Source organism: Dicentrarchus labrax, unplaced genomic scaffold (genome assembly GCF_905237075.1).
Source record: "Dicentrarchus labrax unplaced genomic scaffold, dlabrax2021, whole genome shotgun sequence".
In the NCBI taxonomy this organism is placed as follows: Eukaryota; Metazoa; Chordata; class Actinopteri; family Moronidae; genus Dicentrarchus; species Dicentrarchus labrax.
The window spans coordinates 14,569,788-14,713,966 of NW_026136723.1; the positions used below are offsets into that span (position 1 = coordinate 14,569,788).

The 144,179-nt window shown below is 40.8% G+C and overlaps 5 protein-coding genes across 6 annotated transcripts in view; 3 read left to right on the top strand and 2 right to left on the bottom strand.

Annotated features, from left to right (window-relative positions):
- Positions 1-8,716: 8,716 nt before the first annotated feature.
- sla1a (Src like adaptor 1a) lies at positions 8,717-14,081 on the top strand. The gene is made up of 8 exons (XM_051390443.1): positions 8,717-8,890; positions 9,365-9,445; positions 9,839-9,938; positions 10,158-10,244; positions 10,513-10,616; positions 11,553-11,684; positions 12,162-12,291; positions 12,735-14,081. The coding sequence occupies exons 2-8, from the start codon at positions 9,373-9,375 to the stop codon at positions 12,934-12,936; spliced, it is 828 nt and encodes a 275-aa protein (XP_051246403.1). The 5' UTR covers positions 8,717-8,890; positions 9,365-9,372; the 3' UTR covers positions 12,937-14,081.
- An 11,418-nt stretch (positions 14,082-25,499) lies between these two features.
- abitram (actin binding transcription modulator) lies at positions 25,500-27,982 on the top strand. Its single transcript, XM_051390215.1, has 6 exons — positions 25,500-25,691; positions 25,862-25,913; positions 26,705-26,834; positions 26,983-27,059; positions 27,139-27,208; positions 27,502-27,982. Exons 1-6 carry the CDS (start codon positions 25,610-25,612, stop codon positions 27,637-27,639), a joined length of 549 nt encoding a protein of 182 aa, XP_051246175.1. The 5' UTR covers positions 25,500-25,609; the 3' UTR covers positions 27,640-27,982.
- ctnnal1 (catenin (cadherin-associated protein), alpha-like 1) lies at positions 27,971-81,942 on the bottom strand. 2 transcript variants are annotated; one of them, XM_051390214.1, is made up of 19 exons: positions 81,330-81,942; positions 47,683-47,872; positions 43,168-43,355; positions 42,145-42,264; positions 40,646-40,735; positions 40,197-40,367; positions 39,108-39,308; positions 37,965-38,051; positions 37,505-37,663; positions 36,817-36,909; positions 34,998-35,139; positions 33,894-33,931; positions 33,752-33,805; positions 33,258-33,412; positions 32,858-32,906; positions 32,228-32,284; positions 30,908-31,027; positions 30,085-30,168; positions 27,971-29,658 (listed from the first exon to the last, which is right to left on the bottom strand). In XM_051390214.1, exons 1-19 carry the CDS (start codon positions 81,423-81,425, stop codon positions 29,488-29,490), a joined length of 2,265 nt encoding a protein of 754 aa, XP_051246174.1. In that variant the 5' UTR covers positions 81,426-81,942; the 3' UTR covers positions 27,971-29,487. The 2 variants fall into 2 exon arrangements, with proteins under 2 accessions (XP_051246174.1, XP_051246173.1); XM_051390213.1 differs by having other exon boundaries at positions 34,989-35,139; positions 81,330-81,938.
- Positions 81,943-88,516: 6,574 nt separating this feature from the next.
- On the top strand, positions 88,517-114,569 carry elp2 (elongator acetyltransferase complex subunit 2). Its single transcript, XM_051390400.1, has 22 exons — positions 88,517-88,893; positions 89,039-89,117; positions 89,654-89,724; positions 89,803-89,947; positions 91,331-91,408; positions 91,710-91,774; positions 91,880-91,946; positions 94,285-94,431; positions 94,787-94,882; positions 96,144-96,244; positions 101,900-102,031; positions 102,617-102,766; positions 104,178-104,369; positions 104,621-104,690; positions 104,899-104,991; positions 106,493-106,550; positions 107,597-107,669; positions 108,035-108,227; positions 111,672-111,793; positions 111,988-112,130; positions 113,175-113,288; positions 113,856-114,569. Exons 1-22 carry the CDS (start codon positions 88,762-88,764, stop codon positions 114,049-114,051), a joined length of 2,517 nt encoding a protein of 838 aa, XP_051246360.1. The 5' UTR covers positions 88,517-88,761; the 3' UTR covers positions 114,052-114,569.
- A 5,945-nt stretch (positions 114,570-120,514) lies between these two features.
- Positions 120,515-144,179, bottom strand: part of gabbr2 (gamma-aminobutyric acid (GABA) B receptor, 2) — a 174,241-nt gene continuing 150,576 nt past the window's right edge. The window contains exons 14-19 of the mRNA XM_051390179.1: positions 137,961-138,071; positions 135,172-135,396; positions 134,789-134,971; positions 131,995-132,124; positions 126,520-126,637; positions 120,515-124,391 (exon numbers count right to left, since the gene is read on the bottom strand). Of these exons, the coding sequence (XP_051246139.1) occupies positions 124,226-124,391; positions 126,520-126,637; positions 131,995-132,124; positions 134,789-134,971; positions 135,172-135,396; positions 137,961-138,071 (933 nt within the window). The 3' untranslated portion in view covers positions 120,515-124,225. The remainder of the gene's footprint in view (positions 124,392-126,519; positions 126,638-131,994; positions 132,125-134,788; positions 134,972-135,171; positions 135,397-137,960; positions 138,072-144,179) is intronic.

The window sequence follows — 144,179 nt, forward strand, 5'->3', positions numbered from 1 at the left end:
ATTTCTGAAAGAACCCAAAGTTTGGATGTCTTTAGATGAAAAGCTACTGTGCATTTCAGTGTCTCTGTGCACATGTCTAATTTTTGATAGGCTTGAAAAGAAAGAACAATCAGATGCACCATCAGTAGTGCAAGGAAAAGTAGAAGAGGAAAAAAATCTGCCTTATCTGCTCCATCTGTTGAGAAATTCAAAAGGTTAGGGGGGATCTTGGAGCCATCGTGGCTGAATGGATTTTCTGAAAGTGAAGTGAAGCCATAAACGGGATTTAAAGCTGAGCATTTCCCTGGAGAATCCGCCACAGCAGAAAACCACACTTTAAATGTCTGTCTGGTTTACGCAATCACAACTCCAAACCTGCAGGGACCAGCTGAAAGTGAGACGGTATGACAGCGCTTCCTTTTACGCCACAGACTTGTTTATATATATATGAGGACTGCAAAGCTGTCAGCAATCATCCCAGATAGTTCCAGTCTTTTTCCTTTGACCTTTCCTGCTCTGTGAAGTTGGTAATGGGAGAGAATGAGGGCCAATTTCACTTTGGGATGAAACACAACCTGCACATGGTGGATGTCTCTGCAGTAGTGTCTGCACTCGAGCATGAAATATGTTCCTACATAGCAGTTTAATAGTTAGACACTAAGTCAGTATATAGTTGTGACCCGGGATCACATTCTCCTCGGTGCATGTTGACAGGTGAAGCATGGCCTCAAGTGTTTCATGTTTTATCTGAACAAATTGTTCTAGTCATGGGCAAAGTCTTTGCCCTTTAAAGCACCTCACAGTTTGCATCGGTTTGACCTTAAAAACCCAAGTTCTAACAAAATAAATATTGAATTAGTTTTTAATGCATTATTTTGGAGATAAAATAAACTACTTGAGTGAAAAGGATGATGGTAAAGTTAAAGAACATCTCAACAAATATAATACAACCACTTTTTGATTGCAGAAATAGGTATGTAATCACCTTATTCTGCACTCTGATGAAGGAACATGAGTGAGCACTGGTCAGTTCTTGAACACAGATGACAAGGTGAATTCCAAAGTTAGAAACATCAGGCAGGAATGTTAGGAACGAGAGAAATGACAGGAATCACGTTACATGTATTCAGCGATGGTTACATTAGTGGGAGGAACACCAGGAAGCATTTGATCCCTCACACAAAATACAGAAATGGAATATGGATTGGCTGTAAAACCTATCAAGCTTTAGTGTTTTCGGTTGGAATGGATTAAATGCACAACTGTGCAGTTTTTTAAAACTGTTAGTGTCAGTAGAAACAGTGAAAGGTCATCCAGAGAATACTATCAGTGCACATCCATGGAGGAAGGAACTTGAACTTGTTTCCTTCTGCACATTAAAGCTGCATTATGAGGCTCCACACGAAAGATTTCACATTTGAGGTCAACTCAAAAGGTAATAGTTCAAGCAATCAGTCAACAACAGGATAACAAGTGCTAAATCATAGTGTATCAAGAGTCATAAAGTCCCTGAACCAATAAAAACAGTATCTATCAAAAGTTCCCTAACCTCAGCTGACTTTTGCCACCATACCAGACCAAGTAGAGCAGCAAAACTGAACAAGGCTGTGTTTTATTGCTTATGAATTGAACTTTTCATTTGTAAAAGGAGGATTGTGTTGTTCATTTTTTACATGGTCTCACTTTAAAGACAAAAGAAAATATGCTCTGAGGTTTTGCCTCCAAACACTAAAAAAATAAATTTATTTCACACATAAAGGAGCTTTGAGTCTTACCAGCTGTGTATGACTATGTCTGCATTTCAGCATGTTCTATCTCACATCAAACACACCGGTGTGAGCCTGTGTGTTGAGGGTTTCTCCACAGACATCCTACATCCTCCACAGGATCTATATATTCTGGTAAACCAGCAAGCTTAGACAGCCATGGTTACACAGTAAATGGACTGTAAATTTAAGAATGGTTGGCATTTAATTTTCACAGTTCCGTTGTGGATTATTTCTCAGAAAAGTAATAAAGCAAACGATCTGCCTGGAGAGCCAGCAGGAGCTGAATGATTTGGAAAACCAGCCAGTGGAAAAATAAGTTCCTTCATTATGTAACAGTTGCTTGGATTTACTTTTCTTGAAAATGTACCATCATTACCTAGTCGGGGCCCAGCTAAAATCAGTGCAGTGGGTTTGTGTCACATCTGAGCTGAGCTGAATGGGGAAAATATTATTGGAAGTAAATTTTTTTAAAACAAGTTTAAGAAGTTAACAATCTGAACATGTGGCAAATGTAAAATGAAAATATAACCTTTTGTTAAGTGAAGTCAGCTAACATGGCATCTAGATGACATTATCTGCTAAGGACTGTGAATTATTACATTCCACACAGTTACATATCACTCATTACAGGTTTCCAGTGAGCAAACACATGCTTACACCAAAGCTGACAACAGCATTAAAGTCTTTATCAGATCTGGCTCTAGGGCTTTTTTGGGAATTTAGATGTCTTAAAAACAGCAGTGTTCCTGTATGTTTGTAGGGGGGGTGGGTGTACTTTCACAGGTGCACAGTGAAAATATGCATCATGAAAATAGCTCGCTGGCCTGTAATGAGTGGGTAATAGATGATGACGCAGCGGTAAACGGTAAACTCCCATCTGGAGCGTTGAAGAGAGCGACTGTGTCCACTGATGCAAACTCTCATTATGGGCTTGGCAGAGCTGGCTGGCAAGGTAACCGATAGTTACCCAGCCCTGGATGTGAAGGCTGGCATTATCCTTGTTGTGTGCATGTGTAGCGTGCACGTGGAGGTGGGGGTCGAGGGCAGGGTTGCCAGAATACACAGGTGGGCCTCATTGAATCACTGATAACAGAGCTTGAATGACACCCTGACATTAGGAACACTTTCCCTCTTCACAGAGCACACCTTTGGGGAGTACTCTGCAGGGAAACTTGTTAGTTTAATGACTCAATTAGTGCAAGACTGCACCTCATCCACTAATGGCTGCATTATGTCAAATCTGTCCTGAAAAAACCTCAGGCAACCTTACTGACTTTGAGAATTTTAAGGGGCTCTCCAAAGATTTTATATACCAACAGTTGTATAATGTGTCCTGTGGCCTGGGGGGGCTTTTTTTAAGTCGGAGAAAATAACCGTGTGACAAAGTCATCAGGGATTGGGTTTGGAGAAGTGAAAGACTGGATGTGTGGAATTTGAAACACTCGAGCAATCTCTTTGTTGTTAGAATTACAATAGAAGAGCAACTGGTATAACTGTTTACAGCAAAACCAAACAGACTCATAGGTGTTATTAGCTTTAGTGCCTACTGCAGGGACACAAACAAAGCGTTACCTGCTTCACAGTATAAGCCGCACATTATTGTATGCTTTTAATGTGAATCTGCAGGAGTAGGAAATGTTGGGCTTGCATTAGCAGTGAATTAATACAACTCAGATATCGCTGTGTGAGAGTGAACAGTAACCAGTGAGACTAATATCAATAATATAAAATTAAAAACAATAATGTTGGATTACATTCACCATTTCTTGTGAATTCCCTGTGCATGTGAAGGCAATTTAAGGCCAGCGCCAGAATGGCGGACTCCGCCACAAACAATGCAAACTACAATATAGTGAGATAATTACAGACTTCAAATACATTACATGGCTAGTGCTGAAAACAGGCAGACCATAAATGATATCAAAAATGAGTAAGATTGAGATGAGATGAATGAGATGGAAGAGTGGTATCACAGGGCCGCTTCTGCGTTATTCATTACTGCAGCTTTTCTTCATGAGAGTTATTTTGCCAAGAGGGTCCAGCCACAGTTCTCTTAAGTAACACCACTTAACTAAGTGCCATCACATGGCCCGGTACTAGATTTTTTTAATGGTGGTCGCGGTTCACATTAATGTCAGTGATGTAATTCTAACGAGTAATATTTTCCTATACACAGCTGAAAAAAAAGCTATTAATTCAAGTCTCATTATTGGAACAGACTGGAATGAATGTTTCAGGTCTGGAAAAGGTTTCCAGGTCTAAAAGCTGTTGTTGTTGATCCACCGACTTTGCTTTTGCTTCCCTGCCAGAAAAGACTAAACAGGGGACAGCTTTTCAGCCTTGTGCGCGCCCTTCTCACAAACTCTGCTATAATGATGCAGTGGTTTGCAAGTACAGGCTCAGATTTCTTAATGCAATTCCATCCAATTATGTTACCATTAAAATCACCAAAATTATTCTGCTGAAGTGTGTTCAGGGGTAATATGCTATGTTATTATAGTTATTTTAAATCACAAAATAAGCAAATAGAAATAACACCGCTGCCGAAATTCATCAGAAGATTATTCGCAAGGAATATTTCATAGGAATGCAATAATGGATGGTTTAGTGGATAAGATGCTCCAGATACATGAATGACCCAAATTCAGTGACCACATTACATTAATGATTATAGACTAACTGATGGAAGGATTTGGAGTCCTTTATGTAAGTATTTTTGGCTTTAAGTGTTCCAACCCTACAAAGTCTGTGGATAAAACTGTGGCTAAAAATGCTGCAGATACATACACATGCAAATACAGCCCACACACGCCCCGTTCCTGTCAATCCTGTGGTTTCGAGTCCAGTGGGGTCAGTCTTACTTCTGTATTTAGATACTGCTCATTACAGTGAGAGAACACAGCAACCACATAAGGACTAACTAGCAGCATGAGCACATGGAATGTGTATTGTTTTTAGGAAAAGAGGAACTGTGGAAAGCTTCATTATAACAACACTCACCTTTTGCTTCCACTCCCTGCCATAGAGCCTCAAAGCCATATATGCACGGCTTGATTTAGACTTCTAGAAAAAATAAATTATGATGGGAATTCCTAACAGTCAGTAATTTTGTAATTTTAGACAGAGGGCGTCGAAGTCACTTCTCCTTGAAATGTTCAAACACATCCAGTCTCCTACGCAGCAGCCACCGGCAACTGTGGCCAACGTAAGCCACAGACAGAGAGCATCTGTCTTTACGAGAGGCAGCGAAAGAGTGCCCAGAAAATGTGCTTACAAATCATTGACCATCTTCAAAGTTCGAGCTTAACTTCCCCAACATGTGTTATAAACGGAACACTGGGACATCAATCATGCAGACCTCTTTAACAATTATCCATGTAAAAAAAGTCTCTGACAGCTAAATATCAGCTTTACAGCCAGCGTAACACCTGCAAACACCCGCTACACTGCCTTTATGAGTATTTTGCAAATAAAGACATTTGTGAGTGTGTTGACATGGATCTATGAAAATTACAATGTTTGAATTCATGGTTTTACCTGTTACCTAATGGTAATGGTGTGCTGCAGCTTAATGCCCCTTATGATTTAATTTCTTCCTTTTTCTTAACTGTACTAGCCTATAAGATGTTATCTGTGTAATTTGCCAAATAAACACGAGCCTAATCCAATTTCAGACAAACGTTAATAATAGAGGCAATTTAGATGAAAATTAGTCTTGATGAATTACCTAACTACTTGGGGGATATGTTACTCATCCCGATGTAACAAAGAGTCCATTGAGCTGGTTGAGCTTCACCTGTGTTATGTCTGCTAGTGACTCATTCAAAGACACACATGGCCCTGGCAATGTCACTGACAGGAGCCTGGACCTAGAGAGAAAAACAGAAAACAAAAAAGCTTTGTAATCAAGCAGGAAAATGTTCCAGAGTGAAGAAATTCTGTAGTCCTAAATACTGTATATTTTAGAGTTAAATAGTTTTTAGATTTCCACCAACAAATACGACCAAAATCTACTTTAAAACTTGAAAATGAATAAAACCGGCCACAGGAAACGTTGCATATTCTATTCTCAAAGTTGAAACTGAGCTCCCTACGCTGTCACCACACAAGCTACACGTTAACCTTGTATTTATTTTCATCTAAAGCTGATGAAGACTTCCTTCCTTCTTTGCAGCCACAACAGTTAGAGTCCTGGCATGTGTCAGCAGCCACCACCCTCTAAGCCACAGCAGCTGCTTTTTTTCTACAACTGTTTGGCTCAGCTTACAGTAAAATGCAGTAAAGTTGCAAATCAGATGCAAAGTGACGTACAACTCCTGTGCATTTCCTCTAAGGAATATTTATCTCGCAGAAGGGACTCTCTTCCTCACACATATACAGCAAAGTTACAAAAGGATCTGCCAGCTCAGTGCTTTTTTGTTCCAAATAATATTTCAACAGTGACGCAGATAGGAAAAGGGCTTATATGGCACTATTTATCTACTTTCAAAATCTCCAGAGGTTTTTAAGATGATTTTACTTTAACAATGAGGCTGATCTCTTGCTCTGTGTCTGTTTTTTGTTTTTACTGTGTCAATGTTACGCATTCAGAAAGGAAAGGTGGCAGAGGAAAAAGGCCTATTGATCTGGAGCAGTCTTATCCAGATTTTAAAACGGAAAATACAGCTAAGTTATCTTGAGAATAATAATGAGTGGCACCGAGGAATATTCTTATGTAACCAGTGATCTGAGGCTTCACATTTACTCCTGAAGGTTTGAACTTGATAAATGGTAAATATGCTGTTATATTTGATATTTTGACTGAGGGTGTATGTTTTGTCGAAATAAAAGTAAAAAATTTTTAGCTTAGGTTTGGACTTAGCAAAAATAAAATACTGTGATTCATATAAAAAACATTTGTGGAGCTGAGATAAGAAATACATGGGGATTTTATAAATATCTCTATCTCCGAGATAACTACAAGAACCGAAATGAGTGGGAGATAATGAATTGAAGGTCAAGTAGGAGTGAAACAGGGAGTGAAAGAACTCATCATCTGTGAGTGAAAGGGGAAAGAAAAGTCAGGACAAAACTTCAGACAGGTTTTTTCATGACGCGTGTAACTACAAAGAAATTCTCCACAGAACATGTGTGTGTGAAATCAGCAACAGTTTGTCAGACTGGTATGCACATAGCATACATTTTTATTCCTGAAACAGAGAACTTTGAACATCTAAAGATATACATGTCATACAGACTGTGATGAACTGTCTCAGAAAGACATGTTCCCTAATTTGAAACGGCAGCAGTGTCCGCTGTGTCAAACAACCTAGCTGTCTGACTAAAAATAACTTCACAGAATATGTAGAACAGTTCCAATAAATCTGAAGTAATTTTAGAAATATTTCTATATTTAACTTTTTCTTTGCGTCTGATGGTCATTAAGAAAGAGGAATTATATCATGAACACAGCCACTAATTACGATTTATAATAAGAGTTCACACATGACCACTTAAGTGTCTCAATATAATTTCTTTTTTCACGTCTCAACTTGTTCCACAATGAAAATATGGTAACAATGTATATTTTTATTTATATTCATTAATAAACAGGGCTGAAAAGTATGATCATTTCAGATTAATCAGATGATTATTTATTTGATTAATCAATTACAGGAGCAGTTTGACATTTCTGTGAGAACACTTATCACCTTTGTGCCAAGAGTTAGATGAAAAGACGGTCATAACTCTGTCTGAAAGGCAAAGATGAAGCTTCAGCAAGCAGTTACCATCTTCCAGGAATCATAACTTGGTCCTGGAGTCTCTGCTAGTTGCCTAAAAATTGGTCAGAGCCAAGAAATAGTGTGGCACATAACCACCTGTACAACAAATAAATATAGTTTTAACACTTTGGTTTCTTTTAGGATCAAAGAAACAACATAATGTGTTGATTAGTACATTTTAGAAGTGAATGCTAAGCTAACAATCTGCTAGCTGTAGCTTAAAGGTCCAGTGTGTAACATTTAGGAGGATATATTGGTGGAAATGTAAATGTGTCCATTGCCTGTAAATAAAATAAAATTACCTGAAAATAAGAATCATTCTGTTTTTGTTACCTTAGAATAAACCATTTATACCTACAGACGGGGCACCTTCCATGGAGTCCGCCATGTTTCTATGGTAGGCCAGAACCAAACACTGGCTCTAGATAGGGGTGCTTATGTTCTTTGCCTGTTTTGCAGCATAATATCTCCTTTGTGTTTGGAAGGGGAGGGTGAAGCGAGGGAGTTATAATCTGAAACTACACTGTTAGATGCCACTAAATCCTACACAGTGGACCTTTAATATTTAGTGTACAGGCATCAGAGTGCAATTAATATTCCCATCTAACTCTTAGAAAAGAAAGTGAATAAATGCAAGATACTGAACGTTTTATTCTTTAATTGTTTAGTCCATAAAATGTCAGAAAATAGTAAAAAAAAAAACAGCTGATGTCCCAAGATGATGTCTTCGGATATCTTGTTCTGTCTGACCGAGACCAACAGTCCAAAACCAAAAGATATTTAGATTACTAAGTCAGAAAAACATCAGATCTTTATAATGGAAAATGAGGTAATGCTTGGTATTTTTGCTTGATAAACGACTCAAATGATTTATTGATTATCAAAACTGTTATTGTTAATCTTTATCTCACACACTTTCCACTTTTCATAACAACACAAATTGGCAGCAGATAAAAGGTTATTGAACAGTTGATGCTCTCTACTAGAACATTACCGAGATAAAACATTTAGACATATAATTCACAGAATAAAAACATCTATGAATTACGTATATTAACAAAAAAAACACATTAGCCTTCAATAGTGCTTTCAGTTACTCTACATAACTACATCTGTTGTGTACCCACTTCCTTCATGATCTGCTTTGTGAGTCTCAACAACACTTTTGCTGGCCCTCTTCCTCATTTCATTACAGGAAGTGAGTTTGGTGCATGATGCAGTGTCTTCGCCACAGCCTGTGACAGGTCATTGCTGTAAACTCTTGTGAACATGGTACTTCTCTAGTGCCGGACTCTGCTGCTGCCACGATGTCTTGTTTGGACCCTCATCTCTCTCAGCACAGTTGATGCCATCACAGCAGGCGAGCTACAGCTCCTACAGGTAGGTGTCCAGTCTCATAGTTTTTCTGTTGAAGGAACTGTTATTGCTTCATACCGGTCAACTGAACACTGTGATGTAACTCAAAAAATATGCGACACGCAGGCAGGATGTGATGAAATGAACATATTTTAGATTCATTGTAATGTAATTATATAAAATGACTTTACATTTGGGAAAATGATTTTACTACACATGAATTTAATATTGTTAATCAATGTTAGTGAGTACACAGGACTTGATACTGCAATGGAAAATTGAGTCCGATAGCATCTAGCCTCAGCTTCCCCATTCTGCAATGAGTCTGCCAGTTGATATTGTTCAATGGTCAGCTTATAGGAAGTTACAAACTTCATGGTGCAGCAGCAGAGAGAAGTGTAGTGGTATAAAAACTTACAGATAAGTAGACAAGTGGAAAATTAGGTCTGAGTTGAGGAGTACATTCACAGTGTATCTGTCTCCCTGCCCCGACTACAGGCTGGAGGATGGGGAATATGATGCGAGGTGTGAGCGCCACCGACAACGTCAAAAAGAACAATTATGACAGCTCTGTAAAGGGTAAGATTTTTTCAAATTACATAATTTGTTTCGTAACCAATTTTTGGAGAGTGCATAGTCAAAGCTTTCTCCAATGCTGTCAGAAACAGCAGTTAGATACTTTGTTCATTAAAAAGTGTGATATTTCCACTGAGAATATTTTTGCACTATTCCTTCACACAGCACTGAAGCACACTGACGCCTTGGTTGCCAGAAATGTTTGTATGTTACAATATGCACAGCGATGTTAACAGTCTGCTGGTAGCAGATATGTCATGATAAGCTGCACTCAAAAATAACTAAATTAATTTCCGAGGTTTGGTCTTAGACATCTTTGGACTTTTCCAAATCAGGATGTCTGTGTATCAGCATATGGCTGTGTTTGTAAATGCTGTAAATATTTGTTCTTGGCAGGTTTGGAGGACGACATGGTGGTGGTGCTCCAGGACTACCCGTCTGCTGAAATCAGCGAGCCCATCTACAGGATGGGGGAGAAGCTCAGACTCATTGCTCAGTACGATCATGTTTTTGCACTCTTGATTAAAAACAGTCCACTTTTCCAATCTGTACACACATTTGGTAGACAGAAGATCTTAAATAACTTTGAGGAAATAAAATCTAACAAAAAAAGAAAGGGCAGCGTGTAACTTGACACTTGAAGCTGGCAGCATAGAGAAGTGCTCACACAAAAAGGTCAGTGGTTGATTCCTCTTTGCTTGTTTGTGTTGGTCAGGGAGGCTTACTGGTGGAGAGTTCGCTGTGTCCAAACAGGAAAGGAGAACTACATACCAAACAGCCATGTGGCAAAAGTGTACCATGGGTAAGCAAAATTATACTGACGCTATCCTCTAGTATTGGCCTACTTTGAACTTAAATTGACAACAGCAAAAAAAAATCACATGCATCTTTTCCCACTACTTTATCTAAGTTGTCTCTTTGTTGTAAGGGAGTTAACGGGAGGTGTTGGTAACACAAGACGCTAATTATGTGTTAGATGTTACAGCTGTATATGTTAATTGCAAGGTCTTATATCTTTAATATGAATGAGACTTCACTGCTAAGTGTTTATATATGTTTTGTTGTGTCAGTTGGCTGTTTGAAGGGGTGGAGAGGCAGAAGGCTGAGGAGCTGCTCTGTCTACCTGGAAACAGAGTGGGCTCCTTCCTGGTGCGGGAGAGCACCAGAGAGAGGGGTGAGTACTTTTGCTTACAGGATAATAGATAGAAAATCAGATCTGATAGTTTGGTTCAACTGTGGATTCCTGTAAAGATTACAGTTTAGGAAATGAAATTCTTGTCAACAAGTAAGCACGTACTGAGATTAGATCACTGTGATGTTAAGATGAGAGCAGGGTACAAGACAGGCTGTACAACTGGATAAGATTTAGTCAGATCCAAAGCATGAAGAGGGATCTGTCTGAAAAGACAAAATGCGTAAAAGTAGTCTTAAAGACCCAACAACAACAAAACAAGCCAAAAGATTATTTTGAAAAATAAATATATTGCTGATTTCCTGGAGTCACCGCTCCAAGCCAGAGAATAATCTGGCACATGCTCCTCGGAAAACCTTGTTAAACTTCAGGGGAGCCGCTGTTGTTGTTGTTTTCCCCTTTGTACTGAGCCAGGCTAGCTGTTTCTCCCTGTTTCCAGTCTTTATGCTAAACTAAGCTAAGCTCAGAAGCTCTCCTGACAGTAGCTTTACATTTAACGGACAGATACGATCTGCTCATCTAACTGTCAGTAAGAAAGCGAATAAGCATATTGTCCAAAAGTATTTCTTTAAAGAAATGTATGGGGAAATTACTTGTGAGTGGATTCTCCCCTAACAGATTATGTGTGGCCATATTTCAATCTGGAACTGCTCTTTACTCATGATACAAAAATGCACAGTGACTAAACATGTGAGGAGGAGGTGGAAGTTACAGTACAGAACTCACATTCCCTTTACTTCTGCTTTCACATTGTCACAACAAATTCAGTATGAGCGGATCAATAGTTATAGGTTTTTGCTCTTGTGTTCTGAAAAAGTACAATGACCTCATACCATTATGAGCTTGTTTTCTAGAGCATATTGGTGTTGTGATTGAAAACTTATTGTTAAGTGCGTGTGGTGTGTGTCGTACCCTTAGGTCTGTATTCGCTGTCGGTGAAGCACAGGATCGTAAAGCACTATCGCATCTTCAGACTGGAAAACAGCTGGTACTACATCTCCCCTCGCCTCACTTTCCAGTGCCTCGAGGATATGATCAACCACTACTCTGGTGAGTAGATGCACAAACAGATACATAACTAAACAGAAACACATAGATCTAAAAACAAACTGAACGGAAACTAACATCACGACATGTGGGGCCATACAGACGCACACAAATAGGCAATCACACACAGTTAAGCACTGAAAATAATTTATCATGTTCTTATTATAGAACCATTTCTTATCAGTGGTTGACTCTCTATATATTTCCTGCTTTGACAGAACATTTCTGAAACAAAACAGGAAACGAGATACAATATACATTCTTGATAATGACCACTGGTGCGTACACGGTGAGAAAAGAGTTAGTGTTATTTGTTATAATAGTTAAGTTACTTTGCCACCTTCAGAAGTCTGGCATGTGTGTTTGCCTGAGCAATAGAGTGGGAAAGTGGCTAATGTAAATTATGCAACATTGCCTTGTTCTGTGTTTATTTGTAACCTTGTGAGCAGTATTTTACTTCCCCTATTCTTGCCTTTTCAGACTTTGCAGATGGCCTATGCTGTGCTTTAACCTCCCCCTGTCTGTCGGGCACAACCCCGCCACCAGATGCAACCCCAGAAGCTCCTCCTGTAGTCATGAGACGCAACTTTGACTGGAAGAAACTAGACAGGTACAACAGAGGCTTGATTATCATTCACCAGCTTTGTCAGCATGAGAGTGCATAATGATTCTGGCACACGGTAACTGATCCCTTGTCTTGTACTGTACTGTATGTCCAAGTAGCAAAGATCAATTGTAAGAATATAGTTTTTTCATCAATTAATCTGTTGATTGGATTTTCAATTATTTAATTAATTGTTTTGTGTATAAAATGCTGGAATATAGTAAAAATTGTCCATTATAATTTCCCGGAGCCCATCATGAATTATTCAAATTTCGCTTTTTATCTTACCTTCAGTACAAATGATAATGAAATCTTCCAACTAGAACAAAAAACATTTTGCTCTTGAAAAGACAATTGAGCACTAATCAGATAATAATCTAATAAAAAATTGCAATTGCAATACTAAAATGCTCTGTTCTCCTTTATTTTTTTATCTCCTCCCTGAACAGGAGACAGCTGGTCAGCACAGAGAGCTGCAATGACAACATGGTGAGCTACGGCGTGAGGAACAGCATCTCAGCCTACCTGTCCTTTTCTGGGAATCAAAACTCCGCACAGATGAGAGCGGAGAGCAGGAAGAAAAAGAGTAAATCTGTTTATACAGTCCCTGAAAACCACCTCGCAAACATTGACTATGCTGATGACTTCTAGAGAGAGCAGTGGGGTCCAAAAGACTGGAATACCTTCAAGTGGAGGGCAGTAGAGGGCATCCTTCTCTAAAATCCGCCACATCTCTAATGTCGGCAGTGGGCTGCACTGAGCCGACATTTGTGTTAAGCATCCCAAACATCGAAGTGTGTTATAGTTTCTAATGTGAGCACTTTGAAGTACTTTAACAATTATGCAAATTGCATGAACACTTACAAGTTGGATCAGCTGATGAGGACTATATTGAGTTCAACTGGATGATGTGCAATTGAACTGTGATGTGTGTTCTGCACGGAAAAACAAACAACCTGGCATTAAGATGGTAAAGAAGAGACTTGAATGCTGTGGGTACTGTTGGGTAATATTAATGTATATAAAGGCACTCATGCCTTTCAAACTATTTCCCTGTGATCAAAATAAATGTTATAAAATATATTTTGACACCAACTTTGAATTTAACTTTTTTATGGCCACTTTTATTTTACCTTATTAAGTTGATAAATGTTAGCAGAGAATGGGTTATATACAAATCCACCACATACAGAGCAACATTAGCCATAATTTGAAGTTGCGCTCTGTTTGTGGTCTCCACCAACTCGTTACGGAAATATCTGGCTCTTCAGCTGTTAAATGCTAGTGCTTGAAGGTAGTGTACAGGGGGATTTTAGAGCATTTTTAAAAATAAAAGACAGCTTCCCACAGTGGCTGGACATTGTGGGAGTGAACAAAAATAGTTGGGGACGAGAAAACCAGAACAATGAATTAAAAGAAGCTAAAATGGGAACAGGACCTTATGTTAGGTCTCCGTGGGTTTCTCACTATGAATGACCCCTTTCACATTACAGGTAGTCATTTGATCCATTCCTTATACAGAAAAATTGATCAGAGCAGCTTAAAAGTCTTCAGTATTTGGTCCAGAGGAAGTGAATATCATCAATCATGAGAAAACTTCACTGATGGGTTCACAAAGAGGAACAACCGCTTGTAGAAACATACCACTTTTACAATTCCGTGCACCGTGTTTAATGCAGTTATACATATCTACTACATCTACATAAAGTACTGAAGAATCCATTAGCATTTGTGCGTGATGGTTGTAATTTCCATTGACACGCTTTGGCAAATAAAGCACAGATCTCTAAATCTGATGCAATGATGTATGACTGTTCTCTCTGTCTGTGTAATTTGTCATCTTGCACTGTGGTATGTCTGTTATGTTAGGCATTTGGAAACCTTTTTGTGTTTTTAGGGCTGAGTCCAGAGTTAAAAGCTACAGTGACTAAAATGGGCACAAGTTCTGAGAGTTCCTTAATTCAAATTTCCTTGCAAACATCCGGCCAAACTGTTGATATTTGTTGAACTTCCTCTGCTGAGCTGTGGCTATTCTTGCCAGTGTGACGGTCGCCCTAATTTCACATGTTTATTATATGACAGACTGATGGAAAAATTGCTATTCAATAAGATGATGAATAACAGGGTATCTTTAATAAAGTTATGCAGTAAACATTTATCACCACTACAGAATTATTTGTGCCAGAAAAACCTAAAACCAACCCCGCCCCAACTAACATTTCTTATATTTGTGCTTGAGCAACTTCCTCTTAGACTTTGACCTACACATTTTTAACCACTAACCCCAAAGAGCAGACTGTATGTGAAAACATAAACTTGGGTCTATATAAAGAGAGCAGCATGTGTCGTTATCTATAGCTTTCTGCTCGTTGTTGGTGAATCTGAGTCAGAAACTAAAGTACGATATAAATGTCCAAGAACCTGAGCAGAAGCAGAATGGAGTCAATTAGTCAGTGAGGAGGAATGTCCAAGTTAACTACATATTAGGCCGTATTGTTGAAATGGAGGAGGTCTCTTTAAAACAGCGGTTTCCAACATGGGCGTCGGGACCCACACAAGCGGTTGCAAGATGAACCTAAGGGCAAAAAAACAATATTAATTTTTAAAACGTTTCTATAATCTTGGCTTTTTTGTGGAAATACTGGACAGCTTCAACTCTTCGGGCCTCGTAAATTATTCAAATGAAACAGTCTAAGAATGGAAAATCACTCTGCTTACGCCTCAGAGACAAACACCCTGTAGCAACGGCTGTAAAGTAAAAGCTTGCTTTGTATTAACTGGTTTAAACAACGTGACATTTTCATCACCACCAGTTACCATCAGTGGATGTGAAACCTAATGGTTGCTGTGTTGTACAGAAAATGTGCAGAACACATATGATGTCCAAGAGCAGTTTTAGGAAGTTGATGTACATCCCCAAAGGCAGCAACTCTGCCAATCTAATTTATTAGTTTTCATTAAATTCATGAGCCAACTGTGTGTGACCAGTTAAGACGAGGTCAGCGCTTTCTTCTCAGTTAAAAAGCAGGATCAAATACTTGTGTTTCCTGGTTTTAAAGTCTTGTAAAATACCTTCAAGTAACCAGTTGGGAAAGAAGTCAAGCAATGTGTGTGTGTGTGTGTGTGTGTGTGTGTGTGTGTTGGAACAATCAGTGATGCAGACACACACACATCTGGTAGCCTAGTGCTGCACCATGCAGAGACTGCTGTCCAGTCAGCATTACTCACTAACAGTCTGCCTCCCTAGACCATGTGGAACCAGTCTAGAAAAGACTGGGGACAAAACCAGTGGAAGATTGTGCTTTAAGAGAATTTGCTTTTGATTAATGACAATTGTCTGTAATTCTTCAGTTTTAGTCAGATGTGCATTACAACTGGGGCTTGCTTCACCCCAGCTCTGAGACAGAATGTAATGCAAATTTATGGAAACCATGTTTCATCAAATACAGAAGCGTATTGCATTGGTTTTTCAGAGTTATTTTTTTCAGATTTTCTGAATAATTAATTCATAAATAATAACTTTTTCTGAGTTTAGAGAGCATTTGAAACAATAGACGCATTCATTCCTTTATTGAGAGCTCGATTTAACGGAAACAAACATAGCCGGCTTGTTTAGTTCAATCAAGTTTTACTTTGATCTGGGTTTAAGACACTAGGAGCTGTTGTTCAGAAGGAAAGCCTATTCAGATCTGCTAGACATAGCAAAATATACATAGCAAAATTGACCTGGTACAGTAGATAGTTGAAGAGGGGCATGTATGTGAGGGCAGCAGTCACCATAGGTCCATGGGAGTCACTTGCAGGTTGGAGGTTCTCGCGGGTGTTTGAAGTATCTCGATAATTCAGAAAAAAAATTACTCAAAAACTAACCAAAAAATAAATTACTCAGAAAAAACAGAGTATTATTTTTTTTTCAAGTGAATGCAATACGCTCTGACCAATCGGTTCATCCATTCACATCAGTGAACATTCAACAAAAAAACACTCTTCCCCGAAGTCATGCAAGCATTTACTGTAATACCAATGCAGATAAGAAAGACAATACTCCGCCACCCTGCCAATCATCACACATCTCTGTGTGTACATGGTGAAAAAAAACGGCCCTCAACGGGATGAAGAGCGGAAGAATTATAGCTCAAACTTAAAAAAAAAACACACCAGCATAGCTCATGAAAACCCCCGGGTTTAATATGACTTTATGATGAGGGGATTCTAAGTTGAGTCCCTTGTTCTCCATCTGAATTTCTGTTTGATGTTACAGTGGATGTAAGCACCAAGGAAAACACTCGAACAATGCACTCTGGCCTTAGATCCCCCCGAACGAAAACAAAAAAGGAAGGAGAGTTGAGGCCTGTCCTTGTCTCTGTCTCTAGGAATGGCATCAAGTCATGGAGAAAGAAAAAGGGGGATAAGTGAAGGAAATTAAGAGATGGAGAGAGATTCCTCTTTCTCCAGCCTGTTTTCTGTTAATCAGGTTCTTCTAATCTCGCCACATCCTCCCTTCTACCCCGGGGCCCAGCTGTCCAAACCTCTGACTTCACCATTTCTGCACTGTATGTTCACTGGTGAGCCACAAAAAATCCAGATAAATGTTTGCTTTGCTCAATCAAAAACGCACTCCCTTGTTAATTAAAACTGCTGTTTTCTCTCTCCATACCGCTGCCTTCATCCTATGAAACTGACGGATTCTTGAAGTGGAGAAAGTCTTGAAGATTATACTGAAGTGCAGCTTTTTTGTAGGGGTTTTAAAATATGAGTTTACATTTGTTTTTCTCTTTGTGGAATATTATATATAGGTTGGGTGTTCATTTCCTGACAAAAAACCCTTACACCACGGGCTGTTATTTTCAGCTTAATTTGGTGCAAAATGTGATGTTTCACTCTTTTAACTCTGACCACTTCCTCCAGGTGTCAAATAGAACTTAGTCTAGATTTGTATCTCGCTCTACCACCAAGATGGACGCAGGCTGCAGATTGAAAGATAATAATGACATTTTACTGAGAAACAGACAGACTCTGCAGTGCAAAAAGTACAGCAATGGCAAAATGACCTTGTCAAAATCAATAAATTAAGTAAAGCAAAGTGAGACTGCTTTTGACAATTTTCACCAAACCTGTGAAATAACATCCTCCAAAGAGCACTGACAACAGCACCGTGTTCGCTACAGAAACAGCACATGAGAACATGTCCTTTAGTGTTGAACCAAGGGCCTTGGCCAACACACACAACTTTATCCAAGGCTGTCCAGAGAGCTACGGGAAAATAAACAAAAACCGAACTCTGCAAAAAAAAAAAAAGCTCTAAAAGTCCACATCTTTGCCAGGGAATGGAGTGTTCTTATGTGACCTGCCAGGAATCTGTGCTCTCATTCCTTAAGCCATTTCTCATATATAATACTGCAGGATGAGGCAATGACGTTCACAGTTCAAAGGAAAAACAGGAACAGAAAGCATAGTGACAGTCCCTACGAAACATCGTACAGGCAGCATGAGTAGCGCTGTTCTTCGTGTGCTTTTCGATGACATGTTACTCTGGAGTGGACAGCTTTGTACAATGACCATTGTAGTTTCTGCATAAGGAAACTTTTACATTGCTCGTAACAGCTGCTTTATAAGCTGGAGTGATCTTGTTAATAGTTAGGCGTGCCCGGCACAATAAAGTCGAACAATACGGGAACATTTCAACACCTTAATGAAATGCTGAAAATCCTGCTTGAATGAGCAAAACCTGGCAGGATATTTTCAAAGAAAGCAGCCAGTTGGGTCTGGAGAGAGACAGTCAAGGAGTGGCATAAATGAGTTTTTCTGGGAAGCAGTTGAAGGATAGACCTGGCTCCACTGTCATTCAACCGCCAGCTGAGTTAGAGCTCAGAGCATCCTGCCTGCTGCTGCGCTACAAGCAAACAGGAGAGGTGGAGAGTTCTTCCTGGAGAAAGGTTCCCTTTCCATGAGGAGGTTTTGAAGCAGTTTGCCACGTGGCTTCCTACAAATAATTAAGACAAGCAGTGGTGCAGGCTCTTTCTAATTAGAAATGCAATTGTTGGTAAACCTAAATAAGCCCAGTTGGTGACTTAATATATATGCATATATCCCTTTCAGTGTCTCATAAAAAAAGGCTTGTTAAATTTTTTACTGCTGTTGCTAGAGCAAAAGCATGTGGCAAGAATCGAAAGCTGAAACCTCTTAATACCTGTAAATTATTCCTTGTGTGTGCGTGGATTCGGCGTCTTACCTGGCAGTGTGCATGTTCTTTCCATTGCCCTCAGCCCCCTATTCAACCCCATTTGTCTCTGGAGAATGACAAGTAGGATGACAGCTGTGAACAAATTAGCATCAGGAATGAGTCTGAAGCACTATGTAGTCAGTGAAATGAAAGAAAAAAGGAGGACGATGAAGATGGATGGACACCAGGTCAAACTGTGAGCAAAAGATTAATGTGTCACAGATGAAACAGAAAGTACCATGTGATTGATGTAACCAGGTCTGCTAGACAGTTATTGGAACGTTCATTTTTAAACCAACTGAATATTAAAATGACTGAAGAACACTTGCACAAACACTGTCCTATAAAAAAAACAGATTGCCTTTCACCAAGTAATATGTGTCCCAAATTGACAGTCAGCAGTCGAAACAAACCTGTTCAGACCACTTCCTCTTGTTTTCACACTTCAGAGGTCGAAAGTGAACTGACATCATAGTTGGGTGAAAACTTTGCATCTGTCAAATAATAACCTTTACGGGAACCAACAGGGACTTATTTGGCCAGCATGCATTTTTGTTGTAATAATGTCTCACACAACAGTGATATATGAGCATTTGGGCTCTGGGGGGAGCTAACCAGGGACACCTAACCCCCTTTCTCTGACACAGACACACATACTTCAAATACTGACAAGCTTTTTATCCTTTTTTCAGAAGCAGATGTCTGCATCACTGGCTCAGGTCACGCTCTTTGCCAATCACTGTATTGTTCATGCAAACCACATTTAAAGAACAATTTGACATTTTGGCTGTAGGCTTTTATCTATTTGACAGGTATGAAAGTGGCATCAGTCTTCTCTCCTAAACAGAGAGAGAGAGCACAGTCCCCAAAATGACTATGTCACAGTGGCATCCGCACTTGTTTTGGCATTAAGCCCAAATCATGGATTTATTACTGTAAACCCACGAGCAGAACAAAAGGAGCAAAAAGTTTTAAGAGAAAAAAACATAAAAGACATCAACAACTGTCTTGTTTCCATAGCAACAATAAATCCACTAGTAATATAAGCAAGGCAGAGTAAAATGTAAAATGTGATCACATTTCAGTCTGATCTTTTTAGTTGTAATTTAATTAGTTTCATCCTGCTGGATTTATTGCTACCAGTGTGAAGGGACGGTGCACCACTTGATGCAGACAGCTCTGTGATGAAATATGTTTCAACTGAAGGCACCCATCATAAAGTCAACTTTTATGCACACACATTTTTCATTGCCTCGGGCCTCGCTGCTTTTGGAGAGAGGCCAGAAATAACAGAGAAGCTCAGACATGATTGATTGTGCCTTTGGTTGCTGATTACCACAGAGAAAGCTAATAATAACTGGATGTGGGACCAGCTTATCAGAGTGATACCACACGTCCACAGACATGACATTTTATAGATAGATAGATAGACAGAAAGACACAGACAGACAGACAGACAGACAGAAATTCAAGCATCCAGTAGCATACATTAAAATAGAAAACCATACAAAAAGTAAAAGTAGAAACAAAATAGCTTTTATAAATAAAATAGCTTTTATTAAACTATGTGCAATTTAAAATTAGGCTGTTGACCAATGAATGAAAGTCACAGCATTTAGCATAAAGCAGATTTAAAGCAACGGTCAGGAACTACAGGCTGACAGCTTTGTGCATTCCCATTTCAACTTTTCAAGGAAGATCAGCTTTGTGAACAGTGAGTCGAGTGAGGACCTTCTCCATCCATGGCATTCCATGGTCCCTGTATTTCTCCTGGAATATGCAAGGGAACGCCTTTCGATTTCCATGCAGGCCTGCATGGTAATTGCTGCCACTTTGGAAAGAGGATAAGGTTGTTAGTCTCCTAGGTGGACCTGGACAAAGTCCTTTCCATTTCACCACACCTTGTTGCCCCTGATGTCTCTGAACTTTATAGCTGGGAAAAAATAAATCTTGTCCGCCACAAATCCTTGAAGCAGACAAGACTCCACATCTTTTCCTGCTCTCCCCACCAGGATGCAAGCCCTTGTGTATGTGTTTGGCACAGGAAAGCTCTCCTTGGTAGCCAGATCTTTACAGAACTCCTCCAGGGACAATGCACCAATGTGTCTACCTGGTGGTGAATCACCACAGAGATTGGAGAACGGTAGCTCTGTGTTTCTTTTGTAAAGATCGCCTAGCAGCACTCTGATGAGAGCTGAACCGGTCACAAATGGTGCTGCATGAAGGACCCAGAGGGAAAAGACGCTCTATGAAGTATTCTGAAGCGCATCTCGTGTCCAATGATGGAGTGGTGGAGTAGATTCTTCAGAAGTTGCATTTGAGTGAGCTGTTAGGCCCAGGAACCCCCTCTGATTGGTCAAACGTTTGTCACTCACTGTGTTTGTGCCCAGGCTCACACTGAGGTGAAAGTCCAGTGGTGAGAGAGAACGGCCATAGAAGAGCTCTTCCAGTGCCAACTCAAACTGGAATGCCTTCCAACTGGCGTCAAATGTTGCCGGTCCTTCACTGTTGTTGAACTGTTCTATCAGAGTGTCAGTCAGGTACCCTATCACCTTGCGTAGAACTGGAAGCACACCCTCACCAGAAACTGTGTCCTTGAATGGCACAAGGAGAGAATGCTCTGCAATAAGAAACTGCAGTGACTTGAGGTTGAAGTGCGCTGAAGGGTCAATTGACATTGGGATTTCATTTTCAAACCTCACAACCTGCTCAATGCGGCATCCCCGTCGACAGACAAGTCTGTCCTTAAGGTTTTTCATGTGAGTCAAGGAGCTGATGGCCCTTGAAATCAGGGATGTTTGAAATTTTGGGTGTGACAAACCACATGTAACAATTGCACCACTCACTGGATGCTTGAATGGCATCTGAACGTATGCATGTGGGGAGTCCACATACAGCTGGACAAATGTTACCTTGCCTTCTTTTCCAAGGACACCCATCAACTCATCACTGACATCCAGCCCAGTTTGGTCAAGATTTGTCTGGAAGTTTGTGGCCTCATGCGTCCCCATTGTTGAAAACAATGTGCCTCTGAGACCCACAATGCCTTGCTAACCAAATTGTGATAAAAGGACATGGGTGTCAGTGTCCCTGGCCACAACCTTGCAGGCCACGTGGACAGACATTGACCTTACAGATGATGGGTCAGCCAGGTCGGAAATTTCCTGGATTTCTGGATCTTTTTGGCCAAACTGATTCAGAAAAACCTTCACTTGCTCATGAAGTAGCAACTGTTGGCCTTCTCAATTGCCTGGTCAAGTAGGTTCAGGATGAACATTGAATCCTGCAACAACACGTGGAAATTCTTTGTGTCATGGGAGTTCTGCTTTTGGATAGTTGGTCTGCTCATATCCTTTGGGGACAGGTTCACGAGTAAGTTTCTGAAGTTTTCAGTCACCTCATTAAGCAACTCTGTAGCCACAATGCTGTAGATGTCTTTTCTGAACAGCCTTGTATCCGGTGCTGTTCTGTTGGCAGGGACAACAGTCAACAGTAGTAGCGTGTATCCCAGAGCATTTTTAAGGGCACGGATGCCGTTTTCACTGTACTTGGTCAAGTCTTCATGTTTCTTCAGCATGTGGTAATGTGGCTTCAGTAAAGGTGATTTGAAACATGGGAGAAAGATGTGGTGTAGCCCAATTAGTAGCCCTTGCAGTTTTTCAAACTTCAAAGTCCATCCACATCAAACATGTATTGGAGAAAATGATGGGGATAGGATACTGTTGTAGAGTGTAGTCCCACATACATATCAGCATGCATGAAGTCTTCCACACTGCTGAACATTGCTACTGCATCCAGAAGATTTGTTGTGTTCTCAATGCCAACATCATGCAGTTCATCTTGAACTTCCATTGTCATCAATTTGTTGAGATTTAGAAAAAAAATGATCAGGCAGAACAGTTATTGAATCAAGTTTTCTGGTGTACTGAGGCAGGATTGTGATTTGGAGTTTTTAAATTTTTTAAAAGAACAAACAACTAAGGGAGCTTTCAATGAAAGGATAATTTCCATAAAATGAAAAAAAAGGAAAAAAAATGTACTTAATGTACTAAAAATATTTATTTTTTAATAGTATAGTGTACAATAAACAAAAGAAGGTGTGCCAATAATCAATAAACTAAAGTGACTTTTCGACCACAATGGGTGTTCCTCAGGCTAGCACAGGAAAAAACTCAGCAGTTGTTGGCAAGTCCACCAGGGCATTCGTTACACTAATCTAATTCTTGACACGAAAGCCCATTTGACATTCCTTCAAAAAATACAAGCATTACCCTGAAATGACTCTTTTATTGAAATAAACTATACACACAAGTGAATCAAGAAGGCTTCAAATGTGCATTCTGGCAGCATATGACTCAATCTGTTAAATGGCAAAAGCAGGTGTGCGTGCCTCAATGCTGTCCAGGAAAAAGACGGGCAGTATTTCTAACTGCAGCATTCCTCCCTCTATTTTGCTAGACATTTATTAAACAATGAGATACTGAGGGTGAGCCTGGATTGCATGCAATTCACCTCCTAAACAATGAAGGGCTGAAAGTGTCGCTGATAGCTTGATACCACGTAGGGAAAAGAAATCCCTGTTTTGGCAATAATTCTCTTCATCTGCGTCACAACTAACACAAATATCTCATCTGTCACTCTTACTAAAAACACAAGTGTGAACCACGAACGAGGAAACGCTCAATTCTCTGGTCTGCAGCTGTACTTAGATGAGCACAGTCCTACTAAGAAGAAGAAGCCACTGGTTTCCTATAAGCCACGCAGGCATCAACACCCTTGGTTTGAGCTTCTCTCTCCCCTTATCAGGCTCTCCTCTGGCACGGAGGACCAGCTAGAGAAAGACGCTGGCCAACTTCCATTTGGAGGGAGAGACGACTGGAGCCACACAGACAAAAAGCAGGCCAGAGAAGAAGGGCTGCTCGCTGTAGCAGTAGCTGACGTGGAGCTGCGTGTGCATCATGCTCTCTGCAGCTGGAGACACTCGAGATGCCTGTCTGACAGCCAGCTAGTGAACCTCAACTCCGGCTCCTGAAGAGTGGGGGACGAAGCAATGTTTTATTCAAACAATAAGTAGTAAAGGGTTGGGAATGTATACAGATTGACAGATACATATAGGCAGTGAACAGACTGATAAACACAGATGCACGCACACTCTTGCAAACACCAACATCCAGGGAGGTCACCTGCGAGTTAGCAGGACATTTGGGCCCTTCTCAATCTGAACTAAGAAACTGTCAAAAGCCGTGGTGAACTTTTACAGAATGCCATCTGTTCTGACTGAGGATCTCCTGCATGTGACCTGATCCACGTGACATGACAAACCCTGACTTTTGGTATCCAGCATCTCCTTGTTGCTCTAATAGCAGCAGCTGTAATGTTTGCTTTGGGAAATCTTTGGAAATAGATCACAGGTAAACTATTAAGGATGGTCTTGTTTATTGGAAATGCCTACTGCAAGATTGCATATCTATGGGATACTCCCTTTGTGTCCACTGTTTCCACAATGGTTTTGTGTTTCATCTCTGAATTAATTGCAGACCACAGCCTACCACAGACGGAGGAGTAATGGAAAACTCATTACGATGGGTCTTGACAGCAAAACTTTCCAAGACTTGGTAGTGGTGACTCTTAGATACATGGAAAACTCATTGTGCCCCCAAACCTTCAGCTGAGTCTCTCTCACTCTTGCGCTCTCTTTCTCTCAATTATGTGACCAAGATGAAGTCATCATTACTCAATCTGCCTCGTGCCGATACCAATCCCCAAAAATGTTTCCCTCAGCTTTGTGCAAGTAGCACATCCAGCCAGATATGTTCGGTATGTGATTGGTCTGGGTCAGAGAGGGGCTACTTGCCAGGTCCATGGGAGCGGGATCAGTCCTCCGGCATCCATTCTCTGTCAGATCTATTCATTACAAAATCCACTGAGATGTAGACTCATCCTACTTATATATCTATCTGCCATCTGTGAAAATCACTACAACTAAGTGGGGGGGAGACACATAGTTCAAAGTACAGAAATTGAACAGATGATCACATACACTGTGAGATGACATATGATAACTGCAGTATAACTGATTTACACATAACCAATTAAACTAATTAGCTGGAGATATGTTCTTTTTTGTAAAAGTATAGAGATGAATCCGTATCATGCATTTGAACAAACTTTAATGTCATTTGAGGAGCAGATCACATTGACTATACGGCTTACTGCAGTTGTTTACAGTAGTCTGACATCTAGTGGACAATGGTAAAAACTGCTCTCACAATGTGTGGCATGTGGCAACACTACAGATTACAACAGCATGATGCATGACTGCTAGAGGGCATAAAAGATACAAAAAAAATAAAAAATGCTTTGTGCCCTCATTGACCCCTGGTTGTCACTGACTCAAACACATTTACACCTCAAGACATGTATTAGACAAGTACTGTGGGAGAAGCTTTATTGTGTGAGTTGAAATTGAGTGTTTACTGTTTACTGTTGAAAAATCTGAAATTCACCAAATCCAGTGACACACAATAAATGTGGCCTTTAGGGCCCTGGGGGTCTGGAGTCTTGGAGCAGCTGCAGCACTATTGCAGAACATTGATCTCTGGGAAACATCATCTGCTAAGACTCAACTGACCATATCACAAGGAAAGTTCACTATTTTTTTTAAAATAGAAAGAAATGTTTTGGAAATGATTACAATGCTGACATTCTCAGTCAGTCAGTCAGACTTTGAGAATAATTGTGCTTACCTGTCCGGACTAAAGAGAAGTTCTCGGTTATTATTTTAGCAGATGAACAGCCTTCAGGTCCTCACAGTACATCAGCTCTGTTCTGATCGACAGATGTCCATGCTTCGAAAATGATCATTTAGTCATTTTTTCAACGTGACTAAGGTTCATGGATGTATATTGTAACGTTACTTCTTTAAAGTGTTGAATTCACCTTTTCAGGAACCATTTTCTCTTAAAACTTCCGGATTCGTTTGAAGGACGGACCGCTCGGTGTCACATCATTTGCTGTCCGTCAAGCAAAAACACCCACAGTGAACAAGCGTTGCTGTTGATTTAGTCTTTTTCTTGCAGCCCGGCATTGTGGGTACTTTTGATGGACTGTGTGGAGCAGACAGACACAGAAGCAAAGGCGCCTTCCGTTGTCGACCGATATTACACACGGTGGTACAGAGCCGGTAAATACACTGTTAGCTGCCCGGTGGCTAATTCAGCTAACCTCCGTTACCTTGAGACCTCAGTGGAAAGAGCACCAAATGTTCTGATAATAACCCAGCGTGATGCAGTGAAATGAGTTGATGAGTTGAAATGTCACGAATACGTTAACCGTGTTGTTGTTTTTATTTAGATATGAAGGGGAAACCGTGCGAGGACCACTGCGTCCTGCAGCATTCAAACAGGTAACAGTGGTGTGATGGATGGACAGTGAACACCGGGTTGACACTGAGTGACCTGGGCAGACAGACTACTCACTTAAAATGTTATATATATATATATTATTGAGACTACTTTATATGCCTTTTGTGATATTAGTGTATTATATTGAGAGGGCTATCTAAAATAATGTCTGTGGTTGAGCTAATATAATACAAACAACAACATAAAGAGTAGGACGATCTGGTAAAAACCATTATATTGCGATATTGTTCATGATTAGTGTAGAAATGATCATTTTTGCATCACAAATTAATTTTCACATCCAAAAAAAAACCCCCCTATTGGAATCATCATGATATCAAATGTTTGGTGGTCTGTATCAAACAAACGTGTTTTCTTAAATCTGGAGAATTTGTAGAGCAGAGCAGCTCTGCAGCTCTACAGTGCTTCATTATGATGCTGTTGTGCCACACATTTGACCTTTATCAGAACATTACAGCTCTTGTGATTTGCACTTTGCACTTGGCCATAGTGCGATTTCGATAATATTTTGATTAATTGTGCAGCACAAAGGTGGTATCATTACAGGACAGTGGATTGCATATTACAGTGAGCAGGGCTTTCTATTTTTCTGGTCACCCAGTGTGTTTTGAAAATGTTTGACGCTCCCTGTTACAGTGTCTTTAGATTTTGTGTCACACTGTTTATTAACTTGATTTAATCCACAGTCAATATAAGTGACTTACATACACTGAAATTGTTAATTGTTGGTATTTTAAAGGCACACTTCTCAATTTGTGTTTGTCCTCTGCAGAATATGTGTTGTCACTTTAGCGGACACTCACCCGATCCTTCAGAATGGGCGGACAATCAAAAGCATCAATTACCAGATCAGTAATGGCTGCAGTCGGCTGAACAATAAAGTGTCTGGGAAGTCCAAGCGGGTAAAATCCTAATATTTAGTAAAGCTACAGATGATTTTTGTCTGTGTGCATAAATTTGTACGTGTGTATCTTCACGTCACACATTTTTAAGTGGTCTGTTTGACCTTAAATGCCTTATTAATATTTTTTCTCTCCCGTTATCTTGTAGGGTGGTCAGTTCCTCACTGATTTTGCACCTTTGTGTAGGATAACATGCACGGATGAAACTGAATACACAATCTACAGGTGAGACAGTAGGTTTCTAGGCTTTCATTCCACATGCTTGTATATCATGAGCAGTCACACAAATCTATCATCTTTTTAGCTGCATCCGGGGCCGTCTTCTTGAGGTCAATGAGAATATTTTAGAAACACCCTCTCTCTTGCTGGAAAAGGTAAATATACATCTTACACTGTAATGTTATAATGTGTGCACATCTAGATACTGGCTGTATATGTGTGTATTCCTAATAATTCACGTTTGTGTATCTACTCATGGAAAGAGTCAGTGCTGCACATTTACATATTTTGTATAAGTATAAAATGCAAAAAAGAATACTTCCAATAAATTGTTTTTAGTCATGATAAAACTGTCAGTTTCTTTAACACAATCATTTAAGTAGTCTATACTCATCAAAACAGATGTTAGAAATGTTTTAATAGTGTGTTGTCTGTAAAATCTGAACAGCCATCCACTGAAGGATACATCGCAGTCATCCTGCCAAAGTTTGAAGAAAGCAAGAGCATAACAGAGAATCTCCTGAGCAGAGAGGAGTTCGAGAGTGTCGTCTCCAAACGTACTGTTGCCCAGTCGCAACCCTCTTGACGGAGCTCCATGTTCTTGCCTTAAGTCAAAACTGTTCTGGGAGAGTTTCTCTTCCTTCCACTCCCCCCAGGTTGGGTGATGACTGAGGAGGACGTTATCCTGGAAAGTGACATTCACCTGTGGTCACATCAAAGGGATTATTGCATATAATGCTAGCACTGAACTGTGCCTCTAGACTATTATACATTGTTTTCCACTATTTGAGTGTCAGGAAGCATTCAAGTTTTTTATTTATTTTCTAATTTGAAAAATGAAGAAATAGAGGAAAGTCTTTCTGTTAAATATTCAGAGTGAATTATTTTTCTAGAATGTCAATAAACACAAACAGTGATTTAAGAAAAAATATTGTTTATTTTTTGTGTCACTTTTATTAACCTTTCAATTGTCAAAATAATAGATGGTCCAAAACTATATCTATGATTTCTTCACATCTGTAGCGCCACTACAATACCCAGCATCCTTAGCTGCTCTCACACTGTACAAAGCATCTCTAAAGCTTAATGTTTGTTATTCATTTCAGTCATTATCACGCCCTCACATAGTACCATAGTCATTACCTTGGGATACTTTGTGTACATATATATCTATGCTTCAAGTACCATATTATACATACCATATACCATTTAATACATACTGGCCTACTAGGCAGCTTCACAATGATAGTCTTCATAACAAGTACACTTCAAGGCTCCATTTAACACAGGTGCCAGCTCAGAATTATCTTTCATTTCTTTTGTGAGAAAAAAACAAAAGTATAACAATATATGCAGAATATGATCTAATAATGCTCAAGACAGTATAAAGTAAGGTCCTGACATCTCAAAAGCATCTTGGCTTTATCTTTATCATCTGACCTTTTGGAGAAACCAGGACCAAATAAAAATCTCCAGTGATGCTCACTGGAATACTAAGAGCTTTATTTGTCATAATAGTAGCAAGCTGAAGATCTTTTGTCTTCATGAGGACAATCATATTTGGCATTAAATTGATTTTTGCATTTTTTTAATTTTTTTTTTACTGACATGGCACATGGGGGACATCCCATAGCAAACTGTATGGAAATTAGACATTAATCATATGGCGTGGTTGACTTTTAAAGTATGTGTTTATCAAAGTGAGATTCTGACTGCGATGCCAGTGATCAAGGACAGAATGTACCACTGTGGCTAATATTACAGAACAAGTGTTAACGTTACAAACCTATGACACATTGACCATAAACAAACACAAAGGTTTGGTTGACGATGGCATCATGCATGATGGGTTTTTCAGCCATTTTGTCCCCCCCCCATTTGGCTAACATGTGCAACACGTTTACAGTACACCACAAAGCAAATAGGCTTGTTACACAGAGGCACATAGTGAAGACAGATGTATGGCTGAACATCAAGAGGAGTTCTGTCCTGATTTCTGATCAGTTTATCAATATCCAGAGAAATGATAAAAGTGACACAGAAATCAGGTTTGTGTCGGGCCCCTCTCGATCTTTAAAGAGGCTCACTACTAATGGCAAAGTCATAGTGTTGGCTGATTGTCTCCATCTCGTGGATTCGGGTGGAACTGGTGCATCAGGTAGTGAGCTACCCTGGGGTAAAACTGCCCCTGAGCACAGAGAGCTTCAATCTACTTCTTCCTCTGTAAACAATTCATCATCCAGACAGCAAATACAAACTCTGACTGACCCAGGCAACCATCTTCACCAACTGGCTCTCTGCCACTCTCTGGTGGGTGCATGAGAATGAGGGGAATGAAATATTTCCTGGACTGCATGTCCTCCAGGAAAGGTGAGCTTGGCTATGTGCTGCTCCAAGGGAAAACAGTGGTCAAAGGAGTTGACTATTTCCTGGATTATTTGCTCTCCAGGAGGTTGAGACCGGCCATGTGTTGCTCTAAAGATTTGACACCGAAGCCGTTGCTGCTCTTGCTGTTAAGAGCTCCCTCTTCCTTGACAGGTGTGGATGCATCCTGTCGCTCTCTCCAGTCCTGCGGGGAACCCAGGCTACTCCTCTCTGACTTGTACTGGAAATGGACACAGCAGGGAGAGAAATTAATGGAAATAAACCAAATATGAAACTCAAGAGCTCGTTATCTTTTGAACATTTTGGCCTCACCTGTCACATTTGTTTTATTTCTGTTATCTGGTTTTATGCTGCTATTTTTTTATTTATTCTTTTGCTACTCAAATAAAGAAACTTGAATTACATGAAAAGGGTCACTTGTAGTGATGAACCCTGTTTGTTGTGTTGTGTGTTGTGTTCACAGCTTGTTTCCACTGCCCCTAAATGACCCAAAAATATGTAATTTTTGTAATAAAAGTTTAATCATACTTGGGCTACATAAACTTTCTGAGCTCTTTTTCTTTTAGTTTGGTGTATTTCCATGTAGCTTGCCAGGCTAATGCTGGTGCCAGTAATTCAGTCATGAGTCCTGTTCAGTGGCTGTCACCTTTCTGTTGAGCTTGTTACAGAACGGCAGGAGGGAGAGGACCACGGTCAAAATCCCTCTTGTTGTCTGAATGGATGAATCCACCTAGAGACAAAGAAATAAAATGATTTTAAAAAATAGTTATAGAAGGTAACATGGACACACATTGAATACAAATGCACGAGGACATACAAATACATGGACCCAGCAGCCATACAACCACACATACACATCACCATCTAAACTGCGTTTAGCATATAATTTAACATTTCCTGATCAGTGCTCTACTGTGCTGACACCCAATCTCCAATTAGTAATGTATAATAAAGCGAACATCAGGATGGAGAGACGGCAAGATGGAAGCGAATACATATCAAAGACATGCTCATTAATCAGCATAGGACTGGCTATTCTTCATCCCGGCCCTTTGATTCCAACCTTCGCCTTTATTACAAGGTGACCTAAGGTAGCTCATCCCTGCCCAAGATGCTCATTAATTCCTCACGGACATTCATTACTCTAGCGGCCTGTGTTTGATAATGGCGTTACTCGCAGATCACTCAAACATAATGCTGCAGCCAGTAATAAACTAACATGGTTAGTCACACTCTATTGTGTGCTCAGCTCCACTGATGCCCGTCTGTTGTTGGGTATGTAGTTTTGATGCTGTCAAAGCTAATTATCCCATTACCAAAATAAAAAAACTATAGAAAGTCTGTTCGGTGTGATGTTACTAATTTAAAAATAAGCTCAAGGCAAAACAAGTCATCAATTCATTGTTTAGAAAAAGTTTACACAAACAAAAAAGATACACAAAGACACACAAGTAGTGCAGTATGGGTACCTTCTGGAAGGTGGCAGTCTTGCCCTGTACCGGAGTCTTGGCCCCCATCTGCAGCTGTTGGCATAATGCCACCAGTTTCTCTATCTCTGTCACCACCAAAGACTTCTCCTCATCAACCAGCTGTAACAGAGAGAAAGACAGTTTGAGGGAGAGATGTCTAGCAGGACAGCAGAGATGGTTTATAATGGTATTATCCAGGGAGACAACAGACACTGATAGATTTACTGGACTAGATTCACAGTGTTTTCGGTCAAATATGAATCAAGCATCACAAAAAGGAAGAAGGAGGGTGACATAAATCCAAATTTAGTGTTATTTGATGTAATCCATCAGCAACGGACAGGTCATGATCTACTGCTTAAGTCTGTTATTCAGCTCAGTTAATCCCTAGATCTCAGTCACGGGGGCCATCAATCTACTTCAGTTACAAGCCACCAATGACCTAAAAGCACAAGCTCTTTTATTCAGGGTAGCACTACGCATGACTGGCAAACGTACATTAAACCTCTTAAACCTCAATTAAAAATGCTCAAACTAATTTGCATAAATAGCCTCGTAACTTCAGTGAGGACAACACAGGTGTGCTACAATTGTGTTTGGTGCCAAAGAACTATGGGGGTGGAGGGTGAGACAGAGGGACTCCATTAGCACCAGTTTGTTTGATGTAATTAATCAGAAAGCGTGAGGCAAGCTGAAGAGCCGGTCCTCCTGATTATTAATTAGTCCTGGGCGGTCGTAGTCATCCTCTCCACACATGCACATGTGCACAAACATACACACCTACAGACATAGTAGTGACAAATGGCAGTCGTTAATGGCTGTCAAAAAGAGCCATTTAATTAAACTTGAAGGACCTGGGGAAGAAGTTGGTGGAGGACAAGAGGAAGGAAGGCGCTCAGGCCACGTTTGTTTGTTGGATTTCAACTCGGAGTGTAAAGGAGGACGGGGGAAAGTGTGTGACAGCCTTAATTTCCTGCTCTCGCTGTGTGATTTATAAGGTGGACCTGGCACCATGACATGCCAGAATGGGTGATATGGGTGTGTATGTGTGTGAGAAGCGTAACGTGGAAGGGAGCACAGGTGTCAGAGTGTGTGTGTGTGTGTGTGTGTGTCTGCATGCAGATGGGTTAGCAGCTCACCCTGTGCAAAAGAAAAGACAGTTTTCTTTTATCTTTGGCTTCATTTTGTGTGTGTGTGTGTGTGTGTGTGTGTGTGTGTGTGTGTGTGAGCGTTTTGTTTTTTTTAGAAACCAGACTTAATTGCAGATATTATTAATAAGTCACATGTGTTTCAGAGACAGATTCGTTTATTAGTATATACCTGAGTGGAAAAAGTGCGGAGAGATGAGCACAGCTGGAGTCCCTCTTCAGAGAGAACCTTAAGAGTGAGTCAGAAAAAAAGACAAAAATAAAAAAACTTCCACAAGTACAAGCAAAACTTCCACCAGGGAGGCAAAAAAAAGAAAGAAAAAAAGCACAGTCAGTAAATATTATCAGTTTTATGATTTTACTTTTTCTTGGCTCTTATCAGCATGCCTTCCCGTCTCTTTCCCATATCGTTCCTTTTCCTCTCTTATCTCCTTTGCTCAACCCAAATGGAATAAATCCTGGCTGACATTTTGGGCCCTGATTCTACAAATTACTGCACATTATTGGCAATCCCAGTTCAATAGGACACACTCCTCCATGCATCCTTGTCTGTTATCACCTGGTGTGCCCGATGTGGCGCTATATTTCTATCATGATGATAAATCCTAGTCATGCCCTATCAGATCTGCGAGAGGGAAGTGAAATGAAGGGATGTCGATGCATTTACTACTGTAACCTATTGATCTGCTGGGCCCAGTGTGTCTTCGGTTTAATAAAACAACACATGCGTTAATTTGCGACTTCTGTAAAACAGGACGAAAACAGAAGAGAAGGAGAGATTAGCGGATATGGATGTACATACCTCTGCTTGATGAAAAAGATCTAGTGTTGTTTTCAGCAGCCCCTCCCCTCTGGAGAATCAATATGGGAAAACACAGAAAATGAGGAAGGGAAACGTGGATGAGAAAGATGGATGAGGACAAAATACATCCACAGCAATCAACAAACACTGTATTTTAGATGAATTGCAACGATTTTATTGTCAGAATGAGTCATAGTTATGTCAACCGTTCCAGTGCCTCAAACTATGCCTGGATGATATCGATAGCCGGGGGCCCCTCATTAACACTAAGCCTCTAAAGAGATTCATGTGGAAGTTTAAGAGGCTTTACAGTGTTCAGAAATGAATGTGGCAGATCAGCAGGCTGCAGATATAAAATCGGAGCACGTGCGCATCTGTTTGTTGCGTGTGGTTCGGTTACCTGGTGAACAGGTGCATGTTGTAGGCCATACTGGCCAGGCTCTGGCTCTGTCGGACGATGTCGTGTTCCTGCTCCTCCCATTTCTCCACCTCTGTGTCCATGTCTGATGACAGCAGACGAAGCTCCAGACCCAGCTTGGCCATGCTTGTCTGCTCCTGCATGCACAGGAAGACACAAACGTACAAAGTCCATAGGGGAAAGACTGAAATATAATGGATGCGATTATAGGGATTTATATTAGCAAACAGGATTATTTTCATTTGTTAACACATTCAGGGTTCTATAATCAGCATAATCCTGCTTCCTGTGGTGGTGCGGCATGTGAAAAACTGCCGGCCAGCAAAATTGCAGCCTATTACCGCACAAACACCATCAATTCTTCAAGCAAGTGACACAAAGTTTCCTGGAGATGAATATACTGCTGTCAGAACAGGGTACAAGACATGACATGATGTATTGTGCCGAAAGCGTGAGGAGTTTATGGTGTATGCTACCTCTGCATCCAACTTGACAGCCTTGGCAGTCTTCAAGTTAGTGAGTGAGTGTTTCTGTAGGAAAAGAGAGTGGCATTAATCAGAGGATTACAAACCATTGGATCACTGGAATATTCATGAGGAAGGATGGTGTGATACTCACCCCGGGTCTGGGAAGCGACAAATAAGGTCTTTTGTCTCCTAGGAGTAGAGAGTTATTGTGATTATCTAAATGCAAGGTCACAAGTGCACATAAAATAATCATGTGTTATTCCTCTCTGAATGACTGTGTGCAGATATCCCTCTTTTTCAGACAATTAGGGCGGCAATTATGGTTATTCAGTAATTATGGTAATAAAATTGTTTTGCTTTTATCACCGTCCACCCTTGACACATTTTTATTTTTCATCATAAATACGGACAGCATGGTTCGTTTCAATCGACTACAGGGACGATAAAGTCTACTGTAATGTTCGTAGGGGAAGATTAGGAGTAAATTAATGACAAGCAAATCTCTCCAGTGTCCATATTTTACGTTTTAAGGCAGCATTTTATGGAAATACAAATGTGTGATGGATGTGATCCTTTCACCCACTGAGCTGCACTTCAAAATATTTACTCCGTTTTTTGTGAATGTCACATTTCTGAGGGCAGCCACATCTTGGAAATATGCCCGAAACATCTTTACCCTGTCTTTGAGATTTCTCAGACTTACAATGTGTGAAAGCACGAGGTGGATAACACCCCCTGATATAAACATGTATCTGTGTGTACGCAGACGAATGTACAGTAGATGCAAATATACACACTAAGTATCTACATGTACTTTGAGTCGGCGAGGGTATAAGCAGCTGATTTGTAAGAGTGGCTGTCCATGATTTGGATGCTTCAGGTTACTGCAACAATAATGAATAGAGAGAGAGTGAGTAAAGAGGAGGTATGAATGCATAGGTGTTTAATGACATTGACAAAATGCTTCTCACGGTCCATGATGATTAATTTTTAAAAGATGTGCTCATGCTGCTTCCTTTGCCGCAACTTTAATTTTCATCAAGGTGTTCATGGGGAAAATGATTCACCAAGGTTTTATCAGAGAATTTGATTCTAAAATGCCGTTGACAGCACAATTCGCCCTTATTCGCCTGTGCTTCTCACTTGTTCTGAAAGACTTCCTGTTACCTGTGTACGTGCCGACTGTCCTACCACCTCAACCCACCCAAATGCACACAAGTATCTGTTAACTTTAGTAAAAACGCACCTCGCCTGCCTTCAAAGACGTCATTGATCTCTCTCAGCAGCAGGGCCATGTCACAAAGCTGCGACTCCCAGGCCTCGCAGAACACCTCCAGGTTCTCCTTAGCGATCTTACTGGACGGGTGGAGGGCCAGCGTCTGGGCTGCCGAGATGATCTGAGCAAGAGTGTGAAGAATTATGACATGGAAAATTAATATGAAAATAAAATTGGAGTTTAACTGAGCAGAAAAATATGCAAGTGCGGTAAAAGACAGAGGAACAAAATGGGGTGTAATTCTTCTCACTGTGGTGATTTTCAATTTAATCAGATCACACTATTGTTCTAATAATAAACCAAGCTATTGAAATTGGAAATTGGAAGCTGATTTCTTTTCAAACTGTACCTAAATATAGGAATCAACACTAGACAATAACTAAACCTAAGTCAATGATATGTCTAATATTACTGTTTAAACATTGTTGTGCTTTGCAAGCCTGTTTCCTGTGAGCTGTGGGTAATAACTGGGCTACTGGTCTCTCGTCTTTCATCAGCACCAACATGGCAAGACAGTAAATCATCACTCTCTCAGGATTCATATCAGAGCCTCTGTTCTACTGGTGCGCTCATTACACCTATTGCTGTTACACTCACAACTCAGTGGTCCGTAAATAACTGTAGAGTACGATCTAAACCTGCTCTATACAAAAAGTGCCCTGAGATAACTTTTGTTTTTATTTAGTGCTATACAAATAAAACTGGCAAGTAGGAAATAAACTTACACTGCAGCAGGGGACATGACTAAGCAACTTACAGTAAATGTTAAAAACATAAAGAATGATATTAATAGTGCTATATATTATAACGAAATATCAGAGTAACAATATTAAAATGCAACTGTCCAAAAATAATTCAGACTGAAACATCTGACTAAGTTAAGTTTTTAAACACAGCATTAAAATAGGTATTTTCAATTATGATAACTTAATTGTGACTCAAATCTTTATGGTCAGAAGAATTAATAAGTGGGCATTGGAGGCGTCATGCCCAAACTTGTGTTTTACATAATAAAGGGATTAAGGTTGATAAGTTCAGCACATCTCTGATGCAAGACCGAATGTACAACTGAGCTCAAGCTTGAAACACATGTAACAATTTAGAATATCTGCAATCAAGTCTGGTTTCTAAAAAAAAAAAAAAAAACGCCCACACACACACACACAAAATGCGTACAAATGCGCACACACAAACACACACACACACACACACACACACGCCCATCCCCTACAGTGGAGTATTTAATAGCCAATTACCCTCTGGGCCACCCCTCTATTACTTTGGGCACACACAGAGACATATCACCACCGCCACCCCATACTGCAACGTTATTGATTGGTTGACCTTTGAACTCAGGAGAGGAGTCATTACTGCAGAGTCATGCGGGGCCTGACATTAGTGCCGCAGGACGGGAACATTCTACATTGCTGGATAATTACTGGCATGGACGGTTTCCAAGAGCAAACATAATTAGATCTGGGATAGGGGGACTAGGTGGACAGCATGTTCTCAGCCATCTTGAATGGATGGCAGGTGTAGGAGGTAGACAGAAGGGACGTGAGGTAATTTGTCTATTGTCCCTCCTCACCGCGTCAGACCACTGTGAGACCGGTTTGACTTTATTGACATCCAATAAATGTGTTGAATGGAATGAAACGGGTCTCAGGTTTAATTAAAGTTTGTCTTTCTAGACTCATCCTGTCTCCCCTGCCATTTACACATCAACTCAATGGGGCCAAAATGTCAAACTAACAAAAACAAAAATCCATACAGAGAATGTTTGGAGGGTTAACCTTACCTGTGGACCAATGACATGGAAGGTCTCCTCAGCGTGTATACAGGTAATCTCCAGAGGCTCTGACCCCGACACATGGCACAGCAGCCGACACGTCTGAGGTCAAAAAACACAGGAGGAAAAAAAAGACTGAATGGAGGTGCTTCAGAGGTTTCAAAGTTATACTGAAGGAAATATATTGTGCACATTCCATCTTGCTACCAATTAAATGCTTACTGGCAAAAACACAATCATTGAAATGTAAATCTAAATGTATCACAGTGGGAAAATCATATATTTTAGACATTTATACAGTAACCTTTTTAGCATTGATGTTGACTGCAGAAATATATGTTTTTCATTTGTGTTTCAGCAGGAAGGAAAAGGAACTTTTGTGCATAATCTATGCTAATGCATAATGAGTGAATGTTAAGGCTGGATCTTTCAGAACGCGTCAAAACAATTTTTTGCATACTTTTTGTAATCTTAAGATTTGTTTCTTAGGGCCACTAGCGAAAACATGACAAAGCCTGCCTGTATTTTCCTGCTCAGTGTTTGCATAACAAAAAGGATTATAAGTGCACTCTACATATTTATTAAATTTCAAGCTATATGTCTTTGCTTACGCCAGCTATTTTGCCTAATAAGGCAGATTGATAAGTACGGACAAATATATGGAAAAACCTCTTCTAGCCTCATTGCCCCCGCCTACCTCCACCAGCTGCTCCTTCTGCTCGCTGAGCGTGCGCGAATACTCCGCCACTGCCTCCAGGTTCCCCTCGCCACCTGCAGCTTTGAGAGCCCGTAGAGGCAACTGCTCCCCGTGAACTTTGAGCAAGTCTGACGCACGACCGACTGCCACCTTATGGAGCTGGAGGAGGAATCAAAGATTAGATTTTACAATAGGAAGAGGAGAGAGTTATGGAGGCTGGAGAGAAACACAACAGAAAGAGGGGTGAGTGAGAGGAATGAACAAGGGTGGATTTTGAGGAGGAAGAGCAGAGGTGACAAAATGACAAGGTTGCGTTGACAGGTAAGTTGAAGAGTGACGTAAAAAAAAAAGTGTGAAACCAGCTACAGACTCAGAACACCCTGGGAGAGACATTCCAGTCATGTCTGTAACCTAGTACGCAGAGGGTAGACGGACAGAGCGGAGACAGACTACTGCTCACCTCACGTCTGAGGTCGTTGACGCTCTGGCATGTCTTCAGGATGGCTACCTCCATGTCCTCTGTGGCCTCTTTGGCATGGGCAGACTGCTACTCCAATGAGACAGGAGAGGAAAAAAACATGAGTCCCAACATGGTTCAACTGTTATCTGAGAGTATGACAATAAAAAAGACTGGATTGGAAAATGAACTAGGGGCCTTGACAGCATGGTTTGACTTACTTGGCTTTGAATTACATTTATGTTCTGATGTTCTGGAAATTATTTAATTTTTTTCATTGTCCAACAATTTTCTAAATTTCATACTTTCTGACCTAGTGGTGTCAGAAATATATATATTTCTGTTATTCTCTTATTCTTATTATCTTGCCACAGTAAGAATCAAGACCACAAATTGGACTGGGCAGAACACCCAAGAATATTTGCACATTCAGAATCTTTCCCTGCAATTTCGAAACATTGCAGTGTTCTGCTCTTTTCAATTCTCTAGATGACCTTCAATTGCAAAGGCTAGATGAGGCACTACTGTACAATTATGTGGCAGCAGTCTCTGTGCGTACTCTGAGCACACTGAAAAACTTTAAGAAGAAAAAGAACTGCAACATAATGACTTGTGTCCATCAACTTTGAAGGCCAAGGAGACTGCTGAATGGCAACAAGATGTGGAACACTACATGAGGTTTCTCTCTCAGCTGAACGAGCCTTGGTTAGAAAAATAAAATCAAAAGGTTATTCAGGTGGGTTATTATGCTCTGTTGTTCCAGGAAGTATGTGTGAAAAAAAATTAATAGAATGACTGGGTGAGCCAGGCAGGGAGTCTTCATTTGCGTGGATTTCTGTCTGTGTAGCATGTTGTGTGTGTGTTTGTTGAACAGACACTGCATGCCACAAAGAAGAGTGTTGCATTCTAAAAAAATATGAAAATGTGTTTATAACCTTGCTAATTCCCCATCATTTCTTACACGAACAACCTCTTCCTCTTTGTTTGGATAACTCTGTTTTGCAGCTTATTATCATACTTTTCTTTTACAAGTGTCTTACAGATGAAGTAGTAATTATTATTCTTCATATGGTAGCATATGTTTTAATGAATATTCCTGTAGGTGTATGTGCATCTGTGCAAGCGTGTCTGCTTGTGCCAACATACCGCCTCAACCCAGGCGTGCACCAGCTGCTGAGTGTCCTGGCGCGCCAGCTGGCACAGGCCTAGGATGGCTTGCCGCTGCTCGTGGCTGGTGTAGGCCGAATCGGTGAAGTCCTCCGTCCGCTCCACCAGCACCTCCAGCTGGCTGCCCACGCTCTGGGGTGACGAGGAGTACAGGTTCTCCCGCAGGCACTCCACGCTGGACTGCAGGAGAGGGGAGAGAAGGGGAGGAGGGTTGGGAATTGGGGAGGCGAGTTGAAGGAGAATATGAAGGATTGTTGAGCAGAGAAAGGGAAAGAATGAGGTGGCAACACACACAAGACAGTGAAAAAAACATAATTTACTATCTCATTATCATTATGCACTTAACCTCATCATTAAATAACAAGGATTGTGGGATGTGGGTTAAGCCATAAGAGTCACCTTGGGCCATCAAAGGTGCACAATAAATTCTGCAAACAGCATCTCAAGTACACAAACATAAAAGCTAATGCATTTTCCTGTTTTATCCTTTATCTTATTTTCTAGTAGTAGTTTCTAGTAGTAATGGTCTCTGCTTTTGTGTCCTAAGATGACAGATTTACATAGGCTTTTAGTTAAACTCTGCCATTAAGAGGTATGAAGCCATTCATTAAAAGCAATAAGCATCCCGAGGTCCCTTCACTATAATACTTTCTTCTTCTCTCAATGAAGACCCCTACAGAGTGGTTTTTTTTGTTGTTGTTGTTTTTATTTCTTTCATTTGCTAGTGCACAAGGAGGAGGGAGAAGATTAGTCATAGTGATGTAGGTTTAATGGTGATTCACACAACTGTATGAACCACATTATAAATCAGATAGTGTCCATGTTGATTCTCCGAGTCACATTTGAAGCAATAATGAATGGAATAATGTTAATGCTGTAGCCACAACAAGATTGTGATTTGTGTGTTACGGTGATTTTTCAACAGCTAAAACTCAGTGTGATGCTTCACCCACAAGAGGATTGTTACTTAACTTCACGGGCCAACACCTGTCAGAGAAACATCACTGACCTTAAGCCTTTACTGCAATTCATGACATCTCCTTCACTGAGTCTAATTTCTGATCCTACCTTGAAGTCCCTGATTCCGTCGTAGATGCTGGCGGGAAGGCTCTTGTTCTCCCCACAGCTCCGCGCCTCGGTGACTATCTCGATGACCTGCTCCAGGGCACAGCGCATTCGGTGGAACACAGCGTCTTTGTTGATCCGCGCCGACTCGCAATCTGGGTGCCTCAGGCAAGTCTTTGGAAGGAATTCGATGTGAAATGTCAAAGCTCATGTACCCCTCTACTCTTTTCAACTTCTATCCTTTTTCATGTTTTTCAACCACAATTATTTACTCTCTTTAGGTTTTCTTTTATTTTTATGATTATGTAACTGTGAGTTTTGAGCATTACCCTTGATCGCAGCATTTGAGAAACCTCAAAATTAAATAACCTTGAGAAGGCCTTAAATCTTTAAGCTTGACATAATCCATAACCCCTGCCCAGAGGTGCAGTGTTGGTACGCCAGCTGTTTACCTTGGAGGCTGTGAGGAGCATCATGGTGCATTTCTCCAGCACTGCTCTGGCTGCTGCCATCCGCGCTTTCTTCTTCTCATCCTTCAAGTCCTACAGCCCAAATACACACACAAACACACGGACCAGATGGTAATGGGTGGCTTTACTCCAGTTGCAACTTCTAAGAACTCTTGGGGTGTCCGAGGGACGTGGAGCATCAAATGTATGCAACAAATCTCTTTCCTGCTGGTATGAAGGGACACACAAATGTGACACAGATTCCTCTCCAAGTTAACACTTGCATCAAACGTCTTAGGTTAACTGTCATCTAATAAAAAGAGACGCTACCAGAATAGGAAAGAAGTTGCACTGTGTATGACCTTATGCTTTAAAACAGAAAAAGACAGCTCGAATTAGTAGACGCGGGATTAGAAAAAGGCAGCTGAATCAACTTCACTTCACTTTACTATAGATTACAAAGAAAATGTTATTATCTGTCATTATTTTTGCCTCTGTGCTCGCCTGGCTTCAATAGATAAACATGGTAGATTTTCTAAAGCGCTGTGTGCTTGTGCATGTGTGTGCACAGGAGCGCATGAGTGTGAGTGAATACGACAACAAAAAAAGATCAAGAAAACAGGGTGGCAAATGAGGAGAGCATTAGCTTGGAGAGACACATGATGAGTGTGTCAAAACACGAGCCCCTGAGGAAACTGAGAAAGAGGGATGGTCCATCCTCTCTTCCTGTCAAGCTATCGCAGCACTTGCACTCTACATCAGCTTCTGCAGGCAAAGCGCTTTAGTTGCAGAGGCTGAATGTATGCATCAAAGAAGGATTAGCAGTTTTTCACAGAACAAAGTAAGAAAAAAAAATAAAAGTTTTTCCGAAGTTTTGAGCAAAAGTTTTGTTTCGCAAACTTGCTACAGTACAGCTGATGTTTTGCAGGGAGAATGCGTCTGAAAGCATAGGTCATTTCCTATCAACGCTGAGTCGTGATGTAAACAGCATTTGAGGGGTATGAGTCATAACTGACCTGCACATTTCCTTTATGGATTACAAGAAAATGAATAGATACAGAAAGAAATAAGACAATGTTGCCTGAAGAATCCTTGTTACTGTATTGTTTGATATTGTTTTTGAGGAAGTGTAAATATTTGATGCTTGAATTATTGATTTGTTCTGAGTTTGCCTGCATATTCGTAGTGTAAATACTGCAGGTTTCACAGTCTAATTCCACCACCTGCTTGCACATTCAGAATGCCATGTTTAGAAAAGCTCTGCTTGTTAAAAGATTACATCTACATGAATAAACAAAATGTGCTCAGTGTTGCAGAAATGAAGAGACAAATTACTGGATGTTCATAAACATCACTATATCTATATGCAGCTTCTTTTTTTTTGCCCACTTAGACCACATTTCCATTTCATTTTTTTGAGAGAAATCGACAGTGTGCTGATGATTCTGATACATTTAAAACGAAAAAAAAAGGAGAGTTGGCTTCTTTCACATGCTACTCACGTTCTGTCTGTCTCCAGTGAGGTGGGCAAACTCCACCATCTCATTGCCAAACTGGCTGAAAATCTGTACAAATTCCTGGAAGGTGCTGACTCGTTCCAGATGATCGAGGGTAACCAGGACCTGTGAAGAGTCAAAAGATCAGAGTAGTACGATGAACGGCCACATATGATTTGCGCTCTCCTAGTCCATCCGCACTGTAACAACCTGTTTCTGATCTTGCAGGACATCATACACCATGTTTATATCCCAAGAGTGAATCTTGACTTTACCACAGAACCAAGAGTAAAAGTTATTGGACTAGTCATGTGTAATATATTTCAATATCTTTGATTTTTTACATTCTATTTTTGTGTTACTCCAGCGTTCCCTTTTGTAGTATCAATGACTCGGTGTGATTCAATTATATTAGCAATCTCCTAAAATAAAACTGATTACAGATTAAGTAGTTCCAAACCTGCACTTTAGTTAATAGTAGTCTATGAAGTTGCTAATTTTGCTGCTGAGGGTAGGCTAGCTGGCAGCGCTAACGCAGCAGCTTTTATCCACACCAGACAAAGAGGAGGAAAAGATGTAATTGTGTTTGCCAGTAATGGAGAACAGGGGGCTGTCGACTGTCTGTCCAAACGAGGCTAACCAGTCATGATTAGGCCCCCTGTTTCCATTCTTGGCTCAGGCTACAGCTACATCCATATCACACTGTCTGGCTCAGAGCATAGCCAGGTACGATTGGAGAGAGAGACAGTCTCTTGCTCTGTGTTTTTATGTGGCCGCTAAATGTGCTGCTTCCCTTCAATTACCTCTAGAGTACTCCTTCAGAGAGCCAGTGCTTATCTAATAGGAAATAAAGGACTCAGGATGGAGTTTGCTAAGGGTTGTGTGTGTGTGTGTGTGTGTGTGTGTGTGTGTGTGTGTGTGTGTGTGTGACCCTTGTGTGTCGGTGTGTGAGTGTGTGCAACAGAGACTAAGCAAGAGAGTTTATGCACATCCTTAAAGGTTGTGTCATATTACATCTGCATGTCTCACCTTGTTGCGTGATGTGATTATCTGTTTGATGACGATGCGGTCAGCTAAGACCAGGACTTTAGTGACTGAGGAGAGGAGCAAGCGGGCAGCCTTCACCATCCCTGTCCTATCGCTGAACACTGTGACACGAGGATCAGACTGGGACAGCAATGCTGATCCCACATCTGTCAGCTGGGCTATGGCATCACCTGCAAGAGAGGAGAGATGGGTACTGTTTGATTCAGCAACAGAGATAGATTCTTCAGGTCAATATTTTGTCAGATGTTAGCTCACTGTGGACATATTTGGCTAGAGCATAGTGATTCAACAGTTCGACTTTTTCTCTCCTGCGACTGATTCATATACTTAAACTCTGAGTGAGTACTGCAGATACACCGACCAGAGCTCCCTTTTTTTCCAAGTTTAAAATATGTATAAGGCTTCTTCACTGCATGGATACTCACTGGAATCACTTATCAAAGATGACAACTAAAAAATAATTAGGTGGAGACATTTATACACAGTTGAGACTGAGATTGTGTCGCTATAATGCATAAACCTCAGTTCAATTTTTTACCATTTACCATTTGTTAGGCTGTTTGTACATCTGGCCAAGTCTGTGAGCTGGAAAGCCAACAGATAATGCATTAGCTTTTAAATTATATGATGGTAGATAAGCAACAAGAAATAACAGTAGAGAAATAATAATGCCCTGCAAAGTTCAAATCCTGGTCACAATTCTTTAAAAATACATTTGGAGAGCCGAAGGATTTTTGGTTGGACTTGAATGGTTTCTGGCTAAAAGTCAGATGATTCAGGAAGAGTCTGCTCCCAGTTGGGGGGACAGACCCAGAACATGCTGGCGGGTTTACATAACCAATCTGGCCTGGAAGCACCCTGGGATTCCCTAGGAAGAGCTGGAGGATGTGAACAGCCGGAAAGACCTATAGGCCACTTTGCTTTGCCTGCTGCCACTGAGATCTGTGCCCAGATAAGAGGCAGAAAATGTAAGGATGGATGGTCAATTGATAATTTCCTAAATGCCCTCTAAGTTAGCTCAGACAACACTATGGCACAATGTTCTTCCAGTCTGCCACTCGTCACCTCTGGGAGAACATATTGTCCTGGACAGGATGAATCACAACGGTACTATATTCAGCGCAGTTGTACGACAGCTATGCCAGCCTGACCCAAACGCTACTGGCATGCTTTCAGAATTATGTGAGCAATGTTTGGGGTTAGACAACTAAGGCTCCAAATACAATTGGCAAACATGCCAGAGCAAATTCATATATACACAGAATATGCGAAGGCAAAAATATTTGTACAAAGTACAACTTTCCCTTTTTCTCTCTTTCTAACCTGCTCATACCAGCCCCAAAAAGGGAAGAATACAGAGTTTTAGGCTGAATACCCATCACCAAAATAGTACCTATCAAGAGAAAAATGTCCAGGGCTGAGAGGGAGAGAAATCTCAGAGAAAGAGAAAGCTCAGAAAGGAGGGGGAAGGGGGAAGATAGCTAGGTCTCTATCGGGTCATGCTGCTTGGCTGTCTATTTAGTTTGGCTGGTCCTTTAAAAGAAGCAGCACTGACGAACTGATTGCATCCGACAGGCTGCTTTTCAGTGCCAGCTCTGCTAACCGGTTAAAACATCGAGGCCTGGCTCACAAAGACTGCTGCTCAATCCCCATGACACTATGAGCCAACTCTCCCCTCTGAATCCCAGAATCAGATGGCATGGACTAGAATATGGATTTTCATGACCTTAAATGTGAAACAGAGCTATCCCACCTGCTCCTTAGTTATCATATGTTCTTGCAACCTTTGCATCTTCTATTCACTGTGAAAAGCTGCTTTGTTCCTACATGGAAAATCAGGTATCAGGTGTAATGAATTCTCCTTTTTTATGTATGATGAATTTATTATTAATAAGTGAAAACTTGAAAGGCAGATCCTTGATGTGTTGGTGCAGTGCTTGCATGCAGTCAATCCTGCATGACCCAATGGATGGCAATGTCGGTCTGTCTCTTGTGAGGAAATCTGGACATTCATGTTTCCCTCAGGATTAATTGATTGTGTGATTCCTTAACTTCTCATCTAGCGCTACCATTGGTTCATCAACACATTGACTGGTCCAATACTTTGGTTTATGACCAAATACCTTCAAAACAACCCCAGCAGCCGCAGCTGTACTTTGTGTTTACTGCTAATTAGCATACGTAATTATGCTAATAATTCTAAACTAAGACGGTAAACATAATACCTGCTACACATCAGTCAGTACAGCCTCACAGAGCTGCTAACATTGCTGTAGACTTGTTTCTATATCATTCAGGAGTAAAGTTAATAAAATACCAATCCTTGATGTATTGGTACGACACTTAAAGGCAACTGTATTCCATCTTCTTTGTTTTTAAACCAACTCATTGCCCTGCACCTCTAGTCCACATGTAGTCCAGTATTAAAAACACATACTGTTTGTGCTTTGACTTGATGTCGATCCTGACTACCATCTTTTATTGAATCTTTCTGAGGGAGAAAGAGAAAGTGAGACAGAAGCATGCAAATGTGAGAATGACACCGAGAGACTGAGTGAAAGAGACAGAGACAGAGATCCAACACAGATTGCCTTCACTGACCTGCCTCATTGGATCTCTGCACCGCTCTGATGATGGGTAGCATCTAATTAAACTAGTGCTTTCAGCCTGCCTTTATTTCATTCATTATAGCACACAAGACTGAAGCCTGTCTGATTAAACTCTCCCTGCAGCTAGGTATTAGAGAAATGTCAATCCTTCACTAACTAGCCCTTCTCTCTCCCGGAGACTTAAAGATTCTAAAAAGTCTTCCCTTTTCATCCCTAAAGATGTCTCCATCCTTTAAAAAAAAAGAAAAAACTGGTCAGAAATAGGGCAAAAACGTCCTCCTTTTTTAAATCGGGGAACAGTTGTACAGTGTCTGTCAGGAAAAAGTGCAAAGGAAAGCTGCGAAAACACCTCCCTAAGAGGAAACTGAGTGCTGGAATAAATTAGTCACAGTGGGCAACACGCACACAAACGCACACATATACTTTACTAGGCCTTACCTTTGCATGCACACACACATTCACATGCACATTTTCTCATCAGTCTATTCTCCTCCTCCCACCAGCACTCTCTTTGTCTGAGTTTTAGCCGTCTTTACAAATCAGCGCTGTGTGAGGATTAAACGCTTTGCTACACAAGCCGGTTCCCCCAACATAAACCTATTATCATGGTGTTGTGTCTAAATTCTTATCCAATGTGATATTGTTTCCGGACTACTCTGTAGAGGGCTAAATGAGGTCCTTGTTTTGCCTGATAAGAACTAAGTTTCCAGATACATAGAAGTGTTTCACCAAGCAAGTGCTGACAACTATCCAAACAAAGAATTGTAAGAAAGTTGAGATCGAGAGGAAGATATATGTGCCTTGAGCGTGCATTTCTAGACAGATTTTTAACAGCAACATCTTACAAGAAATGTGGAAACACTGGGAGAAACACATTTCTGACAAAACATCACCTCTTCTTTCTCAAGTTCAATAAAAGCTGACAGTCCCGCCGCAAGAGTGATCCACACATTCTTGTTTCTTCACACTGGTTGCCCTCCTACAACCCTTTGGTACCTCTTTGTCTCTCTCAGTTGTTTACTGCTTCACACTTGACATATCCATACATCCATCCAAACAGATGAGGCCTCTTGCAGCTACACATTGAGCGAGAGGCGGAATACACCCCGGACAAGTCGACAGGAAACTGCAGAAATGCAGACATAAGGAGAAATTTAAACTCCAGTCTAGTGGGAAAGGCGCAGCCAGCAGATTCAAACTCTAAAAATAAGGGGTCCTGACCTGAAATATTTCTCAACGTAACACAGGAGCAATCTATGTGGCAATGAATATTGGGAAAACTACTCCTTCAATCTCGCCACCCGCCTGACGCATAAAGTCTCCGGGAGTCTTCTATCAGAATCTATTATGCTGTTCTTTCCAAGCCAGCACAGACACATTCATTCTCTCCTTCCACACAGCACCCTTGGGTGAAGAAGCACTTTTTCAGCCTTTACTTTCAACTTAATAACAACAATGTCTTTAGATCACTCTGAAGGTCCTCTCTGGCATAATACTGTTTGACAGCCAGGCTGTCCAGACAAATCGAAATTTGCTAAAATTTGATAACAGTGTGAAGCCTGAAGGTGATGCCGGGTGCTTTATGAGACTGTCACAGTTTGTCTTAACAAATAAACACTGATGAGGAGACAAAGACTTAAGTCTTATTAGGTAAACCACTATAACACCCTTATTGCAATTTGTGAACATCATAAAGCCATGGCCATGCTAGTGACAGGAAGATACAGTATCCACTGTGAAGAAGCTTTTAGGATGAAGGACCCTTACATAGTTTTGCAACATAAATCCGTGACCACAAAATGAGTGCCCACTCGACAAAGTATTGAGCTAAAGTGTAGCAATTCGGGGAAATGTCGAGTACATAATCCAGCCAGCCAAAGATGCCTACCTGCTTTGCGGGCCTCGAAGCAGGCTTGACCCATCTCATCCTTCAGCTCTTGGTTCTCTGTGGCGATGGCCTCCCCAACGGTGACAAAGCGTCCCACAGCCACGCTCACTGCCTGCCCCACCCTGTGTATGGCTGCCAAGGTGCGCTCTGACTTCTTTGGCTTGTCTTTATGGTTGATCAGAGTGGTGATCTGCAGAAATGTGCGGGGAAAGAAAAGGAGAAAGATGGACATGTTTATATGTAGGAAGTGACACATACTTTGCACTTCTGGATAAACTAAATTTAAGTGAACAATTATAAATTTGCAGGTAACAGCAGCAATGACTTTCTTTACTTAAAACTTTCAAATTACCACTTTATGACTAAGGGTCACTTCAAATTTGTTGTTAGGTTACAAGGTGATGATAAATATTCCAAAAGATGCCCATGACCATGTAATTATACAGTTCATTATAGGGCTGCAACTAATATTATTTTTAGAATGGGTTAATCTTTTGATTATTTTTTCTATTTATTAAGATAAATGCAACAGATCTTCACATTTGAGAAGCTGGAAACTGAATGTTTAACATTTGTTTAATAAATTACATTAATTGATCATCAAAATAGTTCTTTTGAACAGTGAACGGACTAATCATTGCAGCACCAATGTAATGATAAGTCCTTACAGAGGAAGTATCATGTCCTTTTTTCTCACCAATTATAAGTCCTGCACAGTTACAGGTACTTTATAGTTACTTTTCCATCGACCCATCTAAAATCCTGGAGGAAGATAGATGAATACACAAGTTGCATGGCTGCACAGAATCATGACTTCTTGTTCCATAGTGAAAGTATGCTGGGATTATATCCATAACAACATCTTTGATAAGGGAGCATGTTGAATCTGGAGCACACACTCCATTTGCTTATCAGCAGAGAGGAGTTTCCTGCCTGCACAGCTACAAGTGGAGATAACATTTTGGAAGACGACACATGTATAACCTGCTATGTGTGTCAGAAGGAAAGATTTGATAAAAAGAGAAGCAACAAAAAGCAGATGGGACAGGCACGCACGTCTTCTGTGACATATACAAGCTCACTGGGTACATAGAAACACACACACACACACACACACACACACACACACACACATAGAAAACTCAGGTGGGGCCTCTTAGTGGTAATTGAGGATATCAATTATGAATGGGTAGAGCCAATTATCATCAATTATTTATTGATTGCTTCCACTCTCTCCAGCTGTTATCACTGTGGGTGTGAGTGAGTGTATGTGTGTCAAACCATTTGGGTCAAGGAGCTGTGGCTGGTGATTTTAATTGGTCCACAGATGCAGGTGGTCCAAGTGGGAGATCTTTTACGTCAAAGTCTTGGTGGGTTACAGAACACAAATACGACATTTACAAATCTGAATACAGATGATAGATTTTTTTTTCACATTTACAAATCTGACACACACACAGTTTGAGATACAGTTACACAACTCTACACCCACATTTGTAAAGAGTTTTGCTACATTAATAGCTCCATACCGGTTCAGATGGCATTACCTTGTAATCAAATAAAATACAATCAGATACAATCTTTATTTAACCAGGAAAAGTTAATTAATTATAATTAACTAAGTAATCATTTTAGTTCTACATTCAGCTTAACAGTATATGCAAATACCAAAGGCAACCTTTTGTAATTTTGTAATGATTTTCTCAGTTTATCCTTTGCTGTATTAAAACATCATGAAAAATAGTAATAAAAGAAAATGGGCATCACAATATCCTGTAGCACAAGGTTACGCAATTAAATGTCTTGTTTTGTCTGACAAACCGACCAAAATCCAAAAATATTTAATTTACTATGTTAGATGGAGAAAAGCAGCTATTCTCACATTGGAGAACCTGAACCATTAAATGTTTCACATTTTGTTAAATGATTTATCAACAATATTCAAAATATTTGTTGATTTATTTTCTTTTAAATGGCTTACACTTCCACGCTCTACACCTAATGATTATTATTGCAATTTATTGATTAATCATTAAATCAGACAATGACAATGCCTTCAAATGGGGGGACTATAAACCTGCTACCAATGCCTTCTGAATCTGAATGCCACAATGCTATATTATCCTGAGTCAGACTCAGCAAACGTCTTTAGCTGCTGCCCTGTGAGACAAGACAGTCTGTCACTGAGTTTCAAAGTTCTTTAAACTGGTTTAACACTGCTTCCGTTGAGTCACAGAGTCAAGTCTCCATGCTCATTAGCACCGTGCACAGTGAATATGCTGTTGTTTACAAATACCTAAACCTGGGAATATATAAAAAATAAAAAAAGGTTGCTGCCTGGTTTGCCATAAATTCTGCACAAAACACAGAAAAACTGCATTGCCAGAATCCCTTAAACACCGAAGGTCATATCTCTATACATTATTGAAGTTCCAATGCTAATTCTGTTCAATCACAAAAACACATTTACTTTCATAATGGCACTGATCAAGGATTTCTAATAAACATACAAGCCCTGTGGTTACTTTCTATAAAACATTAAAGATGTTACATAATAACGATACTTTGTTAGGTGAGAATTACATAAGAAAAAAAGGATAGAAAGAAAAGGTTAAGACATAAGGTGGCAACAAAAAAAAACTAGAAAAAACATAAGAAAATTGATCAAGAGTGCGCCAAATAAAGAGGTGTGCTTGGTTTTCTACATCACAGAGAACTTAAAGTGCCTTGACCAAATAACACCCCCATTAGCAGGAGGCCAAGAAGGTGCTCAGAGTCATAATAAAAGACTGCAGTTGTATCACACTGTGAGCTGCACTGACTGTTCTGATGAGTAGTTGCTTAAATGGCACAAGCACATGGTTGGAATAAACTTACTGTAACCCTGCTGCTCTCTCTCTTCATCCACTGTTTCTCTTCTATAACTCCCCTCAGTCAGTATCCATCTGACAGTCACCATGATTCTCTAATATGTTAAAAGAAGTTGTAACTTGTCCATCAGTTGTTATTTTTCCTATTCATTCTCTGAAGGACTATTGTTTGTAGCAGGATCCTGACCCTGGGAGTGCTCATAAAGCACTTCTTTTGGTGTGTCACGTTATGCATCACTCCGTCTTCTTTATCTCAGTTATAGAGCTTCCCTACCTGCAAACTCAGTGTTTTTCACAGACTCATCCACACAGAGTAGGCTACTCCTTCGAAAACACCAACGCTGGCTGGACATTATGCAGCCTAACAGAGGGAATTAGGCCACTGTGACACATGATTCAAACCTACGTCATAAAGTAGGCTGTTGTTCAACGGCAGGTGGCATTCACGTTATACAACAGACCTGACAAACAATTCTGTAACAGTATATGTTTCCGATGGCTGGATCATTTGTCCCCAGCTTTTCTGTGTGTTTTATCTACAACGGAAAAGTATGTGTGCACGGTATTGTACACGTTTTTTTTATGTCCACAGGCATGTCTGAATGCAGGGAAAGGCATGATTGTTTTCCCAGAGGACTTGTACAAGCAAACGGTGACACTCATGAACACAACAGCTGGCTCTGGTCCAGAAACCAGTGTTTAAGTGGGGGAGAGGGTATAGGAGAGGAACCTGTAAGTGAGCCTGTAAGTGTGTGCATGTGTGCAAGCATACAGACACACAGTATCTCTCTAGGAGCACTCACAGAAAGAAGAGAGGAAGAGAAAGTGACAAAGAAATTGTGAGACAGACAGAGGGAAACAAAAGCGGGTCAAAAGTGACACCAAGAGAAAACCTGAGAACAGATCTTCCTGTGTGAAAAAAAAAGCTTTTTCCACACTGCAGAAGATGAGCGGAGGGTGAAGTTAGTTTAACAAGTTTAACACGGTTTGTCTGTGAAAGACAAACAGAGTGAAAAAGTCTGTGTGAATTGCAAAGAGAGACGGGGAGAGAGAGCAGAGAATAACGAGTGCCTGGGATTTCCTCCATTAGGGATTACTAGGTGGGTACATTTACTGGGCTGTGCAAACAGGAACAGAGAAGGGTGGAGAGAACATAATATTGATACAGTGCCATCGCAGAAGAGAGGCCATTGTGTTTGAGTGTGTATCAAAGGAACTTGTGTTAGTCTGATTTGTGCACAAGTGCACATTCATTCTAAATTTGTTAGTGAAACACAAGCAGGGAAGATCAAATGTTAAGTTCAGAAAAACAGTATTTCCCCTGAGTTTCATCCTACAAAAGAAATCAAACTCCTCCACCATTGTTCAAAAACTGTCCCTAAATGGTTACATTGTTATTTAAATCAGTTAAGTATCCGATGAACAAATAATTAAACAAGACAGCAGATGACCAGTCATTCAATGCCAACCTTCGGCACTTAACAGATTTTGAAACTCTATATTCTATGGACACATTTCGATCGACACCAGAAAAAGTTTTGAGGTCCTTATAGACAGCTGCTCAATCATTAAAGTTTCCTTCGGGCCAAAGATTAGAACTGTACTGTACAATTCGCCGCAGTCTACTCAGTTTACTTAAAATCTCTCCTCCTCAGTTCATCCTTCATCTCTCCGTTTCACGCACACCCCTTTGCCATACCATGCTGCTGTGCTCTGCAGCACTCCAGCAGTGTTTGAATGTCAATGAGCACTACCAACAAAGCAGCATCCGGCCCAAAGCCTCCCAAAAACCCCCAGAGGATTTACACGATATGAAATCTGTGAAATAAGCACAAATGTTGCTTTAGATGCAAAGTTAGACCTCCGACAGATTTGTTTATTGACAGGGCTAACCGAACACTTCCATGACCTAAAAAACTTAGCTCCCTGCAGGTTTGGTTGTGTCCCCGGAGATATAATGGCTTGGATACATACGGGTTTGCTGTGGAGAAAAAAGGAATGTAATCGTTCCTGATTTGGGGAGAAAACATTACATATCTCAGGACCTAAATGAAAAGTGTGAACCCTGCTCCCGCTCCAACCAAGCAGTCCAAGTCTCTCCTTCACTCCCACATTAAAACAGCGGAGGCTGTCCATCCCCTTCTTGTTACTTTCTCCCCTGGAACACAACCAGTCAATTCCCAGTCATCCACCCCTCATCTCTTTGTTGTCCATAATTAGGAGGACAATTATAAGGCCATAAAAGTGACATCAACAGCTTACTCTGAGCAACACAATACATGAACAGAGCCCACCCATTGGTTAGCAGGAAATCTAAACTAACACCTCAAGGACACAGTGACCGACTATAAATCAGAGGGTAACAAAAGCTGGAAACATTTGTGGCTGCCTCCCATGGCTACTGACGGAGTTTCATTGAATGGCTTCGCTGGGAGAAAGTTTGGCGTTATCAGAGTTATTCTTTCTCCCTGCATGTTTTCTCTCTCTGTTCTGATTCTTGGATTGTGCAGTTGTATAAGTGTGTGGATAAATGGGTGCGTTTGTGGAAGCAAAACAGATCAATTCAAAGTCTCTTTTCCAGTGGCAAATTTGCGTCGCTTTTGTCATTTAATAACTGCAAGAAATCCTTCGCAAACAAAGGCAGCAAGATAAAAGTGAGTGCGAACAAGCTCATCCTGGAGGCCTGACGGGGCTTTTATTAAACACACATTGTAGCCATTCATCATAATAATTGCTTGCTTGGCAAGTGTTATACTGGCCTGCTTATTTGTCTAATTTATATCTCTGATTTCTTTAAACGTCAGCCTGCTGACAAGAGTAACTACCCCAAAATAACTTTTTTTTTGTCCAGAGCAAAAAGACTGAATGTAAAGTTTAGATTAGAAACTGAATCCTAGCAAGAGGAAGTTACATCACATTCAGCCATTAACAGTCAAACTAAAGGATTTCCACATGTGTGAATGTGTGGGGTGTAACTTCAAAGGATAAACATTATCAATCTATCTATAGTTCTTTTTTGTCTACTTAAGCGTGTGTGTGTGTGTGTGTGTGTGTAGATACAAGTATTCACTTTCCTGCAGTACTGCTGTGTATATGTAGGAAATAATTGGACAGTATTTTGAGCGAAGAGAAGGAAACGAGGAGGACAGAAACAAAAACAGAGGTTTAACGTCTTGGTTGTGTTTACTTTCTGATCAGACCAAACTGTTGCATTATTTTGTCTTAGTGAGTTTTCATGTTTGTCCTTGTTAATATGCCACAGAATTTCTCCATTTGTGGGAACTTTGGAAGCTTCCTGTTTCTGTACACCTCAGATGTCGCTCTCATTACACAAACTCTGCAGTATATGGATCATTTTGATAAAATAAACAGGAAAAAGAATACTTCCAGGTCTCATTTTGGCCCATTAGAGCACAAAGAGATCATTGTTGCAGGGAGAACTGCACCCGAAAGGAGTGTTTGTCCTATCCATGTGGATTTGTCCTAGAGGTTTCCAGACTTTTTTTTTTTGTCTTCCACCCAATCTGAACTGCGAGTTTCTGTTCAGTCTTTATTGATGTAAGGAGAGACGTGGCTGGCTGTTCGCTGGGGACTGCGAGAGAGAGAGAGAGAAAAAAACATAAGAGGAAAGCGATGAAAGTCGTACTGAACATGCACTTTAATGGGTGAGCAAATTCCTTCCAAATTGGCCGCAAGCAGACGGGAGTTCGATGCTGCGCTGGACGACAGCCAGACTGGAGAAGCGATACGAAGAGATGAAAAGAGAGACAAGGGAGTTAGGAGAAGAGCGGATACAGATACATGGAAGGGAGCGAGAGAATAAAGTGGGAGGACATGTCACATCTACACCATGTCTTGTTTCTTCCTCACTGTATATCTAGCACCATTCAAATCTTTTTTAAAAGTCCCTCCCTTGAGACTTCAGCAGTCTCTGTCTTTTTCTCCCCACCTTCATCCATCTCTCCTCTAGAAGTGCTTCAAGTCTGTCCCCGGAGGCCGGCTGCTGCGGTACAGTGCAGTGTGATACAGTACAGTAGCAGCTTGTGATGTTTAAGCTGCATCCTTTGGGGTATACTCTAAGAACGTGTGCGCCAAACAGCAGAAATAAGAATATCTAGAACTACTGCACCATCCCACTCTTACTCAGAAAACACATGCCATTCATTCTCCAATTAAAATTAGTTCTAGGCCACTAATGTCAAGTGCACAATGCACACATTGACGGCAATTAGACAATCTGGTCCCAACGAATACGGGCAGTTTTCTGGACACAAAGTTGTACACCAGTTGGTCATTACTGCACAAAAACATTAGTAAAACATAGCGGGCCAGCAGCCAATTTATACCCATATTCTGTAACAATGAGTCATGCCCTCATCTAGCAAATGTAAGCTGCACTGATTTTACGCTCTTTCAGCTGCCTACAGACACAATGGAAAGAGTTACAGAGTCAGCTAATGGGAGCAGAATGCAACTTCGACTGGTGTACCTTGTTAAATTAGAACCACAAGGCAGCAGTTCAATTTAGCATAAAAGCTGAGTTGAACCACATCCATATGTAGTCTTGACTGGTCATGCATTCTTTGGGAATAAGATTGCATATGCAGAGCTATTTTTCATTTGGTACCCCCACACACACTCACACACACTCACACACACTCACACACACAGATACCTGCAGAGGCATGCACAAACCATGAGCCTGTTTGAGCTGAAGAGTTAGGGTACATTCTAATCTTTATACAGTTTCTAAAAACCTATAATAGAAAGAAGCAGAAACTCAAGATTGATGTTGCTTAAGAAAGTAAAGAACCCCAAGAATCAAACCGGACACATCCCAATTACAATCTTGCAGTTATTTAAGTAATATGTGGTTATTTTCTCACGTGAATTCACACATGCACAGGGAGGCTATCTGGATGCATACTTATGAAGAGAGTAAACAATTTTTAATTAACTAGTCAGTGTATGTGAGGGAAAGAAGATAGAGAGACAGAGGATTAGAAAGTGAAAGAGAAAGTATGTCTTATCAGGACAGGCAGACTATGCTTGTTGTAATGAACCTGTGGAGGTCACACAGAAAGCACCAGCATCCTGCTCCTCTAAATCTTTTCCTGAGAGAAACTGACCTCAGATCAGTCTGATTTGGCAGGCCAATATAGGCTCTACAAACCAGTGATAGCAGCCTGACGTTATAAGGCTGCATCCAACTAGTGAGGCCCACTTCTTCTCTCTACCTTTTCCTCATGCACACACGCACACACACACACACACAAATCACACACACCTATCTAACTGAAGCACCAAACCCAGAGATAAAGATAGAGAGTGCAGTGATTTGGCAGTAGTAGCCGTGGCCCTTTAGGGTGATTGAACACAGATGGTTTTACCCAGCAAGACAGATGATTCCAGAGAATAGACCACTGTGTGCCTGTAAGACCACAAGATAACAGGGATAATACCAGCTGATTGGCAAAGAGAGAGTCAGAGGGGGGAGAAGGGCGGGTGATGGATGCGGGAAGACTACAGGGGCCAACACATGGGTAAGCTGACAGCCATGTCATGTATAGGGATTTACCCGAATCCGAACGGAAACAAATATTCGATCCATCTGAAGTTGATTATTATTATTCAACAAAAAAACAGCTCCCTGATTACCTTTGCAGTTAAAAAAGGTTGCATCACTTGAGTGAGTGAGTGATTTAATGCACCACCCGGCAGACACGCCAAGTAACACCAAACAAATGCACCCAATGTTGCATGACCAATGGGTGCAAGCTGGGTTTGGTTAAATGCTAAAGATGTGTGAGTAATTGCTATTGTTCCTGACAATTTCTGTCACATCTTAAACTCTTTGAAAACTTTGAAGAGCACAGTGGGACTGACAGGCTGAGAGGACTGATTATATTGGGACACAGAGGCTAAGCAGACTGGTTATGTGGGACAGACAGGCTGAGAGAACTGGTTTTAGTATTTTCTGAGAATGTTCAAGCTAAGAAGTTGTACCAAGGGCAGACTGTTGAGGACTTTGCAGTGCACAAGTCTCAAAGAGAGACGCTGAGACAGGTGAGTACAGCAAGTACCTAGCAACCTATCATTCTGTTGGCTAGAGGTGTGAAAAAACTGTGCAGCTCTCTTTGCTTTAATATATGTTTGTGTCTGCAGCCACTGTGAGTGTTTATATTGTTTATACCCCTTTGTGTTGTCTGCTATATATTTGATGCTGCTGATATTTTATTCTGCTGTAAAAGTGGGCTAATATTGGCTGTTTTACCCGCTGTGGTGTCCATAGTAACTTTTATGTATTGTTGGTGATTTGTGTTCAATTGTCTGAGTAGGAAGGCCGTTGTATATCTATAATTGATAATCAATGGTGTACACCGGCTGCAAAATCTGTCTATACAAATGGGATTTATTGTTGGTTTGGGCTCGTGGTGTAATGTTAGTCATAGAGTTCTTGGATTGACATTTAATATAAACAGACACACAGACACAGACACAGATACACACACACAACAATGTAATTATATATATGCCTATATTAAATTAATTTGATGTTTTGAAGGCACAGCAATTGAAATGTCAATGTATGGCAAGCAGCCCTATGTGTTTATGTCTCTTTGAGACTTATTATTGCATTTTAACTGCAATTGCAGGAGAACACTGCTTTTCTAGTTTTTTTAGTAGATTTCTCTTCTTCATCATGATTATTACAACATTAGTTTGATATAAACACACTTTATGCTTTCTACATTCAAAAACTAGCTTGGGAACATATTGGAGTATTAACATGATCTAAACACCAAAATATGGATTAAAACGGACCTATAATGAAAGTGAATATTAGACTTCCATTTCATACCAGGTGAAGCATGACTCTGAATGAATGTTGCTCCAAATTGGAGATATATGAACTTCATCATAATCATACTATGTTCTATGCTATGGCATATATGTTCTTGTTGTTTCTACAGCTTAATTCTGCTTCCTCAAGTGACAAAAATTAAATCACTTATATGGACTCCATAAATTATATTGAATTATTGCTCATGGTATTGAATCATTCACATTGCTTGTGGAGGAATTTTGCTAGTTATTAAAGATTTGTCATTTCAAGTAAAGCATTACTCTGTCTTTAGGACAGTAAGTCATCCTATTTGAAGAAGTGTTAGTAGTTGTTAAGTGGAACTAAAAATATGTTATTACTCGAGTATATTTGATGGGGTTTTTTTTTGCTTTTCATTGCCATGTTTTCATGTTTCCAAGTTGCTCCCATCTGGCAAGCATGTAATGCAATGAGCCAGTTTTCACTTTCGCGGACAGACACCGTAAACACAGTGGGTGAAAAAGCGGATGACATGTGACAAAGGTTACAGATCAGGAGGCGAGCACATGACATGAGCCTTAGCCCACTCAGCTCATGTATGCCAACAGACATGCAGCCAGTGCAACAGACATGCGGGCGGACATTGATGGAGGGAGACACTGAGAAGTGAGGGTGTACAGAGGCTTGGGGATACAAAGACGAGGGCTGACGGACAGTTAAGACAACCTCAACGGGCCGGCAGTTGAATGAGCTGGATCTTTATCAGATTGTACCCCATTGGAGTTGTATGGGAAAAGGGCACTGTTTGGCCTTCAAGCTTTGGCTCAGCAATCACAGCTGACATTTGAATATGTGGACAGGCAGATTGAATCCACAGCAAACATCAGCAAGAAGGTTATAGCTGATGAATAATAACTAGCTGTGTCCCAGTGCGTATAACCAAATACTCAAGAAGGACAATGACCAACAATATCACGTCTCTTTAAGTGACTCTGAATGACGCACAGATGCACTGTTGAGACCTTTTATTCAGGAACTGAAGGAAATTACAGTAGGAAATAGTCAATACAAATACACATTTACTTTGGTGCTGCTTACAGCTGGGTAGCGTTTGAAATTTTTTGATATTAGTGCCAATACAATACTTTTAGGTACCCATTATTGAGAAAGAAAAAAAGATCTTTTTGTATTCTACAAAAGAAAGCAATCTCTTGTCTAAACACAAGCAGCAACACAAGAACATTTCCAACATTAAATAGACTAAAGTGATTTTTTTTTTTAAATTCATTAAAACATTATCTGATGAAAGAGTAAGTAAAACAAATTACAAATCTGTCCAGATATTAAAAAAGCCAAGTTTTGGTACTGGCTGGTTTCTAATACTTTGTGCTATAAGCAGTACTAAATGAATATTGAGTGTTCAATTCAAAGCCTTAGTGTCAGTGCATGCCATTCAATTTCACACAAAAAAATAAAATAGGTTACTGCACATTACAAGCAGGTAAAATGCTAACCTTGATCTGTTTCCTTCCTCATTATGGGAAACAATTTGAAATATGTCTTCATTCTCACTGTGGCCACACATAGGCATGGCTGTCTAACTAGTATGTTAGCGGACACAGTGCTATGGTCCAGGGCCCTGTTCCAACATTATGCCAAGCCAGTACTATGAGGCAATGTATTATATAAAATGCAATTTTACTAGGCTATGTTCCACTATCTACATTATTCAGTGAATAAAACTGTTTTTGTATAAGTAAAAGTGATGTAATTACTTACATTATGCCCCTGATGTTGTAGAGACATGTTGTGTGTGTTGCATGTAAGATTGGACCCGGACATATGGAAAAGATGGTAAATATGACACTGGTTAAAACATGTTCCTTGCTCCTGTGACCACTGTGGCATGCCAAGGCTCTGATGTCTGCATAGTTGCATAGCGCTAAAGTAGAGAAAAGACAGCCACCGAAACACAGTTACACACACACACACACACACACACACACACACACACACAGCTTGCAGTCAACAGAGCACAATACCGCTTTTCATTCCTTCTTGCTCACGTAATTCTCTGGAAAGTAGGTGGGAGGGAGGGAGGGAGGGAGAGGAGACAGAGACAGACAAAGGGAAAGTCAGGGAGGGGGGGTCAACCAAGGAGAGGAGAGATGTGCCCTGAACACAACGTGACTGCTGGGTCAAACTCCCTCTGGCTGTCTCAACTGTTCACCTGCCCCTTTTCCGGTGTACCTGGGGAAGCATCTTGGAATGTACTGTGGTGGGGTCAGCATCAGATACAGAGCAGCCAGAGGCTATGGCTCACCTGAGACCTACATGCACCGAGCTTTTCATACTGTGACACTGTCTTCTCTGTGCCCTAACCATTTACTTTACCGAAGAAAAAGATGTAGACTATATATAGATTTATATCAATTTTATTTATTTTCTTCGGCAGTCATGACTAAAGCTGGGTATAAATGTTGATACTGGTGTCAACAACTAGTGTGATCTTCCCACCTAACTCTCACCAAGAAAGAGAACTAGAGTATTCCCCAAAATGTTCAGCTATGTATTTAACATATGCAACATACAAAAACTTAAGATAAACAAAATATATTCCTGGATTACGCAGGAGAGTATATAATTGAAGAGTAAGTAAAAAAACACTGACAAACCATCTGACCAGGCTTTTGAGGCAGTTTTCAGCACTCATCACTCAAATAGTATTGAGGTTCTGAACCAAGCTCTACCAATGACGCTTATTCTTAATTACTATTCTAGTACAGAAGGGAGTAAATCTATGTTCCCAGGGTCTTAGGTTCCCTTACCCCCTAACCCTAATCCTAGAACTGGGAAACATAGGACCATTTGTCATGTTCCCATTAGCCCTTGTGCCATATAAATCAGATGAACACAGGACCCTGTGAAAATAGGAATGACCCCGTAGAGAACTGTGATTTCAGCTGCTTTCACTGTACATTTTCATGGTCAAAGGAAAACATGATTTGCCAACTAAACTGTCGTATCTGTTCTCTTTGCAGTTAAATCTCTGCAGGTGACCGTGACTTTCCCATTAAAGCTGAGGTGGCATCTAACCCTTGAGTAGTCAACTGAAATGTTTGCTCCAGGCTCTTCGTATGACTCACAGCACGGCAAACGTGTCAAACACTATACTCTTTCTCTCCTGTTCCAGCTTTTGTCGCACCACGGCATAACAGCAAGTGCTGCTGCAGTGTGCATCATCATTTTTTTTGTGTAAGGAATGTAAGCTTCGTCAGATTAGCTGACTCACCAAGGAGCCCCTCAAATATAATGAAAAATGCAGATATGTTTTACTGGACAAAGCACTTAAACCAATTTAACAATGAGTATATCAATCAAAATATTTTTAATGCTGACAGTACAGACTAACTTTTCTTTATGGCTGAGCCTTTGAAACAATGTCAAAAGTAGATTTCTTTGAATGGACCATAAGTCTTACAATGCAGCAAGTCAAATGTTGGTCGTGTTACTTATATCATATTTTGAATCTGTGTTGCCTTCAGTTGCTTTTTCTGCAACAATCTGTCAATTGGCTCGGCCTGCCCACGTGTATGCAGAGAATCCAAGACAAAACAACAGAATAGGGGTAAGGTTGGCATGTGGTAGACAAAACCAATAAACTCAGCTCATATTTTCCAAGGGACCATTCACTGTCAAATAAACGACAAATATAATCCCACTTATTGCCTGGTAATACAGCTTGGCATCGATCACTGGTGCTCTGCCACGGTTCAAGTGTTCATAGCCTCTCTGAAACCTCTCCGAGACGGATTTCCAAATAGAGGGACGGAAACATGGCCAAGGGTTTCCAGATTACATATTTGTGATGGTTTCCCATGAAGAGAAGTATTTATCTCCAGGGCTTGGCAGCACACTGGCTTACCACTTGTGTGCCATAGCATGGTAGTGTTTCTACTCAGGGGGTAGAAGCTAAACGGAAAGCAGAACAGGCAGTGTGCTACCTGGTACTCCATCATGGCCGTCTGAAAATAATGGGAAATCTATCAAGTCTTAAGTGGGCCCACTGACGGTGCTGAGCAGAGAGCTCTCCACAGTCACTCTGACCTGAGCTAGTTGTAGTACGTATGACAAATCTTGACAACCTAAATCAAGTCAGTCTTCATTCAAACAAACAGTCATCTTTTATTAAAGTAAAACAGTAATTCCCATAATACAATTTTATTTTAATGCTAGGTTAGAAATGTGCACAAAAGCCGATGTTTGATATTTGAGAGGATGTATTATTCATCCGGTAAAAAAAAAAAACATATTATGAGACCCCACTGACCTGGTTTGTTACTGCACTGACAGTAACACATAATCTACAGTGTAATCAGTCAGGCTGATATGAGGTGCAGGAAGCCTAGAGGAACCAGCAGCGGCTGATAAGAGAGAATGATAAACCTGGGAGAAAAACAGACGGACAGCTGTGATGGAGAGATAGGACAGAGAGTGGCAGAGGGCATACAGTAAATAAGGAAAGAGGGTGGACAGCTAAGACAGAGGAAAACAGAAGGTACAGCTGAGAGGGGCTACAGAAGAAATAAAGCACAACGAGTCTCTGAAACTAAAAGAGAGCAGTTTCTTTACCAGCTCACTCTACAGTATCTAAAAACTTTCAGAGCTACATTGGGGATAGACAAAATGAAACAGTGTGAGTGAGAGTGACCTCTGATTCAATGGTCCTTGCTGGGGGGTAGACAAACACAACATGGCTGTGGATCAATTTTTGCTCTGTTAACCACGATCCAAGGTTAACTAAGATGGGAAGGGGAGCAGAGGGAATCGATCTCCGCTGTTTGCAGAGCACCAGACCATGACACAAACTACTGTTGTGGTTCACCGACCTTGTTTCTCTTTAAAACCCTTTACAGTTGCTGGTGGGAGAGTAGTGAATAAAAAAAGAAAACAATTAATCTAATGCCAATATTGAGTTAAACACAGCGCCACGGGGCACTCAAAGTCAAAGCCCTTTATTATTGAAAAGTTACATCTTATCAAAATACCCCCCCACTGTTACTTCAGTGCTGTGCGAAGCAGCCATTGGATGTTACAGTTGAAATCCCTGCCTATATTTCAAAAAACATTGCATCAACTACTGTTAATGAGCTATTTAAAAGGAATATTCAGACATTTTAGGAAATACACTTATGTGCTTTCTTGTGTAGAGTTAGATTAGATGGTAGATGTCACTCTCATCTAACTGCCTGTTATATATGAAGCTACAGCCAGGGGAAACTGCTAGCCTGGCTATGTCCAAATCTAACAAAACTCACTAATGAACACATTATATCTTTTAATCCAAACTAAAACTAAAAGTGTAGGTTTACAGAGGGGTTATGTTTGGACTATTTCTTAGCTAGGCAAAGTGAATTTAAGAATTCATATGAAACAAACAAGATATAACATGTTACACAAATAATTAATTAGAGTACCTGTTGATAATTTTAAAATAATTGCCAACTTCAACAACTCCAAGAACGGCTGTCTTTACCTCTGTGTACAGCTTCGGGACGGCGACTTCATGTCACGTCATGTGTTTGCGTGTTGGTATGGCGTATTGTGGTTCGAGTTTGGATACCATCTTCTTAAAACCCTCGTTTTCCACGACTCTGTACGGTCGTAGGTCCTTACATATGAAGACGGCCACAGACGCTGTTATCTTCCGTGCACGGGCAGAGTTTGGCGGCAGTTTGCAAAGGAAGGATCTGTCGAGTTGCGTCTGTTTTGAATCCACAGGTTTAGCCGCGGGTTGCTGCATCTGCATGGTGTCGGCTTAAGTGGTTGGGCAAATTATTATTATATTTGCAGTATTTTAGTACTGCCTGGCACAGCTTACACACTACCTTACTTTTGTCTATTTCCTGTGTTCCGGGTTTACACTGGAATCCAAAATGACTCCAAATGTCTGCTTTTAAAGTTGAAGGCGCTGCTTTAACACTGCTGCTACCTGTTTCGGTTGCCATGTTGTCGTGTGGTCGAGTGCAGCCTCCGTCCGTACAATGCAAATCACACAAAGGTGTTGCTCACCGCGCCCCCACTGGCCAGGGGCTTGAATCGATTCAGAGGATTTAATGAATCGATATTGAATTGGGAAAAAATATATTGCAATGCATTGATGAATCGATATTTTTACCCATCCCTACTGTTCACACTACACAACGTTCTGTCAGGAATCTTGAGTCATTGTGGTTTACTAGTACATGACTGATCAACTAAGGGGAACACAATACAAGATCTTTCACCAGAAGGAGTCTCTGACAAGTCTGTCTGGTCTCTAATCTACATTTTGTCACAAACTGAACACGAACTGACAAACGAAATGCGCTGGTGAAAGAATTCATTGGGATATGCGGGCAGCAAGAATTGTAAATAAATATTCCTGCTATGCCAAATGTGTTCTAATAGAAACTTTGTTATTGTGCAACCTCCTTACAAATCATAAGACTGGGTTCAGAGACCTAGTACAGAGACCTAGTACAGATGACAGCCCATGTCTGTTCTCATTGGCTATAGCTCACTGCACGGCTCTCTGACCAGTCCCTGACATGATCAGATATTTAGCCTGCTTGATATCTTTCTGGCATCTGTGAAGCATCTTTGAACAGTTCACACATAGCAATCCATAAAAAAACTTCCCTCTCACCCTCTTGGGGTGGTATCTGTGTCATCCTCAAGCTCGGGTCCTCTACCAGAGGCCTGGGAGTTTGACGGTTCTGCGCAGTATCTTAGCTGTTCCTAGGACTGTGCTCTTCTGGACTGAGGCTTCTGGGGGTCACTGCCCCGAGTGCTCCTACTACCACGGGGATCACGCTCGCCTTTACCTTCCACATCTGCTCCAGCTGTTCTTTCAACCCTTGGTACTTTTCAACCTTTTCTTGTTCCTTCTTTCTGATGTTGGCGTCTGCTGGTATGGCCACATCTATCACCACGGCCTTCTTCTGCTCCTTGTCTACCACCACTATGTCTGGTTGGTTGGCCAGGACCTGTTTGTCAGTCTGGAAGCTGAAGTCCCACAGCACCTTGGCCCTGTTGTTCTCAGCCACCTTCTGTGGTGCGGCCCATTGGGATTTGGGTACTTCTATTCCATGCTGGGTACAGATGTTCCTGTACACTATTCCAGCCACTTGGTTGTATCTCTCCATGCTGTGACCCGGCTAGCATCTTACACCCTGCTACTATGTGCTGGACTGTCTCAGGGGCATCTTTGCATAGTCTGCACCTTGGGTCAGATCTACTCTTGTAGATCTTGGCTTCTATGGCTCTTGTACCTAGGGCCTGTTCTTGTGCTGCCATGATCAGTGCCTGTGCTGTCTCTGAGTCCAGCCTTTTCCAGCCATTGGTAGGTCTTCTCGATATCAGCCACTTCTTCAATTTGGCGGTGGTACGTGCCATGTAGGGGCTTGTCCCTCCAGGTTGTCTGCTCCTCTTCTTCTTCTGCACTCTTATCAGGTTTCTGTTGCCTGAGATATTCACTTAGCAGTTCATCCTTTGTGGCCATTTTTCTGATGTACTCTTGGATTTTTAATGTTTCATCCTGGATAGTGGCCTTGATGCTCACTAGTCCTCGGCCTCCCTCTTTCCGCTTAGCGTACAGTCTCAGGGTGCTGGATTTGGGGTGAAACCCTCCGTGCATGGTGAGGAGCTTTCTTGTCTTGATATCTGTGGCTTCTATCTCCTCCTTTGGCCAGCTTATGATCCCAGCAGGGTACCTAATGACTGGTAGTGCGTACATGTTGATGGCTTGGATGTTGTTCCTGCCATTCAGCTGACTTTTCAGGACCTGCCATACTCTCTGGAGGTATTTGGTTGTGGTTGACTTCCTTGCGGCTTCCTCATGGTTTCCATTAGCCTGTGAGATACCAAGGTACTTGTAGCTGTCTTGGATATCACCTATGTTGCCCTCTGGTAGGTCAACCCCTTCAGTTCTGATCATCTTGCCTCTCTTTGAGACCATCCGGCCGCACTTGTCCAATCCGAATGACATCCCTGTCGTTGCTGTGGATCCTGGTGGTGTGGATCGGTGAGTCGATTTCTCACTCATTCCTGGCGTACAGCTTGATGTCATCCATGTAGAGCAGGTGGCTAATTGTTGCTCCACTTCGGAATTGGTACCCGTAACCACTTTTTGTGATGATCTGACTGAGGGGGTTCAGGCCTATGCAGAACAGCAGTGGTGATAGCGCATCTCCTTGGTATATACCGCATTTGATGTTGACTTGAGCAATTGGCTTTGAATCGGCTTCTAGGGTTGTCTTCCACATTCCCATCGAGTTCTGGATGAAGGCCCTTAGGTTCCTGTTGATCTTATACAGTTCCAGACATTCCAGTATCCACGTGTGGGGCATTGAGTCGTATGCTCTATCGACCAGTAGCTGGTGCTTGGCTCCTCTGGTGTTGCTACCAATTCCCTTCTGAGCCCCGCTCATATATTGAGCTACGTGCTTACTCATCTTAGCCGTGATGATGCCTGACAGGGCTTTTCCATGTTGTGGAGAGACAGGTTATTGGCCGGTAGTTGGATGGGATGGGTCCCTTCTGAGGGTCCTTCAGGATTAGGACCGTCCTGCCCTGGGTTAGCCACTCTGGGTGGGACCCATCCCTTAGCAGCTGGTTCATCTGTGCTGCTAGGCGTTCATGGAGTGCTGCTAGCTTCTTCAGCCAGTAGGCATGGATCATATCGGGGCCTGGTGCTGTCCAGCTCTTCATCTTTGACACTATTTTTTGGATGTCTGCCATTGAGATGGTTACTGGTCCTTGTTCTGGGAGGTTGCTGTGGTCTGCTCTTAGGTCCACTAGCCATTGGGCATCTGGGTTGTGTGATGCCTCTTTTTCCCATATGGCCTTCCAGTATTCTTCCACCTCAGCTCTTGGTGGGTCTGACCTGTTGTTATTTCCTCCCTGCCACTGAGAGTACACCTTGGCTGGTTCAGTGGAGAACAGCTTCTTTATTCTCCTGGCCTCTGCCTCCTTGGTGTATCTCTTCAACCGGGTGGCCAGTGCTGTTAGTCTCTGTTTGGCAGTTTCGAGTGCTTTAGGTATGGAGAGCTTGGTGTATTTCCTGGGTGCCCCTTTATTCACCATGTTGCCTTTCTGTAGCTCTGCTAGCTGGCTAACTTCTCTCCGTGTTGCCCTTATCTTGGCCTCTAATCGTATTCTCCATGGTGGATGCTGCCTGTTATGGTTTGAGCCCATCCCGTATCCAAACATTTCTAGGATTACTGTTAGGGATGGGGCCGATCTGATCCCGTATCGGTATCGGGACCGATACCAGCGTAATTCACGTATCGGAATTTCCCGATCCAACCTGCGCAGATTTCCGATATCCATGAGCCATGTCAGCGCTTTAACGTTGTCTGCTGAAATGATTCCACAAGTGATTCCTGCCGGCCAGTCTGCTAGCTGGCTGCAAACTGTGGAATGGAATTCCTGAACGGAGGCGCGGCTCAATGAGACACAGAGTTATGAGACACGCCTCCGCTCAGGAAATCCATTCCGCAGTTTGCAGCCAGCTAGCTGGATAGCATTGAGCAGCATTGTGGCTAGCCAACATGTCCGCTGTGTGGAAATACTTTACACTGGAAACACCGCAGAGCAAGACAGCAAAATGCAATGTTTGCAAAGCCGTAATTCAGAGACGCGAAAGCGCCCTTGCGTCGTACAACACTACAAACGCAATCAAACATTTAAGAAAGCACCACACGAAACAGCACAAGGATTTTTTAGGCGAGCTGTCAGGAATCACTTCTGGAGTCATTCCAAAAACAAGGTAAACTCCAGGCAGACAACATGAAAGCTAAAGGGATTACAGAGTGTGTGTGTGTGTGTGTGTGTGTGTGTGTGTGTGTGTGTGTGTGTGTGTGTGTGTGTGCGAGCGTGTGTTAGATGTTACAGTTATTGCACTTTTCTTATATTTCAGATAATTGACATTTTAAAACCTTGATTTATTGATACTACAAGAGCCAGTGTACTTGATTTGTGCTGTTTTATTGATAGTGTGTGTGTAAGATGTTTACACTTATTGCACTTTTCTTATACTTCAAGACTCAAATATTTGACATTTGGAGAATTTAATAAATATTGACATGACAATAAATTTGAAACCCTTACAGTTGCATATTTGTTTTCAGAATGGGATTTTTCCTGTTAAAAGGATTTCCTGTTTTTCTGACTTCCTGTTCTGACCTTATGCTTACCTCAAGTTGCCTTCTGGGACATACATGCATACATACATACATATCATACTTGCCTGTTGAGGAGTTTATTCATATTATCTCATATAAAATCAACAATAATGATAATAATAATATTAAAGAAAACAGAGCTCTGGTATCGGAATAGTATCGGTATCGGCCGTTATCCAAATTCAGGTATCGGGATCGGATCGGAAGTGAAAAAATGTGGATCGGTGCATCCCTAATTACTGTTGCTGTACTGTGTATCAGCTTATTGGTCTCAGTGATGGTTCCTGTAGGGATTGTTGATGGTTTTATATATATATATATATATATATATATATATATATATATAAATATATATATATAGTGTATGCTGATTTGCCTCTAATCCGGGGACTTCTGGTGGCAATCTCAAAAACTGTCTGGAAAATCAGGACTACAATGTAATGTGAATTCTGCATAAAGTAGCAGGTGTTGAAGGTGGGTAGCTGTTGGGTGAATTTTTGTCACGTTTGGACAGAGTTGTTTCCACCTGTTTCCAGTCTTTATGCTAAGCTAAGCAGCTTCTGGCTGTATATTTACCATACAGAGTGGTAGTGGTATCAATCTTCATCTATTTTTTTAGAAAGAAAGCAAATAAGCATATTTCCAAAAACATCAAACTACATTTTATGTAAAACTGACTTAATGTCTTCAGTGCCAATGTGAATGACATTACCTTGTAACATCTCTACAGTGGGGAACGTCAATACAACGTCTTACAAGACGCAGTAAAGTTAAAGCAACTAAAGTGTGAGAAGTAAATAGATTGCTTGATGATGTATTTAGTTCATGTTGTATACATAAATGTCATCTATACAACATTATAGCAATAAAAGCTCTCATTCTTCCAAGATAATCTTAGAGTCTGGAGTGAAAGGGGATATTTTCTGTACTTGTTCTGAGAAAAACACAAAATGGGAGGTTCTACTGTCAAATAAATAATGAATCAATAAATCAAACATGTTTCCCTAGGTGTTTCATTAGTGTAGCCCCTGCCTATATGCTGAAGATGGGCCCAACATTTTCCTACCAGCATGTGGGTGATGATAAAAGCAATGTATCGACAGCCGACAGCTACCACTGACAACATCTCTCTTTAAGGGTGTAACAAATATTTTAGAAGCCATGAACAACAAAACATGAATGTTCTTGCTTATCTCAAACAGATGTTAGATACTGTATAATGCCTAAAAAATTGCAACCCTTGAAGATAGCCACGAGCCAAATCATACTCTAGATTTTTTAACTTGGATCTAACCGTTATCATAGTGAAACTAAGACAGCCAGCCTGACAGCACAGACATCCTTGATCTAAGCAAGTTTTCGCAAAACATCCAAGACATAATATCAAAGAGATCTCTGGCCAGGCAGCAGGGCAATGCAGATGAGATCCCACCCATTTGGAAATATACACCGTATGCAGTTACAAATTTCTTCAGGCTACACTGGGCTCTTTGTTCCATGGAAGACCAGGTGATTTCGTAGAGATGTCTTTTTCATACTTTCGTCTCGGAATAAATCTTTTACAAGGATGTGGCAGTTGTTTAATTTAGCGAGGAAATGTAACAAAGGGAAGCAAAACACAGCAGAAAAAACATTAAGACATCAAATATTACATCTATATGTGAGGTCTCCAATCTCTCCATCAGATTCCGCTGCTGGCAACACTCAGGGGAATGTTTTATAACTTCCAAACAGCATGCCTCATAAGAAAGCCTTTGCCAGGATACTGAAGTCATATTTCGTTTCACTAATTGAATGACACTTGCAGCTCTGTAATAGAATATTCATATGATTGTATTAGGCAAGCGGTTACATTCCAGGAAGAGTAGAGGCAAAGAAAACAAAAACATTTGGGTGGAAGGTTTCATTTGCAGACATGGCCTGATCCTGGTGCGCATAAACAGACCGAAATTTGCAATTAATGAATAACTCAACAATCCTGAGGTACAGGGTATTCTCTATTTCGTAGAAGAGCAGACAAGCTCCACAAAGTCAACCATGAAAACAATTTTCTCCTACAAGTTGAATAATTTAGATCGGTCTCACCTTGTGAGATGTAGCACCTTCAAAAGAAAGAAAGAAGAAAATGTAAAAAAAAAAAAAAAAAAAAAAAAAAATTACATAGGCTATAACAAATTCCTCTCTTTGAAACATCTGGACCCTGCCAAAAAACACAAGGTGGCCCAGAGCACTATTCCTACTTTGTTCTTGCTATCTGACTCCAAACTTTGATTGTCCCCCTCCATGATTTCTTTGTGTTGCTGAAACATGATATGAAAGCACTTGAAAAGGGCATACTCCAGTTCCTGATGAGGCTCTATTGTATTCTTCATTCTGCTCCTCAATTATGTCAGTAAGGATCTTCTGGGGCGGCAGTAAAGACTGATGAGTACCTGTGTAAAACCCAAAGAGGCGGAACTGTAAATTGACGAAGAAGTATTTCCACATCCATCATCGCCCAACGTTATTTACATGTAACCACAAGTCCAATCCAAAACAATCACGACAATTAGAGCCTGCATCTTCACGTCATCATCATCAGCTTAGTTTGTTAAACAGTCCTCAAAAAGCATTGTCCTGAAAGTAAAATACCAGTGTTGGAGATTGCTAAACTCCAAAGAATAGTCAGTTTGGTCTCAATGTTCACACTGACACGATGCAGCAGCCATTGCTCAGACAACATTTGTCCCAGGGTCACTTTCTTGGATGCAAAATAGCATGACGACAACAGGCTGCTTCCACAATCTGGAGGTACAACCACAACAACCAAGCCATTGGCAAGTCGCCCCCCCCCAGGTTGTCTTCACACTGAGCTGTGTTTAATGACTGGGTAATTATATAAAGTCCTCAACAGGATAATCCTAACTGCTTGCCAACTCAGCCTCGAAAACATTCCATCAGTCATCATGATGGGTAATTACAAGTAATGGACAAATAATAGTGTGCAGTGAACAGTGTGTGAAAGTGGCTTAACCAGGCTCTGTGACAGCCTCCCACAGCGATAGCATGTTCTGCCGGGAAAAAAAAGAATGGCTGCAGTAGCTGCTTTGAGGACGCTGACCTAATACACCTGACACAAAGGCACTGGCTTGTTTCTGAAATAATAAGGTTTGTTTTTCTTAAATGAAGAAGCAAAGTGACAAGGAAAAATGGGCTTTGTTTCTAAATCGCCTGTTGAGGCACAAATCAAATAAAAAGAAATAATTCTTACAAGGTACTTCCAAGATTTTAGCCCTCCCAGTTTTTTAACCACTGGAAGAAAAAATATTACAGATGAAAGGCAGGAGATGGGAAGATAAGATGTCAGGTGTGCAAGAAAGTCAACATGACTGCAAACTATTCCCAGAGCAAGACAAATCCTCACCCCCAAGCTATTTCTAAGAATAAAGGTTTGACATTTGAGAAAAAAAAGGGACTTTAAAAAGTAAACAGCTACATTAATAAATCCATGAAGTGTGTCAAACCAAACATCAAAAACCTAAATGCAGGGGATAGTGGCCGAGCAGGAAGATTCATTGATGAAAGTGGTGAGCGAACGAAGTGAGGCGAAGTTCAAGCCCTTGGTGGGGAGGAAGGCACTAACTCATGCATACCAGCCAGTATAGAGTGCTCAAAGGTCTCCCCCTTTGAGACTTTGACTTTTGACCCTAGCCGTGATGCTCCTAAAAAGAATACATAGACACAATTTCAGACAGAACTCAAACGATACACATTGTAAGAGCTCGAAATATGAGCCCGGTGAAGGAATGCAGCTCCCCCCGACATCAGACTACATAATGGCCCTGTGTTGTGACACACTGGCTCGCTCACACACATTCATGGGGGGCTCAGGGAACATGCTTTCACTACATTGTTGTTATTACATATTTGAAGTTCCAGTAGAGTTCTATTTAAACCTCCAAAACCATTTATTTGAACCAGTACCAGGAGCCTTTACATAAACAATGAGTGATCCAATCTAAAGAACAAAAATAAAGTCCTGCCCACAATAAATCCTCACATAATCCCAATCATTAACTCTCCATCCAAACACAAGAAATGTCTTCATCTTCAGCAACATAAAAAGCTCCGTTTAGCCCTTCAGATAACAGACATGCTTGAACGTCCAGAACAACCGGAACATTATTTATAGAAGGCGAGTGACTTTAACTTATTTATAGGGGTTGGCATTGTGTGTAAGTACATTCATACTGGACTGTGTTTTACCGGCTGGCTGGCCCCCAGCTGTCACCCAACGGCTTCAGTCACCCAGAAACAGTGACAAGATGAGAACCCTCACCATACTGATAGGTACTAGGTGCTTTCAGGTTGTCGATCTGGAACGAGCATCACTAGGGCTGGACAACAGGACAAATACATCAGCGATAGGTGGAATCTGTGCTTGGTAGACTTTTATTTAACTGTCTTTATAATTCTGCCTCATCAGCATTCAAACCCTAAAATGTGACGTAAATAATCTCTTCAAGCAAACTGGTCTATATAAAGGGACAATCTACAGAGGATTCAATGCTCTGTCTTTTCTTCACAGTTGCTGACCTGTTATATATCCATACTGAAGCTGCCATTTGAAACAACAACTTTAAAAAAGACTGTGAAAATCTGGCTACTTTAAATATAGTTTGGTGCTGTACAGTATTTGAGAACAAAACCTATTTGTTCAGAAACACGGTACCACCTCTGTGTAATCTTATCAGTATCAAATGATTTTGTCCTATTCTTGGCACTAAGTCTTTTCACAATGTTTAAGATCCTATCTGCTTACAATTGCACTTTCAACACTGCGTCGGTTTCCAAAAACATTTCCCCTGAAGATATGTGACGGTCAGACAAAAGATGGTGAGAATACCATCATCTTGATCACTCTCAAGTATTCTATGTCAAAAAAAAAGGGACAGCCAAATCAGGCTGAGCTGGTTACACGCTGTTCCCATTACTGTTTTTCAGAATAGGCGCAGTGCTAAGGATTACGTCTCAGTTTACAGCACAGAAGGAAAAAAAAGGTAAAAGATCCTTAGAGAAGTGGTAAGGCTGAACTTTTTAGCTCTGTGCACTACCTGTAGCCACTGGCTAGGTTTTCAGTAGGCGGCAAAATTAATGAGGTGATACAGGGACACGGCACTCTCTGGAGAAACTGAGATTAAAAGTGAGAAAACAGGGGGCTAAGTGGAGAGAGATGGGGAGAAACGAAATGCAAGGCTGAAGACAGAGGAGGAAGGAGCAAGAGAGTAAGGTGTGTGTGACAGGAAAACAAAATCAGGAAATTGGGCAGAGCAACAGAGGAAGGGTGCAAAGCATACAAACAAGGTGCTATAGCTTACATACTGATACACCTTCCTCCAGCACCCAGAACTCACATCATAAAGCGAAGGATTCCAGTATGTGCTCAGTATTAGTAGTACTTCAAGTTTTACTCTTCTGGGTTTAATGGTCTCACATTGAAAGTGATACTGTTGCACAAGGTCAAAAGGGACACACTTGCCAATGCATTTTTCAGTGCAATTAATACAGTAACTGGTAATCATATCAAATCAACATTGGTCAATATTTGCAATAAAAATAGTTCCGAAATGACATGTTCTTATATTATTATTATGTTGTGGGAGTAGCTTTAAATATTTGAAATTTCTGCCTCTTCAGAATTAGAAAAGATAAGAAAACGTTTGGTATTCTGTGTTCTCCGTGTCCTTCACACTCTCTTTGTTCTGTCATGTCAAACCTCATCTCTTTAAAAGAACTCATTATCGAGAGGGGAGAAGTTCAAAGACGCTCGAAGAAAGCAATTAACACATACAAGCCAGACTGAAGGATTCCTCTGTGGTGCAGTCAGCAATGTTGCTGCTGGAGAGGAGTGAAGAACAAACATGATGACTTTGACAGCTTTGGGATGTACGTCAGATATGCCTGTGTTGTATGATCTTAAAAGGCAAACACCCATATTTACCAACAGCAAAGTTTCTTTTCCAGGGATACTTCAGATGTCCCAATCCATGTTCCCAACATTTTCCCCATTACTGTATCTCTTAGAAAACAATTTTTTTTTTGTCTCTTAGAAATGTTGCATTACCATTATAAAATATTAATGCAAGGACAGGCCAGTGGGAGTTAACTAGCAAGCCTGATAGGATCATGAAACTGATTTATGAAGTACTGGATTGGCCTATCGCATAAAGCAGAGTTATCAAACTGAGGCAGCCTCCCCAGAGGGCGCAGGAGAGTTGAAGGAGGGACATGGAGGGGGAGACGTGGACGCGAGGCAAGGAAACTACATGACGTGAAAGGCAAGTATGGTAGTCTACCATCAAAGCCTGATTGCCACAGTTTGCATCAAAACTCTTTGTCAGAGTCATAATTTGATAAACATATGTGACTTAAAACTTTCTGAGGATATCATAATTTCTAGTGTCCATCAAGAATAAACATCCATAAAATCACTCGTAGAAAAAAAAGAGTCCTAAATCCAGAACTTGCCTGAGAATCATCACGTCTTGAAGTTTTCTTCAGTATCAAAGCACTCCAGTGATAGTGTCTGTGCATCCATGGGTACACTGCAAACAGGAGCTGCTAGTAGCTAATACCGCATAATTTTACTGATGCCAATTCGCCAAAATGTTGATCAATGTAAGCTAAACCACATGGGGTTCTAGTTGTAGCCCACAGCTAACTAACTGACTCCATGGCAACATTATACTTCCCGTTTATATCTGCCAAGGTAGTTAGTAAATAGTTCCAAAACCTGAATGAGTTATTGTGCACACACTACTCAGAAATCAAAGTGAGATAAAGACTAATAATAGAAGTAGATAAAGAAATAACTTTTTTCATGTTGCACTATCAATATTTTTTTATATTAGAGTAGACAGGAGGGGAAACTGGCAAGGTTTCCTGCCTTCCCTTGGATTTGCAGATCTTTCCCTAGTGACCCCACATTGTAAACAACTGTCCTAGTCAATGCCATGTGCTGAAGACTAGAATTATCAGTCCACCGAGCCAAGAAACTGCCAACAGAAAGGCATTGGGATGCAAACAGCTGCCTGCCAAATACTGATCTGTTTACCTGTGGTTGTCCAGGCAGCAGACAATATAGACACGTTGTGTGATATCTCTGGCAATACATGACAAGACGAGTGGGAGGGTACATGCCTACAAGATTACAGTAAGTGGGCTGTCCTATCACACACTTCAGTCTCTTCTGTCCTGCCAGCATGTACAGTAACACCTCATGTTTCTGTCTATCTTTATATCTCTGTACCAGCTTGCAGTGCTGTAGAGAGTAAAGCCAGAAAACTGTATTTTTGCTATCTTAAGATATGTTTTACTAAAATATTACCAATATACAAGCTACAGACTTTTAGCTGGCAGGGAATCTGTTGTGGCTTCCCTTAAAGTTCACAGATGGCCTCTGTGCGACAACATAGTAATTAATGTCAATAAGTATGTCCTTGTCTGTGCTTCTAGGTGTGTGTTTATGCATCTGTTTCAGTCCAGAGGGTGCTTCCAGTGAAGCTGGACAATGCAAAACACAACGCTACATTAGGCACCACATTCCCGCTGATAGACATCTCTTCCTGTGTGCTCACGCTTATGAGATGTCTCATCGCTATCATCATAAACTAAGAATATGCTGTAAATACAGGCTGGTAATGGGCCAGAAAGCCACTGATACTAAACAAGAAGACTCTAATTTCATTTCTTTTTTTTTTATTGCTGTTAACGGCAATAATAGAATTAAAAAATTGCAATTAATATAACATACACACAGATGATGTTCTGGTTTGTCTTTATAAGAACTCACTATCAGCATTTTTCTCAGGGGCTACTTCTTTGGCAGAAATCTCTGCTGAATATCTCAAAACCTGGACAAATGAAACCAAATTATCTGCATATCCAAAAGCCACTAGAGGACCCTACTTTACAGAGAACAGGTCCTTGAAATTGCTTTCCATTTTCAGTTGACACAGAATGCAAGACTTGGAGCTATGTGAGCACAGGTAATGGCACATTGAGGCTGTCTGATAATGGGAAGGATGTTTAATCAATACTTTATCAACCTCCGAGCAATACGTCTTGGTCGGAGACAGAAGCTTTCCTTAAGACAATTAAAAGCCGTTATCGCTATTAGCCACAGCCTTCAGATAATTTAAGTGGCACAGGGCGAGATAGCTTTTTTCACCATTAAGTTAACTCTGCTGTTCTCTCTGGGTGAATAAACCGCTTTAGGCTGGGTTATTGGGAGGTTTCAGGCACACACGTGCAATCACTCACACACATAAACGAAAGACACACATGAAAAGACACAACTTTCTCATCTGGAAGTATATTAGCCAGGGAGAGGTCAATGTATCGACATGGGAGACGGACCCTTTTATCTGCACTTAAGAGAACAGCCATCTGTAATGACTCCCTTGATGGCAATAGTGAGAAGAAGGGGGGGAGGACAAGGGGGGAAGACTGGTCAGGCAAGCCTTGTGTGTGTGTGTGTGTGTGTGTGTGTGAGTGAGTGAGTGAGTGAGAGTGAAAGAGAGTAAGAGAGAGACAGACAGAAAAAAAATTAAATATGAGAGAGAGTGAGGATGGGAGGTTTAGGAGAGTCTGTGTAATAATCGGGAGATAGAATCTGAATTATCCAAACTGACAAAGTTGGCTGACTAATGCAACCACTTTAATAGAAAGCAGTGGGAGTTGAGTGGAATTACATCTCATTTCAATTTGATGACACAGGGTTGTTGACTGCCTGTGTATACTACCTACCACTGAGCAAGAACTTGCCTCAGATCCTCATTTACACAACAATAATGTGTGTCAGGCTCACTGTGATTCGTAGATTTGAGGTTGGAACCAGGGGGAAACAGTTGAAACAAAACTCGAAACCACATGCTCTGCCAGTCTCAACTCAAGGAGACTGTATAGGCAAATGAATGAGTGCGTGTGTGTGTGTGTGTGTGTGTGTGTTTACATTGGCATACAATCTTCCACTGATGATGGCACAACAGGAAAAATGGTTGCCTCATGGTGCCGGTCTGACCTGCCAAAACACCAATGTGTGTGATAACACATTGCTGTTTTGGTTGAGGCCTCGAAGGGTTGAAGGCTGATAATGAGGTGACAGGTCATGGTGGCAACATACAGCACACACAAATGCAGGTGACGACATGTGCAACCTCAAACACCAGCACCACGGATTTGCTTAGTTTCTGTCGTCCATGAGCAAACAATCACACATACCAAAGTATGCCGATACAAAGACACACAAACCACACTGGAATCCCCCACCATTATTCCACAATACACACAAATACACACAATAAAAGCTTATTTTGTCTCATTCCGAGGAAGTTTATTTTGGTCTGTTAGTGTGTATACACACGCATGCATGCTTGTGGGCACACTGTAATCCTCATGTGGTTTCACCTTCATGCCAGGGACCCATTTGTCTTCATTATTATCATACGGATGGAGGAAGCAGATCTGTTAGGGCTCGTGGCAACAGTAATGCCTCTCTGTCTGCGTATAAAAAACAACTTCACTACCTGAACGTTTGTCATGTCACCCCACCACAGGACCAGGGACGTTAAGAGGAAAATAGTGCCTCATACCTCAATAAAACTCCATTTCCAATATTTCCAGAAAGAGGGCTAAAAAATTTGACTGATGGTCGTAGTTATAGAGCTGTTAAGTCAGGAGTATGTTTATGTAGTACTTTTTTGTGAGCGTTTCATTTAACGTGGAATTTATGTGACAAAAATCACATCCTCAAACCTGCCACTGAGCTTCTGCTTCGGTAATAAATACACCATTTCGAACCAGTTTGTGCAAAATGATTTTTTTACCCACATCAGAAGGCAAAACTGCAAGCACCACAGAACCCCTGGAAGCATGACAAAGTCGACGCTAACAAACTTGGACAGAGAACGGATTTTCCAGGCCCAATTATAGTTGAAAATCTTTTAAGAAACTCCTGACTAAGCCCTGCAGAAAAATGATGGAGCCGGCATAGCTATGTAATCACAAGGCCAGTGTGTCACAAGTGTTTAAATGTTCACCAATCTGATCAAAGTCTCAGATATTACTCCCCGGTCCTCATACGTTCCCACACGTCTTTACCTCCAAACAACACCCTTACACCTCGTCAGTCTGAGGACCACCATGTCCGCACCCAGACAGGGCTGGTGTGTTTTTACTAGGAACACAGCACAATTATAAAAAAAACCCAGGAACAGAACTGTTATTTCACTAATCACCACTTCAAAACAGGAGTCGGATCTCAAGGAAAAAGCAGCCCAGATTATCGTTAATTGCCTTCCAGCTGGGCTACGGAGCACATCACACGTAGGACACTCACCACAGCCGACACATTCACTTAGTTTCCCTTCTCTCTGTGTGATGCCCATTACATTTTTGACCACCACCAGAGCAATTCATTACCCTCACTATGCCCCTTCACAATGGTATGGAGATGGCTGTAGCAGAAAATGTGAAGAAAAGCACATTAGTGAATTCCTAGCTGAGCAGAATTGTTCTGTTAAATCAAGTAAGAGTCTGAACGGTCAAAATGATGGAGGGGTGGGGTTGGGGGGTGCAGCTAGAAAACATCCAGGTGGCCACCTTACGAAAACAGCACTCACATTCTAGACACATTCTAATTGCAAAAAACTCTTGAGTAGTGCAAACACAAGGACTCCGTAAAACAGGTGAACATACAAGCATGAAAAGCGAAGAGGTGGGTGGGACTGTGTGCATGTGTATGGTGCGTGTGTGTGTGTGTGTGTGTGTGTGTGTGTGTGTGTGTATGTGTACGTACTGCAAGGCCAGGAGACTCCCAGGCCTATAATTACACCCTGGTGGGAGTGAAGCTGATAACAGAGGCCTGAGGATATCAACGTCACAGCAAGAAGAGGAGAGGGGAGGAGAGGAGATACATAATAAAAGAAGGGGATAGTGCACAACATACTACCTTATCATACACCAGCCTTTCTCACTGACACTGCTTTTTCATTTCCTCCTTGACAGTTATCTAATGACCCCTACAAACACATACATACACACACATACACAAAGCTCCATTAGAGGAAAAGCTGCGCAACACAACCCACACAGTCAGTGCTTTTGACTATAATAATTCAATTATGACCCATGGGTAATACAGATTCTCAGAACCATCACATAAACCCTTTAACTGAGTTATCTTACTCACATTAAGACGTAATCGGAGTACAACAGCTGGGTTAAACATCAGTCTTTTCAAATGACCACAGGAATATACACAAGTTAGACAGATTTCTTTTGGCGTTTTGATTATGTGCGTATGCCTCAAACACCCTAAGCAAAAAGACTTAAGTTGTTTTGTAAATGCAAAAAACAATAAATAGCAACAAAGTCCCTTAATTTTTCTCGGCTACCACACCTACTTGGACATTAACCCAACAATCATACAACCCATGTACATTACTATCATGTAAAATGCATGCATGTTAATGAGGGAAATTATTTTCACTATCAAGTGATCTCCACTTTACTTTCTTCATTAATTGATCAATTGTTTGGCCTACAGAAAATCTGAAAAATAATAATAATAATAATAATAATAATAATAATAATTCACACAGAGCTCATTGTGATGTCTTAAAATGTTTTGTCTGACCAAAAGAAAGAATAGACGCTGGAACCACAAATTATTTATATATATATATATTATTTTCTCAACTTTTTAGGATTTAAATGATTCATCAGTTATCATAATTGCAAAACAAATGGTTTCAGCTCTAGAAACATGTTTTGTGCATATAAGCAGTTAACTGAGCAGACTCCCAGGCAGCGGACACTGAAAGAAAAGTGCTCACAGCAGGTGAAACTAATGTACCGGTCAGCACAGACTGAGTGACCGTCCTTCTGATGACATCCTAATAACAACAACAACAACAAAACATAACATATGGAGATAACAGTCCTTGGAAATGTTGATTCTTTCAGCATTGCAGAGCTCTGTTGCTATGGGGACATGCCTCACACAGAGCAAAAAAAAAAAAAAAAAGAAGAAAGTTAGGAAAGATTGTCCTTGAGGCCCACTATTCAACCGTGGACTTTAGTATACAGCACATTCTTCTACGTTATAGACTGGAGCTCAGCCAGTCTTCCTCAGTGGGCAGGAGTGCACCATAAGTTTACTGCAGCGCAAATATTATTAAGATAACGCAGAGTACAGCAGATTTATTGAATGCTTTTTGCACAATATTACAGCAGTGCTTACTAAAAGTATTGTTATGGTAACTGTGGGTATAACCCTACCTGGATTTAATCCTGATTTACTCCTAAACGTTCTTTTTGGTGTATACTTACGAATGAGCGAAAACCAATATGACCATAAAATGAACAGCCTACACAGAAAGCACGTCCCCTAACAGATGTCCTTTTCTGATAACTAACCCCATGTCCCTTCAGTACAGGGTGACCTTATATCTTTCAAATGAGCTAGTGCAATGAGCAGGAGGAAGCAGGCTTTAATGTAAGCCACAGGGGGGGACAGTGTCCCTGTTAACCCACCAGTGAGGTGCCTTTCTCTTACACGGTTTCTCAGTGGAAACAACAGAACATTAAAAGGTATCTGGCCCTTTAGCCTCCTGCACAATAAGGGACGTTAGCATATTATAAGACTGGTGCTCATCCCCCTATTCAGGCGATGCAGCCCACTTCCCAACCTAAGTGACATGCTGGAAACCACAGTGGAAAACAGTCATGTTAAAAGCAGAAGCTCTTTGAGATGAATCATCTGCCATTGTAATTAAAATAGATATCAACCACGTAGAATGGCATTATTATTGTTTTTAAAAGAATCATTACAACACAGCCTTGGAGTTTGCTGCACTTTACAATACAATCATGAATTAACTCATTGACCTAAACTGCATGCTCTTTAAACTGGGACTAATGTTTGGGGAGTGCAGGAGAGGAGTTGTTGAAAGTGCAGTGGCCTTAAGTGGGGGTCTTTCATCTTCCTCTGTTTATTGAAAAACAAAACACGTGCCTCAAAGTGGCCCAATTAGAAGAAGTGGGAGTCAGTGCAGGAAAGGGGAGAACACAAGTTGTGGGGGTAAAAAAAAAAAAAACAAACCCTGCACCCCCCCTCCTTGAGTGTGAGGAATGTTTCTGGTGATCTCCAGCAAAACGAGGAATTAATTAATTAATCGCTCATTTAATCCGTTTCTGGATGGCTGGCCATTGGTTTAATCGCTCCCATTATTATTTCCCCATTTGGAGGTTAGTGTAGCCGGTTATGTAATTCTGTAGCCTTCTAACGTCTGCCTAACAACAACTAAATCTATGCTTCTCCTTTTTTAACTTAACGTTACATGTTACGGTAAAGTTAGTTGGTAACCTTTGCTATGCGCAACTTGAAACAAGTCCACTTAGTAGCTTGTGGGTTGTAATGAATTATTAACCATTATTGACGACAACGAAAGTAGTTACAATATAACAACTTATAACAGATTCCTCACGCGCTGGACAGACGTTAAAACACAGCACGAGAGGGAAACACGCAGTCTCGTGTACAAACAGGTAAACATGAGAGTCAAAGTTAGCCCCATGTGTCCGAATACGGCTGTTGTGAAGCCAAAGTGAGGTTTTTTTTAAGTACAACATGTTCGGGAATAACAACACAACAACTTGTTTGACGTTTTGTAGCGTACTCACCTGCGATACCAAAGGAATAAGTGTCTGCTCCACCGAGCGAGTTTTGATTTCCAGACCGGAATCGAAGTTACTGTTGCCGCACGGAGATGAAGCCATTCCCGCCGAGCTCTCCCTGCCTGTCTGACACACAATGCACGGGCACTACTGAGTTCACCGAGAGCCCCCTTTTTCCTGAGCTGTAAGGCTGCAAACTGGTGTAACAGACTTGCTGTTTACACACCGGGGTTTCTCAGCTGGTTACGGGTCGTCTGTCGAGTGGCTCTCCGCACACGCACGCTGTTTTAATCCACTCTGGCTCGGTGGTTGTGCCGCTGCGCCCGCTAATGTCCATGTAGTTTACTCAACAGCGGCGGGGAAGCGGACTGCAGCACACCACTGTGGGCAACCACACACACACGCACACACACCTTCAGGTTCTCGCTGCTGGCTGTTTATGTGCAGCTCAGGGCTTTCCAAAGCGCAGCTCATCATGTGGCTCAATCGGGATGATCGCTTTGATTTTCATCCACCTGCTCACGCACCTACAATAGTTATGTAATTCCAAATAATACTGGACAAATTAAACAGATTTGGATGAAAGTATTTGGAATTGAAACAAGGGTGCATCTATTGTCCTTTTGGCCATAGCAAGCAAAAAAAATGAGAAAGATTTGTTTTATGCATCAGCTAATTCATTCAAATCTCAGAGGATGTTAGGAGTTTTAGAGTTAAAAGTTTATAATCCGTCCATGCAGATTTCGGAGGACTTTGCATCCAGTGGCCTGCAGAGAGAGGAGTGACTCTTTCCTCAGCAGCACAGCTTTGGTTTGACGCCCGAGACAAAGAATCCCACATTATCCCCTGGAGTCTGAGGATCCCTTATCATCCTCTCCAAATACACACTATATGCCAATCAAACCCGGCTGCACTGAGCCACATGGGACAGATGCACTGACTGGAATGCAGTTGCCAACTTTTGTCTGTCTGGAGAAAGCATTTATTCTCATGATCCTAACCATGTGAGGTGCTGTAGGTTACCCGGGGCTAAAACTTAGAAAGGGGGGGCCTTTAAGGTTTACATACTAAAGTGATTCCATTTGTTTATGATTTCATACTGCTTTGGTTCTGGTTGAAATCAGTAAAATTGCAAACAAAAGTCAAAAATATAACACAGCAGCTGTTGTTGTTGTTTTGTTACTAAGACAAACTGGAACACACAGATCTGCCTGGATTTTTCCCCAGTTCAGACTAAAAGAGAATTATCCTCTGTAGACAGATCTTGAATAGAAGGGCTGAAAATCTGTTCATCAAAGCTTAGCTCATCAATAAAACCCATCATTTCAATTAGAGGTGTGTGCTTGGACTTGGGGATTGGTGAGCGCAGATGTGTTTTTTTTTTACTTCAAATATTTTATTACTTTTTTATGATGTATACAGGCAAAGAGATGTGATGCATGAGGTACACTGGGGTACAAACCCCCCGTTCCTCATTTAACGATTGCCAACAGTCGGCACACACCCACATCTCTCCCAATTTCCCCAAACTACTTTCACAATACGGATCTCAAGATAGGAAAAAACATTCAAAAGAAACTCATAAATAGCAAAAGGGATACACCAAAACATCAGTAATACAGTAGACCCACGAGTTTATATTGATCTAAGTCTTTTGATGAATGATAAAGACTTTGCAAGCAGGTTTATTTTTGCTATTATGTTCCTGAGAGAAATGGCACGATGACATTTTATTTCAAACAAACTGACCGACTTGGAGGTCACAGTGACTCATATGGATGTTATTTCTAGATGGAATAAAGGTTCAGATGATCTATCTAGCATCCCCTGCCCAGCATAAGCTCTCTAATACAGTTGTTAAATATTATCCGTATTGGAAAGGTCCTTTAAATCTTACTGACACACAATACAAGGAACAAAATTCCTAATACATCATTCCTCTTCTTATTTTGTGACCCAGTGACTTGTATCCATAATAGGACTCAAAATACTTTATTGCCGAGCCTGGATCCAAGCCTGACCAAACTATTGCCAAATTCCCCGGATCCTCAAGTGGCTTCCAGTAGCTATTTCTAACTTTTACAAGTGCAGCCACTGGATGACAAGTGGTGAGTAACACTTCATATTACAAATAATCCAGATGGCTGACAGCAGATATGGTTTATAAGCACTGTGGCACTGTTAGTGAGGGCTTTTGCTGCCTGCTTCATCATCAACTATGGTGGCTGGCTAGCTCTCTGTGTCAGCAGTGGAGACAATGGCTGTGTGTATGTGTGTTAAGGCTGACTGCCGCTCTCAGGCCTAGCCAGTATTTATTTAAAACCCCAGAGCTATGCTTTAACCCTCCCTGTTTACATAGGTTTCACACACACACACACACACATGCACACGCGCGCGCACGCGCACACACACACACACACACACACACACACACACACACACACACACACAGCACCATTATGAAGGCATGCAAGCATTTTGGCTGCTATAAGTGAACAGGGTTGTGATCCACTTTGATGAATGGCTCTACTGCTAACTAGATAATATCTGTATGTTTTTTTGTTAATCTGCTCCGAGGCTCTCTTCCAAGCGATAAGATGATAACAAGCTCCACTCTGGCTACTTGCATTGTGCTGTATTAACTTGTGTTGGCTTAAATTATTCTGGTCACAGTAGATAAGTTCAAGAGGTAGAATAAGATAAGAAATATGATACATCCTGTAATAGTTTAGTTATCATCTTGACAAATAGTTCCAATCCACAAGCCCAAACAAACGCAATGGCGTGCACGTTCGCACTGAGTTTGTCATTGCTATAGTCGTGAAAACAGGCGTGTTTTTCATAACAGCATCTCATCTGTTGTGGAATATTCAATATTTGCTCCTCTGCCTCTAATCTCTTTTAGGCACATTGCATTTTGACAATTTGCCTGAAAACCCGAGACACACAGGAAGCCCCTTTTTTCTATGCTCATCTGCAGAGTCCAAGGGTATTACTCATTAAATAAAAGATGCTTATGCATAGTGTGATTGTGTTGCTAACAGCTGCTACTGTCTCTTTCCGTGCTTTGGAAGTGCTGACTTCTCTCTCTCTCTTTCTCTCTCTCTCTCTCTCTCTCTCTCTCTCTTTCTCTGGATCATTCTTTCTGGCTGTACAGCTCCTGGGACAGGAACTGCTGAGCCTAAAGAGATAGTGATTTTGCACACTGCAAAATGTAAAATGAGTGCACTCAGTCATATTCCCCTGTTGGATAAGTAGATTGAAAATTTGGGATTCAAAGGAAGGATTGTGATGGAATGTTGAGGGATTTCCCCTCCTGTATTTTAAAATCTCAAGAAAACAATTCAAACATACTTTGTACACACACACACACACACACACATATATATATATACATATAACACACACTGTTCTTGGCCATCTTCGTATATAGATTATGCAAGATTATGTTTTGTATCTAATTTTCACACCCCAATTCACACATTAACATTTGCCTCCGGGGATGCAATGACCCTGAATTCAGTTTTGTGCTTCAGGTTAGCCTGTTCTTGACAGAGACCTGCAGCTGAACTCACCCACTTACCATGATACAGTGACCGCAGAGGCCTCTGTAAAGGAGAGGAGGTCAAACTGAGGTGGGGTTGTTGGCTGCACACTGTTTTTTTACTGACCGACCCTTGAATAGTTTTACAGTTTAAAGCTTTAGGAGTTGTTTATAATGTTAGATGAGTTTAATCCTGGTTGGCTTCCAGGTGTTTATGTTAATATGGACTCTGGTCAGGAAAAATTACACTGCTTCCAGTGCAGATAATACGCACCACAGAATTAGAAGCTGGATAAAAATCAAACATTTTAATATGTTCAAATGAAAGAAAAAGCAAAGCAGCAGTTCTAATAAGGCATGGGTCATCTGTCATTTACCACTCTCCTTCTGCCAAGCAGGCACCCTCGGGGACAAGGCTAATTTAATTGCACGTAAACAAAACCAGGCAGCAGCAAAGTGCCATGCATACACACAGTCCCAGTGATCTTGGCTTTTCTGCATCTCCATTTCTTGTTGTTGCATAATCATGGATACCTTGCATATACTCATTACCATTCAGTTTCCATCCAGAACTTCTTTGTCTGAAGGCAGCCTCATTTGTCAGAGATCCTCTCTGCAGTTCGGAATAACAGCATATGTAAACACAGGAAGTAAATGCTGGTGTATTTTCATCAAACTGAACCATATGTAAATGTGAAAATGTGTTTTTAAAGGGAGAATAGCTTTTCTCTTACCTAATTAAATATATATACATAGACAGGAAAAGGGAGAGGGGATTACATGCAGCAAAGGGCCACAGGTCGGACTTGAACCCATGGCTACTACAGCAAGGACTTAGCTTTGATATATGGGGCACCAGCTCTATCGGGTGAGCTACCAGTACGCCCCAAAATGAGTATACCTTGATGAGGAAATCAGGAATTAGTAATGATTTAAGAGAAGATCTGAATATTTGATGATTTGAATCATCTTTAAGAGGATAATGTCCGTCAGAAAAGAAATAGACAAAAGCGTAGCTATTTATCTCTTGTACTTAATTTTTAAATTTGCATGCAATCCCAAGCATTGACCACAATAGATCCAGTTCTTTTTAGACTTCACCTTTTACTGAAAGCTCAGATAAAATACACACAGCGAACTGCTGCAAAATACTGTTTCTACCTGAGATCTTAAAAGTGTAATAGTATAATTATAGAGTCATTACATGCACAGTTGCAGCATGTCTCAACCACAGTGTTTGTAGGTGAAATTGCAATGAATGAGACACTTTAAACTCCCCAAGAATATCTTAGTGTTAAAATAAAAACAGAAGGTCTCTCTATCATCCCTCAACCCCTTAAGTATGAAGTTCATTATAGTTATTCCCTAAATGACTATCCAATCTCCCAAGAAGGATGCAGAGCTCCTCGGGCACATTTAGTTATTGAACACTTGTTGCCAACATATGGCACAATGAAATGGATGACTAAAACATTTAAGGATATTATCTACTACATTGTAAAACATTTTCCACTTTCATAAGTGGATACATACAGCAGTGAGATGGAGATCCTCTTGTAGGCATTATTACATAGGACACTTTCTCAGTTTTGGGGTCAGGAACACTATATTATATAAAAGATAAATGGACATTATTATTATTATACATCACACTGTCTGAATTAATAAATTGAGCTTCCATCCATGCTCTTATACCGGCAAAAAAAACCTAAATTCATACACTACAATGTCTAGATATGTTAAGAATCTGACCTCCCTACAATATGCTCATTAGGAGGAACCTGGTTTTCAATCTGTTGAGCACTGTCGCCATATAATGAGGGCATCATAGCCTGTCCACAGGCTAAATCAAAGCGCTTTCCCTGGATGACCCCGTCATTACTTGCTAAGAGAAACAGTTCACTACACTATCATCCTGGTGCAAAGACATGCTGACAAAACAAACATAAAGGCGTATCCTTACACTCTTTGAGGTGGAAAATAGGACAGGATCTCTCCTAAATAAACCTCCTCTCTCTCCCTCGCTCCCTCTCCCGCTCTCTCTCCTGCAATGACCTATTACGTTTGATCAAACTAATCCTGCATTGTGTAAGCAGGTACAGAGATTTCACCGTGAGATGATGATAAATGAATAGCCAAAGCAGTACAAAGATAATAGAGATGTTTTTTGCACAGACGCAGCTGTTTGGCCATATCCCAGCTTTCGCCCAGCAGCCAGTCCTGAGATGAGAACCATAGATGCATGGGTATCCTCCACAGAGAGGTCGTCTCACCCTGCCAAGTCTGTCTAAATCCCGTCTCCCAGAGACTTGAGTGAGGAGGGACAACAATAGCAAGATGAACACAATCTATTTTCCACTCAAGTGTTGGTGACAGTGTGTCTGTTTTGTCTTTGTCACGAACATATACCACAAGTCAGCACAGTCAGAGGCAAGCCAAAAGAGACCCTGCCACCCCTCCTCTATCCCTTCTCACTTCCTCATATTATCTGGCTCTATCCCTGTTTGTCTTTGCTACATTGTCATTTATCATATCGTCTCAAGGGTTCACAGATGCCATCACATTTTTCCCCCTGATCATGTCAAGTGGGTGCCTGGAAACTCCTTGTGACAAAAGTGTTGCCTCAACCTTTGAAATCTAAAAGGGCCCTGGGGCTTTTTTTAAAACAAGCAGGGCTGTCTGGCTGGCAGCTAGCTCAGCTGCGACCAGTCATCCTCAGTCAACGCTCTGTGAGGGGATAATACAGTCCGACATAGCAGTGTGTGTATACTGTGTGCATCTTGATTGTTGATGGAGCGATATCAAAATGATGCTAAATTTCATCAGCCATTTGGTACACATGCAGTATATTTTATCTGGTTCTCCTCTGCCTCAGACCAAAAAAAAATCAAAATACATAAAGTTTTAAATATTTGATTTTGCTAAGATGTGCTTGAATGTGTTGCTAGGCCTTGAAGACTTTAAAAAACAACATAATAATGCAATTTTTTAAATTTTTTATTTTGCTGGACTCCTTCCTCCCCTGCACTGTTATGACTGTCTTCTGTATGTATTTCACTTTGTATTATTGTGCAAATAAACTATATTTTTAAAAAAGCCTATGGGGTAGCTACACTAAAGCACTCCTGTTATCTTAGTTATTAAGAGTATTGCCGTTCCTGTTTGTATACTGTTGCATGGGCTGTTTGCAGTGCTATTTACCATTACTAATGCAGCAGTGTAATGAATATGGAAACCAACATTCAGCTTTTAAAGGCCAATGTTCAAATCTCCAAACATCCATCCTGCTGAAATCTCTCCAAACAAGGCCACCAGCTCTGCTTTGGTCTGACCTCTGACTTCCTGTAGGGTGGTAAAGTCAAATCTATTCAGACCAATGACATAAATAATAATCAAATACATTCAATTATATAGGATAATATTTAATACTATAGTCTACAGTGCTGTCTATGTACATGCTGCCCTCTGGACTCATGGCTCTGTAGATTTTATGATAGTCTTCCGCCACCTACTGGACACTACACATCAGTGCAATTTAGTGAGTTACAAAGTTCAAATGTTTGTCTATTGCTTTCATTTAAACCACGTTAAAACAAACACAACGTTAGTAATAATAAAGATAGCCGTGTAGGATTAAGTGTTTAAAAACCGTTGGAGGTGGAACGTTTGTTGTCGGACTGTCGACCGTTTGTTGTCGGACTGTCGACCGTTGGAGGTAGAACGTTTGTTGTCGGACTGTCGACCGTTGGTGGTGGAACGTTTGTTGTCGGACTGTCGACCGTTGGAGGTGGAACGTTTGTCGGACTGTCGACCGTTGGTGGTGGAACGTTTGTTAGCACGCGGCGGTTTAGCTACAGCCACATTCACAGTGACGCCACAACTACAGCGTTCAAGATGGCGGCGCCCGTATTTGAAACATGCCATGTAGCTTGTTGTGCAAACAGGACGCCAAAGGTTGTTTCTTGGAGTCGTGGAGGGACCATTGCGTTCGGGACATGTAACTCTGTGGCTCTGTACGACCCACAGGTAGTAAACTATGTCTTATTTCCACTGTGAAGTTACCTGTCGTTGTTAGTGGTCACAGCTAACGATAACCGAGCATCCTTGTTGTGTAAATAAACGCATGTTTTGTTCGTTAGCTCAGTAAACACACCGTTTGGTTTTACCCCAGGAGAGAAGAGTTGTCGCTGTGCTGAATGGACACACAGGCCGAGTGAATACAGTCCAGTGGATTCACAGAGAGGACAGTGGTGAGTGAGGAGGGAGGAGAGGGAGGAGAGGGATGTCAAACAGCTGGCTGTGATCTGTTTATTAGTGTCTCAACAACAGATGTGGAAGTGACATGTTTTACACTCTATGGATCTCAACTAGTCTTATTCATTGAGGCATTTAAACACTTGGTGTAAAGTTAAAATTTGCTGGGATGTCACTCATGAGCCTTATGGACTTTACACTAAGTGGAACAAAGATTTATGGACACAACATTAACCTTGTGTGATTGAACATCCCTTTCTAAAACCCTATATAGTATTATTTAGCTGCTTTAAAAGGCACTCTTCTGGAAAGACTTTCCACAAGAAGCTGACTGCAGGGATCTGCTCCCAGTCAGACACAAGAGCTTTAGTTCAGCTCAGGCACCGATGTTGACCAATTAACTTGGCTCACAGTGCGTCTCGGTTCATCCCAAAGGGTGTTGTATGTGGTTAAGGTCAGGGCTCTGCATAGGCTTGTCAAGTTCTTCCCCACAAAACCGGAGAAGAAAATGTTATTTGTGTTATTGTCACAGCTCCAGAGAGTCTTCTTGTGTCAGGAGGCTCGGACAATCGTCTCATCGTCTGGGAGGCTCAAAATGGAAAGGTAAGCCACCTGTTTGATCAGACAGTGTTTGCCCTCCTTTGTATAGAGATCTTCTAAAGTGTGCTCTGCTGTTTTTAGTTCATTCAGTCGGTGGAGTGTAAGGGCCACACTGGTCCAGTTTGTGCTGTGGATGCCATCTATGTGGAGGACTCAAAGATCCTGGTGGCCTCCTCAGCATCCGACTCCACAGTCAGACTGTGGCTCTGCAATGAGGCCAGAGAAGGTAAGAGACAAAAAACCTGACAGATACATTTTAGTGTCAGTCTGGGGAGTTTTTGTGGTACTTTGTTGCTACAATAATGTTGGAACTTGTGCAAATAAATAGTGTCTTAAAGTATGAATTATGTAATGATTTTGGATTTTGGTTGGGTTGGTTGTTGTTAATTTGGGTCATTCCCAACCTTTTTTTGCTTTTGACCCTTAAATATGAAGCAATGTCTATGTGGGATCCCTGGGTTAGGGTTGTCTGCATGTCTGTGAGTTGGAAGCAGTTCAATCTTTACCCTTCCCAGGTTGTTTCGTATGAATAATATTAGTTTTATAAAGAGGTAAAACTATACAGTACTCCAAAAAATAAACATAATGTGTGTTTGTGCCCAAGTAATCATTTCATAACCCCTCAGATTCATCTTGTGACCAATTTTAGGGGTTCAAACCCCCAAGTTAGAAACCACGGGGGCAACCTTATTTTCTCAGAAAGTAAGCTTTACAAGAACAGACCAAACTGGTTCATTCTCCACTAGGTGTCTTCTTTTGGATGTGAGAGACTATCCAGAAGGTAACTCTCATATATTTCTTGATAGATAAATAATCAGTTTTATTCAATCACTTACAGTTATAATATCTACCTCCTAGTGGCTGATAAAAGACATGGCAATATTACAATAATTTGACTGACCTTTGCAGTGCTGGGTAGCTGTTTAGGGTGCATCACATCAATGACATTGTGTCTATATTTGTACAAACATCTATAATAGACTCACTTTATATGTAAGAAAAACAGGCAAAACAAGAAAAAAATTAAATGAATGATTTGTTTGGGCAGAAATGACTGTACATACTCATGTAATGTAATCTCTCCTTGCAACATTTGTATTTCCTAATTAATATAACTATAACAGCTGTGTTAATTGTAATATTGCTCTAATTTCTTCACAATAGTTGAATGTCAGTGGTGTTCCAAGCTGTCATTCATATCAACTTTACTTTTTTTAAAGCTGTCACCCATAATGGCATCCCTTTGTTGAAAGTTTCTGTCCACCTGTCAGTGCAGATGAACGCTGATGCTGCTTGACAGTAATGGAAAGTGTGTGTGTATGTGGTCTGGGCACAACCTTGGGGTGTACTCCCAGATTAAAATACTATTTTATGTCATGTTGGTGCCTGTATGCAGATTGGAGAGTCTTGGCCTCTACACATAAAGGGAGACAGAGAATTTTTTTTATCTTTAGACAAAATTATCACACATGATACAGTCAAAAGAGGTATTTTTACGTGCAACGCTACGAACCACCAGGACGCCCCATGAATAATATTTTTAATTGTGTAGCAGTATTAGTCTTAGGTCATCAGAAAGTTTAATTCCATGTCCATGTGTGTTTCTCAGCTGAGTGCCTCCATACTTTATCATTCGGCAGCAGTTTCATGATGGATGTCTCTCTGGTACTGTTGCCAGGCAGCAGAGGTAAGCCTAAGCTGTTCCTACATAGACATCCTTTAAGTTGTGTGCCGCACACAGTTGTGCACACAGACATTTTTCCTCTCATGTCATCCATCTCAATTTGCACCACTGCTTTAGTGCCTCTAACCGAATGTCATATTCAAAATGCAGCCTGCGTTTGAAGTGTCTTGTGTCATTTTGCCTTTCTAGTTTACATGTCTCTCGTCTATTTGATGGTATTCTTCATCCTTCCCCATCCACCTCGCTCTTGTTTATAAAACCTAGACCTACATGTTAATGTATGCAAAACCTTCTCTTCTCGCAGTTCCCATACTGGCCTGTGGGGGTGATAACTCTCAGGTGCATCTGTATGTGCAGTCCAGCGGACAGGTGAGTCCAGATCGATACTCTCTCAGGAGCAGCTTATTCATGTATTCTGTGCCGACTCTAAAGTTTGAGGGCAACATTTAACCTTTTTAAGTTTCTCTACGACAGCTCCAGAAAGCCATGTCACTGCAAGGACATGAAGACTGGGTTCGTGGAGTGGCATGGGTTTGTCTGGGTGAGTGCTAGTGTTACTGTCCCAGTATGGTTGCACGTCTCACTTAACTCAAAGTGAAATATACATACAAGACACGTAGCAAAGGGATCGTTTTGATAGGTGGTAACGACTCAAGTCACCAGAGTTGGGTTAGTGGACAAGCAAGCCAACAAAGCAAGCTAACAAGATGTTTTTGATAATAGAAATACATGATAAGATTCTTAGATGTGCTATTTTAATTTTTGCTCGTTGGCTAAGAGTACTATAGACAAAGTATTTTTTAACATTGATTAGTCGTTAAGAGTCAGTATACTGTAGTTTTTTTCTGCTATAAGTATATTTGATTTAGGCAGACAATATAATTTTTAAGGTGTGGTAAGTTACAAATAGAGGCTAGATGTGCCCTTAGATAGAAAAAAACATTTTGTTTTGAATGCATGCATGCAATACCTGTTTTGCAATTTGATACACCTGCTTCTTTCTGATATGGTCTTTGTCTTCTTAAGGCTTAAATGCATGTGCTTGTGGTTCTCCGTTATCTTTGCTTTATCTTAAGCAAGCCAGCCGAGCTGAATGATAGTGGGCTTTGAGAGAGTCAGATTACATGTGATTGGCTGAATGCTTAGAGGTGGGAGGAGATTTCCAATCACAGCCATCAACTATTCGATGAGAAAGGCAGACAAGTGCATTTTGACCTTCTTAAAGCAAAAAAGAGACATTTCTCTTTTTAGATAATTAGAGTATTAAAAAAAATCTAAACTGGGCACAGTGTGTTCAGCTTTTAAACCAGATTTTTTGAGTCCAGCTGCTTTTCACAGTATTGTGATAGCACATGGAAATGCATGGATCCAATCCAGGCTCTACTAATTGTGTAACCCTCTTCAAGGGCACTTCATTACTGCACTGTTCTGACTGTGTAAAAGCTATTTCATCTCCTCAACCAGCCCTCTCCACCAGTGTCTCCGTCCCACTCACAGTCTATGACCTACTCCATGCTGCCACGCTTCAAGCCAGCAAAGAGACAGAGAGAAGTTTGTTTATATGAAGTATCCCCATAGGAATGACAAAACCCTCTCTCCACTGCAGTGATAGTAGTTAAATCAATCATTCTGTTCTTTTATGACTTGGCAGATGGCAAATTGCAGCACTAGAGGTGCAGTTTATCTTAAGTATTAAACACTGGGATTCAGAGCACGATGCTATTTTCTGTTTTTCTGTGTGCATCCTATTTTCTAAATCACGTTTTCTTTCCATCAATCTTAGTAGTAGAATAAAATTGTCAATAGTGTAAAAGCTGGTCAACCATGGGCTTTATCCAGATTAGTCTCACTTGTGGTGTTTTGTAATCTATTTTTTCTTATTTCAAAAGTCTATTTTAGTTCAGCTTTCCCTTGCTAGATTTATTATGTAAAATATCCAAAACACATTATCAAAAATGTTATGTTAAAAAAACTTTTATTTGCCCCGAAGGTCATAAAAGTGCATTTTACATACAGAGGACTAATTCTCCCTCTGTATTAGGTAGCTGATGTCTGTTTCCTTCAGTCCACAAACTGACACACATTATCATTAATTCTTTCATTGCATCAGGTAATGACATTGTGACATTCATAGATCTGATCTCATGCAGGCAACAATATAGGTTAAATTCTAAGTCTGATTTATTTGTATCATTTTGAAGCAACAAAACTCCATATAAATGTTCCATTTAAAAAAACAAAAAAAAAACACTCACCCATGAAAATATTTTCGGCAGAGTTTCAGGCAAGTAGCAAAACAAATAATCCTAACATCGGAATTAACAAACAATAACAGCTCTCCTCCTACCTTCCAGCCTTCGGGAGGCCTTAGATGGCAGCAACAGAGGCATTTTTTATTATGTCTGTTAACTTGGCAGAGGCAAAACTGGGCCAGTGGCCATTGGACTAAACCTGAAATGCATAATGTGACAGACAGGATGCACTCAGAGATAGTGGCATGTGTTTTGTTTACCACCTGTCTGTGTATGTTTGGCCTGTACTCCTGCTGTCTTACTGGCCACATCACAATCAGAAACATTTATCATTAGTGCTTTGATAACAACTTCTAACACATAATTGAAGAAATAATATATTAGTGTTAAGTTTACAGCTTGTTGTGAAGAAGTACTAAACTTCATATCTCTACTCCCAAAGTATTGCTAAACACCATATAAATAATGATATTTTGATATTAGCAAATTTTTCATCAAAGCACTGCAGGAGAGTAAATAATACAAAGCCAGTTTTGATAAATTCAATGATAGAGGGTAGTTTAAAAGTTGATACAAAATGTCTTTAACTTGGGAAGGTTTTTCAGGTTCTCTCTCTGACTCGTTCAGGTGGTGAGCTGTTATTAGCCAGCTGTTCACAGGACTGTCTCATCAGAGTGTGGAGGCTGTGTGCCAAGTCTGGGACAGACGCCCGCACAGAGGACGATCACACCATCATTAAAATGAAAGAGGACGTTTTTGAAGTGAAGGAGAGAGGTGAGCGGGCCACGCAGGCTTGATTATATTAAATGAAAAAGGGGTGCTAATTATCCAAATGAAAAGACATGCTTTTTGATGGTTTAATGGCACATGGTGGTTCCGACCTCCATAAAGAACCAAACGTGTGTGTGTGTATGCGCGTTCACCTTTATCAGTGTAACACATACTTAATTGATTTTTCATACAACATTTAGAATTACATGTAGTTCCAAAAAGATTGGCCACAAAAGGATTTTTATAAAGCAGAAAATCTATTCCTACTCAGTTAATTATCTACCTTTCTCTTGTTTATAGCATAAAACTGACATCTTGATAACAGTTTTCATCTGGCCTTTCTGTCTTCCTGCTACAGACGTGTCCTCCGTGTTTGCGGTGTCACTTGAGACAGTCCTGGCAGGTCATGAGAACTGGGTCTATGGAGTCCACTGGCAGCCTCCTCTCTTCAAAGGTACCTTGATGAAAATCCAGAGAAGTGATTGGTCATTATTCATTAAATTTGCAGATATTTGGCAGTAGGTTCTTGGTAAAATGTCTTGGTAGTGTTTGTCAAAAAGTGTCAAAAACATTTTCTTACAGAATGAGACATAGTTCCCTCTAAACATATGTAAGTGGATTAGCTTGCAGACTAAGATGAGACAATATTGTCTTAGAATGCTATTGCTTACAAAAGGCAGCAAGAGACAGTGACAATTTCAAAGAAAGAAGAAAAGAAAATGGTTGTGAAAAGTTATTGGCTTAATTAGTTCTCAAGGCAAAGGTTGATGGATGTGCTAAATCTTCTCTTTAAACTCTTGTTGCCTTAAAGCTTATTACATCAAGGTAACTTCACACCCATCCCAGCTTATGTGTACCTCACACATTCATTATGTTTAGATACTTCAAGTAAGTGAAGCTGCACAATTATGCAGCAATTATGCAGAGTGCAAAGGTAGTTGCAATTATTTTGTTAAATATTACAATATTTTATCATTAAGCATAGATTATAATAATTAGAGTATGACATGATGCCATGCATCCTAATAAAAATGACTCTCGTCGTAAAATGCAGTTGCAACCCCCTTGTAGGTAGTATTTTTAGGAAATGCTTTTGCTTGCAGTTCCCGTTGTGTCTGGTAAGACCAGTTAATGTTAAGTACCTTTGCCTGTGATCAGTCAGTCTTTTGACCTGTAAACACATGCAGGGAGCACTTAATTTGATGGAACAGAGTAGGCATCTTGAATACAAAGTGTCAGTATCATATGCTACAAGCTTTAATAAATTGTGGAGACAAAAGCATGATCACGGTTATTCTGCAGCCTTAAAATAAATTGTAAAAGGCCTAATGCAGGGATTCTAGAGGTACATCTGAGAAGCTGTGAGATAATTAACAAGATACTTAATAAAGAAAACATTTCTGATGCACAGTATTTTTTTTCTCACTGCTCCCTCTTCTGTTTCTTGTTTGTTTACTTTTGTGCAGAACATGTTTTTTGCATCTGCTTATAATGCTCACTGAGGTGAGATTATCTTTCACAAGCCTGTAGGGGTTTTTAAATCTCACTTGCAAAATGTGTTTCTTTTCTCTTACTTGTGATTCTGCTGTTGTGTTTCATTGTGCGAATAAATCAATCAAATCAAATCTTTGCTATTTTGTTGTTAAAAGCTGGATATTGACTGTGATTGCTGCTCCTGTATGAGTTCTCCAGTGTCTCTTTGTTTCCCCCTGCAGGTGGCGAGCTGCAACAGCCTCTCGGTCTACTCTCTGCCTCCATGGACAAAACCATGATCCTCTGGGCTCCTGAGGAGGGATCCGGAGTCTGGGTGGAACAGGTGAGTGTTGACTTGAATACAAGGAGGGTGTATGCAGATAAACAGACCCTACACACACGCATGCACATGGTATCAATCACTCTCACAGGGTTTGCACATGCACAAACGCACAGATCCACACACCAATTTCCCACTCTATTTCTGCTAGCTTTCCTTTCAGTAACTCTTGACATGATCTGGAGCTTGAGCCCTCCCATAGTATTCTCTCTCTCCTGCTGTCAGTGCCCCTGCGTCGGTTTCCACTCTCCCTGACATTGAGGTGTCAGGAATAGAAGTGATAGACAGTGATGAAGAGGCTCCGAGCCCGGCGCACCACTGTGAGTTTAGACAAGCCGAGGTTGTCCTCCCCCATCTTCCCCTCTATCACTCACTCACACTGAACCCCCTCTTTTACGGCCCATTCCCATACACATCCGACAGGGGATGGAGAGGCTGGTGGAAGACATGCCATAGCCTCTGCCTGCACCACTTTTTTCCTTACTTCCCCCCCCATGATGTGTCTTTCCCTTTCACTCCCCACTCCTGTCATTTTCTGTCCTCCACCACCTCTTTTTCTCCACCACTTACCCCTCTCTCTCTCCTCCTGTCTCATCTCCCTCTCTCACATTATCTCTCTCCTGCTTTTCTTTCGCTCCCCCTCCACCTCGTCTCTTTTAGCTCCCAACAGCTGCTGTTGTGCCAGAATGGGGCTAAATTTAACACAAGTGTGGATGGCAGAGAAAAAGCAGTCCTCTGCCCATCTGCCCCACAGCTTTTTTTTTTTTTTTTTTTTAACTAAGACTGTCAAATTCTCAGGTGGTTCAACAGTACCTCAGATTACCTTTCCACATACCTGACAGAAACACATACTCATGGGCACAGAGACACAAACTACTAACATAGACATGCTCAGATACGCAGAATGTATCCCATAATGTGTCACACAGGATCACAAATACACACACACCCCATTGCACAGAAATGGCTCACCTCGCCATGGCAGGCACCTTGAGTGTGATCACACTCTGATGTGATGAGAAAGATTCAACACTGATCAGTTACATTTTTGCGCCTTTGATCTCGTCATTCACATCCACAGTGACGAGCAACAAAGACCACAGAAAGGAGCAACCATGAAAGTCTTGATTCTCCTCTCTGACAAAGGGACGATGATTAGGGCCTGAAGCCAGTGCGGATGTCACATATTATTCTTCTTCTTAGACAAAGGTGGTCAGTAGAAAAGAAAAGCAGCGGTGGGCGTTTGAAATCAAGTCTTGTGTGGCCAATCTCCCTCCAGAGCTCAGGCTTTTCTTCTTGTTGCCAAAAAAACCAAAAAAAGAATAAACCCCCTACCTGAAAAAACCTTTTTCTCAAATGCGCATAGTATGAATCTCCTCTCCATTTCTCTCCTCCTCTATTTCTGTTCCTTCTGACCTGTTTTTTGTTTGTTTTTTTTTCAAACGAGAGAGCCAAACCCTTTGAACTGACAGGTTCCCTGCCTACAAAGGAAGCTTAACCTCTGAAGCTCTGCCATACACATGTGCACACACACACAGATGCACATGTGCAACAATGAAATGTCAGTGAATCAAACTGTATTTACATTTTGTTCCCCTCACAGAATAAAAAGCCTTTGGTCCTCTTTGAGTGTTTTCCATAATCTGAATAGCCCTCACAAAGGCCCTTCTACCGGACGTTGAAGTTTTTGGCAGAGCAGATTCCGTAGCGCTAAGTGACCAGCCATGTGTGTCTTAATTAGCCAATTTTTACAAAGAAGCGCTCCACTTCTTCATACTGATTAGAGTAATTGTGAGATTTAATGGAGAACAGGGTTAGCAGTGGGGTGGCGGGGGCTCACCGCTGCGTAAAGCACATCTTACTAATGAGACACACTGGTAATTAACATCTCAGACTGACCACAGCGGGCCACTACAATGCCTAGAGGGATTGTCAGTTTGTGTGTGTGTGTTTGTGTGTTTGAGCGATAACCTATTTTCAGACCCCGGCTTGTGTATTCTCCACAAATTACTCTTGACCGTACGGCAGCTCGAGAAAAGACACTTCAGGTGGCTGTCTATTGATACTGTCTGTTAAAGAGTAACTTGTTGCCTTCTCTGGTTGGAAGTTTTTAAGCCTGTTTCACGTCTGACTACACCCGTCACCGCTCAGTGTGGTTGGGTGTGGACAGAGGTGTACTCTGATTTGCAAGGGATGTTAAGTTAGTTTTTAGCTCTAACCCTTTGGTAAGAATGAGATATAACAGTTAATTTCATGTTGTGCTAAAATGACTGACTGAGACTAGTTGATTAATAGAAAGAAAAAAAGAAGTCTGCAACAACCCATTAATTCTTTATGATTATGTTTAATGTGAAATGTGTTGCTCCTAGTGGCAAAAGCGCAGGGAACACTTAACTCTCCAGTTCCTTTTTTTCTTTTTAGCGTCTTTCAGATCGTTGTTTTGGTTTTTGGGCCTCACTGCTCTCATCAGAGTCATATCCAGCTGTTTCAGGCAGCTGTTTGATGTAAAAAGTGATTAACCCTCTTTACGCTACATGCCCAGCAACAAATGGCAGACAGACAACGTTAGCAATTAGCTGGTGAACATAGTGGTGCGTTTAGCAGTTAAAGAGAGAGATATTTTTCTCAGTTAGTAAAGACCACTTCTGTTTGCCATTGCAGGTGACAAAAAATTAATTTTAATGTTGCTACGTGTCTGCTGTTTATGAAAATAGGAAGCTGTTTGCTAACACGTTCGGCATACCAACTTTTTATGGTGATTATGTCTTTTTTATGTTTACAGCTTGTTATCCTGCCCCAAAGTGACAAGAAAATGATCTTAAGTTGGCTGGATAATAAGGCTGAATTGCTGCTTCTATCCACCTTTATGGGAGCTGTTAGTTAATAAGTCTTGAAGCGAGAGAGAAACATTTTTTATTTTTTCCCTTACTCCACTTCTTCTTTTCTTTAAATGATTTTCACAAATCAACAGATCAGTAGATGATTCAAATAATCCTTAACGGCAGTCCTCGCCTTATGTTGTACATCAGAATCAGAAATTGAAGGGAAGAAGGCTCTCAGTGTGTGGGGTCAGTAGCTTGAAAAGTTGAATTGAAAACCTGTACTCCACAATGTATGAGTTGTCCAGGCTTTGCTAAGCTCATTCAGCACTCATCACCCTCTTTCTCTCCAAGAATGATATATGCTTTCCCTTCTTTGGTGTCCTTGTTCTATTCCTCCCCCATACCCCCGCTGGCCAGTGATAAGGCACGCTGTTCATCCATATTGTTCCCCCTCTCGTAAACAAGACAGATGACGGCTTTTTGCCTCTGTGAGTTTTTGTATGATTTACGGCAGGCTCTTGTGTGCAGAATTTTTTAAATTAATCTGCTTAATGTTGCATCTCGTTCCCTCTCAATCTCAGCATCTAGGTTTCTACCTGACTGTCTCTCTTTCCTCTCTGGCTGTCTCTCTTTCTCCACTCTGGATGGCTGCAGGACCGTGCCATTCAAAGCGAAGGAATGCCTTTATCGCTGTCATTAGTTCCGCTGTGTTTCAGCCTGCAGACAGGCGTTATTTTGAAGGTCATCGATGACCAACACAAGCTCCCTAAGAAGACTGGATGATTGAGGACACCACTTTACCGCCACACACAGTAGACAGACATAGCGAAGATGTGTTTGCATGCACATTCTTGTATGTTTCTCCTGCAGTGTGGCCCCAGTCACTAAATATTCTCAGTCTACCTACCTTCTTTAAGAAAAGATAACAGGCTAAGCTGTACATCTTTCCAGATTTTAATCATTCAAGTGTGAATTTAGCACTCCTCATATTTCCTCACAGCCAATGTCCTTATCATTTAAGGCACAAGCTAATTAAAGATAGAATATATATATCACAGTGCTGCTGAGGGAGGAGTGTAGCACTCTCCAGGGTTGGTTCTGCTGCTATCGATTTGAATGGATCTGCCCTCTGGGCCCAGTTTACCTCCAAGGCCTCCGGGCCCGATAAAGCTTTTAATTGTTGAATTCTTCAGGGCAGCGAGAAGTTGGCCTGGTCAACAGAATACTCTCAAAGTCCTTGACTAAATAGTTTCTGTAGAGTATTGAAACTCACAAGAGCGAGTAGAAAATAATGATAAATAAAGATTTCTGACATGACATTAACTGCGAATATAAATGTCTTTTCCTGCAGGAGGATCAACTTATTCTTTTCCATTGTCCATTATATCTTAAGAATTAAGCTATTTTTTTCCTTTACAAGCCAAAATATTGACAGCTTGTGCTTTCAAAAGCTCTCTGTTGCTTAAAAAAGAATTCCTCTTTATTCAGATTTTAAATATTTTGATTAATTTCCACAATGTTTCAAATTATTTCCGTATTGTTCCATAATCCTGCATTGAATCCTACCCGTTATGCAAGCAGCAGGGTGAGATATTGATATCGTGTTGTTTTTTCTCTATTTTAGTACGTAATTTTTGTTCTGTATGGATATTAATGTAAATAAAAGGAGGACTGAATACAGACGAAGAGACAGAGAAGATTTTTGTTCTGCATTATGACTGAATGTTGTTCATTTTTATTTGTAATTATCTGTTGTTCCTCTTACACTTCCATTTACTTTCAATTAACTTGTTTATTTCTTTTCTTTTTTGTTCTCTGCTTTGCAAAAAAACTTTAAAGGAGCTTAATGTGAGTTAGAATGACCTCAGACGGCATTTAACCAAGTACATTTTCATTTGTCAGTGTAATTGGTAACTGTATTTAAATCAGAATGGGCTTCCTGCCCCAGTTAGTGATTTGAATCCACAACATTCAATACAGAATTGTCTTGACACACAAAAGCAAGGTGCCTGAGATTGGGCAGGTGGTCAGATCCTAAAGGAGCAATTTGTTTTATTTTCTAGTGTTTTTCTGAGCTGAGAGGCAGTAATTATGAGTGTGTTTAATTGGATTGGTTTTTCAGTGGGAGCTCAAGCCCCACAGACCCTTCACAGTCTATATGATCTGGCTTGTGAACACGACGAAAGGGTCACAGGCTTTCACCCAAATCCAATTTATGTAAATGCTTCTGTGTTCGCAAGCCTTGCCATTTTTCATGATTATTTGTTTAGCGTGATGTGCTGAGCTACAATTGCTTTCGTTTTGTATTAGACAAATGTATTTTGTCAGAAAAAACACAACACAGTTTATTCAACTCTAATAAGTCCCATTTTGCATAATTCATCTGACTTGTCAGCTTAATTTCCTTTTTTTCTTCTTGCTTCTATCCACCATTATGGGAGCTGTTAGTTAATAAGTCTTGAAGGGATTCTGAGAACTTGCCTTACTCCACTTGTTTTCTTTAAATCTGAGCCTGTAGAGTTACAGAAATCGCAGGTGTTTGACAGAACAACTAGGCTATATATTCTACACGTCGGAATGTCACATAGGATGAAAGGAATTAGCAGCATTTCTTTTTTAAAATAACCTACTTAACTAAATAGCATTTTGTCCATATGTGACAGTTGATATACACGCATGTTGTTACAGTTTCATCTTTGTTTGCAGCAAGTCAGTGACTCTGACCCATAAACCAAATGTCCCTCATCCACCTGATAAAAAAGGCAGATGAGCTGATGCATCTGATCACGAGTGATCGCCTTCACAATGTGTTTTTTTATTTTTCCTTTCACACCAGGTGCGTGTAGGGGAGGTTGGTGGCAACACTCTGGGTTTCTACGGCTGCCAGATGAGTCCGGATGGCTCCATGATTTTGGCTCACGCTTTTCACGGAGCACTACATCTCTGGTGCAAAGACCAAGACAAAGAGGTGAGAGTCATGGCCTCACTTACTCTTAAACTAAAAAAAATCTATATAATGCCAATATTTTTGTAGCTTGTTCAGCTTGTTTCTTTCATTTGTTCAAGAAATGTACAGTTCAGTCCCTGAAGCGCTGGAATAACATGTGGGTTTGAAACTAGATTCATTGTTAGTGCCTTGCTGCACAGCTACACTGTGTGAGAGACCGTGATTAGTGTAATTAGTCACACCAAGCCTGTCTGCCACTCAATTTGACTGGCTTCACATGTGTCTTTGTTGGGTGTCCCTGAGAAAGAGTGAGGGTCTAAAGTCACAACGTAAGTTCAGAGATAACTGCATTTCAATTATGCCCGCTTGGAAGGTGAACTCAAAGTTCAGCACAAACCTGAAGGTGCTAATTCAGATGCTTCAAAGGAGATCGACTTCTCAGACAGCAACACCTAAATTATAATCACCCACTCTCATATCAGTTGTCAATCATAGGCACCAGCTCTGGGGTTTACCATTATGTGGCAGGGGTGGTTGTCGTGGACGTGGTGTGCATGTAGAGGGGAATTAAGATGAGAGCTGACCATTGTAATGCTGTCTGAACAGGGAGAGTGGAGGCCTGGTGTTGTGATATCAGGTCACTTTAATGCAGTCCAGGACCTGAGCTGGGATCCTGAGGGTGAGTTCATCCTCAGTGTGGGCTCAGACCAGACCACGAGACTCTTCACTCCATGGAGGAAACAAGGTGCCAAACAGGTAAAACAGGAGAGAACCATCTATAAAATGTTGAGGTAGAAGAAAAATTACAATGCTGATTGTAGCTCAAAATTAGTGATAGTATTTTTGTCCTTTAGTTAGGTATTATATTAAATAACCAGGTGGAAATCTGTTTTTGGTGAATCTGGTGAATTAAATACCTGAAAAATCAAGGTAACTAATCACATTGACACTAGTATTCTATAAATGTAATATTACCATAAAGCCGTACTGTACAGTACTGTTCATTTCCCACAATGGCCTAATGCAAAGATATTAACAGTATAGTAAAATCTCCCATCCTATTTTGTCAATTGATTTACTCCTATCAGGAATGATAGGGATACACTGTTAGTATAACACCTACACGTCAGTCTAGAGTCCATTTTCCTTAAAGACCAGGATACAGGAGTCCCTACCGCAGCGGCCCAGGCTCGATTCCAACCTGTGGCTCTTTGCTGCATGTAATCCCCTCCCTCTCTCTCACTCCCCACTTTCCTGTCTATCTTTAAGCTGTTCCTATCAAATAAAGGAAATAAAACCCTAAGAAAAAAAATAGGATACATAGAGATCTGAATAAAATACTACCGTTGGTGGTTTACGTCTAAATAAAATGAGCTTTTATTGTAGATTATGTAGATATTGAAGAGCTGCCACACCACATTTGTTTATCCATAAGACAATATAGAAAACAGGTCATGTTTCACAAACCTGACATCAGCATATTGACATTAGGATTTATGCTCCTCTATTTCTTCTTGTCTTCTGTAAGCAATGGTCACTTTATATTATCCTCCTTTCTTTTTAACATTGGCTAGTTGTATTAACCTTTGTGGGATTTAGTTTGTACCTGGTCTATTTTCTACTTGCTGCAGTTTGCTAAAATATGCTGAGGCTCTGTCTCTGTTTGAATCTGAGTATCTGAGCAAGACTTAAGGTACAGGGATGGATTGATCAGCCCCAGCAGTGCCACAGAAAACTCTTTGCCCAGTCTTTACTTCACCTCAGGTCCATGTAGATTAAATTAGAGTTAGATGTGGGGTAAAACAGGCCAGTTTGGCAATTGGCTTAGGTAGAAACATAATCAAATTTCCAGTCTTCATTACATTATTCAAGATGCCAACTTGGAATATTGCCACCCCATGCCGGTGCCAAAGGAAATCCAGTTATTGTAGTGGATCCTCCCATCTTCTCTTGTGAGGACTCTTTACATCTTAAACTGGAAAGGTTTCATTTAAACAGGAGATTCAGTGTTGTATTTGGATTGGGTACAAAACACCTGGATGTAGGGCCAAGAACATCAGAGATCTATTGAAACTCTGGCACTTTGCCTGGTGATCACATGCAGCTGGTTGGGATCCTCATGACCAACAAAAACAATATCTTTCTACATCTTTTGTTCACCCTGCAGGAAAGCTGGCATGAAATCTCACGACCACAGATCCATGGATATGACATGCAGTGTCTGGCGATGGTTGGAAGGTTTCAGTTTGTGTCTGGAGCTGATGAGAAGGTCCTGCGAGTGTTTCAAGCACCTCGTAATTTTGTGGAGAACTTTGCTAACATCTCTGGGACCTCAAGAGAAAAGCTGTTGGCATCTAGTGTGAGTGCCAAATTAGATTAGATAGCTATGATTATATTTTCAAGTTATTTTTTTATTCCATCTGTGGAATGATTATATCCATGACCTTTAGAGCCACATGTTTTGCCCTCTGTCTAAAGATAAGATCTCACCAAAACTTTCTTTGTAGTGTCACTTTGCTGCAAAAATGTGCTGAGTGGCCTAATCTTCCTAAAAAATCCTGCACGGTTATTGATGTGTTTGTGTGTGTTCATTTATCTGCTTGTTGCCAGGACTCTGCCAACCTTCCAGAAGGAGCCAGCACACCTGCCTTGGGTCTGTCCAACAAGGCTGTATTTCAAGGTAAAATACTTGCTCAGCAGCTCTGCATCTGTTTCAGCGCTCAGGGTTGGGGGCAAGTTTTGTCTGATAATCAATTTTCATGAGTTCCATACACTAGTTTGAGATAGCATTATTAAATTGATGGCTTGTTTAATGTTTTCATTGCTTTTATGTAATGTAATATTCAAATAATCAAATGTATTTACAGAAATGTCATTTTAATTTACAGGTGACCTTGTCAAAACCAATGAAGAAGAGAAGCAGTTCAACAGTGTATCTGATCAATATCAGGAGTCGTACTTCCACCCTCTCATCATGACTGGTACTGTAAACTTTGCAGAAACTTTTAATGTTTTTCTTTTTCCAACATAACATGGTCATTTCTAAAATGTAGTGGTCGTCTCAGTAAACCCTCATTCAATTTAAACCTCAGTGATAAATAATTCTAGAGCCAAAATGCCTCCCTGTCTCCTCTACAGTCTGATAGCCTGATTTATATTCCTCATTGCTAACCACTCAGCAGCTCAGTACACGTTTAAGAGTTCCTGTCTGCCTGTCGCTGGATGTTCTTATAAGAGACAATAATATGTGGCCAGACGGACAGTTAGTCATTATAGCTCTACTCCCACCGTGCCTGGGGTCTGCTGGAGGCTGATGGCATTACAGCAGGGGAGGGGATGAGAGGAAAGGCGTGGTGGGTGATAGAAGAGGAAGAAGAGGTGTCAATGAGCAAAAGCAAAAAATAAAAACTACAAATCAGAAAAAAACTTTGGAATGTAAGACGAGATGGATGGGTTTAGTTAGAGTTAAAGTGTAAGAAAAAGAAGAAGAAGGTGGAAGAGGCGAACAAAAAAGAAAAACAAAGGCAAAATGGAGAAACTAACTGTAGGAAATGTGCAGATGGGAAATGGATGAGAGTCAAATGAAGAGAACGTAGCATGGCGCTTTAAAACCCCAGGGCGAGAGAGTGTCAAGGGCTGTCATCAGCATGATTGAAGCCACTCCTTAATCTGCAATGCTAATTAGAAAGCAGGCTTATGTGATTGCAAAGTTTAAGTATCGATGACCCCGGGCTATGTAGGGAGCAACCAAGTGCGGAGACTGTTGTTAACAACGCATTTTCACTCGTTTGATTGGCTTCCGCGGGCAGGAAGACGAATGAATAATTAGGCAAAACGGGGAGCCGATGACCAATAAGAAAAACACAAGCAGTCTAGCTTTCAATGAAAGCAGAGCCTGCAGTGTGAGGGAGAGGATTGCCCCCCCCCCCAAAAAAAAAGCCAGTCGGCGTTAAGAATCGGAGATAAAGCTGCAGTTGTTTCAAAATGTCTTTTTTGGGAAAAGCGCCAAGTTGCAGGGCTGAGGATTTTTATGCAAGCTAAATGCTAAAAGAGGCTGTGTGTGAATGTGAGAGAACATTGTCTCCAGGCGATCATGTTCTCAGTTGACCACGTAGCTTGTATTTTGCATATTCTCTCTCTCTCTTTATGGTACTTACTGTCTTTTTTCTTTCTTTTTAACTTGTATGCCTGTCACATGCACACATTCAGTATCCTATCTGTCGCTTTTTGGGTTAACAGTAAAGGGATTTAAAAGAGGGAAATTATAATAGCCACTTGGGTGTAATCCTCATTTAGTAAATTGGAAACTGGTTGTATTTGAATTTTAAAACAGCTGAGTTTTCAGGGCCTTGCAAATGACAGTTATGTAAGGATTTTGAAGTCTGTGGCTAACTGTGTGTGTTTTGTGTGTGTTTTGTGTGTGTGTGTGTGTGTGTGTGTGTGTGTGTGTGTGTGTGTGTGCGTGTGTGCTTGTGCGTGTAGAGCCCCCACCAGAGGATCATCTTCTCCAGAACACACTCTGGCCTGAGGTCCAGAAACTGTGAGTATCCAAACAGCCTATCCAAACCCTCTCAGCTTGTCTTTAGTTTCAGTTGCCTGCTGGAACAAACAGTCCACAGACAACACAGAATCACAATCTCCCCTACGTATTTCCATTTTATATACTTCCTTTTCCTATAAGGATATCAGAGTTTCTATAACACTGTTAATTAAGCAATAATGGATAGAATCCAGATGGAATTGTTGTTTGTTTGGTTTTGGTTTATTACATCTGAAAGTGATGGACTTCCCGAAGCTCTTGGTTGTCTCCCTCTACGTATTCATCAGCCAATCAGGATCCAACTTCCCGTCGTCCCATGAGTCTCTTCTCCAGGCTAAATATATTGCCTTCATTTGGGGCCAATGTTAAATCCATTTACCTGTCGATCCGCCATAAACATGACGTATGGTGCAGCCGTTTATTTGAGGTGCAGGCTTTGTGTGTGTTGAAAAGCATTTTTCTAACTCCGTTTGGCTTCACCCCCTTTTGAATCATTTAGTGCATAATAGCAACATTAAAATGAGTAAGTGGCCAAATTATTTCTGTGGCATAAATAATGCTCTCGCCGTCGTGGCCAAATTGCTGCCGCGTTTGAAAGCTTCCTGGTTGGGGAGGACTTTCTCTCAGTTTAGTTGCAGGCTGTGATTTCACTTTGCTGACTTGTTGACATTTGAAAACAACCAGGTGATAGTCAGCAAGCTAAAAAGTAATTAGGCTCTGAGTGATTAGCTGGAGCGTCATCGTTGTTCATCTCTGTCAGCAGGAGAAGGGCCAGTCATTGCCGATCAGTGTTTTAATTTCACACTCCGTCTACTTATTCATCTGTCAGCGAGCAATGATGGCTCGAGCCTGGAAGCTTGTTGGGGTGACACTTTGGAATAACAGAATACTTAATTCACTGTCAGACTGTCTTTGTTGTGGTCCTCCCTTCATCTGTCTGTCTTTTCAAATCCCTGTGTGTCCTTCCACACATTCAGTTTCGGCTGTTATCTGGAATCAGGTTTGTGATTAATTTCTTTATGATTGTCCTCCTCTGTCTCCTCCAGGTACGGCCATGGTTTTGAGATGTTCTGTCTCGCTTCGGACAGTGCCAGGACGGTGCTGGCCTCTGCATGCAAGGTCAGTGTGATAAGATCAAGGCCAGAGACCATATATCCCTCCCATAAAGTCTGATTGTGCAGACAAACGCACAGAAGGTAGCCATCACAGATGTTTTCTGTCTTCCTGTGGCATACAGTGACTCTGCTTCACTTACTTTCTTTCTATCTCATCTGAACCTCTTTGCATTATTCCTTTATGGCATTTTTCCAGTTCCAAATGCTTTACAGAAAAGACAGTATATAAAAGAAGGGGTAATAAGGGTATAATGGTACAATGGAAAAGTTATTATATATTTTATAAAAAAAAAACAAATGGGCTTCAAGATGCTTTTTAAAGAGTTATTTTTCTTTCTTGAGTTAAACTAACGTAAACTATCTTTCTAGGCATCTAAGGCCGAGCATGCAGCAGTTTTGCTGTGGAGTACCGCCACGTGGCGTCAGCTGCAGGCGCTTCCCTGCCACACCCTGACCATCACCCAGATGGCCTTCTCCCCAGATGCACAATTCCTATTGGCTGTTTCCCGTGATAGGACCTGGTCTTTATGGAGACGGAACCTGCCCACACATGAAAGTCCAGGTGAGAAAGGGGAAGGAGTTGTCACTAATATGGTGTCCAGCCTTATTAGCATTGTGTTATTTAGTTAATTTTCAATTTTGGTTTTGTTACGCAGTACAGCCTGGGTGAGATAATACTTCTTCATGGTGCTTTGCAAGTAAATATAGCTTAATTAAAAATGGGTTTGAGTGTATTTCAAGACAAAGAGACAATATTGGAGCCTTACTGGCAGACAACACCAGCTCCCCTAATTCAAATTAATTAAAATAAGGTAAACCCCACTGAGCAGATTTGTTCCAAGTCAAGCTGGCCTGATTGGAAGGACTCCCCTAATTAATACTGTGAAGAGCCAAGTGATGCGTTGACTGAAACTAGTCCAAAAAGGAGCTAATAAAGGAAAGATTATTTATTTATTTAATTTTAAATTTAACCACATTCTCTCTGCATATTTGTATAATTGAACACAATTTGAATTTCACTAACTTTCCTCAACTTATTCTCTCAGCTTGGGTTGCTAAAAGTGGGTGAAAACAATTAGAGAGTTTAAAAACCTGCATTCAGAACCAATCCAAAGCCTTTACTTGGAAGTTGTGCACTTGTGTCATACCGTATAACGTTGCTCGGGACATCCGTGTTACAAAGTAACTCCCTATACATGTATCTCCGGTTTGTTTCACATGGACACTGACTATGCAGAATACAACAGATGCCTGCCAGTACACTTACTTTAACATAATTTACTGCTGCAGGGCTTATCGGTATTGATTTCTAGAGTTATTAACCCTTGTTTGAAGAAATACAATCACAGTGGTAGTGCAGTGGCCTATGGTTTGCTTTCAGGCTCCTGGGACCAGATACAGACACACCCACAGCAATACAGCCTTTTGGTGTTTTGACATATTGCAAACATCAATCTAAAAGCCTCGTCTGGGGGTTCTCCATCACATTTAGTCTGTTTTGTTTGACCTTTGACCTCTTACAGACTTAACTCAGTGGTGGTGACATTAATGGTCAGAGAAACAGATTTGTTTCTGGAAGGTCACCGCTGTCAGCATCCACATGGTCTGAGAAATCACCTCTGGACCCAAACCTAAATACTGCTGTGGAACTTCCAAGTAAACTCAGTGTATACACTACTACTATTTTGATTTGATATAAAAGTTTATTAGGATGTTACACCACTATCTTTTTTCTTTTGTCACTGGTGGAAACCACAAGAAAAAACAAACAAACCACTGACTCTAGATGGGGCCATTTTCGTTTTTCACACTTTCTCCTCCACGCTTGGAAAGGGAGGGTGAAGTGAGTGAGTCGCAATCCAGCCGCTAGATGCTGCTAAATCCTACATACTGGACCTTTTTAATGTAACATATTGATTAATGGAATTACCCTTTTAAACAATTAAAACCATAAATATGTTCCTGCAGTAAAATGTAAGGATTTTTTTAAAACCATGAATAATATGGTAGTTGGGTAAATCGTTGTCGCTGATTGGCTGTTCCTGCTCTGAGCCTACATGTGATTAATCATGTGATCACTTGAGAGCTACTCTTAAAGGTCACTCGTAAACTTTGCTGTAAGTACCTTGAAAATGTGTCCTATTTTTCAGACTCAGCGAATACCTTTTTTAAGGTCACTTTTTGTAGCATTCTTGTGTAACTCGTATAAGTTTGATAAGTATTGGCCCGGATCTGGATATGAGCTATCCACATTTAACACGGTTTCTTAATCACTGTCATCATAGAAAAAAAAAAAAAAAACATAAACCTGATATCACTGATACTGGATCAGTACTTCTATTGACCTATGTCCTGAGTTGATCTATCATCCCCCCCGCTCTCCTTTCACCACCTGCAGAGCCCCTGTTGTAAACAAGAGCTTACTCCTGGAGAGTTTGTTTATATGTGAGAATCTCAGCACCTCCACTCAGACAAATAACCCAATCCCGCATCCAAGGTGAGCAGAACACAACGTTTAAGCCCAGAGGATTACCTCCCCACCTGCATCTGGTAACGCACCTCGTGGCTCTTTTGACAGCTCACAATGGTCCTAATGGGCACTGACATGGGCTAACCAGTCCTGCACTCTTCAGTTTGCCTGCATAGTGGACTGCACAGAGGCAGGGATGGTGTTTGTGAGAGAGGAGAGGAGAGGAGGGAGAGGAGGGAGTGGAGGGTGGAGGATCCCGTCTGTTCTGGTTGGCTGCTGAATCACTCAAGGTGATTGTGAAGAACGCACACACATACACACACAGCCTCACAAGCCAGACCAGGGAAGGTTAAACGAAGTCAGAGCTGATCAAACAAACTGACTCCCTTCTGTGTCTCTCCTCCTCGTACCTGTTTTGTCTGACTACGTCGTCCTCCCTTCCTCTTCGACGTCCTTCTTCCTCATGGGTCAAGCACCCAGACATCTTCATTAAGGAGACACTGTTACCTTCCTCTGCTTCTTCTCTTTTCTTTTGTGCAGCTGTGTAATCTTTGTAACCTTTTTTACCTGCTTTTATCTTCTTGACGTATTTTGCTTGCTGTGTCTCAACCGAACACGTCTTCTCTTTCTTTTACTTTGTCTGTGTCTGGACACCATTGTGCCCCTCAAGGTCCTCATATGAGAGTGTTAATAGAGGAAGGTGCAACACCTGTGCATCCCAAACAACACATCCTCAAATGTGTGTGTGTGCATTTTGTAGAGACACCGTGTATTGTGGGCACATAGACACGACATTGGTGGTTAACTCAGACTTTTGTGGCGACACTGTAGTTTTATGGCTGTGTGTACATGCCGGCTCGGTTGTGTGTGTCTGTGTGTCTGTGTGTCTGTGTCTGTGTCTGTGTCTGTGTCTGTGTGTCTGTGTGTGTGTCGTGTCTGTGTGTGTGTGTGTGTGTGTGTGTGTGTGTGTGTGTGTGTGTGTGTGTGTGTGTGTGTGTGTGTGTGTGTGCGTGCGTGCGTGCGTGCGTGCGTGCGTGCGTGCGTGCGTGCGTGCGTGCGTGCGTGCGTGCGTGCGTGCGTGCGTGCGTGCGTGCGTGCGTGCGTGCGGAGAGCAGCACTGTTGCAGACGTGCAGACAGGCGGCTGCCAGCAGCATACAAACAAGCTCTCTGGGGAAAACCAATCTGGGGGTCTGAAATGACTTAGGCTCGGAAAATAAACAGCAGCAGGTCATAAACCAAAACTGACTGAAATGGAGGGCTGGAATGAGGTTCTCTGTCTTGTTTGGTTGTTTATTTGTCGCTCAGGAGGACCTTTTTTTGCTACAGAGCAGTGAGGTTGGGATCTAGACATGCTGATGTCATGCTACAATAATCAAGACACAAAGGTTTGACTACCGGCTCATCTGTCATCAAAGCATCAGTGTGTGGTTCTGTTAATGAAAAGTGTATGTAGTGTGATTACTAATAGTATTTTGAGTTTGAATTCATTCTTCGTATAATCTGTGTACTTATTTGTGTTTGTTGTATCTTTGCAGAGCCCCAGTTCTCGCTGTACGCACACACAGGGAAAGACACAGCCATACACAGCCGAATCATCTGGTCATGTGACTGGAGCCCAGATAGCAAATACTTTGTGACATCCAGTCGGGACAAGAAGGTAATTTTCAGATGTTGGTGCATTTCCCCCCCACCAAAAAAAAACACCCACCCAGTATAAATCTTGCTTTTAAGGTGATGGTAAGAAAACTCATGGCTGGACATTGAGCTAGCAATGTAATGTATGCATTTTTGTAGTGAGCATCAATGACATTTTTTGATTGCTCATACAAGTTATTTTGTGTCTGTGTTCAGGTGATAGTATGGGGCCCGTGCAGATTAGAGGGCTCTGGAGACTCTGTGCTTCCTCCTGAGATTAAACCGTGTTCTTCCATCTTGGATGTGGGCGATTCTGCTACCGCTGTGGCTTTCTGCCCCGTACTCCACTCTGATAACAGGTACACAGATAACACACACAAACACTTGTATATTTTTTGTTTGATGGCCAACTTTATGAACAAGTATCACTGGCTGAAACTCTGTACACTGCAAACAATGTAAAGTATTTACTGTAAGTCATTTTCAAACTGGTCGTCAGTCATACTAACACTTTCGTGTGGTTGGTTATGTTTTGTAGATTTTTGTTTTCTTTTTTGTCATTGTAATGTCTTATCAACTGTAAATAGTTTTCAAGGCAAAGTTACGAGCAGATGTTCCACTCAGGGAAGGTGGGTTGAGGAAAGAAATTAGTTACCTAAGGACAAAAATGGCTCACAGCAACACAATACACAAATTATCTCTGCAAGCACTAATAGACAAACCACTCTTCGTATGGTGCAGTACTCTGCTTTTAACAACAATCCACAGTTAAAGTGCGCGTGCAAGTTGTTTGTAGTTACTTTAAGGGACAAAGAACAATAGAAGGAGTTACCTACTGTAACTGCTGGGGCTCCATGTAAGTGTTAGAAGGGAACTACTGGAATGAGGAGGTTACAAATCAGTGGTGAATATATCATTGTGTAGACACAATGCAGGAATCTGACCTCACCACCAAGTTTGATATTTGAATACTCAGTTCAACTACATCAATATCCCTTTATATCAGGGCAAAGTGGGCTTGACAGAATTGACATACATAGATTTATCTGTCATGTGGAAATAAACTGCTGCATTCTTGCTTTAAAGCCAGAGATGAAACATTTCAATCCTGTGAACATCCTGTGGACTTTAATTTTGTGAAAGTATCTACAATTTGTAGTGGAGGGGTACACGGTAACTCACCTGGAAGAGGCCATTGCCTTAAGGTTTGAGCATTGGAAATGAATTTAGTCAGTGAAGGTTTGGTTTGCTATAATGCTAACGTGTGTGTGTGTGTGTGTGTGTGTGTGTGTGTGTGTGTGTGTGTGTGTGTGTGTGTGTGTGTGTGTGTGTGTGTGTGTGTGTGTGTGTGTGTGTGTGTGTGTGTGTGTGTGTGTGTGTGTGTGTGTGTGTGTTTTCCACAGCTACTTGCTTGCTGTAGGGCTGGAGTGCGGCAGGATCTTGCTGTACAGGTGGAATCCTGGCCAGGAGCCTGCTGGAGGACATGACTGGATCAGCTGTGGAGAAACTGACATCTTGTATCCTTTACAACACACACACACACACATACATTCCAGCTGATGTTCAGTTCCTGATGCAACTTGAAAGGCCTCCAATGGCCACTGGCAGTAGATGTAGACGACAGTGTGTCACAGTAACAGTAGTGTGACTTCAGTTTGATGGCTGTGGAGAGGCAGGAGCTTTCAGTTGTGTGTTAGGGAGGAAAAGGAAGCAGGTTGCTGGACTCGAACGGCTGCGCTCCTTTGAAAGGGGAAAATGCATCGACAGGTACTTGTGTGTATTACTGTGTGTGTTAAAATCCCACATGGGTGTGTGAGTCATCATCTGTAGAGCCTAGGAGGTGACTTGAAGACGGTTATCTTTACTGAGTCTTTGTATTAGAAGGCTTCTGCTCCTCAGGGTTCGGTGTTTGGCTTCAGTGCTGCTCACAACTACATTTTTGTCAGATGTTTTGTATTTGAGAACGAGAGATGGCACAGTAAGAAAGTATGAGTAGCAGGTATTTGTCTGGATTTAATCAATTGCTTGTTCTGTCACCCAGAGCCATATCCTGTTGTTTCCCTTCATCACACATCCTTTTGCAGACAAAGCCACTCTTTGGCAGTCAAGAGGCTCCGCTGGAGGCCCAAGATCGGCCGAGTAGGGCGAGAGAACAACAAGAAGGATGGACAGACTGACAGAGGGAGTGAAATCGAGGAGGAGAGCTCCTGGGTCCAGCTTGCCAGCGCCAGCGCCGACCACTCTGTCAAAATCTTCAACATCAACAAACGGGCTCTTTAGCACCACCAACACTGACACTATTATGTCTCTTGCACGCAGAGAGACACTTGGACTGAGGGCCACAGGCCTGACTGTGGCACCCGGGCCACAGCTGCTCGCTGGCAAGCCATTCACTCCCTGTGACAGCCAGTTAAGTCATGGGTCAGTCGCAGGACAAACCCACAGCACACATGCCCCCGCAGTCTGTCTGCACACAGCTGAATGGATTTGATGGGTGGAAGCAAGACGGTGAAAACACCATGACCCCAGGGTGGTATTTTGCTTAGACACTTCAAAGTGTTTTAGATTCAGAGAAGACAGTACTGCTGGATATCTATACAGATAGACGCATATTTAGACTCTTTATCCAAGTAAACATTTATACGGTAAACGGATGCTTTTCAGTGACAAATCAATGAAGTGATCCGGTCTTTATGATCATGCTATTTCCCCTGGTTGTTGAGACTGTCATTAATCGCACAGATGTATGGTGTGTATTTGTTTTATGATGAATTAATTAAATGTTTTGTACATCCAAATTTGACTGTCTTTGTACTCTCAATGAATGATAACTTAAAGGTCCATTCAGTTCCTGTGTTTTTAGTTTTAACTATAACTAACAAGTACATTTTCCGTTTTTCAGATTTTTTTAAATGTATTTTCTCATTCTCCAGGCAGCCACTGGTTTCCATTTATTTCTGTATAAAAATCAAACCTCAGACTCTTGAAACTAACATGAGTCGTTAAATCAATCAGAAAACGTATTATTTTACCTCAAGTTAAATCATTATTATGAGTTAATGCGGTGCACACTGCAGACTCCAATCAATCTGCACTTACGACAATGGAACTTAAAAACACTTGACTTGCAGTGATGGATTACCAATCTTTATATCTCCGGAGATTACTCTCATAATGCATGGAAATGAACAAGAACCAGAAAGGCCGATAAAATATATTAAACAAATCTGAAACTGTAGAGCCGTGGATCCTAATCTTTAAAAAAACAACGTCTGTGTGATCCCTCATCACTGATTGCATGTCTACCAGCTGTGATTAGTTTAGAGTCATTTTTGGTTTAAATCAGTAATCCTGTAATCATCGGAGTTGTTTTACGATCGTATTTCAGGAACAGGATTCAAAAAGGATTGTTATCAACATCAAATATAAAACATAAAACATGAGTATGGCCCATTACAGGCAGGAGTTTAAACATTACAGCAGCACTGTGCAGTTATTGAACGCTGCAGCTTTAGATTAGGGTACATCTGCTTTTGGAGACTGAGTGGGGACCTTAAGAGGATTCTCAAGGACAGAAGAAGTCCATGTCCTGGATTTACTGTGGGTTCAGCTGAGTGTGCCGTCATTATATGTCAGTCATAAATTTATCTGCAGGAGATTGTAACTACTGGCCATAACTCTCGCTCTAATCACGTATCCTGGTATGTATGGAGGCATCAGTCAACCCACGCCACACGCGCTCCTCCGGGAGAATGGCTGTTTTTCAAACAGTGAAATGAGGTTTTGAGACAATACGGCCATAAATCAAAGGATTTTCCACATCATATATAACATAATGTAATTATTGAATCATTATCAGTGATGTTTCAATTTAAACATGAATGATCATCTTGCTGTGGATTTTCATCAACACGTTTGTGTGAGGAGCCCTCTTAGCTCTTTGCTCTGACTAGCATACTAATACATAAGGCATATGCTCCTTTCTCATATGTCCTCTCCACTGTGCCCTTGACCACTCATCTTAATGAGGTTAGATTGCCATAATGTGGTACTGAGGAGGGATTAGAAGCCCCGTCTGAAAATCCTTGAATGCTGCAGATTAACGGGGAAAATGGTGACCAGTGGCACAGGTAATAAACCACTAACAAAGGTTACTGAGACCTTAGAAACACTCCTGTAGACAGGGTTTTAAAAGAGGGAATACTGGGGATGAGTATATCATTATGCTTTTGTGTCGGTGTTGGTTTTCCCAGGCGAATAGTCACAGATTTTAATGGAAATTGAGGGCTCCTTTTTTCTACCAGTAAAATTGTGACATTTCAGCTTTTGTAAGATAGACAAAAGCAAAGAAAGTGTGTCAAAAACATGTTTTGAACAGAAAGATTGCACTGGGTTTATTGTAAGTGTGCTGTCAGTATGTGTGTACAGTAGTATGCACTGTTGCCTTACTGTAGTTTGTGAATGACTCATATGTCACTGTGAATTGTCATTTTGTGAGGGGGTGTATGTATTTTTCTGCCTCAGTGCCTCCTGCAGTATAGTAAGACTTTTTATGTTAAGATTCTAACTGTTGTGTAAAGCAAGCTGTGCAAAGACAGGTGTAGACTGCAGATCAGGATCAAAGATAATCTCATAAACGCTGTCTCTTACTCCAGGCAACTTACAACAAAACACCATTAAACACAAAATCCCATTAATACTGCAGTGGGGTTTAAGGAGTTCAGAAATATTTAAAAATTTTGAATGATGTAGGTGTTAGCCTGATTACTTCAGTTAAATCAATCATACATCACTGTGTATGCGAAGCAAATGAATCTAAACTTAAAGAGGTCCACCCTAAAAAGGTGTGATTTGAGCTGTGAACTGAATTATATGACTTTACTGTGATGAAACACATCAATGTTGGTGTTGAAATTGACATTATTACCAACTGTATGAAAATCTGCATTTTGTGGTTAAAAATGGCTCAACACGTCCTCTACTGTTTTAAATCACAATTTATATATTTTTTAAAAAAGGGTATTAACGGCCTCTAATCAGAGGAGGGCGGTCCACCTCCCTCAGCCTCCGCTTTGTGTGGGAGTCTGTGAAACCACTGTGCTCATTTTCAAATGTTTACTGATGGAGAGCATCTATAAATCTAAAAGGTGATGTAAGTGTATTCTCCATCTCCATCCAGCCCAGAAGTGAACCACTCCCTCACCAGTGTTTGCATAGTTTAGCCATTTCAAAGTCAATATTGAATAATCCACATCTGATAAAGCCAGACCGTCTCTCATCGAGCGACTAGAGTCATGTCATTTGAATCAAATCACTTATGCACAACAAACATAGATTGTCTAATAATGTTTTGGAATTCATTGGATTTGCCTGCCAACTGCAATTAAGCAATAAAGGTAATACCAGTTCTGTTAAGAATTTATTGTCGTCCAGTCTGTCCACCAAATTAATAGAAAAGTATAAATAGTTGTATCGATTAGGACTTATAGGCCTGTTCCATTTCTGCCAATAGACCCCCCCATGCTTTGTTGTATGTTTGATCAAGGTACAGCGTTCTCTTAAATCATGATGGGTTCCCACGTCAAATTCAGTTCATTGAGATACTGCTGTTACAACTGATCTGTGACGCAATGTTAGCGAAAGTGAAAAATGTTTTTTGTATCCGCAGCGTGATTCGAATCCACTCTAAAATTGAATGAATCAATCCAGTCTTGCGGAGATATTTCAGTCTGTACCAACGAGGTCGCCGCTAAAAAGATATTACGAGCTGACTACAAGAGTGAAGTTTTGGTTGCACCCGGGGCCTTTCAGTAAATACAGTGTGACCTTGTTGTCGCCTTCAAACACCATCATAAAATAAAGTTATTGTGACATAAAAAGTGTCATAGAAGCTCCTATGAAATTCATGTTTGTGTGTATCCTTATCCAGCTCAGTCCTCAGACCCATGCAGCTTAATATGTGCATGTGTGCATGAGTTGGATAAACTGGATATAGCACTGGATTGTGTACTTGTCGTTCTTGTCGTCTCCACACAAGCCTTCATTTCCCCTATGGAGCCATCACGTGTGAAGGAGGATACATAGACGCTTCCCTTCCACTGACACCCAGGTCAACTTAATCAACCCGCCTTCCATTTGCACAGCATGATCCCACTGAGACGAGAGAGAAGGTCATGGAGCATTTACACACGCTGGAGCGTTTCTTCCTGCAGAAGCAACTCGGCAAAATATGTGGTATCTTTGAATCAGCCAGCAGCAGCGGAGATGTAGTGGATTTAAAAGCTGAAGTTCACTCGAGTCCCCGCTGAGTTGTATGAACAATTAAAACTGTCACAAGGTTATCAATTGTTCTGCGAAGTGGAGAGGGTTAGATGGGAAATGTAATACCATTCTCATGATGTAACTGACAATAGAGCTAGAACTGGGAGGTGGTTAGCTTAGCTTAGCATAAAGACGTAACGGTGAAAATGTTGGACTGGCTCTGTCGAAAATTAAAAAAAAACATGCCTACTAGATCCTCTAAAGTTCACTAAATAATTCCCATGTATTTGCTATAGTTACAGACATGAGAGCGGTACCAACCGTCCCCTCCACTCTCGAAGCAAATAACAGTCTGTTCTGGGCTACTGTAGAAACATGGAGTTTCAACATAAAAGACTCCATGGAAAGTGACCCACGGTGTCCGTAGATAAAAACGACTCATTGTAAGGAATCGAAAACACAAAGATTTTCTGTGATTATACACTACTGAAAACATACAGATGAATATGATATTCCATTTCTGTCAATAGATCTTCAATGGACCTTTAAAGATTTGATACACACAAATTAAAATAATACAATAATAATAATAATAATAATAATAATAATAATAATAATAATAATAATACATTGTTTACTGATTCTTTATAGAAACAATATACATTAAACAACTTCCAGGTTGCCAATTTATGAAAAAGCCCTCTGGCAGGTGTTTGTCCTTTAGCATGAGAATTGAGGTTCTCTCTTTCTAAACAGGAAAACTTTGAATATTTCATGTTCATTTGTGTGTATCACCATGTCTGGTTACATATTGCACAAAGCGAACATGTGTGTAATCTAGGTAAAGGGGCTCTCTTGATAGTGTATTGTTGGATGTTCTGTCCAGGATATGTACAGTGTCTGTTACTTACAGCCAGATGACAGTAGAGGATTTAGTCGGCCACAGTGTCAGCCAGCTGCTCCACTGCCTCTCTGTGAAAACTGAATATAGTTTGGAACCGTGTCTAGTATCCACATGCTAAATATTTGAAGCGAGAATAAAGAAAAGCTCTGACAACAGGACATATATAAATGACACACTGCCGTGGATGCAAACACACAGTGACGCTGTCAGGAACACTCTCCCACTCATCCCCTCCATCCTGTTTGCCACTGGGCTCCTCCCAACAGTTCAATTATTCAGCGATCTCAACATACAAGGCTTTTCATTACAAATTTATTTTTGCTTTGCAGTGCCTCTCTGTGTGAGGAGAGCAGGCAGCCTGCTGTGTTACCTTTTGGTATGCCAATTAGGAGCGTTAATGTTGACTGTCCAGTGTATCACATGGGTGCACTTCACTACGTTTTTAGTTTGCTGCCTTTGGAGTGACAGATCAACATTCAGTGACAGCATTTCAAAAAACACAGCTCTGCAACGCCGCTAAAGAGTGTGTTGTATGTTTTGATCTTACCTCAAGGACCTGCAAAGCCCCAGTACACATGAAAGTACTTCTCGCTTTATCCAGTGAGCAAACAGTGGAGGTGTTTCTTTCGCTGTGGATGTCTTCATAGCAGCAAGACTGACATTCAGACTAACTCAAATTTTAATAAACAGTAAACACAATTTTGTTATCTTTTCTGTCAGTGTTTGTACTGAGCAGCACATTTGCTTCACGAACTGCTGAATTTATGTCGAAGGAACAGAGGACATTTTAAAAATGTCACAGGAGGAAAAGCACAAGTAAATAATAAAAATGAATGATGGCTGAATTCCATTTAGCTGCTTCAGTTTCAGGGTCCTGGTATTGTTCATATTGGCTCAGTGTCACACTATCATGGCTTAATGGGACACTTGAATAGAACAGAGGCATTGCTGATCTTGTTAGTAACACCTGCGATTTCCCCTCTATGACAAAATGTCTGCTGTTAAAAGGGCCCATTGCAAATATTCAGTTCCTCAGTATTTGACTCATTTGGGTTTATAGTAAAGCTACAGGTAAACAATCACTGCTAAGCTAATGCTGGTTGTTGAATGTCCTTGTGCCAGTGTCTGTCTAACATTTAACAAATATCCACCAGTTCTTTCATAACTTTTTATCTGCCTTTAAAGGAATTTGTCTGTTACTTACAACTTACAGATGAAATTGTATGCATGCTCATTTTAGCTTTTACTAATCATACGAGCAGCGTGGCCTCACCTCACCTGACAGACTACCCTCAGTGGATGTGTCACATCTCTCTGTTTGAAACACTGCAGCAGTTAGCTAACAGGTAAGACAGGAAAACCTCAAAGGGAGATTGTGGTGTAGTCTAAGGCTGCCACTGGGAGCTAATAACCGCAACATTTTGCCGATATCACCTTTACCAACTGGACTTCTGTACATTTCTTCATTGATTGACTTCATTGATTTAATCAGCATTATCAATGCAAACATATTTTGGAGAACCACAGAAAAGATCATACAGCATCAAAGACTCGTGTGTAGATGAAACAAACGCTGCATTATTTTCAGTCTCACTTTATTTAACGATGATGTGAAAAGTAAAGGCTGTCCATAACATTCAGACAATAAAAGAAGAATGTTATTCAAACCCCCCCCACCCCCCACCCCCATAACAACTAATGGCTCCAAAAATGTTCAGGTGTTCCAAGTGTGATACTTATTTTATACAACTTTTTCATATCTATACCTCATTTGTACATAACATAGTTACAGATACTGTAAATTAAAAAATGACTTCCAAGTATCCTTGTGGCGCATTTGTGAAATATTTCCTATGTAAAAATGAGAATGTACGTAAAGATCTTTTACATATACATATATATAGTTCTCTATTCTTTCTGTAATAAGAAAACAAGTTATTGCCCCTCTTCAACATGTTGCATTTAACATAGGTTTTGTTTACCGTTTAAACTCTTAATGAACTTAACTCCATGTGATACCACATATCAAACTGACAAAACAGTAACAGTATGGACCTGTGTGTTTTTTCACTAAATATATACGTCATATTGTTATATTTTTGGACATGTATGTTTCGTGTTCTCCAGAAACCCTGATGATGACACATACAAAGATATAATTATATACGTATATGTCACTTTGATCTTCAAACTAAAAAGGTAAAAAGACCTGTGGCAAATACAAACCATCAGCATGACGTTATTTATTACAGGAAATTATGAGCCCTTGACCTACCACAATTGCATTTGAACAATTTTTCATCCATGTTGAAAAAAGGTTGAAATTAATTATAATGAAAGAAAACATATCAGGGCACATTTTTAAAAAAACAGAACCATACCTGATGATCTGCATTTGGCATTTTAGATGGACTAAAAAAAGTCATTTTGTAATTTGGTAAATGCCAGGAGTGGGTTATTAGGATTGATCGTTTGCTACTACTTTCACTTTATTGCCCTCAGTGAATAACTGCTAAACCAGTAGCATAGTCGATGATGATGTTGAGTTTGTCCACTGAGAATCTTGGCATTGACACGTGTGAGCTGATCAACAGGTTAAAGTAACTTAAATCCATGTTTTTGTAAAGAAACGTAAAACCAAATTGTAGGTGAAAGGATGAAACAACAGAGTGGATTTGTCACGACAGTTGCAAAAACAGAGGTAACTCTGTGAATTATACATTTCATTTCATGCCGTCTTGAGAAAGCCAAATACCAAATATTCCATACATGGACACCATCATCAGGGTATCAGCAAATTGTACACAATCACATATAATGTAATATATAAAATGTGCAGTTGGTTTTTCTTCTCTTGAAGGAAGAACCAACCCTCTGGCAATGTCTCTCACTCACTTGTCAAGTGACCGTGATTCTCTGGTTGGCAAAGGTGCGGGAGAAGCCGTGACTCCTTGGAGGTCTGTGCTCGGGGTTTCCCTGCTCCTGTGCTCAGCAGGGGCTGGAAGGGGAGGAGCTCTCACAGGAAGTCACCCTGATATGTCCGATAGCAGGTGGATCTCTGCTAGCTTGTCTCCCACTCCAACTCTGTATCCTTGACTGGCCTTTCAACTTAAGACTGATTTGACAGTATTTATGATCAGACATCAGCTTGTGGGGGATATCCACTCCAGCTGACGTGGAGCTTTCACCAAGTTGTCCCACACTGTTCCATGCATTGAGGCATTGAATTTAAATAAATCTATGACACGTTGTACAATTTACAGATGTGTGGCCAATGTTGTAGTTTGCTGGGTCAGCGCCATTTTCACCCTATTTATGTACTGTGGATCCTGCAGGCTACAATATAAGACAACAGGCACAGCGCTCAACAAACGCCTTAAAAACTAAAAACCAAGACACCAATGGTGAAACATATGCTGAGAACAAACTCACTTCTTACACTCCATAAAAAGTCATTTTTTTGTCCGGAGTCCCTGTTTGCGTTTCTTCTTCATGAGGACGGTTTTACAAAAAGAAATGACGACACTGTGTCGATGACTGTTTTGCTCAGTGCAGCCTTCTTGGGCCAAGTTCAACGGCACTGAATTTCCATAGCAACTGAGGTATGTTCACTGTTGCTAAGTGTGAAGTGATTTTTCATGACACTCAATATGAAAGAAAGCCCTGTGTCTGTGCTTTATGCTCTATCACTGTGACCAGCAGTGGTGTCATCACCATCTTGGAACTGAAAGCTACAGCCGGTTGGGGCTTATTACACGAGGCTCTCATGTATTCATCGTCTTTACTACTGCTCATGGAAATTCAGGTCAACCATTTAGTCCAAACTAGTTGTGGAACTGGTAGACCTACATCCTTTCCAGCATCACTATTTCTTTCGGAGAAGTCATTTGTTTCAGAGTCTTGTGCCCTTTTGCCATTGACATGAACCTCGTCACCCTTGTCTGTGCTGGTTAGCGGTGAGGGCTAGATCAGATGGACATCTTAACAGTCTATGGAGACCACTCTGTGGGGATCATATGACCAGGCCCGTCACTAACGCCTTGTCTGAAAAGCACCTGAATTCATAAGGTGCTCTCTTGCGTTTTAAGTGTACATCTGAATGTGTGCATTTCTTGGCATATAACACACATAAGTAACAACTGTGGAACACTCTTGTGGTGTCTTTTAGCTCTAATTTCTAACATATGCAGCCTTGGAGACCTGTTAAAAGGCATAGCATCAATATTCTGTATAACATGCTTTCTGAGGACATATTAAGCAAGTTGTAAAATATGAAAGGCCTATGCAAAGTCTGAAGTGAAATCTCTGATGAAACCAGTGGTGCAAATTTAGCAAAGTGGAAAAAAGAGCCATGTGCATGTTACTCCAACTTAAAAGAGGGCCCCTGGTGCCTTTTCATGTTCTGTGACTAAGAAGCTTTGATGTATCTTACTTTGCTGTCCATAAACTGATTTATCAAAAGTTACACAAACCAATTCAGATCTCTTTCATAAATATATCTTATTCTTTGTAGGGTGCTATGTTTTATAAGCTTTCATTTGTAATTTTCATGATTACCTGCCTCTGTTACGAGCCCCACACTTAGAGCCCCTTTAATTGTCCATTCACAGCATATACAAAGCTTACAGTACATCAAAGTCAGAAATGATGATATTTACATGTCTCCACAAGGATGGGTAGGGGACGGGGAGTAAATTGGATGATTTCCTTTGTTGGGTTTTGTAAATTCCATGTTTCCACACCGGTATCCAGTCACTGAAGCAGTGAAATACTCACGTTAGATGACAAGCTCACATGTAGCAGCGAGCACATACAACAGATAAGGAACAGAAACAGACAACCCCCTCTGAAGCAGATAAGGCTACACGTCAGGTCAGGGCTGGTCCACCGCTGTTCTGCTATTGGGGTGTCAGTGTGTTTGTGCAAGTATGTGTATTTGTGTATGTTTGTGTTTGTTTGACTGTGCATATGTGTATATGCCTAGGCAAGGGGAGCAGATGAACAAGGGGACATTGCTGTGAATCATGGGAGTTTGTAAGGGTCATCCAGTGCCCACTCTGTCTCCTCCCACCCCTTCCTGACTGAGGGTTTCAGTTCTCTAGAGAGGCCGGGGTGAAGAGATACGAAGAGTGAAACTCTGCTGCCCCCCCCTCCCTTTCTTCTCCCCCTGTCCTCCTTGTTCTGAGACAAAATACGCACATACGCTGATGATATCAGTCTATTTGTTGTAGAAAAAAAGAACCATATATGTCTCCTCTGCAAAGAGCCAGGTGGGGTAGTGAATCAAACTCACAGGCCAGAGACCATTACCCGGTAAGAGGGGGGCATGTGTCTGTGCCGTGGGCTGGAACCAGGGCTGCCATTGGGGCTGGTGCAGCTGGCATCAACCCCTCCTATGGAAGGCAAGTAAGCATGGTGCAGGATGGGCAGCTGCAAGGACAGTCGGCGCTGTATACTGCAGATAGAAAAAAAAAGTTACAATGTGGTTAGCAATGCTAGCTTTAGCAAAGCATCTGATGCATTCAAAGAATGCAAACATGTCCTGCATTTAACTGTTTTTCAATTGTTCACATGGTTATGGCTAGAGAAAATTAACTATGGTAAATAAACATCGGATTTAAGTTACAGAAAGATTGTGGTCATATAAAAAGGAGCCAACACTGATTGCTGCGTGTATGACAGTACGTAATCTATGGTCCCCAGCATAAAGCTGGAAGCACAACACTCCCATTTCACCACCCTGACCTCTACGTCCTTACTTTCCACCTAACTAGGGCACAAAACATCCCGTATTGGCACCAAACACACAGTGCTACAAAACTGTCCAATATGAACGTACTTACTTGGGATACTGAGTTAGATTTTAAATTTACTACATGAGATGAAATCAAGAAAGATACCCTAGAGCATTTATAAAGTCTGCCACATTATGTCCACTGGTTATCAATATTTACCCTCAGTACATTTTATTTATTATAAAGCTCTGACAAAGACACAAGGAAAAGACACAAGGGATAATGATGTGCTGGGATTCTACTATAACACAGCCCAGACCTGGCACATGCAGTGGACCTACAGAGTCTGCTATTAAGATTTTCAATTTTTGTTTGGTGCTCCTTCTCCATTGATAAAACTGGACCGAGACATAGTATAGTTCATAAAAGCCCTCAGCTGCTCTTCCAATTGTTTTGTGTGTATTCTTTAGCACCCTCATTCCCCTCTTCACTACTTCTTACTAAACCCCTAATCCACCATGCCTCCCAGCTTCTGGGATCATCTGACAAAAAGAACATTTCATGCTTCCGCCTGCTGTGACAGTTCGCACCCTACCTCGCCAGTGCTAGTGCCACTGCCAGCCGTTTGCAAGAAAATTACATAACCAAATGTCAGTTATGTAAAAAATTAAAAGAGGGGAATGGAATTCAGGCTCATTCAGCAATAGACCTAGAACATTTCTTAATTAGGTGAACTTTAAAATATTAATGGTCCTCAGGCCTAGTCAGTTATTCTGACCTATTCTATTTGTGATAGAAACACAAGCTTCCTTATTTGTGTAGGAAATGTTTGAATTTTTCTGGCATTTTTGATGTATCGTGTATGACACAGACACTACACTTAACAGTTACATATACCTGGTACGTGACTTACCAGTCGTCATGTCACAAAGTGTTACCATTCGTCCTCCTCTACCTTTACCACTTTTCTCACTTCTTTATATTTGTCTCCTCTTTACCTCCTCTGTCTCTCTCACTGCCTCTTCATCTCTCTTCCCTCCATGTGATCAAACATTCATGCGGCATGGGAATAGCTCTGAGTGTTCCTTTACTTCTGTTCTCCTCCCTGTCTATTTTCAGAGCTGCTTCCAATGCAAGCTGTAAATCACTGGTTACATAAGCCTCTGTGAGTCTCTACCTCTTTCTTTCTCTCTTCCTCCTTATCTCTGTCTCTCTTTCCAATCTAAACATCCTTCTCTCTTAATCCATCTTATCTCTGTAACTGCCCTCTCCTCAATAATGCTGTCTCTCCCTTCTCCATCCATCTGTCCCTTCTACACTGTGCATTCTTCTCCTGGTTCTGGTTAAATGAGTGTGAGGGGGAGAGCTTTCAATGATGCATGAGGTGTTCCCCCCCCCCCATTGATGAAGTTGACATCCCTCCTTATGAATAGTAAATGAATGAACATCTGCATTTGTTGCATGAATGTTTTGAGTGTCCAAGACCGTCTTCTTTTGCAAGTTGGGACAACAAATCAATCAGCTGAATGTCTGCGTGTGCCTACTGAACATGAGCATGTGTTTGTTTAAATGTGCGTGTTTGACTGTGAGTATATATGCTGCAGTAAGTCCAGCATGGTGGGAGAACACACGCACACTCTGTGTGGTTATATGTATGTTGATGTGCGTAGGAGAGAAAAGTACAGGGCCGGTCCATGCTTTCACAGGGCTCTGTTGCCAGAGCAACCGCCTGAGAGCTGCTGGTGGTTGCGATACATGTGACGTGTAGTCTGATGAGAAAGCTGACAAGACAGAGGAGAGGGGAGAGGGACACGGGGGTAGAGGTGCTGAAGAAGTGGGAGCTCTCACTGTTCAGGCGAGTTGATATCCTCCAGGGGACCTCTGTTTATTCTGGAAGGATCCATGGAGCCCCACTGTGCCTGAGGCTTCTGCTCCAGGTGGTTCTTTAGTATCGACTTCTCTCCATCTGTATTGAAAACACATATAGGCATCATGAAAAATATGATAGCTGTGTCAAATGGGCTGTCATACTTGATTCGCACATGCCCGGCACCTGAGACATGATTTTGAGGGAATTTTCAGACCAGCTTTTAGTTCCAACACCTGAGCCTGGATGCACATTTGTTTGCTTGGGAGGGGGAGAAATTCTATCAGTGCAGATGTGCATTTTCACTGCATACAGTACATCCACAAAGGTAACATAACTTTAAGTGTATTTCATTTAAAAATAATATTTTTCTATTTTGATACATAATGGGCTTACACTTTGCTCATTGACAGATGAATGAGGGATGCTGAACCAAAAATGTAATGAAACTTCCAGGGTGTGGAGAGGTTGGCTTTTACATTTGGTGGTTGGTGTCCAGAGAGACTACACCAAAGTTTACTGGAAGTAAACACCCACATCCCAGACAAAGATTTTGAGGTGGCCTAGAGTGCACTTTTTGGGGTTTAACAACAGTTTTTATTCTCCATCAACAATATAAGAAAATGGCCACTGGTAAACAAAAAAACTCTGCTCAAACATAAAAACACTTGTGTTAGTCATAAAATTGATCTTACAATATGTCAACCATGTCTGTCAACTGACTGTAAACTAATCTGTTTTTCTTTTTCCAAAAAGGAGACAGGTTGTATGATTTCATCACATATGCAGGGTGATATTTAAAGCACAGGTGAAAAATAAACCTGAAACATGTGTGGGACAAGTGAAAACAGAAACAAAGAGAAAGAAAGCTTAAAAGTTACAAAGACAAAAAAAATCCAGTGAGGAAGGCAGAGAGGAAAAAAGAAAAGGCATGACATGATTTTTGGATTCTCCTGACGTTGCAGGGGAAGGCAGACAATGAGGTTCGAACACAATAAGAGTTGCAGTAAATATCCCTATCAGTTTTCCAAATGTATACCTGGAGAGTAATGGAATGATCCTTTCACCCCCTACAGAGTTTTCTCTCCAGATGTCCCAGATTTCCCAGCACTTGCTGACCTGATTCACTGATCACAGCACTCCATGCCCCGATTGGACATCTGAGCTATTTTAGAGCGGACTAGTCCTCTTTGAAAAAAGCCTAACCTTGTAGCTCCCACAGCTGTGTTAAAAGCACGGACACAGATATTTATACACTTCATTATGGATTCAGAAAATGTGTTCATTCCACAAAGAAAGTCTTAGGTTGTTGAGTTTTTTTCCGAATATCATTAGACCCCACGGCCCAAAATTAGATTGTACAATGAGACTTCTAAAGTTTTGAAATTAAATGTTCAATGTGCAAATGTGTGGAAAAAGAATCAATCAGGTAAATTAACCTGGTAAATTGCAACATCTGTTCATTATAGTTTCACATTTATCGAGTGTAGACAGTTAAACAGTATAAAGAATGTGATAATTTACTTAAATCAAATTTTGTCATGAGCCCTAAGCAGCTGCTTAGTTTACCTGTCTCTTGGGTTGACTTCAATTGGCTGATCTGCAGTTAATGGTTTCAACATGCAAAACCGATCCTAGATGTAAAGACATTACTGCTGCTCAAACATTCAGTAAGCATGATGTAAAATGCTCACGGTACTGTTAATAACCTCTAACTTTTCAGGCCAAAATCAGGTCTCAGCAGCCAATCTGTCAGAAAACCACACCTTAACTCTCATCCGCTGGTATTCTCCAGCATCGCCATGTGCTGGTACATATTCATAAAGACAGCCGGAGAGAGGGGTGGAGTGTTGCTTCTCACCCTTTGTGAGTGAGCGTAATCGCTGTTGACATGGCGTTCTACTCTTATAACAGCCACTCATTCACGGCCCCCAATACATTTAGACCAGCTCTCTTATGAATACTGATTACTACAGTTAGGAGCCGACAATGATGATGATGACTGTCAAGCATAAGCAGATTGAGGCTGGGAAAAGTTTATATGCTGGTGATCTTTAAAGGGGGCTTAATGACCTGTGATTTTATTTCCATAATGTGTGTTGGATTGACGTTTGTGAACAGCACCCAATGTGCTGCCTTTCTTTGTCTGAGCTCTCTATCTCAGAACTCCTCTCCTCACAAGATCATTTTCATGAACACTGAGTAATATATGAGCAGTCCAGTATTCGTTCAGTCTCAATATCAGTTCCGTGTCTCTCTCACAGCCTGCTAACTACATTTATTCCATTGTACTGAGACCTCGACAATAGAAATGTAGTTTTATTGAAGAATTAAAGATTCTCTAGTGGGCAAAGTATTCCTACAAATAAAATGACATAATCATTGAACTTAAATTGAATTTTAAAAATATAATATTTTGGGAATCCCCAAATTTCATATCATCTGCTTCCTCACCAGAGGGATAGATTCTGGCTCTTACTAATTCTTGCAAGAGCTAGAAAGGCTCCTACTAAATTTCACTTCTGTCTGTCAGTTTGACATTACTTGATGACAGGAGCAGGAATATGCCTATACAACGAACTAAAACATCCCATTTCTGTAGCGTCTTTGTACCTGATCTCTATGCTCCATGCAGATATTGGATTATTTAACAATCATTAAAATTATAATTTCTCTACCGGCACCAACCTGTCTTTTCTTGCTGAGGGAAGTATTATTTTATTATCCCAAATTAAAATGTCCAATTCCTCATGAACTGTGGCCCTTGTTGCTCTGATTCCCACAGAAAGTTTCAAATATTTGTTCCTTTACCTTTAAGCCTGTATTTAGTCATTGGACACTAATTTATAGAAGACATATATAGATTGTTGGCCACATTATTTTCTTCTTTCAAATAACTGTCTGGCTATATTTGTCTCTTTTCTCTCCTGACAACCTGCAGTAACCAAGACAGCGCATACAAAGATTCAGTCTAAAATAGATGCATTTCTATGAGCCCACACAATTTGAATTTTAGTTCACTAAAGACAGCTTGATATCAGATGCCAGCTGCTGCCAGTACTTTAGAGATTACTCTCAACAAATGGAAAATGTGAGAATATGTTTACTTAAATTAACTTTATTTATTATTTTAAGATAATATGCCACAGTTTCTTTGACGATTTGTTGGAAAATGGAATAGATAATAACTAAGATCTATATGTATTCATAAGTGCATTTGAACCCTGATTAAAAAATAATCAAACAGTGCCCCGAGCAGTAGCAGTTTCTTAAGTCTTGTAAAATCTTTCAAATCAATCTCTGTACCTTAAAAGGTGTATAATCACTAATCACAATGTTACCATAGAATAAGCTTTTTATATGGGAAGTGAGGGACTTATACGTATATTTACTTGTGTAGCACCTTTCTAGTCTTCCATGACAAAGGCCACCACAAACGGAAAGTAATTTATTCATACACCTGCACATGTACACACTTCGGGGCTCAGCATCTGGCTCTTCGGCATACGCTGGGGATCGAACCACTAACCTTCCGACCTGCTCTACCTCCTGAGCCATAGCGGCCCCCGATCTGGAACTACACCTCTAGATGCCACTAAATCCTAAACACACATTCCTAAAGAGACAACACTGAGCTGCTCCAGCAACCAATTGTGCAACAACACGGACATTTTTATTTCAAATCTATCCTCATCAGGGTACCATCACAAAATATCAACCCCCCACCTCAAAGCCAGACAGTATTTGGGCTAAAACAGGAGGGAGTGTGTCTACTGCCTGTTTATGGGTATGCACATGCAAAAGCTGATAGGCAGAGAAGCAGGAGAAACAAAAGGAAGCAGAGAACAAATTAAAACACAAAGAAGAAGCATTAGACTTAATTTAGATTACTTTCTGAATGTACTCACTAAGTGCCATCAGTTCATTGCAGAACTATGAACTTTCACAGATGAGAAACATCTCAAACAATTCCAACATGCTCTGCTCCCAATCCGTAGAACGAGCACAGCTGTTTTACTCTTTTACCTTCCCAAACTCAGACAGATCCATTAGACACCCCTGAGAGCAGCTTTGTGCTTGCGTGTGCATCAGACGTGCTAAATCTGGCTGCTGTACATCAACATCACCCCGTGTGTGTTAAAATGGAGCCTAATGCAAAGCGATGCTGTTGGGGTGTAACGATTCACTGATTCAATTTGAGGAACCTGGCTTTATAATGTCTAAGACACAGCTGCATCAATTCAAACAGCCTGTATCGGGCAGAAGTTGGGAGGGTAAACCGACACGGACTCTCTCTACTGGAAAAGATAGCTTACTCTTTGTGTTTCCATATGCTTGTCTCATCCAGTGATGGTTCACCTTAGCTGCCCTCCCTTATTCAATCTTCTTTCTCCTGTTATCTCAAGTACATTGTTCAACACACAGCAAACAAACCAACCAAATAATTAGGTGCAAAGTCAAGTGTGTGGACCCACTTTACCACATTTATAGTTAGGCCAAGAGTTGACAAGTGTGACAACAGTATGTGTTAAACTTCCTAAGCAGCAGTGTAGTATACAGGTACAGTAGCTAATCCTATGACTCATTGTAAGAGACGTCACAGACATGCTGTCAGACAGAGCGCTCCTGTGTCCCTGCTTCAACTGCAGCTAAAAAAAAATCAAGATATTCCTTCAAGCTGTTGCTTTTAAAGTGGAATTAAAACCCTTCTAAACTGAATATACAAACGTAGCATGCACATAACAAGGAATTATTATAAGATATATAGTTTCCATTTTTTTACTAAGAATAATGATGTTAGGATGATCATGAAACTCTGATATAAACCATTTTAATGTACATTATTTTCTGTGAATATGCACAAAAGTGAACCTCAATATAGCGGTACATATTACTTTATATTACTTTTATATAGACTGAATCACACTGAATTGAAGTGAGACACCATCGAATTATATCACGTTGAACTTCTCATTCTTGGTTTATATAGACTGCGGCAATCTATTTTTCAGCCTTCAGTAGCAGCACTGAGCCCAACCCAGATATCCAATCTTGGATTTTACAAGCGTTGTTATTGATTGTAATGAAACAATTTGTTAGAGTTAAGTTATGTGTTTGTTACTTCACACACACACCAAACACTAACACTGTGTCTCCTGTCATTGTGAGTGAGGTTGTATTTTCAAATAAAGGAAGCCATCGTCAGCATATTATTGATTGTTCGATTACTGAAACGGTTTTGGACATATTCTTTCACATTTTGCACACGATATAAATGTAAGAGCCTTTTCTACTTTTTTTTTGTCAGAGAGCGCGTTACTTTTCTGTGAGATGGAACATTTTGCAGGTAAGTACTGAATGACTCAAATGGGTGGGGCCACACAGATAAGCCTAACACAACTGTGATAAGTTGAATGTAGGGGCGCTATATAAAAAACATACAGCCAGTTTCTCACCTTTTCCATCTGTGAAGTTACGTATGCTGAGGATGTTGTTGGCGTCCGGGTAATGGTTCTGTTTGATGTAGGGAGTTTTCTCTGGGGTGTCCTGCAGCTGCATGGTCACTTCCTCTAGCTCCTTGTCCAGCTTTTATAACAGAAAAACAAATGATTAGTTGCTGTTAGTTGCTTTGTTTTTAAAAGAGTGGGTAAAATAGATGATAAATTAGAGTAAGTACCTAATGAACCAAAACCTTAACTGTCCTTTATTACATTGAGTTTGCATAAATCATTCAGACAATCTAGCTCAAGTCGGCTACCCGATTGCCAGCCAAATATTACCCTGTGTGGAGTATGTAGATTTAAGAATGTAAAAGACGGCTGTCTGCCAAAGATATAACTTTACTTGTCCTCTGAGAGTGTCTGAGTAGCTCCTCATTTGCCACAATCATAAACAAAAGCAAGGACAACAGCAGAAATTCACTCGTGAAAGATCTGATAGAAAGCTGAGGTGATTGCCAAGGGATTTTTTGGTAACACTTTATAATGAGTACACACTATTAAGCATTAGTTAAGCATGAATAAATAATGAATTCATCATTTATAACGCATGAATACACATTAGTATGTAGTTTATAAACACAGTTAAAAATGTTTTATTCATCATTGATAAGCACATTAGTTATGGATTAGTAAATACTGAATTCATCATTTATAAAGCCTGATTCTGCTGTAAATAGTCATTACTATGTGGTTTATAATCGCAGTTATAAATGTTTTACTCTTCATTGTGCTGTACATTTCTGCATGCACTTGCACATCCACTATTCAGACATGTATTAATGATTAGTGACTGTGTTAGCAGATGTTCTATAAAACTCACAACAAATTCATTTTCTAATGATGGCCTATAAACAGTGATTAATGCAGGAATTCACAGTTACAAAGCACTTACTACTCGTTAATTAAGTATTTTGCACGAGCTCATCTAAAGTGAGCACTATCTATGGCTTATTAAGGATTTACAAATGAGATATAAAGGCTGACAATGCCTCGAGACTCACAAAATGTTCAGTTATCTTAACAGACGAAGGAGAGACACAACACAAAGGGATATAGAACATATTGTATTGATATTTACTACAACTTCCCAACATATTGTATGAAGACGAACAAGGCTGGTTTATGAAGACATGCTATTGTTGTGATCTTATCTGTTTGGGACGTGTACGTTGAGCTCCCGCTCTCAGCACGTCATCAACGTGATGACGTGCTGAGAGCGGGATGTTACGTCATATTTACGTTAACTCTCAGAAGTTTCTGACAGTGCAGCCAAGGGGAGCATGGAGAAGCACATTGGAGCCGGCGGCCGTCAGCGGCACTAGTGGAGAGTATGTGTCTTTGTTTGGTAGCACACATTATGGTTGAAAGATAACGTTAGCTTGTCAGCAGCTGCAGGTGTCTGCCCTCGCTCCCCGACTCACGTTACTAACGTTACTAACGTTACCGACCCGCCCGCGGTGGCTAAGCCGACCTGCCGCTGCTAGGCCCTCACCTCGCCCGGCTAGACGAGACTAGACTAGGTCGGCTTAGCCACCGCGGGCGGGTCGGTAACGTTAGTAACGTGAGTCGTTAGTGTCAAGTGACAAGCTAACGTTATCTTTCAACCATAATGTGTGCTACCAAACAAAGACACATACTCTCCACTAGTGCCGCTGACGGCCGCCGACTCCAATGTGCTTCTCTATGCTCCCCTTGGCTGCACTGTCAGAACGGTGATGACGTGCTGAGAGCGGGAGCTCAACGTACACGTCCCAAACAGATAAGATCACAACAATAGCATGTCTTCATAAACCACCCTTGTTCGTCTTCATACAATATGTTGGGAAGTTGTAGTAAATATCAATACAATATGTTCTATATCCCTTTGTGTTGTGTCTCTCCTTCGTCTGTTAAGATAACTGAACATTTTGTGAGTCTCGAGGCATTGTCAGCCTTTATATCTCATTTGTAAATGCTTAATAAGCCATAGATAGTGCTCACTTTAGATGAGCTCACACAAAATACTTAATTAACGAGTAGTAAGTGTTTTGTAGCTGTGAATTCCTGCATTAATCACTGTTTATAGGCCATCATTAGAAAATGAATTTGTTGTGAGTTTTATAGAACATCTGCTAACACAGTCACTAATCATTAATACATGTCTGAAAAGTGGATGTGCAAGTGCATGCAGAAATGTACAGCACAATGAAGAGTAAAACATTTATAACTGTGATTATAAACCACATAGTAATGACTATTTACAGCAGAATCATGCTTTATAAATGATGAATTCAGTATTTACCAATCCATAACTAATGTGCTTATCAATGATGAATAAAACATTTTTAACTGTGTTTATAAACTACATACTAATGTGTATTCATGCGTTATAAATGATGAATTCATTATTTATTCATGCTTAACTAATGCTTAATAGTGTGTACTCATTATAAAGTGTTACCGATTTTTTCAAATGTCACTCAATGTCAGTAGCTATAAGTAAACATTTTTAAAAAATGAATCAGAGAAAATGTACAGTGTAGAACAAAGACGCATTTAGGGACAACACAATGTCTCGAAGTGATCAGAGTTGCTTTTAACAACTAACAATCATTATATTAAGAATTAATGGAGTTAAATGATTTGCACTTTCTCCTTTCCCTTGTTGAACTAAAAACCCTGCCACCACTGCATCGTTGTCCTGTCTTGTAAAGTGCTAATGAATGTTAAAAAAAAGGTACAACATGACTGTGTATTCATCAGCTCAGACCTCTGTTATCCTCATACGGAGGCGGTGGTTATCAGTTTGAAGCCCATCCAGTCGCGAAGTGTTAGCCTGGTTGACGCTGGTGACTGAGGTGGAGGTCTTGGAGTCTTCCTTTTTCTGGTTCTGGGTGAACTTTAACCTCCGGTTCTGGGTGGCTGCGTCTGGGTTAGTTCTCATGGTGATGAACTGGAAGAGGGGTTATGGGTATTAGTCACAGCTGCACTCGGGGATAAAATTACATGGGATTAAAAAGCTACACATAACTGTTTACGCTGCATTTTTAGCATCCACGACTTTGTGAAGTGTGGTGTGTAAATGTGGTGATAATTAAGCACTCTAGTTTGTGGCAGAGTTATCCACTTATGCTTGTTCACACAGAAGCTGACCTTAGGAACGAAGACCAGACAGAGCGTGATGGTGCTGCAAAAGATGATCACCAGTGCCACAATACAGAACTGGACATTCGGCTGGTCCCTTGTCAGAAAAGACACTGCAGCACCGATGATGCACATGATGCCCACGTTGTAAACACTCATCCCGATGTATTTGCTATCGTTGAGAGCTGGGATGCTTACGTTCCTGGTCTCCCATGCCAGAAAACAGCCAAACAACTGTCAGGGAAAAGAGAAGATAATTGTTTTATTAGAAATTTGAGAGAAGGTTACACAAAAAAATCAGAAAAACTAAAGGCAGTATTTGACTTTTGGTTAGAAAAAGTCTGAACTTGTATCTCTTGGTCAAGGTACACACAGTAAGTCAACAGTATTGGTCATCCTCACTATTTGAAACTATGCAGTTTTCTTTAATTTTGCCTCTGTTTCTCTAAACATCAGATTTTTTCAGAATAAAGTCGAACTTATTCAATCTTAATGCTGATGTTCAGTACTCTGTATTGTTCTTCATATATGCGAACGGAGTGAAGGTTGTGAGGAAACATTTAATTTCACTCAGCTTAAAGAAACACTTAAAAAATCTGACAAATATTCACTTCATTATATGATAAGAGCCTTAAAGCCTTAAAGCCACCCTTCTAAACAGCCTTAGGTTTCATGCTTGTAAAATCTTTATTTAGTTAGTTTGTTTGGTTGAACATTAGAGTTGCAGCAGCAGCAGTCTGCTGAATAATTCACTATGTGCTGTGTAAAGAGGCCTGCCTGCTTATTCTAAAGTCTAAATGAGAGTTAGTGGAATGACGAGCAGCAGAATTAAAAGAGCAGTCATCAAGGATTAGTGCGCCTCAGGTATGTGTGAGCGTGTGTGCGGGACTGTGAGGTAATGGTAATGTGTGTGTGTGTGTGTGTGTGTGTGTGTGTGTGTGTGTGTGTGTGTGTGTGTGTGTGTGTGTGTATGTGTGAGAAAGCACTGTCCCTCTCTCTGCCTAATACAGATGTGGGCTCCTGTCAATCACTTGATACAAACTTCTCTCACTGTTCAACTTCTTTGTTGCCATCTTATTATTTTATATCAAAGCTCTTCTAGTTGTTACCCTACAGTTTCCTCACTCCTTCCATCTTTCTGTCTCGGGCATTTTTCAGCAGTATTTTTTAGTCAGCGTCCTCTGCGTTTTCTCAATCTGCTTAAGATGATTTACTGTCTCATACCTTCTCCTTTGCCTCACCATAAATGAAGAGAGGTTTGCATAATTTAAATAGGCTCCTGCTTCACAGAGGTTTTAAAAGACTTTGTGGTAGGAAAGTGGATGTTTTTTAACATTTGTTGCAGTTGGTTTAGAACGACATATATGTCTATAAATGTCATATATTCAAATGCAATCAGTGAACACAGAAAATGTTAAAGATTAGAAAACAATTTTAATGTCTATTTGTATTAAATTAGTCAGAATTAGGGCAAGGGTCAGTTAAGCCATAAAACGAATCTGATATCACAACAACTTAAAGGAATAATTTGACGTGTTGGGAAATACGCTAACTCATTCTTGCCAAGAGTTAGTTGAGAAGATCCATGAACTGTCATATCTATCTGTTCAATATGAAGCTGGAGCCAGCAGCCGGTTAGCTTAGCATAGCATAGAGACTGGAAGCAGGGTGAAACTGCCAGCCTCACTCTGTCCAAAGGTGATAAAATCAATCATATCAGCAGCACCTCTAAAGCTCCCTAATTAACACATTATATCTTGCTTGTTTAATACAAAAACTGGAGTGTATAAATGGCAATTTGCAGTTTTACAAAGGATATATGACAGACTATTTCTTGGCCAGTATCCCTGAGACTGTCTCTTCTATGTATTTGTAATCTCTCCTCTTCCAGGTCTTTCTTTCCAACGCCTTCTTGTTTTGGCGGCACCTGGAAATCAAACCCTTGGCAAGAAAGCAAATAAACGTATTTCCCCAAATGCCCAACTATTACAATTAAGCAGATTCATAACTAGTCCCATTAACATATTTTTATACACACACCAAATAGAATACAGAACCATTTTGCTGTCATAACCGTGTCAGCACAGGTTATGATTAATTAAAGCTCCCACACTTGATGCACCATTTGAAAATCCCTGTTTACCACTTCTAGTGGTAGTATCGAGTAAGACACTATTGCTAACCATAAAGGAGGGCTATGATGGCCACCTCAAATGTCTCTGGAAGTCCATGTTATGTTGCACACGGTAACATTAGCATTTTGAAACATTAAAAAAAAGTTTCATTTCACAACATGTACGAAGCCAGCACTAGGCCAAAGCATGGAAGGAAAAGTGGGCCGTCACTATTTGAGAGTCTGTGGGATTATAAACTGAAGCTAGCTCTAGCACACTCGGCCCTGCATACAAGCAAATGTAGATAAATATATTTATTCAGTGCCTTTTTATTGGGCATCAAACTCATGTTAACGTGGGTATTGTAAAAAAAAATAGATTTGAAGTGTAAATAAATGCCTCAGGTCATGGTTACGCCCATAAGACAGTTCTGACAGTAAGTCAGTTAAAATTGCCTGAATATCAGCACGGGAAAAACAGTGTTCGTCCACCCCTTCAATCATCGATATAAGATCCAATCGCCAATCCCCACAAGCCTAGCATCAAGCCTCATTCATGAACATTTCTATTAAAGATCACACCAGCAGATTTGTACAGTATATTCATATTAGACTGTAAAGTCTACATTTATCTGTGTATCCAGACTTTGTGTACATGATGAAATTTTGTGTTCTCTCCTCTCACCATTAGCAGTCCCTTGTAGGCATAGACGATGCCCAGCCAAATGGTCATGTGGGTGTTTTCACAGTGCTCCAAGAAGGGACGGATGGCTATGTCTCGGCCTTGGGGGTCCGCCTGTTGACAACACAAACAAATAGGAAGAGAATTGAGTACAATGCCCCCCCCCAAAATTACTTAAATTGTTTTGGAAAAACAAATTAGAAAGATGAACAAATAATCTTAAGCGCCAAATGTACAGTAACAGTGAAACAGGCTTCATTTCCTTGAGGAACAATAAAACCAACAGAGAAAACCAGTAAACCAGCTGAAAGTGGAAGAAATCCTCTGTAAGCAAATAAACTGTTTCCACATTAGTTTTATCTTTGCAGGTGTTCTAATCTCACATTCAGGGACAAAACTTATACAGGTTGTATGCTGCTGGTCAGAATGAAGGGTGTCAGTGATCAAACATCCAGGTGTGTAATCAAACTGTGTGCCATCATGGCCACTGGGCTTCTCCAAAGTCAGCTGAAGTTAAATTAATCCGTGCTTAGGACGCTAATGGGCACGACTAATGAAGCTTATTCATTAATGTGATTTACACCTCCTCCTTTCTTTCTTGTTTCTAACTCAGTCTCTGTCACGCTATCTCTCTACCCTGTCCCGTCTCTTCATTTCTCCAGCTTTCTTTTCATTTTCACTTTTCTTACCGCAGCTGGTGACACAGGTGACTTACAGGGCAAATTAGCACCTGAGGTGGATATTAATACGCTAAAACACCTCACCTCTACCTCTCTCTTGCTCACTCTCTCTGTTAGGCAGAGCTTTAAAAAGCCTTTAATAAGAGCATTAGTTTGCCCTGCATGAATTCATCTGAGGCCACACCAATATATCAACTCTGAGACACCTGGGGCAAGGCTGGGCATAATGCCACGCTGCTCGCTAGGTGTGTGTGTCTCTTCAGGCTTATTTACAGTAGGACATGTCTAATAGCTCAGCAGATGGTGTGTGTGTACGTGTGTGCGTGTGTGTAGGTGTGTACAGGCATCTAAAGTGTAACGTGTTATTTTCTGAAATTCAGTTCATAAGCAAACTCCTTAAGGGCAAAATGCAAGATGAGGAGAGATGCAGAAAAGGAATACTGACATGTTAGCTTTGTTTCTGTCCTCATACATACTACACTGAGTGAGTACTTTAATGTGAATAACCTCATCATTCATAAATACACACCTACACATACAGGTCCCTCTAGGTGCTGCAAAATACCCCCTCCACTAGTCATTTTGACCCACACATGCTCCATTCAGCTCGCATTAATGGAAATTGCTTACTATTCATGATTTCCTCCATGACCTTGATGGATTGACATTAGTGGTTCTCTATAGGATGATCACTTAAAATGGGAAATTGGTGCTTAAAGAGCTGCACTGATTCACCCACCAGAGATGAACAGAAATAAGCTGTGATACCATATCATTTCTGGATATCCTTGAACTGTACATGTGTATTATAGTACAGTTTTCTAGCTTTAATTCCCATGTCTATGCCTTGGAAATACAGCTTTCACACAATGTTCCTCATCCAGCTTGCACTCACTGTCTTTGGCTTTCAACATTCAATCCCGCAAAGGATTACGTACGTAGTTACACTTCACACGCCGAGACAACATAGCAGGCGGAACCCCCCTACAACTCAGATGTAGAGTCAAATTTTCCACCATCTGGCAAAGATCTTCATAACCTCTGATGTCTCAAAACAGAAACACATTAAAGAGCGAGGATCGGTGCCAGTGAGTTCACACACTTTTGTCAAAGCACTCTTGTAACCTCTTCCGAGAGTTTCCATGGCAACCGCGTGACTCACGTCACTCATATCTGTGAATATTCTGGGATTTTAGCTTTGGATTATTGTTAACTTTAGGTGAAGGACTTGAATAACTATGTTTCTGCCTTAAAACCATCAAGGAGGTGGAAAAACAGGAAAAGTGGGGCAGGAGATGACGCACAGACAGGCTATTTTTTCTTTTTTTTTTACAAGAAACCACAGCTAGTTGACACAGTACAGAATCCTGAGACCCAAGCATGACATTTTTATTGTACAGCTACAGGTAACTTCTTCATGAAAAAAATATATTTCAGTCTATTTTTAACTTAAAGTAATGTGTTGGGACTGAGCAAGAGAAAATACATGAGTTATGTATGAGATGCCCTGGTTTGGCCAAGTCTCTGGGCACAAGCTAGTGGCAGGAATCATTTCTGGTCACAGGAAGTGACACAGTTTTATATTTTATGTAAACAATACAGACAATCCTTCTGCAATCTGCTGGCCACTTTAGACTGTAGCAGATGTGGTGTAGCACGGAAGATAAAGCTCGACAGAGACAGGCCTCAGTTCTACTGCCTTCCGTATATATAGAAGAAAAGACTCACGCCTTTTTCAGACATGGAATATGTAACATAGCTGGCCTCCGTTATCTGTTAAACATGGCTTTTTTTAATACCAGGTCGGACCAAGTGCATATCTGTTTGAATGCCATCACATTAACATAAAGGATATAGCATCATGATGTTAAATATGCACAGTGAGAAATTAAATGCATGTTATGTTCACCTTACTGAGAGTACTGTAATATATTTCTCCTTAATTATCATCTCTTTTGTCCAAAGAAATTAAAATAATTGTGAGCCAATTTGAACTTTCTACTCATGTCAGATCAGTTGTCATTCTATGCTTGTACTCTGTCAGACATAAAATAGGCAGACTAATTCTCTATCTAATAAATGATGATAAATGATCAGGGGTTTCACTAGTGGGAGATGGTTATTACTTAATAATTTTGTTCTTTTTAATAAAAAAATATTTTTTATTATTTTTGTCTATTTGACAGGACGGCTCAAGCTAGACAGGAAAAGGGGGGGAAGAGGGCGAGAGGGGATGACATGTAGCAAAAGGGCCACAGGTCGGACTTGAACCCATCACTGCTGCAGCAAGGACTCAGCCTTGGTACATGGGGCACCAGCTCTACTAGATGAATTAGTAGACCTTGGTGCTGCTTTTACTAAGTTAACAGATCTGAAGGAACAGTAGGGTGACATATATCAGCTTGTTTTCACACAAGCACTTAATATTCTGGGTGTAAATGTACACGAGTATGACATGATAATTGTACAACTTTATTGCATCATCTACATCTTCGTCATTTATGTATATTTATGTTTTTTGGCTGAGCAAACTCTTATTCAAACAACAATACTCCAAGAAGTCACACTTGTTGCAAATCATTTTGTTCATTCAATATGAGAGACATATTCTGCATCAGTGCTCTTTGCATAGTCGCAGCTCCGAGCAAACTTGTGTCACTAACAACAAAATGATAAGACAAAATGAGATATAATGCTTATTAGGCTCGGGTCTCTATCGCAGCAGAGCAGACAAGAGCTCTTGCCTTTCGGGGGGGAAGCTGTCTGGGGAGTTGCCAGGCAACAGGGCTGTAGGCGGCAGGCGGCCCAAAAGCAGTGGTTATGGCAGTAAAAGTGCCGGTTCACTGTCATTTTTCACAGCATTAGCCTTCTAACGGGATCACTCTGGGAGGGCTGAAGCGGGCACAGTACTGGCTGATCGTCTATGGAGAGATGGAGCTAGATGAGGCGATGAAGGAAGTTATGGAGTGAAGAGGGGGGAAAAAAATGGAGGGTGGGATGGACAGAAGACAGGAGCAAGAAGTATGAATGGGAAGATGGAAGTTGTAGTTAATTGAATAATATAGGGATAGCAGAATAGATGGAAGGAAGGTACAAATGATGGCACAGAGAGGTAAGAGTTATAGATGGTGTCAATCCTCTAACTGAAGAATAACTTAAAGTGAAGGAAGGAGGAAATTCTAAAAGGAAGAGATAACAGAAGAACCAGAGGGGAGGGCAAGTGGATATATCAGGAAGAGCTATGGATAGGTGGAGACATGGAGGTAAAGATTGAAGACAAGCTGACTGTAAATTACAACTATCTGATTATCAGATGTATTTTTCTAAACACAGAGAAACACACCCCATGGTTCTCAAAGATAGGAACAGACAAATGTTGATTTTTATTTTCTTCATCTCCCAGCTTGTTACATGAATGTACTGTTGGAAAGCTCTGACATCTGAGAGCCAACTCTCAAGGCTCCTGAAAAATCAAATCAATTTGACATTATCCTATTGACAATATCCATGTTTGACTATTTTGGCTTCCATTCTTTGATGGTGTAACAAAGCTTGAGAATGGGATGCTGTTCAGCAACTAACTCTCACGCCTCTAGTTACCATGCAACGATGATGTACTTTTGTGCAAAAATAAAATTAACTGTGAATGTGTTTTCAAGTCACCGCAAGTTGATTTTCATACTGTACTGAATTAATTAGAAACATTGGTCTGCCTTGGAAGGAAAGACGACCCATTTAAAAACCTAAAATGTATAAGGTGTTTTGGAAAGTTGCTGCTATAAGATTTGTGTCTGAACTCACCAAACCCTCATTAAATACTGTGATGCTTCTTCCCCGTGCCATTTAAAAGTAAACAACCTGTATCTCTGTTTTTTCCTTGAATCCAGAATCACAGATAGGGCTTGTTTCTGGATAGGGATCTCACTCTCACTATATGATGGCCTCTGGTCTGATGCAGAGCAGGGACAGATAGACCAACAAGTCAGGGAGGAAATGGAGAGCTCACTCATTGTCACCTGCAGCTACTTCACACAGAGGTGTGTGCGTGCGCAGGCATATGTCCCTGCGGGTGCCAACGGTTGCACATTCTGTGAACACACATACGTAATGCGACTGGGCTTGTGTGTGTATTAGTGATTGTTTGTGTGTGTATAGATGAGCTATCAGGCAAACACTGACAGAAACACTCCATCACTCATACTGGCAATTACAACAGAGGAGATTCCACCATGGTGAAAGAATGAGAGAGAGAGATGAAGACGAAAGATAGGTGTTGTGGGTGGAGCTTTCTGGTCTTTGTGGCAGCGATTTCTGTCAGTGTAATATTTTGAAAGAAAGCGGAGAGATTGACTGTGATGAAAAATGACAAATGAGGCTAAGCCACTGAGAATAGTGCAGATGGAGAGAAAATGGGAATCACTGTTTGTTGTAAAAAAAAAAAAGCCGACAATAGATTTTTTGTCCTCAAAGAAAATTGTAAAAGTTTGATCATAAAAAAACAGAATACATTCACTGTTGTGATTACTGCAGGGATTACATAATTTACATTTAAGCATGCCGAGGCTATTTGAAATCTCTCTTGGAACAGTAAGCAATGTCATATGTTGTATATTAAATAATGACAAATTTTGATTTTCCGATTGGTGATTGGTGACGTTTTGAATGTCAGCGGGTGGCATCGTGTTTTGCCGATGCCCAGGGTACCAGCCCTGCCAACTGTTTTTCTGGGCACAGAGATAGGGAGAGAAACACACTGATACGGTGCTGTGTAATAGAGATGCCACACAAACACAAACACATTATCCTGTGCGGCACCAACTGTTTTCATACATGCAAAAATGCATTTTTTAAGCATTCGTCGTATGTCACTTTTCCCCGTGTCTCTGCTGTCTGAAGGTAATCACTGCTATTAGGACTGACTGTAAAGGATTACACTTTTGACGAATGTAATATTATGGAAAATCTTGAAAGTTGTTTCAGAAGAGACCCCAAGAAGTACCCTGTTACTACAGTTATTCTAATGTAATTTTTGGTTTATAGTCTCAAGGAAAGCAAGAGAAGCAATTGCTAGTATTTAGCGTACTGAGGAATGTTATAAGGGTGGAGGTATTTAAAGAATGAATGAGGGGATGTAGAAAATCCATGATGAGAGAGGGAGAAAAGGGGGAGAAAAACACATCAAGAGCACATAGGGCAAAGAGATGGGAAGATGAAAGACATCCTGGTGCCACAGTAATTTGTAGGAAATCATTTGAAAAGCAGCGAGCACCGTTTTCACGAGCCCTCTATGAAATTCTGAACAGCAGTAATGGTCTTTAGACAAGCAGATAGGAGAAGTGCATAGTGGGTGATTAGCTCAGCTGGTTGGACAGGGAGGTTGACGCCAGCGATTCCAAAGAGAAGGAGTTCATACCCATTTAGGAGATATTTTCTTGTACACTCACCATGACATTACTGCACATGTCCAGCCATAACCCAGATGGCAACCTAATTTCAAAGTTAAAGACAGCAGCACTGATTGCCTCATCCTAACCAAAGCAAC

Bases quoted from the DNA above. Each gene is read 5' to 3' on its own strand.
- sla1a (XM_051390443.1), top strand. From the start codon at position 9,373: ATGGGGAATATGATGCGAGGTGTGAGCGCCACCGACAACGTCAAAAAG. The intron at 9,939-10,157 runs GTACGATCATGT...TGTGTTGGTCAG, and splicing joins AAGCTCAGACTCATTGCTCA to GGAGGCTTACTGGTGGAGAG. The intron at 12,292-12,734 runs GTACAACAGAGG...CTCCCTGAACAG, and splicing joins GACTGGAAGAAACTAGACAG to GAGACAGCTGGTCAGCACAG.
- abitram (XM_051390215.1), top strand. From the start codon at position 25,610: ATGGACTGTGTGGAGCAGACAGACACAGAAGCAAAGGCGCCTTCCGTT. The intron at 25,692-25,861 runs GTAAATACACTG...GTTTTTATTTAG, and splicing joins CACACGGTGGTACAGAGCCG to ATATGAAGGGGAAACCGTGC. The intron at 25,914-26,704 runs GTAACAGTGGTG...TGTCCTCTGCAG, and splicing joins GTCCTGCAGCATTCAAACAG to AATATGTGTTGTCACTTTAG.
- ctnnal1 (XM_051390213.1), bottom strand. From the start codon at position 81,425: ATGGCTTCATCTCCGTGCGGCAACAGTAACTTCGATTCCGGTCTGGAA. The intron at 37,664-37,964 runs GTGAGCAGTAGT...TTCCTCCTCCAG, and splicing joins TCAACGACCTCAGACGTGAG to CTCCATAAGGTGGCAGTCGG. The intron at 33,806-33,893 runs GTGAGTATCACA...CTTTTCCTACAG, and splicing joins TGTCGCTTCCCAGACCCGGG to AAACACTCACTCACTAACTT.
- elp2 (XM_051390400.1), top strand. From the start codon at position 88,762: ATGGCGGCGCCCGTATTTGAAACATGCCATGTAGCTTGTTGTGCAAAC. The intron at 102,032-102,616 runs GTGAGAGTCATG...CTGTCTGAACAG, and splicing joins GCAAAGACCAAGACAAAGAG to GGAGAGTGGAGGCCTGGTGT. The intron at 106,551-107,596 runs GTGAGTATCCAA...TGTCTCCTCCAG, and splicing joins TGGCCTGAGGTCCAGAAACT to GTACGGCCATGGTTTTGAGA.